General features: G+C 43.1%; 1 protein-coding gene across 2 annotated transcripts; it reads left to right on the top strand.

The window, feature by feature from the left end:
- The first annotated feature begins 7,889 nt into the window (after nucleotides 1–7,889).
- On the top strand, nucleotides 7,890–97,535 carry Epas1 (endothelial PAS domain protein 1). 2 transcript variants are annotated; one of them, XM_013017967.1, is made up of 17 exons: nucleotides 8,432–8,456; nucleotides 55,264–55,367; nucleotides 57,319–57,509; nucleotides 65,542–65,693; nucleotides 66,342–66,426; nucleotides 70,345–70,463; nucleotides 70,583–70,788; nucleotides 80,958–81,064; nucleotides 86,150–86,297; nucleotides 86,904–87,118; nucleotides 88,112–88,305; nucleotides 88,800–88,910; nucleotides 90,382–90,887; nucleotides 91,635–91,761; nucleotides 91,977–92,094; nucleotides 92,326–92,502; nucleotides 95,232–97,535. In XM_013017967.1, exons 2-17 carry the CDS (start codon nucleotides 55,321–55,323, stop codon nucleotides 95,381–95,383), a joined length of 2,655 nt encoding a protein of 884 aa, XP_012873421.1. In that variant the 5' UTR covers nucleotides 8,432–8,456; nucleotides 55,264–55,320; the 3' UTR covers nucleotides 95,384–97,535. The 2 variants fall into 2 exon arrangements, with proteins under 2 accessions (XP_012873422.1, XP_012873421.1); XM_013017968.1 differs by lacking the exon at nucleotides 55,264–55,367 and having other exon boundaries at nucleotides 7,890–8,456.
- The last annotated feature ends 46,644 nt before the right edge of the window (nucleotides 97,536–144,179 follow it).

Raw genomic sequence — 144,179 nt, forward strand, 5'->3', positions numbered from 1 at the left:
GGATGTTTTATTTTCCTTTGACTATGTTTAACATCCCCAAGGTATTGCTCTGATCACAGCTGCCCATTTCTACTTCTAGGGTCACACATACCAACAGTGTCCTTTCCAAATTCAGGATGGCAACAATTGGCTCTGCTTAGAACTCATGGGAATTTTGCTCTGAGGCTAATACCTATTGTGCAAAACTTTGGTGTAAACAGAACATTAAGCTTTTGCAAAAATCTATGCTAAAGGAGAAAGATAAACTTTTCTTACAAAGGATTTGAAGAAGATTCCTGGTAAGCTAAGCCAAGGCCTGCACAGATCAAGGGCAACTATACTCCATTCCATAGATGTCACTAGAATTCACAGAAAAAAATGTACATTCACAGCTACCCTTTAATGACAGAACTGCCATGATGGTCATTTACTTATCAGGAACAAGCCCAAGGTGTGAGAGCTAGAATGACAGTACTAAAAGATGAAGATCACATCTTATACATGCCCAGCGTAGATGGGACCACCACGCTTAATATACCCTACTAGGCAATGGCTCAGGTGTCCCAAGTATTGTGCAAACCGGTAAGAAAGTCTGAGACTGCAAATAATAACTACACTTCTGTGAAGAATTTGAGTCACCTTTGTATGACTTGCCCTTGGTTTTGAGACTTAAAAAGAAAGACTCACTTCTTAACCTTGCTGTGCAGAATGCTTTTCTTCCCCTTCTCTGACTAGAAAACCCCTCATTGCCCTTCAAGATCCAGTCAAAATCTCATCTTTTCTAAAAATTTTCTCTCCTTCCCTCTCTGATACCCATGCAGAGTAATTTCCCATTCTGAGCTCCCAGAAGAACTGGATTTTAACCTCCTCTGTGTGATATTTTATTTTATCTATTTAGTAGTCTGTCCCCAATGGTATACTGTGAACTTTAGAAGATAGGGCCTTGTATCATTCAAATTCTAATCTGAGTTTGACCACATGGATGAATACGTGCCAACCACTCAATAAGTCTGAAAAATAGAAGAGTGAAAGAATATGTGAATTAATTAAGGATTCAAAGTCATGCAGTCAAAGCAGGTAATGTCTCTAATGCAGACTTTGAAGAGGGCATTTGGAAGGCTATGTTGTGTCAACACTATCACTTCATCACTTTTAAAATGAGCTGTCTAGTTAAATGGGTGAAATTAGCTTGGGCTCATCCTTGGGTTTATTTTTGGGTTATGCTTTAAAACTCTGACATACGAGCTTCATTCTGTAATGCTCTGATACACAATGAGTTCTGGGCTTTCTGTCTCAGAGTTATCTACTTAGAGCTTTACTAGGAATATGTTATTTAAGCCAGAAGAAATTGCTCCTCTATAAATTAGTATCCAGTCAAACCTATTTTAATATAGCCAAGATAGAAACAACAATTAGAAGAATTAATTGGCTACCATATAAAATTAACTATTAACATAGGGCATGCCAAGACTAATTGTCTCAAAGTTTTGAAATATCTGTGCTTCACCTTCCTTCCTCTTGCGGTGGGGAGGGTGTATCACTGAGCGCATTAAACACAGCTGGCCTTGCAATCCCAGACTTCAAACTTCTGAGGTGACCAAGAGAAAATCCTTGGTGGTTAAAATCTGAAGCATTTACAGGTACATTCTCAGCATTGCATCCCTGCTTTTCTTCAAAGGACCAAGACAGAGGTATGCAGTTTAATGTGTGCATGGCAATCTACCTCTTAGTTTGGTACATAGGGAGGTAAATCTGTATGTGTGCATGTATGTGCAAAAGTGCATTAGGGGTATGCCCATGTGTGCTTTAAAAGTTTCCCTGCATTTCTCCCTTCTGAAATCAAGACCTCAGAAGGATCCAGTTCCAATGCTAAAATGATATGCATAAAAGGCCCTGTGTAGCCAATGGACATCAGAAAGAGGCAATATTCTTTCCACTATTTTTAAAAATTACTTTAAAGAGTTGTTTGGGTTTTTTAAATTGCATTATTTTTGTCTTTTCTTCTTTGGTACTGGGGATCAAATCTAGGAAGTTGCACTTGATCAGGGTCATCCCTTTCATCATTCCCTACCCCCAGGTACCCCTTGAAGTTACCTAGTTCTGTTTTCATATATGTACATTCAATATTATGACTATATTCACCCACCCTTCCTCTCCACATTCACTTCCCCACCCCCTACCTCTGCTCTCTCCTTGAGTCAGCTCTCCTCTCTGACAAAACATGTTTCAGCTTCCTGGTATTCATTTGGTAAAACTGTTAGTTGTTTCAAAGGAGTTACACCATTGGAATCCTTCCTACATATAACATACTTTAGTCAGTTCAATTGTGCATATACACATTTGGTCCTGTACATGATTTTATGTATTTTTATAATTTTAGCTCTAACTTCCACATATGAGAGAAAATGTGTATCTTTTGTCTCTCTGAATCTGATTTATTTTTTCCAGTTTCATCCATTTCCCTACAAATGATATATTATTCTCCCTGATGAATGAAGTGTGTGGTTTGTATGTGTGTGTGTTCATTCTTGATCCACTCATCCCTTGTAGGTCATCTTGGCTGTTTCTATAATTTAGGAACTATGAATAGTACAACAATGAACATGTGTGTGTGAAAGGATCTTTGTTGTATCCTGACTTGTATTCTGTTGGATAAATGCCAAAAGTTGGTATCACTGGGCCATAGAGCAGTTCTATGTCTAGTATTTTTAGGAATCGCCAAACGACCTTCTATAGTGGTTGCACTAGCAATTCAATACTATTTTTATGTCATTTGAGTTCTTGCTTTCATCACAGGTACAGTTTCTCTCTTATTTTCTCTGTCACATCAGGTGTTTCTCTCTTTGGTTTCTTGAGATCCTTGCAGTTTTCCTCCTGGTCCTCTTCAACTCTAGCTCTCATGGCCCCAGAAGTATCTCTTCTTTTCTTTTTGTGATCCTTCCTCATTTTCTGTTTGTTGTGACACTTCTTCCTTTTCCTCCTGTGGTCTCCTTAAAGATACTTACATAACAGGATTGGCTAAAAAGACTATTTCTCTTGTAAGTTCAATATCTGGTCCCTGGATATCATGCTTTATACTGGATCCAGAGATCATTAATCAGATACCATACTTCTCCCCTGTACTTGATCCCAGTTTGAGATCTTTCTGGGGATTACTGAAGGCCTTTGTTGAAGATGCCTGGAAATCCTATATCTTGCTCTGACCCATCTTCCTTTTTCTTATCTCCCCCAGGTGCAAAGAGCAAACTCTAATAAAACTTGTGCACTCATCTTGCCCTTCAGAGTTGGATTCCTGGGGAATCCAACCAGCCACATGCTCCATTGTAAAGAAGGTGACAGGAAGTAGGAACTTCTAGACACAGCCCTCCGTTTAGCTGCTACATGCCATTTTCAGTCAGCTTTTCCATGGTAGAGGGTGGATGGTTTCCTGCATCTCTCAAACTCCAAGGTCAGGTAATATACTCTTTACATAGTTTCCTGGAAAGGGAGTAGTCTTCCCTTTATGTTGTAGGAAGGGGAGGATCCATGATGTTGACAATTCTGTTATAGAAATCCAATTGCTAGTCCTCCTCTGTGTCAAATCATACTCCGTTTGAGATGAACAGTAGAAAAAGCTTCCAAAAACCATTTTCAAAAAAGCTCTTTCTTGCGCCTTTCATTTTGGTAATAGGGGTAGTTAGTACCCATTGTCTTGGAAGCTCAGTTAAAATGGAGGTAGAAGAGTTCCCTTTTAATGCCCTGCTATAGGGCAAAGCCACTCCAGTGGGTAGGGAGGATGTCTTTGGTCCCTCCATTCTATGCCATTCTTGGTCATCTAGGCTTCAGGACAGAGCTGCTTGAGGACCTGTGTTATAATTTTCAGTTATAGTTCATTTCTGTTGATGCCATTTTTGAAGGAGGGGGCTGACATTTCCTTCCTATCCACCATTCCTCTTACTTGAGTGATATATATATATATATATATATATATATATATATATATATATATATATATATATATATATATATTTGCCTTAGAGGTTACATCCATCAACCTGGAAACCTGGACAGTAGAGCCTTAGTTTTTCTGGTTCCTAAACCTGGATATGACTGGGACTGCAGATTTTTCTGCTTGTCACTCATTTTCTCAACCCATTGCAGCCTACCACTACCAAATTTTTGCCACACGTTTGTATAAAGTATGATTTTGTTCTCAGTTTTCATTATGAAAAATATTAATCATATTTTCTCCGTTAAAAAGTTGGGGGGGTGAATGCCTTGCCTGTTGGTGTCAGAAATCTTAAGCAGGGAATAAACCTGGGAAATGTAGTATATGTCCAACTGGGCTGTGTCCTTTTAGAAGGAAGGGAATCCTTAGGGTTCTCCTTCACCAAATTGACACTTTATGCGTTTCTTGAGGCAACAGAGCAGAGTGGTCATAGGCCAATGACAAGGATATAAACCAAAAGATCTCTTATCATTTCAATCTCATCTTTTGACCTAGCAATGGAGCACATTAACCTCAAAGTTATTGGTAATCCAGGTGTAAGGGATGGGGAAGCTGGGGTTGTTATTGGGAAGCACATTCCAATAGAAAAAAAAGCATCCCCTTCAATAAAATCACAGAACTCTTTTTGAAAGATAACAAATTCTGGATTTGTGGGGCCAATAGGTATAGTGCTTAACAGTAGATGTGATTATAAAATTATCTGTTTGTTTGGCCTGAAGCCAAACACAGGGTGTATAGCTTTTAGATCCTGGCTTTCAGTGACAGGGAGGATAGATTATACAAAGTCATAAAATGACAGGTTGGCTTTGTTTGAATGCAGTACCACGCAAGAAGGGAAAACTTTTCAATTGGAGAAGGAGCGAAGGCCTGTCAGATGGCCATTCCTTCCATCTCAATTCCCTGTCTTCCATGCTCTCTCCCTCTGAAATCAACTAAATATAAACAAATGAGGGTTAGATGGGTATTATATGAGATAATGTATGCACAGGACAGGAACAAATGCACTTTAAGAACACTGGGTATCATCCATGACTCTGAGACCCAGGGCCTTTTCTCACCTCTTCATAACAGCTATTGTGATGATCCACTGAAAGGTGCTAAGTACTAATGTAGCCATAGATCTCTTTTGCTAAGTCTCACCTGTTCCAACATGATTTCTAGCCACTTTTGAACCACCTGTTACTTTGGTAGGACTCCTGAAGTCATCTTTCTCCTGCCTACCTGTTCATCACAAGTGCTTGCCCTCTACCAAATTTGTAAATTAATCTCTTATTTCAAGCTCATCTTTCTAATGGGATACTTTACAAAGAAGAGAGGGAGCTACAGATCCAATCTTGTCCTTGTTAATTAAATATTCCAGGCTTCCACAGTCTTTGTTCCTAAGCAGTGCAGCAGGAAGTTGGGAGACAGACAGAACCAGCGATGGATGAACAATGTGCTCCCATTTTAAGCAGCTGAGGAGCTTTGCTTATGGGTGCCCTAACATCAGCTTCTCTAGAGACACCCCTGTAAGCCAGACAAACAACTCTGGCACCTTCACCTGCCATTAACTTTCAAAAATATACCTCCTTTAATTCCACACAACTTCTAAAAATTAAAGACAGCCTGCATCTGGTTCACACTCTCAGTTCCTTCTTGCAAAAACTGTTGAACTGAATCCTAGAAGAACTTTTCAGAGATCATTGCGTCCATGGCTCTTTTCTAAACAAGGCCAGGTGTAATCCCTTGAGATATTATACAGGGCTTTTGCTTTACTCTCTCATGCACTGCCAAAGTCCCAGCCTTCAAAGCTATCTGTTGGGATTTCCACAAAATCTGTTGCATTGTTTATCTTAGACTGGAGATCTTCCACTCATAAAATCCCAATTAGAAAGAGGCAGTGGGGAAGAAGCTATGCTATTGTGGTTAAGGCATTGTTCAATGATCCCTTACTCTTCCTTTTGTGTGTGTGTTTTCCATGAACCTCACACACGTGAGGCATCTCCATCCCCTATCTTTCCTCTTTTTAAAGGATGGCCCCCAAAGTTAACTTCTAACCTTGCTAAAATGTGTTCTATATGTCTTAGACATGTTGCTTTGGGACCTGCCAAGCATGGCCTGGGCCTCAGGCATTCTGATGAAGAACAACTTTAGACACCTTGAAGTTACTAAAGTGCTTGGGTTTTGTCCCAAGTGAAGTAAATAAGCTTTTAGTTAATAAAGCTTATTTAGTTAATACACTTTATTAAGCGTATTAACTAAATAAGCTTTTTTCCCTTGGTAAACACAGTTGAACCTCCTTAAGGTAAAGAAATGTGTCCAACAGGATTAGCTGATTGGAGAAGTGAAGTAGGACATTACCTACCAACTTTCTAGAGAAAAATGTGCAGTCTTTGAGTTTGTTAGACGTGCTGCTTGATTTCTAAGTTTGTATATATGCTGTTCAGTGGTTCTAAAAACAAATGGGTTAATGAGTCGGTCCAGCTCTTTATTGGTTTTCCCCTCTCACTAGTCTTGGTTTTCCCCTCTTCCTAGTCTATGTCCCAAGGTTCTTCAAAAGCATCCCTATCACCCTTCCTGTGTACTTGGAGAGGAAGAGTATGTGCTTATTTTATTATTATATGCTAAAACAAACCTCTTACATCATTTCTGCATATTATTCTAATATATAATGTGGTGAAAGACTATAGGTTTTTGAATCTCAGGACAGTTCAATTTTCTGCTCTTGTTTACTCTTCAATTCACACTTGTGAAACCTATGGTTCCTTTTCCAAGACTCAAACATTAAGGGCCCCCTCCTTTCCTGAAGTTTCCCTGCTGGATCACGTAAGGTCAGGTACATGGGGACTGGGACGATGGAACAGCTGGGCTGACATGCATACCGCATAGGTGACAGACACCTTCAAAGCCACTGGTCGAAAATCCCCGTGTTCCAACTGACTGCAAGAGCGCTTAGGTCCACGATTTTCCGGAGCTTGACTTCTTGGCGTTTCTAGGAGCTTGGAGACAGAGGGCTGGCTCCAGCTCCAATGTCTTGAGAGCATTCTGCCACTTCTCACCCCAAGATCACACACATGAGGGAACCAAATCCAGTTCTGGGCTTGCTGGAGAACGGCGTGGGTGCTGAAGGGGTGTTGAGAACAGGAGGCAGCAGGACAGATGTCTCCCCAATTCCAGCCTAACACAACTCGCAAACGACCCTGGGAACCAGTTGGGAAAGGGCGGGGCAGGCTGGGCTCTAGCTCATTAGCATTGAACTTTCTCCCAGACCTCTGGGATGGCAAGGTCAGCAGCGTTCCACTGCGAAGAGCGCGTCGCCCAGGTCCGGAGCGCGGCCCCCTGGGACCTCAGGATTAGTTACACCCAGCCGGAAGGGCTGCGTGGCGGGCCCAGGGACGCGGGAACGCCGCGGCACCGAGCAGAGACTCTCGAGAGGCCTAGCCGCGCACCGGACCCTCGGCCTCCGCGCGGCTGCCCTCGCCCCAAGGGCATGGCGTGGGTGTCAGGACGTGGGCGCGGGGGCGCACTCCCGAAACCCCGCTCCCCAGAGCCGCGGGACTAGACCCCAACTAGTCGCGCCTCCCCAGCACTAAAGTCCACCCTATACCCGTCACCCCGCCGACCTCAACAACAACAACTCGCTGACCAGCTGAGGGAGGAGGCCGGGCCGAGGCGTCCCAAAGTGGCCAGCGCGGGGGCAAGGGGGCGTGGCGGGGGCGTGCCAGGGGCGGGCAGCGGCTCCGACCGCGCCTTCCCATTGGCTCAGGCGCAGTGGGAAGCCCGGACGCGGGAGGGGGCGGGGCTTATGGAGGGGCGGGGCCCTCCGGCGCGCTTCCCGCCCCCGTCCCCGCCCCCTGCGCCCGCGCCCCTCGCGCCCTCCCACTCGCGCCCTCCCCCGCATGGGCCACCAGAGTTTTTAAAGTGGGACGGTAGCTGCGGGTGCCGGACATTCGGGAGCGGTCAGCTGCACAGCTCCGGCGTCCGCCGCCGCGCTCCGCCCCAGCTCTCCTGAGGCGGCCGTACAATCCTCGGCAGTGTCCTGAGACTGTATGGTCCTCTCAGCAGCCGCTCGGCTCCGGACTCCTTCCAACCCGCGTCCTGGGAGCCGCTTCGGGGGTTGAAAACTCAAGGAAAGTGACTTTTGTTCCGGGGGAGGAAAACAACCACCACAAAGGAAGAAGAAAGGAAGAAACTCGGAGCCCCGCTCGCCGCCCGGGTCGCGGCGGACAGCCTCCCGCCCGTCCCGTCCCGGCCCCGCCTCCGCGTGCAGGTTCCTCCCCGCCACCTCTCCCGCCCCCGCCCCCGCGCCGGGCCGCAGCCGCCCGCCCCGCACACTTCCACCTGACGGTGCGGGGCATTTGGATCTGTGCGCGTTTAAGGACTTTTCATCCCCGGCGCGGGCCTCCGGGAGCGAAGGCAGCTTGCGCGCGGCCGGCCGCGGAGCCCAGGTGCTTGGCTGGGCGTCTCCGAGAGCCTCCGCCACAATGACAGCTGACAACGAGAAGAAAAGGTAAGGCGGCCGGCCGGGAAGCGGGAGCGGGAGGCCCTGGCCGCGCTGACCCGGCGGGCCCTGGGAGCGTTGGGAGAGGCGGGGGTCTGGATGGAGGGGAGGATCGGACTGGAGGGTTTTGAAGGGAGAGAGCGCAAGCAGGTTGTTGGTTCACGTTCGAGGAGTGGCACCCGAGAACCGTGGCCGGAAGGAGTCGCGAACCCGCGCGTCCAGGCGGGGTGGGGGCTCCCGAGTGCGCCGTTCCTGGGCACCTGGTTACCCACCGTCGCCGGCAGGTTCAAGTGTTTCTGAGTTGATGCCCTCGACTTTCTCAGCTCCCACCAGTCGGGGCAGCAGCCACGCCTCTTTTTCCCTTGCTCCGAACCCCCCGGGTCCTTTCAAATCCGCTTTGGTGCGGGCCCGCTGAGCCCAAGCTGGCACCCGGGCGGAAGGAGCCAAAGGGGCCGGGGCGCGGCAGAGGGCACCCCCCACTCCAGCTTCACGCAAGCGCTAGCTCTACAGCCCCCCTTCCCTCACCCCGCACTTTGACATCGCTGGAGAGTGGGTAGTGACCTGGATTGCCCTGTGGGGGCAGGTGTCGTCGTAGTGTGCGGGGAGGGCGTCCCCGGGTGCCTGACTCCCGAGAGGACAGAGAAGGGCAGCCACGACCTGCCTGCCCGCCCTCACGAGCCTTTGGGCACTGGGTGAGAGGCAACTCCGGCCAACCTTTATTGCCCTCCCGCTGCCCTCCCGCCCTCTCCGGGTCGGGCGGCGCGGCCCAAGTCTCTGGGAGCGCGGGGGTGGGGAGCACTCCGCTCTTGGGTCTGGTCTCGTTTCCGTCAAATGTGTCCTGGCTCACATCGGACCCCCTCCACTCCTCCTTCTACTCGTTCTACCCCCGTGGCCTGGTGCTTTCCAGTCCGTGGCTCCGCGGCGACGCGGCAGGAGTGGCCTGCTGGTACCCAGAATGAAACGCGCGGCTTGGAACTGGTCTGCGCCCCTGGAGAACCCGGGGCTGGGTGGCTGTGAGGTGGTGAGCGTCCATGAAGCTTGGAAGGGACTGACTGGCTTTGCAAGGTTCCCGGACCCGAGCTGATTTGCTCTTGTTCGGACTGCCACTTCGGGACCCGCGCCAGAAACAGTGTATCCTCGGGTGGAAAGCGGCAGCTCCCACCTCGGAGCACCGATAAGGATTTGATAAACCGGAGCGAATCGCTGCCGTCCTGGCCCTGAGCCCTGGCCCTTCACTCCCAGATCGCATGGGGGAGGGGATTGAGCCAGGCTCCCTGTCCTGGCAGTGGTTCAGCCTCAACTTCATTACATTGTTGCGTGGGATGCCTCCCCAGGCCTCAGGCTGGTAAGGGAGCCCTGGAGTCCACAGCCCATGCACCCCTAAATTCTAGGAGCAGCTCCGAGGTCCTGCGTCCTTTGTGCGCAGTGAAACAAGCAAAATACCAGTGCATTTTGTAAACAACAAACAACAAAGTTATACACAGTTCCTCGGAAAGTACCCTGAGCTCTGGTGGGCTCCCGAGCGACAGACAAATTTACTGTACATTTTACACCGGTGATGCCTGTGGGCGAATTTTGCAATGATGAAGGTGGGATCTGATGGTAATCTTGACAAATGTGTGAAGTGTCAGCTTCTCCTGTGAGCCTTGGTCCTGGGTCCTCTGCTATTATGTATGTTCATACTCTAAAGAAACTTGGGAGCAAGGAGAAAATGGTTTGAAACATTGGGCTAGTGTTTTTCCTTGGTAGAGGGGCTGGCAGAGAGATGGGGGAGACCAAGGGGGAATGGGAAGAAAGTTGCATACTAAGATTTCAAATTATTGGTAAAGATTGTTGGCTTTAACAGCTAAAGCCCTAGGAGGAGGCCGCTGGGTGTATTGCAGCACTCTACTGGCCGCTGAGCTTCTAGCCTCACACTCTGTGACCTGCCTGGGGTTTTGCACCGCAGAACGATAGGACAAACAGTGTGCCTCTTACTATCCAGGGGCCTATTAGAGGTTGAACAATTATTGTTAAATTAATCTGGTTTTTAAACTCATTTACTATTTTTTTAAGTGCCAGGGCCTTGATCTCAGTACCAGGATGCTCTCCTTTAGCTTTTCCCTTTAAGGCTGGTATTCTACCACTTGAGCCACACCTCAACTTCTGTCTTTTTGCTGGTTATTTGGAGATAAGAGTCTTAAGAACTTTTTTTCTTCTGTCTGGCTTTGAACTACAGTCCTGAGATCTCCACCTCTTGAGTAGCAAGGATTACAGGTATGAGCCACCAGTGCCCAGTTTCATTTACTTTTTTGCTTCAGGCACATTTTCTGGCTTCAGAGAGGCCAAGATGTAATTAAAATTTGTAAACAAATTCACTGAAAGTTTCTCTGGGTGTCTCACAAATTCCAAGGGGACTTTCTGCTAATTCTGACCACTGATTGTTAAAGGTTTGTATTCCTTCTGATTCTGAGCCATTTCTTCCCTAAAGCTTACAGCTCACAAACACATTTTTGTTCATTCTAGCAGTAACCCCTCGAGAAGTAAGCCAGATTATTTTGTTCCAAAACATTAATATGTGCATGGTTATGTTAAGAAAAATCCTGGCTGTCTAGCATGACTTGGTAGACAAAAAAAAAAAAAAAGGAAGATCTTGAGTTTTGGTAGATGCCTCCTTAACCCCTCAGGTTTCAATGCTAGGCAGAGCTAAGTATGGACATTCTTGAGCAGCATGGGGATTTACAAAGTAGTTAAGGTGAATGTGTGATTCTTGGATAATCGGGTATCAAAGTCCAATCCTAAAGGCCAACTTAGGTCTGAACACCTTTCAGGAATGTTTATATTACTTAGAGCAGGGACAATGATGGAAGATGGAGGTGGAATTGGAGACACTTGTACTAGAAGTTTCCAAACTACTTTTCTCTTCTCACGCCAGCTGGACTTAGTCGTTCCTCTGTTGAAATCAATGAGAGGCCTTTTCTTTTTCAATTCTTAAGGAAACATATTGCTAGACAATTGACACATATTTTTATAAATATTCCTTCAACATTTGACATCACTTTTAAAGGGGGTTGGTGCAAACGGTGTAATATATTACTAATTCTTACCACTTTCATGGAATTCAAAAGAACACTGTGGCTTCAAATTTGTTAACTGTTACTGATAGAGACTATAAGATTATGTTATAAGGGATCAAGGAAACAATCTAGTCAAATATTTTCTCTTTCTGGATAAGACCCAGAGAAGGTAAAACAATTTGTCTAATCACAAGGAAAATTAGTGCTGATAAGAATCATGATCCTTGCTCATTATTTTCAATTAGTGTGTTTGTTCATAAGACAACTCCCAGCACTTAAATATCTCTACACAGTAAGGATGATTTTCAAATGATCAGTGCAACCCACCACCACCTTCATGCCTGGGAAACTTGTAGAAAGATTTGCTTTTCAAGATAATTATGGGAGACTCAGGCTGTAGCCAGAGTGGTACTGTTTTCTTTATGCCAAAGAAAGAGCTGGAGCGAAAAGAAACAGAGAAAGGAAGAGGGGGGAAAAGGAAAGAGCCATTGATGCTGGTTTCAGTATTTGTAAACTCTGGGAAGTAAAAACATGTTGTTTTAATGTCCTTTTATTTCAGTTAGAAGAAATATCTATTTCTGTGTAGACTTTATTAAAACTAAAGTCAGGAATGCTTCTCCACAGAGATTGCTTCATAAAGTAGAAAACATTCCCATAGCTATTTGATTGCTTCTTGTATGGGGTGAGTTGGCATTTTCACAAGAAATGAAAAATCACAAAACTAAACCAGTCTAATTTACTTAGAATGCAATCAATTTCTTTATCCCTCTGTGTCTATCTCTGAATTTGTAAGGTGATTCTAAACTTTCTAGGAATCTACTCTGTAAAATGCTTAGAAATAGAAGAAACCAATTAGATAATTTTTAGAATTCTAGGACTTTAGTCCAATGTATTTGCAAATACTTGCTGTAATTAATTTTATCTTAAAATTTAGGCTTTTTCAGTTTTCAGGAACTCTTTTTTATTCAGTAGCTGTTTTTGTGTTTTAGTATTTTCTCAAGTTCTGTCCTATACCAACTTGATTATTTTCTTATTCATTTTAGCCTATTTTTTAAACTTTGGCTTTTTAGTACAGATTGACAGTATATAACAGGCCTGGCTTTTTACCAATATTATGCAGTTAGCAATATCTGTTCTCAGGGCCTCCAAACCTTTATCCTTACTCCCACCCCTAGTCTCATGATCTCTATTCTCACAGTGGTTTTTGCACTAAGATATAAATCAGTGTGTTGAATACCTACTTCCAATGTAGAAAAAAAATGATGTGAAGGGAAGCCTAGAAAATAGGGGCTATGTTAACTTTGAAGTTGCTTAGTCTGGGGAAATCTATGAAGGGCATAAAAGAAAGCTCATGAAAATATAAGCTGGCAACTTTTCTGGAGGCATCAAATATTTTTATCTGTCTTTTCTGGAAAGATCAAATATTTTGAAGCTGAAGATAGGAAGCACTGAATTGTATTTAAGTATTTAATAAACACACACGCACATACTTAATAATTTAAGAGAATTGTGGGGATTAGGGGATCCGGCTCATAAGGTCCCTAGAATTGCACAGGGTAGGACCAAAGACTAGTTTAAAGACCACTCCTAGAGAAGGAATACTGGAAAAGTTAGAGTTTGGGACTAATGAGGGTAAAGAAAACATAGATCAAGGATATTCTCTATGGTGAACTTCAACACCATAGACAGAAAAGCTACCTAAATTGACTGTGTACTTTCAACACTTGCTTTGGGTAAGGAGCAATCTGGGAGAAATGCTTGTAGAACTCCATAAATTATAGGGGCTGAGGTAAATTTTGTGTTCCATTGAGGTTAACAATAGAGATAACCATGACTTCTTAAGGAAGGAGTAAGGGGCAAAAAAAAAAAAAAAAGAAGAAGAAGGAAAGAAATAACCAAACCTAGGGTTAGAGTTATGGCTCAGTTGGTAGTATGCTAGCCAATGAGCAAAAGCATCAAGTACCAAGTCCCAGTCTGGGCCCTAAAAAAAAGAAAGAAAGAAAAAAGGCTGGGATGTAGTTCAGTGGCAAAGCAAAGTCCTGGGTTTGATCCCAGTACCAAAAAGAAAAGACAAAAGAAAGAAGGACTTTTGTAAATGATTTCCATGCATGGTTGAAAATCTCTGAAATTGTGAGTGAAGTATTATGAGTATAAGTAATTTTTTTCTAAACAAGATCTGTTCAGCTCAGCCTTTCAGATCTGGAACAAGCAACTTGCTCTTAAATGCCTCATTTGGTAACTGTCTTAACATTTCAAGATCTTTCTGTTGAGGTCTTGGACCACCCCAGCATTTCACTCTCAGTGTCTCTCCCGGTCTGGAAGGATGAACAGGAGGTTGGTGTATACAACTAGTGAAGATTTTGTGTGCAACTTAACTTTACCAGTGCCCAGTTGACCTGCTTGCTTGTGTGTCCTCAGTAATGGAAGCAAGGAGAGCCAAGTGTCCTTCAGAGGGATAATTCTGGTGTGATTCATTTGGTTAATGCTTATTAATGTGCCCATGAAAACAAATATATACTCACATTTTCCATTATTCTCAAAAAGTTATTTGGAGGACCTTCTATGCCCTAAAAGGTATATATCCTTAGTAGAAATCGTACATTCAAGAGAGCAAAACAAAACCTGATAGGCTGGGATGTAGCTCAGTGGCAAAGCGCTTGCCTATCAAGCACAACATGCTAGGTTCGATTCTCAGTCCCCCAAAAAGACAAAACAAACACAAACCTGAACAATTAGTCTTTTGTGCCAGCTCAATCCTTAGAACTTTATATGGATTAAGTCTTTTAATCCTTATAACAACCATGTAATATAAGCTCTGTTATTATCCCTGCTTCACTGATGGGAAAGCTGAAGTGTAGCAAGGTTACTGGCTAAGGTCATAGGTAGCATGGCAAAGCTGAGACTCAGTGTGGGCAAAGTATCTCCAAAAGTCCATAGTCTTACCTTCTGCCCCATGCCTCCTTGCCTTACTTAAGAGGCCTATAAAGCACTTAATATCATGTTTAAATGTGGTAAGTACTCTATAAATGATAACTGCTTTTGTTATTGTGTTTATAATTATTATAATGACTTTTCTCTTTAGTGATTCATCACTTGTATCAAATCTCACACAAAGACAGAGATTAAAGATCTGAAGACTTGGAACTCCTAGCATTTCTTATTTTTTATAGATTTTTCCTCAAGTTGGACAGGAGGTGGTTCTCTGCTGCCCCTAAAAGTTCAAAGCTTTTCACCACCCACCTTTTACTAGTGGCAAGACTTCAATAATTACTTAGCCTTCAGACTCCATTGTGAGAGAGGACCTGTTAGGAGCTCTTCCTCTGTGGCTTCTGAAGAATCATCTACAAATCAAGATGCACAGGACTTCCTCTAGCTCTTTTGATCTTTTGAAATTGCAAGCACAGGAAGGAAAGAAAGGATGGGGGGATAAAAAACAACTATGGCTGTTGTAATTTTATTTTGCATATTTATAGAGCGTTTTCTCTGGTAAGCCTCAGGCTTTCACTACCATGTACTGTGGGCCTCTGAGCTGAGAACCTGGAGGGCTTTTGGAGATTTTCTTGTAAACCATAATTGCCTTGACACTTATCATAATGGAAAGAGAAGTCAGCCATTTTGTCAATTGCCAATCACCTTAAGTGTGGTGGAAGTCTGAGATTTTGTGTCACTGGCTAGCAACATCTGTAGTAGTCAAGTAGAGGTTGTATATAATTTGATGGTAGTTGTCTATTCCTCCAACGGATCCAAAAGTATGAAGCTGAGAAAAATGTTGGTATTGGGGCTCTTTGAGATCCCTGGAGTCAAAGAGACAGGTATGGCAATGACCAGAATGTCATCTGATTCTAAGTGGCCCTTTTTTCTAATCTCTCAAGAAATTCTGGTTTGCTTGACTGCCTTAGGCTGTTTCCAGGGTCCACTGGTACATCAGCAAAACTCCTATTGTATGTTGTCACCTACCAGAAGCACCTTCACGTGTTCTCAGGAAGCACATTTTTCCCCCTTGACTTAGAAAGTTTCTTCAGTTTTAAAGTTCTGAGTAATTTCTATATCAGATAATGACTGCACGAAGCATATTTTTTTCTTACTTAGAAAAATTAGTTAAAAAGTGGCTTGTCAGTGAGGAAAATGACTGGATTAAAAATACTTATTTGACACGTTCATATCTGGAATTTTCTTCTCTCTCTTTAACTTTTTATTTTGAAATCATTGTGAATTCACAAGAAGTTGAAAAAATTTGTAAGGAAATTTGTACCCTTCACTTATTTTCCTGAGTGGTAATAACTTACATAATTATTTTAAAAAACCCAGAAACTTGATATTAAAACATTTCACAAGATTGTTTAGTTTTCACCAGGATTACACAAACTTGTTTGTGGGTGGATGGGTGTGTAGGTGTACAGGTGTGTGTACGAGTGTGAGATTACATGCACATGGGATGTGCAGAATTTTCTATTCCCTGAAATCAAGAAACTGAGGCCCCATCTCCATGAGGGTTATTGTGGGGTCCTCTTTATAGACTTGTGCCTCCTCCTCTACCTGGCTACTACTATTAATCTGTTCTCCAACTCTGTATGTTTATTCTTTCAATAATATCAACACCTGGAATTGTCTAAGTTCCACAAAGCCATGGAAATAGATTATTAGAAATCTCTTCTTATGTTCCCAGTTATTTATTGCTTCCCCTCTACCCTTTGATACCTCCCAATAAAAAATATATTAAATGAGAGTGATAAGTTCTGTACTCATTGCAGATTAGTGATTTTTTCTGGCTAGGCTGTACAATCAAACATGTGGGTGCAGAAATGGATCCATTAATGCTGTCCTCATGACTATGATGTTGGAGGTTAACCCTACTTCTATATTGGCCACCACAAAACTAGTATTCTTGGAGGCTAATCAGCCCTGAAAGAGTGTTAGTTACTTCTTTTTAGTCTCCTTATATCAGCCTATATTACTGAAAATCAGTAGTTTGCTATGAATAAAAGGGTTTACTTTGAGAAAGTTGAGTGTTTTATAAGTCCTCTAAAAATATTATGCTTATTTTTTGTAAGAATAATTTACACCACTGTGCCATGTGTCTAACCAGATGATGTTTTCTCCATATCTCTTGGTGTTGTGTTACTATCAACAAATATACATGATAAAAAATTTCATATATGAAGTTTGCCCTGATTGCCTGTAGTTTGGGGATAGGGAAAAAAAGGCAACACATAATTTCATCATGCATTTTGGAAAATGGAATTGTTAGAAGAAGCCAACTATATGAAGCAGAACCTAGAAGGGGACTCAGGTACCAGAATGAGGCTCTGCCCCTGTGTGTACCACCTTAAGCCCCTATTATGAGCTAATGGGCCAAAAGCTCAAAGGAGTGACTCAAACAGCAGTGCTAACTCTTCTCATTACTAATGAGTAATTACAGCAAATATTTACAGGCCTCCTTCCTACCTTTATGACTTCCTGTTGCTGAAGCACTTTGGAGTGTTGAGAAAGATTGTTCTGGAAAAATACGTCATACACAGTTGCAGGAAAGAGTGCCTTTAAGCACACAGAAAAAAAATTCTTGGCTTTGTTTATGCATTCCATGTGGAAACAACAGAAAATTATGCTGTGAGAAGCTGCTTGTTTCAAAATAATTTTTTTAATTTGAAATGGGATAAATGATGTTTTTAGAAGTCTAGAAATAATAAGACTGTGCAAATTTGTAAATTAAGTTTGAGTGTTGAAGTATGGAATACACTTTTAGGAACCTGTGACCTCTGTAATATTTTGTGAACACATGACCTCTACAATGTTTTCTGAATAATCAGGTTTAATAGACTAAGTCAGAATATATAAAAGCTGCCATCTAGGGGGAGTCAGGGAGCTAGAAGAGTATGGTTCACTTTAAAGATTCCAGAATAAATCCTGAAAATGCTCATTTCAGTCTGGTGAAATTGCTTGCTCAGTAAGTTTCTATAAACCGCTGCACCCTTGCATTTCTCTCTAAGAGTTCTCAGATGCTATTTTAGAATGGTAGCATTCACTCCAGCACTGGCTGAGGTCGATGGAGCTAATTTTGGTGCCCAGGGTAAAGAGAGAAAGAAGGCATGTGCAAAGCCAAAAGGGCTTTCTTGGTCCTGGGTTTGGAGCACTGTGGTGTTACCAGACACACCACATTTCACCTTTAGAACCTTTATTTGTGTGCTTGCACAACAAATGTTTACCTAGATATTAAGATAAGGAAAGTATGAAGGTCACATTTCACTGGTGACAAGGGAGCTTCTATAAATGTTACCAGATTATCTTTCAGCTCTAGTCTTTCTTTTATTCTATACTCTGGACTTATGGGGAATTAATGGTGGGTGGAGCATGAGAGCCACGGCCTTTCTCTGCATCTCTTTTTGACTTTTTTTTTTTTTTGTCATCACTACACTTAGCTTTCTTGATGCCTTCATGTCTGGGCTCATCTGATGTGCCCCTCCCATTGGTGGAGTACTTTGTGATGGTCACGAAATCAGGGAAATTCTGGTCTACTCTCTGGTCCCTACTCTGAAATCTTCTGGAAATCATGATTCCATGGAAATTACTTCCCTTGGAAGTATTCTGGCAGCCAACACAGATTACCCAGCCTCTTAGAAGAGGTTTTCATGATGCAGGTACTGCCTGCTTTAATCTGCTTTCTGTTCTGTCAGGGGTATTAAAAATCTTCATTGTGGGGGGGGGGGAAGGAGTTCTTTTGTGGACTTGGGTGTTTCATCTCTGAAGGAACTCCAAAGATTAGGTGTTCAGAGCCTGAATAGAGACATTAGGCCTTGACCTAATTTTCTTCCCCAAGGGCAGCCTACATAGCAGTGACAGCCTCACTAGCAAAATAAAGCCCACCCAGCTCTCTCACCTGTTCACTACCATCGAACTTAACCTCTTGAGTTCCAGAGTCACAACTCTCCTCTCTCTATCCCAAAGGCAGTGTCACATACTCATCCCTGTTCCCTCACACTAATCCATACTATAGATACTTTACCTCTCTTACCTAGATACCTTACACTGTCCTGGTATTGGCTTAAGCTCTCCAACTTCCACAGAATCCCACAGAGATTTCCACACTAGCACTTGCTACTCTGTTCATTACCAGCTCTTGATCATGTTTTCCAAATAATCTGATTATATTTCCTTGTTATCTAATGACATTTTATTTGCACTTGACTTTCAAAGAATATCAAAGAATGTCTAATTGTTTTCTTTTTCTTCCTTCTCCTTTTTCTTCCTTTCTCCTCTTTTCTCTTCCTCTCACCCTTCCTCCTCCCTTTTCCCATCCGCATCTCATCCTGTAGCCTAGGGTTGTCTGCCTCCTAGGAATGTCTAATTTTCTGATGTGTTCTTATAATGCCATGGATTGTTTTGCTCTGATATAATGCTATGCTTTAAAAAGAAAGTCATGGGATTGCTTTGTTGATTGAGTAACTTGGAAAGCCTGAAAACGCATCACTCTTTTCCCCAAAAAAGAAAAAAAAAACTAGTGAGATCACAGGTTAACAGGATTTCATATCAAAGGCGAGGATCAGGCTACTGTGTCACTGCTTCACACCAAGAATGTATCACTTAAGGCAAGTATCATACTAAGGCAAGTGTCAGCTAAATGACAAAATATTCCAGCTTAATCTCAAAGTTAAAAAGTTGCCAGGTAGGTAAGGAGTTACCTACATTCAGAGAGCAGCTTCCCTGGGAAGTTTTACATGATTCACTATACATTGTTTAACCCTGAATGTATTTGGTCTTCAGACTATATTACTTATATGCCTTTATACTTGTTTTTGAGCAGATACATGATCTATCCTTGATGATCAATGAGGCAGTAAGTCCTTGAGGAACTGGGACTTAGCTGTCATTGTCTGTGCTTTCTTCCCATGGCCCCCAGAACAGAAGTCCATCTATATTTAGACACTTGTTAGTTGTTTGTAGACTAATTCTGTTAGGAACTTTGGGAGCTTACAGCTTAGTACAGGCAGAAACCTTGGCTCAGACTAATTTAACCTGTCCTCATAGGATACTCAACCATGTATGTGGTGAGTGAGGCTAATGGGGATTCTGGCCTTATGGGTTGGTTGTAGGTCATCTACCAACTCAAGAGAGATCATAAGGTAGCATTATATAGGCTGTACACTCTGGGTATCCTAGAATGATTTGCCGCCCAGGGGTTTTGAAACTTTATTCTGCCAGTGGCCATTCAGGTATTGATAACATCATTCATGGGCCATACAAAAAATTTTAATACAGTCAAGATGGGCCATGGAGAGTAGACAAAAGCCAATGAGAATCATGGATATCCTATCATGTGCCAAATGATTTCATGGGCTATCTATGGCCTTCGGGCTGAATGTTTCTCACGCCTGTTTTAAAGCAATGTAAGATGGTTTATGTTTATGGGTGTCCTTCCTGCATTTTTAAAGATGTTGTCATCTTGTTAGGAAGTATGTAGTTAGATATGTATTAAGTCAACAGCAGAATACTGGTAGGAATTGTGACTAGTTTGAAAAGAAGATGATTGGCATAGATTAGAGGGAGGTTTAACAGAGAAGCATTAAGATCTAAGTTTAGCTGGAGTTTGAAAAGGCATATGGCTATGGGACATTTCTATGGAGGTGAATGGGATGAGTGGAATGGTAAGGGAGGAGGACTCAAGTATACAGGACAAGGATGGTAAGCAGTTTTCATAGCTGACTCTGGTACATTGTTAAACACATGAGAGAGAAGGACCAGGTCTGGGCTGGTCCTAAAAGGTATAGGGACAGGCCTCTCTAAGTCATGTGTAATGGAATATGTGGGCTACCTTGGTGCCACAGGAGCAAGGCCTGCCTCTTTTAAGGCACAAAGAGCTACTCAGGGCATTTGCATTATCCTTTTAACCACAAGCTTGGTTTCAGTGTGAGGACCCAGTAGTGGTTGAAGTAAGCCATAATTGTCCTTCATAATACTCACCTCAAAGGCACATTCATAGCCCTTAGGACGCCAAGAGAAAGTACCCAAGTTACTATGTTATATATTTCTTTTTGGCCTTTATCACCCCCACAGGATCATGAACACATCATATATGAACCTCTTAGGGTACAGTGTGGAAATTTTGAGGAACAGCTTGCTATACCACAAAATGTCAATGACCCTTCTCCCCATGTTCTTGTTCTGACAATAAAGCTTTTGTCTGATTGGTGTCTTGATTCTATCCCTCCTTATACTTTCTCATAATAGAAAGATAGGATATCCCATCAACACCCACCATGTGGAGGGAGTTGACCATTTTGACGTAAGATCATTCCTTTTGTCATTCTCTGCCAATAACTGTTCATCACATGCCCTGTTCAGAATGTTGTGACCAATCTGTCCCCTGACCTTCTCTTTTCCTATTACATAGCCACATGATTCCCTAAATCCTAGCTCCAGTGTTCTGGGGCTGATGCTGCCAGAAGAGTAAAAAATGGAATCATCTTTCTGGTGTCACCTGAGTAGGGCAGCTGGGGCTCTCTCCTCCCCTCCTCCTTTCCCCCCCCATCGCCCCACAGATGTAACCTTTCCCCTGGAAGAATCTAGAAGCACTTAAGGTCATAGCTGAACACTTGTAGGCCAGGAGTTGGCTAGAGATCGCAAATCACTGGACAAGATCCCACTCTAGGGATAGTAGAGGCCAGCATGTCTCATCCAAGTCTCATTATTAGCTTTCCCTGTCCAATGGTACTGCAAAGGAGGCTCTTGCTCCTGAAAGCTCTTGGCTTGGAATTTAACCTCAGGATGACAACTACATGTCTCAACTCATAATTCTTTTCTATCCTCACTCCCCGCCCCCAACATACAAACCAGTGATCAGCAAAATGGTTGTAGAATTAGGAAACTACTGCATAGCCCAGGCAGGAATGATTGGATCACAGGTTTGCTGAGAAGTCATGTAAATGTCTACTTTTGTAACCATTGTGGCTGATCCCAGAGAGGGTCTTCTATAGCCTAAGAGGAAAGGAATCTTCCTCTTCCAAGGTTGTCAAGCCAAAGAGGGACTATAGGTACTAGAGAACTGTAGCGAGCTGGGCAGACCCAGAGAGAGGTGATTAGGCGGGGCACATTCCCTAGGAAGCTGCCTCAGGAAGGTATAAGCGCCCCCCCCCCCCACCAGACAAGGGTGTTTGTTCAAATTTTTACCGTGGCTGGAAATGTGAGTCTAGCATGTAACTTGTATAGTTCCTGGAAGGAATGAGGAAGGAAAGAGGATAATGTCTTTACTAAGTTCATTGGTGGCTAGATACGTGTGAAACCTATGAATGGATTTGCTTCTTTCCCTTTGTGTTAATTTCCTGTTCTTTATTAAACTAAGAAATCCTTTGGAGTAATTCTGCCTTTCCTCTGTTGCACTCCTCAAAAGAAGGTTCTGCCCCATGTTGGTCAGCAAGATGCTGGGATCTGGACATATCTGAAGGTGGTGTGACACTGGTGTTCACCAGCCAGCTCAAGACCATGGGAAATCCCAGGAACCAGAAGACCCAGGCAGGAAGGAGTCTGAGTGTCTGAACATGGATTCTTTTGTCTTGAACCCTCTCTTGAGCATATTTGAAAAAAGTTTTCCATCTAGATCAGCAGATGCCTTATGGTATTGGGCCACCTGTATCTCCTAATATGGGCACAAATATTATAAGGACAGTGATGACAACTTAATTCTCCTAGAGTTAGATCTTCAGGGCCAGTGTTTATTTTGGAGAGTGACAAGGTTTCACCCACTTGAATTCTTTTGCCTCCAAATTTAGTGTCAATATGACCACAAGGGTTCTGTGTTTCTTAGCTTTTGTCTTGCCAAGCAGATTATAGATGCTCTTAGGGACCATCTTTTGTTTCCTCTTAGGGACTGTCTTTTGTTTCTGTATCTCTGGTAAAGCCCGCTCCCCTATGAAGTTCAGAGAGGCTCTCAAAAGACTTCTAGATCTTTTTCTGATAGGTGTGATCTGGGGTAGATTGCACTTCTTTGTATGTTCCCCATTCCTAAATGAGAATTAGACACGCTTGCTGATTTCTCAAAATCCAGCTAGAATTTCAATAAAACCATATATATACATATATATATAGTATGTATATATACACATATATGTATTTGTATAATTCTGTAAGCATATCAATAGAAAGAACTTTGAAATGTATAAAGTACAAAACTTCAAGACATTATTATTAACAAACAGCAATATAATCATTAGGCACATTATTGCCTCTTGAAGTGATGTGACTGCAGTTGGAAAGGACTCTTGGGAGATCTAAAGGAGACTCTGGGCTCCCAGGCCTGTAAATGTCCCTCCAGCTGACCTTTCCAGTGTCCTGGAGTCTGAAAAATCATGGACTCTTAGCAATTATGATTTTAGAGTCTGAGTGATATTCTTGCCCATATCTTGGAAGTGAGGAAATATAACACTAAGGCACTGAGGAAACTTCCAGCACTCTGACACATCTCAGAAACACTCTGATTTGTGTGGTTATTCTCCCTCACCTGGGAAGAGGGAGGGAGAGCGAGTCAACTGTGAACTGTCAAGAATGATGATTCTTTCAGCATAGCACACCTAACCTCTAGCTTTCCTGGGCTGTCAGTACCATAAATGCTCAGGCCCTACTTGTTGCTTTGCACCTTATGAGAATGTAGGCTTGCAAAAGACAGCCTTGAGACAGAGGTAAATATGAATGGACCCCTGGGAGATATCTTGTCCTCTTGGGTTACTAGAAGTGAGAATGAGGCTTTGGGTGCATAAGCCTGGCAGATCACTTAGTGTTGACCTCAGACCTATACTGCGTATGTCTAGGCTTCCTTCAGCCACACCCAGGAGGCTGGCCAGTTGACTTTGGCCTTAGGTCTCAGCTTAAATATCACCTCCTAAAGGGAGCATTTCCTGGCCTTCCTTAGTTAAAGGCCATCCCTGTTCTTTTACTTCTTGAAACAACACTTCCCACAAGTGGTCATTTACATGTTCACTTATCCCCTCCCCAAGTTCTAAGCCCAATGAAGACAGGAACCATGCATGCCTTGTCTACCACCTTACCCTTAGTGTTTAGGGTAGTGCCTACATGATCAGCTGCTTCTTAAATATTCTTCCAGTGAAATAGTTATCTAGTTGCTAGACCTTTGCTCCCAACATTATCATTTCTTAGATTTATTCAGTGCTTAATTTTTTTTCTAAAGCTCCTCTGTTTGTTTTGAAACAGAGGCCTGAAACTCACTACACAAATTCATGTATGTTCAGGCTAGTCTTGAACACTGGAATATTCTCTTGCCTCTACTTTCCCAGTGTTTAGATAACTGACATGTACCACTCTTCCCAGCTCTTTCCAAAGTTCTTTATGTAGAATAAAGTAGTTGTCATTTTCATCATATACATAGAACAATTGAGGCATGAAAAAGTGATCACCAAGCCAGGGACTGGCAGTGCCTATGTGAAGAAACTCTTAGCCCCAGCATTTCAGCACAGATCCATGCTGTCTCTCTTGGCACCTTGTTTTTCTGTTGTGGTGATGTTATTGTTTGTCTTATTTGGCAGTGTTTACACTGGAGGAGTAGGGGCCATTGTGTGTTGGTGGTGGCGTCTGGAAATGCACAACAGAGTCCCAGGGGAATGCCACTGTTCTTACCACAATTAGTAATTGTCAGGCCAGGAGCAGCAATGGGTGGGTGCTGACCCTCTGCAGCAGGTTCTGTGTATTCAAACACCACTTCCTGCTTTTCCACAGAAGCAAATGAAAGTAGAAGGTTAGGACCACAGCCCTATTTCTTTCTTGCCTTGGCTATACCTCCTCTCTCAAAATAAGGTCCTTACTTCTTGGGAAGATATGTTGCATGTTCAGTGAATTCCTGTGGCCTGGTGAATGGGAAAAGCAAGCATTCATCAGCCAGATGACAATTCTAGGCCTCAATTTCTTCATCTTCAAAAGAAACTAATAGGTGGCAATAGGCTCGATGATCCCCTTCACAGTTCTAGGAAGTATATTTTCACTAGGAAGTATATTTTCAATGGGCCTGGCCTTGACTTCTGCCTCCATGTTCCCCCTCAGGGAAGGAAGGTAGGAAGTTAAAGGGGATTGGTTGGGGTTTGAGGAAGCTGATCCACTTCCCTGTAACTCCCACCCTCTATTAACGCTGGAAGTTTTCTGAAGTACAACAGAAGTGGGAAACTGGAAAAGGGACATCTGTGTTACCAAGAGGGGGGCAATGTCTCTATCTCCTTATCCAGGATTCTGAGGTAAGGGAGAACATGTGGACTGGGAGACTGAAGTACAGTTCTGACACCATCATGTCGTCCTGCAGAGCCTCAGTTTCCACATCTGTCAAATAACTGCTATAATGTCTGCCACAACAATTGAATTAGAACTTCAAAAATGACTACAAGATAGGGTTATTACTATTATGATTCGTATATACATGGACCTGCGGTGCTCGGGGCTGGTGGTGACATGTGATGATTGATACATGAAACCTGAAAAGTACTGTGTTCTTCGACCTGAGGCAAGGAGAAGAGAACTAGGCAAGAAAGCCAGTGGCATAAAGAGAAACAGGCTTGAAATTGCTGAATGAAATCATATTGTACTGGAAGGGTTGTGCTGTGGGACAGAGGTGAGTCACAGTGCAAAAGTGTTGGGGAGTCACCTTGAACTTGAGCCAAAGAAGTAGAAATATTGGGACTTGGGTTTATCTGCCTTATATCAGGTACATCAAGTTCTGGATGGCCACCCACTGGCCAGAGACATGAAGTGGACGGCTCTCCTTTGCTGCCCTGGGAAGGCTTTCTGTTGGCTTCAGCCCCACTGAGCAAAGTCCGCTTGTTCGCTGGAGTTCACACAGACTCCTTGCCAGGCCTGCCCAGAATCCTGTCTCCTCTGACTTCCTGTGCTCTTGCATAATATTTCCTTGCCTCTTGAATGGCTGGCCCCAGCACAGGGGCAGCTCACTGACGTTGCTGGATGGAGAGCAGGATGTGGAGGGAGGATGGGATGTTCCAATGTCACCCACAGGTGCTCTGGGCCCTGGGGATTGAGGACAGCTGGGGATGGATCCCTCAAATTGTTCTGAGGAAGATTTTTACAAAGAAGGGATTTAGGAAGACCTAAATCCTGTGTGTATTCACTCAACTCTGTAAATCGTCTCTCCTGGAAAATTATTTTTAAAGTAGCTAAATTGTTTTCTTCTGTTTTTTAAAAAATATATACATATTCCCTATTTTAAAAAAGCATGAAGATAATAAGAAGCACCAAACTTCTACCATCCCAAGATAACCACTGTTAGCATGTGGATTACTATACTTTATTCTATTTGATGAACTTTTTTGATATTGAGTATGATCATGCTGTATGCACAAGACAGTGTACTTTCAATGTAGCACTGTATCAGATCTCTATTATTATCATAGATTTAATAAAATAGCTGTGTTAAGTCCTACTTATACATGTAAACTGCCATTCACTGACATGTCTGGGCTCCTAAAACGAGCAATAGCCAGCATAAAGATTATTTTCAAACTTGGAAAGCAGCATCTTTCCTATATTTCAGTCCAATTTGTTAGCTCAGGTATCCCAGAAATAACTACACAATAAAAGGTTAGATGCCCATATAGACCTTTTACTAAGCTTAGGATAATTCACATGATTACATAGGAGTAGGCTACAATGATGACAGCTCCTAGGGCTGGGCCGGGTCTCACTTTGGGTAAAATGATATCCTAGTATGGCCCATGTGTATACTTTGAGCAAGGAGAGCCACTAGCTGGTAGAACAAGTTTTTCTGTGGTGGATTTACTATGCCTAAGATGTCAAAGAAGCTCCATTTAAACTTTTAGTTGGTTAGTATCCTGAAATTTTGTAACACATCCATATCTTTAAAGAAGTGCCATTTGTTTACATAGTAGTGTTTTCATGACAACATCAGAGCATCTATATTCAGAATCATTCATGTTTGGTTGATGCTAGAATATGGAAAAGATGGTATCTATATAGTGTTTCTGTCTCATCCCAGAAAGCTGTGTACTTTTTAGGGCTTTGATTAGATTTTGTTCTTCCACTGCTGAAAGAGTAGTCAATTTACAGTACATTTCAATGTAACGATGATTGCTGGTCATTTTTGGACCCAGGTGACTACAGCATTTACCTGTTTTCTTCCATTCAATTCACTGGTTTAAGTATTTCCTTGATTTTGTTTTGCCCACAGTTTTAGTAAGAGGCCAGGGATAATGTTTGCAGTTGGTGATCATGAGATTTCATAAGGTTTACTTTGAGTTATGACAAATTGTTTTGTTAAGCCATTTGTTTCAGAGTTTGTTGCCTAAAACAAAAAGGACAATACTGCTAGTCGTTTATTTATTTCTATTATCTCTAAGTAGTTGTATAAAGGGGTTTCAATTCAACATGTTTATGAGTACAATGCATCTTTTGTCAATGTCACCCCCTGCATCATTCTGCCCTCCTCTCCTAACCCTACCCTTCTCCTCAATTTTCCTAGTTTCACTTTCTCATATATACTTTGAATATTATGACTGCATTCTCCTATCCTTCAAACCACTGTTTAAATACATTCATTTTAATGCTCTCAGGAATCTTTTTTAAACAAAAATTTCAAAAAAAGAAGATTGGCAATAATAAACTACAATGATTTTAGTTCATTTAGTTTATAGTTTTCTTCTAGGCAACTGCTCAGTAGATCATAAGAATATGCATAACTATCATCTGTCCTTCAACTTATTCACCTTGAACTCCTTTTTTCTAGAATTATTGGCCAGATTGTTCTTATATCAAATTCCTTGAGTCTATTTTCTTGAGGGATGACATAGAAGTAAGAGTTAGAGAAAAATAAGAATCTTTGCTTTTCAGAGCTTTTTTTGTTTTTGTTTTTTGTTTCTTGTCAGTCCTCGGGCTTTAACTCAGGATTTGGGCTCTGACCCTGAGCCTCTCTATGCTTGAGGTAGCATTCTACCACTTGAGTCACAGCGCCACTTCTGGCCTTTTCTGAGTAGTTTATTGGAGATAAGAGTCTCACAGACTTTCCTGCCTCTGCTGGCCTTGAACCACAATCTTCAGATCTCAGCCACCTGGGTAGCTAGGATTATAAGCATGAGCTACTAGTGCATAGCTGATTTTCAGGTTTTGATGTGTAGACATTCAGCAAGTTAATTTGGTAATTGTTCTTTTTACTTGACAATGACTTGATTTTGTTGGGGTCTTAACCACGTGTGCATGTTTCAGAACTAAGAAGGAACCACAACGACTGAATTGGTCCTGAGAATTATGAAACAGGACTTGGTTAAAATCGATAGGTCTGTACAATGAGCATGCAGCAGCTGTTGGCATAGCAACTCCTACGTGGAGAAGTGCACGGTGCTTGCAGATGACTTTTGCAGTCCTCAGTGTTAATTTGATAAATGGCTTTTTAAAAAGTAGTTTGTGGCCTAATGGAAAGGTCGAAGCAAACCTTCATTAATGGAAGGGAGGATGGGGATTTTGAGGTCACTGGGAGAACATGCTGGAGAGCCAGAGTTAACTCTCCATTTTTACTGTGTGTCTCTTTTCACAGCAGATGTGCTTGAAGTGTGGCAAGCTATATAGTACATTGGGAAACTGCTTGTCTTGAAAGAATGCAACAAGTCTTACTTCCTGTTTCAACATGGAGAGGTTTGGGGGGGGTCCTTTTTATTCAAGATATTTAACTGTATGTGAAAGTTTAGCTTCTGGTACTATAGAAAGTTTGGCTTGTATTACTGATTTTCTTAGGATGATAATGATAAAATAGACATAGCATAAAAATTTCCATTTTTTTGTTTCTGTGTCTATATGTGTTTGAGTGTACTAGGGCTTGAACTTAGGGCCTCACATTCTCATTTGCCTTTTTTTGCTCAAGCCTGGTACTTCACCACTTAAACCATAACACCACTTCCAGTTTTTTGGGGGGGGTTCTGGTCGTGGTGCCTGAACTCTGGGCTTGGGCGCTATCCCTCAGCTCTTCAGCTCAAGGCTAGCGCTCTACCACTTGAGCCACAGTGCCACTTCTGGCTTTTTTCTTTTTGCTTATGTGGTGCTGAGGAATTGGACCCAGGGCCTCATGCATGCAAGGCAAGCGCTCTACCACTGAGCCACCTTCCCAGCCCCACTTCCAAATTTTTAGTGTTTAATTGGAGATAAGAGTCTCACAAACTTACCAGTCTAGGCTGGTTTCAAACTACAATCCTCAAATCTTATCCTCTGAGTAGCTAGAATTATAGGCATGAGCCACAAGTACCTGGGTCTTTTTTAAATTTTAAAGTGTATAATTGGATGGCATTAATTATACATATCATACTACCATCACCGTCATCCACCTCAAGAAGTTTTTCACCATCCCACATTGATAGCATATTCAGTAAACAGTAACTCCCTATTTTTGTCTTCTCTAGTTCCTAGCAACCTCTACTATACTTTTCTGTGAAAATATTTTCTATGAAAATATTTGTTCTTTAGTTCTTTCAGTGTTTCAGTTCCATCCATGTTGTCTAGCAAGGATCAAAATTTCATTTCTTTCTAAGACTGTCCATGTGTAAACCACATTTTATTTATTCATCATCAATGGACACTTGAGTTGTTTCCATCTTTGACTGTGACCAATGCTGCCATGGACATAGGTGCACACATATCTGTTTGAGCCCCTGTTTGGGTATATACTGGCTCATAGAGTGTTTTTTTGTTTAATGTTTGAGAAACTCTCATGCGGTTTTCTCTAGCAGCTATATACCATTTTATGTTCCCATATGCACTGCACAAGGGTTCCCTGTCTCCTTGTTAACTTGCTGTGTCTGACTTTTAATGTAGTAGTCATATTAGTAGGTGTGAAGTAGTGTCTCATTGTGATACTGATTTGCATTCCTCTAATGACTACCACCTTAGTTGTCTTTATAAGCATGTTTCCCTCCTACCCACTATGCAGGTGGCCTGGGTAGATATTATCACCCAATTGTTTATACTTATGAGGCAAACGAAGACAGCAATGTAATAATATTTGTTGGGAGTGAAAGGTGTCAGTTTAGTTTAAGGAGGGAGTAAGGTACCCTATGATTATGATTACAATATGCAAAACAGGCACCTTAATGGACCAGTTTAAGTTTGTAGTAAGGAGTAGGTGAAACATTCTGAATGAGATCTAAGTAAGGCAAGCTTGTGGTGGAATGGATCTACCCTTCCTAGTCCTTCCTAGGTAGGCATAAGTACTGCTCTTTCCAGAGAATAATCATGGTTGTCATCTGCTACAGAAGTCTGAACCCATTCCTGTCTTGGAGGGGGGGGCAGGGAAGGAATTACCTTTGCCAAGCATTTGCTTAGGTCTTCTCTACCTGGAACAATAGCCAAACAATATACAAGTTGGCAGCTTATAGTTGTGACAAGAAAGCAGCAGAAATTAAAATTTATTGAGCATCTATTGTAAGCCTGGCTTTGCAACCATGAATATTAATTTAAATTGTCTTCTGTTACACTTAATACTACAGTACCTGTAATTTAACACATATACTCTTTGCAACAAGTTGCAAATTCAAATGTTCAGCAGAACCATCGGGGGAGGGGGGGTGTCTCATAAAAACTCAAGAGTTCTACCTCATCCCCAGTGTTTCTTATTCCAAAAGTCTGGGGTGAACCCCAAGAATTCACACTCCTGACAAATTTTCAGGTGATGCCAATGTTGTTAGCCCTGGACCACACTTTGAGAACATTGTTTTACATCAGTCTTGTGAAATAGGTATTTGTCTCATTTCTAGATAAGGAACTGTGATACAGAGAGGCCAAATAAATGACTTGTGTCAGGTTTTCATGACCGAGGGGATCAGAACCTAGACATGAAGCTGGGTGGGAGAGGTCCAGAATGCCTGCTGTTTCTGTCACAGCAGGAATGGCAGGTACATACAGAGTACTGGAGATTCTCTTCTCTACTCCACCCCTAGGACAGGCAATATTAATCCATCACAGCATTACTGAGCTTAGAGGTGGCTTTGGAATCCTGTACACATTGCTGTCAACAGCCATACTTACCCCATCAGTGGAATCAAAGTTTGTCATTCCTGTGTAACCCTAATCAGCCTCTCGGAAAGGGGAATATTACTAATACATCAGTCTATTGACAGCTAAAAAGATCTTCAATCTAGCTTGCTTAGGAAGGAAATGGTTGGTGGATTGGGGTAGCTCTGAAAGACACAGAATCTCCAGATCATACTGTGGTCATGATCCCAGCTAGGAGTCTTTTTTTTCAGTACCCATGTAATACAAGACCCTTACCTTTTAAACAGGTTAAAATATAGATGGAGATTTTTTTTAACACTTCCATATTTTTGTTTTAATTTGTACTGGCTACATTTTGTTCTAAAAATTCTATTATTTGGCAGTAAGCTCAGTGACAGATATAAAATAGTGCTCAGTAAATACTTGTTAAGAAAGATAAACAAAGTAGGTGCCAGAGGGAACTATGTCCACACATGATGAAATCTTTCAGCCAATGGACAGGAGGAATAAATAAGATTGAACAAGAGGATAACACCTTGGATTTACATAGCACCTTTGGGTCCTGAAATCATCCATGGGTTTATATAAATATTTTTTCTTATGTCCTTAAGTAATGAGAGATTGATAAAAAAAAATGACTGACACTCAAGAGAATAACTTGTGACCTGCTCCAGGGATTGCCACTGTGGTGCCTCTGGGATACCCTTACTCACACCTTTGCTGAAAGAAGCTGATGGAAATCAGAGCAGAGGTTTACACAGATAACAGTCTCCTAACTTCTATACAGGAGTGATCAAAGGAAGCTGACTATTTGGTTTGAATCTTCTGTCTTCTGAAATAACCCACCACTATCTTTCATATGTTTTTGTCAGCCTACACCATGTCTGGTCCTCATTATCACTACCAACAAATATTTAGTCTATGGCTAATATGTGTACAGGGTGATCTCTTGTCTCAGTAGTTATTTGTAAGCAGTTTAAAAGCCAGGACAGGATAGGACATGTGATTTATGCCTCTTACCTCCCCCAGCCATTAGCATCACTTATGTGTGGTAGACACCGAATAAAAATAAAAATAAATTATTGTCTTATGGGACAAATCTTTATTTGTGGGATGTGGAGGGGGTCTTTAAGTAGTTGTACAAAAGGGCTTCAACAAGTCAATTTATGATACAATGTATCTTAATGAATATCATCTCTTCCATCATTCTCCCCTATCCTAACTCCACCCATTCCCTCAGATTGCCCAGTTCCATTTTCACATATGTATATTGAATATTATGACTGTTTTCACACACCCTTCCTCTTTCCATTTGCCACCCTGTCAACAACACATGTTTCCAGCTTCCTGGTATTGATTTTTATTAAATAGTAAGTTTGTCATTGATAGGAGTTACACCATTGGACTCCTCCTCTGCATATATCATGCAGTCCATTTGTTTGTGTTTATCTGTATATGACCCTAAACATATTTTCATGCATGTTTTTACTTTAGATCTATCTTTTACATACGAAAGAAAACATATACCCTTTGATTCTCTGAGCCTGACTTCATTTAATTATTAATAATTTTTCTAGGTATATCCATTTTCCTGCAAATGGCATAGTATTCTTTTTGATAGATGAGTAAAATTCATATACACACACATGACACATTTATGTGTGTGTGCATGTGTGTGTGTATTCTTGATTCATTTTCTCGATCCACTTATCCATTGTAGGACATCATGGCTGTTTTTGTAACTTGACTCTGGTGAATAGTGTAACCATAAACCATTGGCGTGTAAATGTCTTTACAATTTCCTGACTTGTAATCTTTTGGATAAACACCCAAGAGTGATATCACTGGATCATAGTTTAATTCTATGTCTAGTCCATTGGCGGAATCTCCAAGCTGTGGAAGGGCAAGTCCTATTTATGAAAATACAAGGAATAGGAATATGTTGGCAGTAAAGAAAGGTAATCTTGTAAACAGATTGACTCAAGGCTGTCTCTAGTCAGATCAGCACACAATGATAGCACACAGTGGTGCTCTACATTGGCTGCAATGCGTGCATGGTGGGCAAGATTGGGACAGCCTGGCTAGAATGAAAAGTAGTCATCCTCTGGCAGCTACAAATGCCACGGGTTTTCCCCATTGTTTTAATTTGTTTATTTATTTATTTATTTGGTGCTTGTCATTGAACCCAGGACCTCATATATATTCTAGACCAGCCCTCTACTACTGAATTACATCTCCAGACTTGCAATAAGTTTTAAAACCGTGTATTAAAAACAGTTACATAAATGGAAAACTTAACTGTGCCTTATGAAAGGTTTAGCGGGAGAGGCAGAGTCCTAAGTTTGGAGCTGTTTGTTAAATGTCAAAAGTAGAGAAATCCAAAACTAGTTAATATTTCTGCTCTGAACTGCAAGTGGGTTTGCTTGGAGTGAGACTCGTAGTCTGGCCCAGTCTTGCTTCTGCCTCAGGTTGAGTACAGACTGTTGCTATGCTGTTGGATAGGGTAGTCTCCTGAAGGACAAAGAGGTTGTTCAATATTTGCATACTTTTGGAGGTTCTCACAACATTTAAAGAGAAGGAAAAGGGTATAGTTTGTCTAGAGTGGGCTGGCCTTTCTAGATGAAACAGGGAGCTTCCCTGAAGACAGTCCTTCTTCCTATTGAAAACCCAGTGAAGTAGCCTCATTGGCCCTGTTGAACTCAGTGGTCTTTTGTAGGCAATGGTTCTGGATATTTAGGTATGAATATTCGATAATAAAGGTTGTAAAAAAACTATTATTGTATCAGAATATTAATGTCCTTTGAAGATTTTGGTTACCTTTGTGAGGAAAGCTGTTTTGCCCTATCCACTGGAGATGGGAGGAGGAGGGATAAAACAAAATTCTGCTGATGTGGGTGTTTGCTTGGGGCCAAGGGACTGGGAGAGGCACCAAGGGTGTGCTTCCTTTGTGGTAAAAGCCCTAATAGCCTCTGTGTAAGAATGTCCTGTAGGCAGGTGGAGGATGACATGACTCACACTGGTGACCTCCTCCTGGTTCAGCTGAAAATCCAGGTGAGTGAGATCCATAGAGGTTTGAGTGGCACTAGTTAGTCTTTCCATTGCTCAGCAGAAGATCGCTAGCCTGGGTGCCGGTGGAGTCAGGCCGGTGTGGAGGATGTGTTCCATAACCATTTTCTGTTCCTGCCAATTGGTATGGAAAAATTTTATTGGAGTATGCATCCTTACTTCTAATTTTATATTGATCCGTGGCAGAGGAATGCATGAAAATTAGTGAAAAACTTAGAAGTTCTATTACCATAATGACCTTCAGCATTTGTACTAAAGCTTTTTTGTTTCCAAAACAAGAACACAAAACATAGGAGAAACAGACACCCACTCTGTACAGGCTTAGTTAAAAGCCACCCTTTCCTGTCATTGAAATTCTGAAGAGAGAAAATTGCTAAGTTGTAGCAATTATTTTCTGCAAAGAAAACTATGATTTGGGGTACAGTTATTTTTCAATAAGGGCAGGCTAGCATGGCATAGGTGTTAGAATATTTGAGAGGACAGTGGTAGGGTGAAATGGAAATAATCTTGTACTGCTGGAACTAGGCTAATTCCCTCCAGCCATCATCTGCCCCTGGGGATAGCCCAGTTTCCTCTCCTGTGTGGACATGAAAAACACTTGGATCTTGTCATTGTTGTTGACAAGCCCACCAGCAGAAGACTCCTGGGAGAAGCTGGGATAGTGGCCAGTCTGTTTGCCCCTTCAGCTTCTAGTCTCAGCTGTCTAATATCAAGGGAGGAAGACTTCCAGGAATGGCTTAAATATGGGGTCCAGAGTGAGTCTTCTACAGAATGAAAGATGATAGGGAAAAACCATGAATGGGTGCAGAAAGGAGTGGCTAGATCACCTGCTTGGGGGATGAGCCTCCCATGTGACTTCATGGTTATGCAAGACTTGGGCAACATTTGGCCAGGGTGGAGAGGTCTGAGCAAAGGCGTTTGTACTCCTAATAGATCCCTATCTCCTCCTTGAGGAAAAACAAGTATTAAAAGATTGGAACAGTATCATAGGAGAAGGAAATCAATTGCCTTAGTTGCCTAGCCTATTTCATTTGTATTTGTGGAGTTTTATTCACTAAACACCCACTGTAGGGAGAGAACCAGGCTAATGACCTAAGAGGAAGATTAAGGAAGGTACCTTTATTCCTGTCCATGGACACTATAGCCAACTGGGGGCCAGGTAGAAGTAAGACAAGCACACACTTAATGTAGGAGTTAGTCTACTACAATATAGAAAAGGAGGAAATGGTCCTTGGACTTCTAAAACAATAAAGCAGCAGTGCGTAGTAATGAGTGTATAGATTCTAGTATTGTGTTTAAGCTATGGTTTCTTGGGAAAGTAACTTAAACACTCTATACCTCTGTTTCTCAACTGCAAAAGGGAAACCACTGTAGTAGCTCCATTGAAGGGTTATAGTCTAATCCTCAGAAAGATTAGTCTTTACTCCAAGACCAGAAAGGAAGGGCCATACTGACCTTGAATTTGTGACTTAACAACCTCCAGGTCTATTTCTTCATCTCTACAGGAAAGAGATGATTTGAGGTTAACATTTCACTTACTCTAACTGTGATGAATAAATATTAAAGGGGTTGCCAGTTGGCTCGTACCTATAAATTATAGCTGCTCAGGAGTCTGAGATCTGTCTGAGGATTGAGGATTAAAGCCAACCTGGCAGGAAAGTCTTATGAGACACTGATCTACAATCAACCCAAAAAGCTAGAATAGAAGTGTGGCTCAAGGGGTAGAGTACCATCATTGAGCGAACAAGTGAAGGGACAGTGCCCAGGTCCTGAGTTTAAGTCTCATTACTTAAGTGTGTGATGTATGCCCCAGTACTGATGGAAACATGAGAAGTAGCATTTAGTCTCTGTACTAAAGAACTATAATCCAAGTGAGAAGAGTGCATTATTATAAGGAGACTATTAGATAACTAGAGAACATTATATGTTAAAAAAAACTTGGTTGTATATGTCTTAATAGAGTTTATCAAATTGTTTAAATAGGGATACGGTGGGCCCATTGCAACAATGAGATGTACAAGACATTATGTCAAAAAACAAACTTTACAACTTTGGCCTGGGCAGGGAGGGAGAAGGAGGTGGGGGTTAGGGGGAGGAGATGGGAAGGAATGGGAAGGGAAACCAAGAAGGAGGCAACAATGCTTGATAAGAAATGTACTCATTACCTTGCCCATGTAATTGTAACCCCTCTGTATGATATTTTCACAATAGAAAAAGAAAATAGAGTTTATTCAAGCCCCAAGACTGACAAAAAGAAAAAAGGAGAAAGGAAAAAAAAAGAAAATAGAGTTTAGAGGAGGTCAGAGTAGCCAAGAGATTTGGTGACAATCATCCAATATTTAGAACCACAAATAATCCAATCTTAGAATTCTGAAGCTTTGGAATGGTGACCTTAATATTTAAGTAAAGTTGGTTGTTGTAGAATCAACTTAAAGTGATCACTGTAGAAAAACAATGTAACCACTGATTTGGGATCTTGGTAGGAGAGAGTTTTATAAAATACCCTGTCCAAAACAAGAGTACAGATTGGAACTATAACAAAGCTCAGACTGGTTACCCATACATATTCTTGGATAATAGTTCCATTAGAATATCAAGTCTTGGCTGGGAAGGTGGCTCAGTGGTAGAGCACTTGCCTTGCATGCCTGAGGCCCTGGGTTCGATTCCTCAGCACCACATAATCAAAAAACGCCAGAAGTGGTGCTGTGGCTCAAGTGGTAGAGCGCTAGCCTTGAGCTGAAGAGCAGAGGGACAGCGCCCAGGCCCAGAGTTCAAGCCTCACGACCGGACCCAAAAAGAATATCAAGTCTTAACACAGAGAAGGCACCAAAAACTTGTCAATGACTTTAAGAGCTGGAGGTGTTCTAAGCCCTGCCTCTAGAGGGCAGTATGCAAAAGAGGCCCTGCAGAGCTAGAGAAAGCTTAATATTGCCTTTTACCTCCTAAACCATCCTCTTTCTCAAAGATGAATTCTGCTTCCTAAAGTTTTTCTAGCTGAGAGGGGCTTCTGAGTCTCCCTCAGAAGTGACTGAATTTAGAGTTTAAGGAAACTTAGTTCTCATAATCTGACTATCCCAATGATTTCTCAGTGTTTAAATGTAGGTTGGCTGACACAAGTGACAAAAGACTCAATACTTGAAAGAGACTATTACAGGCCTAAAGAGTGGTGTTGGTATTTGGGGAGGTCATCCTGACAAGGGACTTGGAAGGGGTGAGCTAGGAGCTTACATTGCCTTGAACAATGAGTAGAGGCCTTGTGTGGAGAAGATGTCAACTACTGAACTGAACTGAACTGCCTGAACTCTGGGCCTGGGCGCTGTCTCTAAGCTCCTCTGCTCAAGGTTAGCCACAGCACCACTTCTGGCTTTTTCTGCTTATGTCGTGCTGAGGCATCAAACCCAGTGCCTCATGTGTGCAAGGCAAGCACTCTACCTCTAAGCTACCCTTCCCAACCCCTCAACTACTTTTTATTACCCTTGACATTCTCCCTTAAACTACTTCTTACTAAGCAAACATGAGATGGCAGGTCCATTTCAATCTACTTTATTTTAGGGGAGAAAATGAGATGGAAATGACAGGTGATGTACATAAACTCCCTTGACTCAACAAGTCAGAGAAATCCCATTCATCCCTAAAGCAGGGATGGCCTGACTTGGTAATAGCTAATTTGTGATATCTTGGCATCAGATCAGCTGACCACAAACCCTCACAAAGCTTTCTGCTGCATTTCACTCCTACAAAAGACCCAAAAATCCTGGTGAGATGTTTTAAGGTGTTTTATTTACATAGTACCCTCTGTAAGGTATAAGAATGGGTCTTATTTGCCATTAAATTTCCCTTTCCTACTGTATCCACAAGAGGAAGGAGGGCAGATAAAGTCATTTAAATTCTGAAAGGTATAGAGACCAATGGTTTTCTGTTAGCATCCTTTGGAGAAAATCTGAGGTGAGCATATTCAAAATATGCATCCACCATCCAAGTGGTCCTCTTAGACACCCTCTTCTCTCCCAAATGTTACTCTTGTTATTCCTTTCCTTTTTCCCTTTTTTCACTAAAAATAAATAGATTTTTTCCAACTAAGTAAGATGGAATCAAACTTTGCACCCTCCAAATGTATGAAATAGACGTTATTCCTAATAGGCCTCTGGGAAAGGGCTTTGAACTTGGGGAAGGATTATGGAGGAAAGAAAAAGTTTTAAGGAATTTGATAGAGTTTTAGAGAATCCAAGGGTTTTTTTAAGTCAAGTTATGTATTGCATTTCTTTTCTTTAGTGAAGACAGTTCCAGAAATACTTCCTAGATGATCAGGCTATGGTCTGAAAGTGGAGACCTAGAGGTGGTTACTAACCCTACCAATGAAGTAGGCTTCGGCTTTTTCTGGAATGTTCTTACTTTCTGAAGACTCAGCCTCTTCTCTGATGGTCCCTGTGAGACAGAATGAGAACACTTGGGCTATTTTCACTGAAGCTAAAGGGAGACATAAAAAGGAACAGAGAAGCTATCAGTTCCAAGGTAATAAGACAAGTTGTTCTCCCACTAAGAGAGACTTTTCTTCCTGGAGACCTCTTCTCTCTTTGATTTTTGTTAACAACAAAATCCTCTTTTTGAAAGAATCAGGAAGCCTCTGTAGCCTCTGCCTGCCTCTATGATATATTACAGATTTTAACTTCAGTGAAATTCACCTATAGGCATGGAGATGAATCATTCACAGAATTAGTTCAATCCACCTAAGAATGTCAACCTGTAACTGCTGAACACATTCTGATTAAGATCCCAGAACATGTATACCCTGTATTTGTTATAACACGCAGAGACATCAGTAATATTCCATTTTTTTCTTTTCTAAGTTTATATTGTAATGTTCTTAATCATGACAAAATTAAATAAGCTCTGCCCCTCTTACCTCTTGCCAGAGTTTGCCATGAGCATCCTGAGTGGTCACATTCCCATAGATCAAAGGGATCAAAGGCTTTACAGATTCCAGAAGTGTGGATGGCCATGAGCTAAAGCAATTGCTTCATAACACAGGCTGACTTTTCTCTTCCCTCCATCCCTTTACCTAATCTAGGCATGCATAGCTATTTTATACAATCCCCTGAACTGAAATGATTCTATGCATGTAAGCCCACCTGCTTTGCATTATCTTATCTTCCAAAGGAAGCCATCCACAAAGCACTTTGCTCAATATCTCTGAGGTTTGCAGGGGTTCTCTAGAATTGGAAACTTAGCTGTGACCTCAGAAGTCTTGGCTCTGCAAGGCCAGGTCTTTACACTAAAACAGGCTCAGTGCCCATGGAGATAATCTCCTCTTGTAATATCCACACAATCATCTCATTGTTGAAGTGAAGGAATGCAAAAAACAAGAAGAAATGCTACAATAGGGTTGTCCATGGCTCAGCTAGCCCTCAACTGAGGGCACCTTGGGACACCTCAGGAGGGACCGTCCAATTATCACCATGGAGTCAGCTGTCTAGTTTTACCAGGTCTGAGCCTTTCCTGTCTTCTTGGGGCTCCCTCACCATGGTTTTGTTGGCTAATGTCCCACTGACCTTAAAATCTCAACTGAGAAAGCACTTCCAGAGAGAAAGCCTCCTCTCTTCCTACCTTGTATTATGGTTTTCTTTTTGGTTCCCAAGTCCAACACTACAGAGTGCCAGGTAAACAATAGGCATGTTTCTAAGCATGTTGCATGGCTGTCATTTATGCCTCACAGGGGCAGGGCCCTGTCAAGTAACTGTTTTACAGGACACTTTATTTTAGAAAACCTTAAGTCATTTGTTCCAAGTCACAAAGTATGTATCTGAGCCAGTTTCATTGGCCTAGATCATGCCCCTTGGCCTGGCTCCCTTACCAGGCTATTAGCCACTTGAGGGCAGAGGCCTGAATTTACTCCATCTTCAGTGCCTGCCCAGTAGTAGGTACTTAGTAGATGCTAAATAATAAGAGCTAAAGTTAACCAATCACAAATGCCAGATGGGACTTAAATGCCAAAGAGCCCTCTTACAAAAACACCCAAATGCAGAGTATTTTCTTTTCAGCCAAGTGAAGGTGACGTTTCAGAACTTCAGTGGCTTCAGAATTTTCTTCTTGCAGCATAGAACTGTGGGATTTGGCAGACTGCCGTGGGGAAAGGACATTGTGTTTGCCAGGATCTCGGTGGCCATTAGAAGTCACTCCAGTGAAACCAAAGCTACATCTGACATTTTAAAAATAATGAAGGGAAACAGCAAGAAAACAGAGCGTTTTTTGGGTAGTGCCTGAGAAGTGAAACTTCCTGTAACTATTGGCAGTAAGACTTGGAGTGTCCCAGCCACAACACAGGAGAACTCCTGGGGTCGCCCATTCCCCTCCACTGGGGTCTCCCGTACTTGGGCTCATTTTCCAAATGATTTAATGGAATACAGTGCTGCCTCGGAGACTTCAGGTACTTCTGGGTGGTTTTTCCTCAGGCTTAAAGTCTTTCCCTGTAGCTGACTCACATATGAGTTATTGCTTTCCACACAGCAGAATAAGCTCTGCTTGGGCCTAGATGTTATACAGAGTTTATCTGCTGGGCAGAGTTGAGTGTGTAGCCAGTCTGCTGCTGTTTTACAGAGCTGTAAGGGAAGCAAGTATTACAAGCCCAGAAATTCACCATTGCTTCAGAAACTCTGGAAGGAGGTGCTGGGTGCTCTCCATCTGCCTAGCCAGGAACTGGGTGAAGTGCCAAGCCTTTTCACCAGAATCTCCCAAGAAGCATGGCCAGCTCCCTGTCACCTGTCAGCCTTAATGTGCAGACCCAGAGTTTCACAGAAAAAAAAATCAACTTGTATCTCTTTGACTGCTGGGCTGGATAATAATGTAAAAATGGCATTATCTCTAATAAAAAGTGATTTGCAGAGATCACTGACAGCCTCAATAGCAGAAATTTGCCATTAGCAGGTGAGCCAGATAAGAGAAGCAGCTGGGCTCTATTAACTTCTCAGGTTGGGAGGGGGTGTTGGATCTGGTGTGAGTTGAAGGTGTGGGGGGGGGGCGGGACAGATTTTTAAAAGTTGGAATTTGGGCTCATGAAGCATATTTATTTCAAAGTGTGGGTTATTGTTTAAGCCTACCTGATGATCTTATTTCTTTTCTATTTTTAGTACTGAGGCTTGAACCCAAGGCCCTGAGCAAGCACTCTTAACACCTCTCTCTCCTTCTCTCTCTCTCTCTCTCTCACACACACACACACACACACACTCACGTCTTTTTTGTTTTTGTTTTCTTTAGGTTTGTTTTGATGGTGAGTAGCATCTGAATAAGTAACAGACTGGTTTCAACTCATAACCCTCCTGCCTCTTCCTCCGAAGTAGCTGAGATTATAGGCATACACTACTATGCCTGATAATGTTATTGGTGTGTGTGTGTGTGTGTGTGTGTGTGTGTGTGTATACAAGTACTGGGTCTTGAACTCGGGGCCTCTCTTTGTTGCTTAGCTTTTTCTCTTCATGGCTGGTGTTCTACCACTTGAGGCACACGTCCACTCTGCCTTTTAATGATTAATTGGAAGTAAGAGTCTTTTGGCCTGGCTAGCTTCAAACCTTGATCCTTAAATCTCAGCCTCCTAAGTAACTAATATTGTAGGCATATGCCATTAACACTTAACTTGTTATAGATGCTTAAATATATTTGCTTTGGCTTGGTTTCATATAATTGTTAGGTTTCGTAGCTTCTTCATGGGGCTGGGGAGGATCTTGTCCTATTTTCTCACCTCCATGTAATATCACGAAAGAGGTGGAACCCTGGCCAGGATCTAGCATCCTCCCTGCAAGAAGTCTGACTCTGAGAAGGGCACCCACACATGTGATGTAAAGGCTTTTTGAGCGCTGGGCAGTGTTGGGCAATAGATTGTTCTGTTACATCTGGCTTCTTGGGGGAAGAGTGGAAGTGGGGAAGGGAACTACCCCTGTCTGGGCTTGCTCACAGAGGCAGCAAGAACCCATTGGCAGCTGGCTCAAAGAATATAGGTATGACTGGCCAGCAGACACAGGCAGCCACTTCTGCAGGGAAAACAGCCTTAGGATATGAGGATCTGTGCCCTGGGGACCGTGAGGAGTCATGGGGTATTAAGTAATCTGATAATGAGTGCAGCCACCATTATGCCTTGTTGTTGATCCACTTTCTGCTGGGAAACAACAGAACATTAGAACTCCTCTGAAATACCCATTCTAAAGCTGAGGACCACGGCTGCTCTAATCCTCCACTCCAGTTGGCCATTGTATATTTAAAAGAGCTAATGACGCTGTTATCAGGGTAAGTACTGTGACCCATAAACTTGCCATTTTGCCTGTGCCCTCAGAGGACACCCTTAGATAAGAAATAACCAGGGGCTGGCACATTGCAGTTAAGTGGCACAGATCAATTCTTAGTGTTCAGGGCAGGGCTGAGGAGGAGAGATCAGGATGGGCTGGATTAAATGACCACAAGAACCTCTATGGAGGTGGCAGGCCTGTATTGGCTCTCATATTAGAAGGTCTGGAATGTCAAGAGATTTCAAGAGGCTGGGAGCCTTCAAGGAGCTTGCTGAAGTTGGCAATTTGGAGGACAAGTAGGAAGCCACTTCCAGTTTAAAACCGGGGCAACGCATGTTGCCGACATTGTTTGGTGGAAACGGTGGTAGAGTGGTCATTTTTCTTGACCAATAGTAAAGGGGTGAGCAGCAAGGGGAAACCCCTGGAAAAGTATGGCTAACATTTGTTTGGGGGCCAGTAACCCCACTGAAGGCTGAGGAGGCATGCATCTTGAGTAAAGTTTGTTTTTCATCCGTGGACAAATTGTGACTTGCTGTTCAGCAAGAATGCATTGCTGAGGTCTACTGTGGGCACAGCTAAGCTCCAGCCTGAGGGAACCCAGGGGTTGCTACCATATTTAGGGATTCATTTTCCCTGGCTTTAGTGCCAAAAAAGAGGCATTCTCAAATTTGCTGTTCAGTGTGGCCAAATCATGGCCAGCAGAACAAACAGGGTTAAGACTGGTTCTTGCATTGGCCTCACTGGCACCATAGCTCCTGATTAGCCAGCTGCCTCTGCATCTTGTGGCTACTCAACAGTATATTTTTCCCACTCTGACTAGTATACCTCCTTGGCCCACTCTGAGTTACTGTCTAGCTGTTTCCTGACCACCACTGTTACCACTGATACCTGTCATTACCCCAGAGGTATCTTTGTTCTACCTCTTCCCTCTTGATTGCTTCCTTATACCCTACTCCGTGCAATCTCCTTATGGCACAGAATTCTGCCAATCTCCTCCAGCCTTGCAAACTTAAGCTTTTATGGCCCTGATTGTTAGCCAATACTCCAGGATTTAATTCTTACTTCTCTGCAAGCTCCCTGAAGTAAGGGATTGTGGTCCAAACACATGAAGACAGACTCATATCCGTGGAATGAGTGGAAGGAACAAGCTATGATGGGAGGAAAACACAACTCCATTTTCCAGATTGCTCTGTGTTATCATTTGAGAACATGGGGCAGACTTTGAGCATTTCCTGTGGGTTTTGATGATTGGCTTGCAAAAAATGGAGCAAAGCTTCTTCAGTGTGCATGAACATTTCACTTCTCATCAGAGTAAGAGGCATCAGAATTGGGAGAAAGCAAGGACTTGCGCCATGGCCATGAATCAGCCCCCACACACCAGACATGTGACCATGTAAACAGGCTGCAAATCAGAGTTCTTCCTAAAGGGCATTTAGGAGGGACTCTTGACCAACAGGCTCTTTTTTGCTTCCTTTTCTTGGCTATCCTTTGTCTTTAAAAAAAAAATAAGGCAGAGAGAAGGGATTATGGGATGAGGGCAGCCTTCAATACTCCCATTCAATAACTTCCTATGCTTTCCACCCCTGGTTTTGTTTTTGTTGTTGTTGTTGTTTTGTTCTTGTTGGTCATGGGGCTTGAACTCAGGGCCTGAGTGCTGTCCCTGAGCCTTTTCTTTTTGTTGTTGTTTTTTATTTTTCTTTTGCTCCAGGCTAGCACTTTGAACCATAGCTTCACTTCCCATTTTTAGGCATTTAATTATGGCCTTTCTTTTTTTATTTTTGTTTCATTTTTTTGTTTTGTTTCTTTTTTTGTTTGTTTTTGTTTCTTTCATCTTGAATTATGGCCTTTCTTGCCCAGGCTGCCTACAAATCATGATCCTCAGGTCTCAGCCTCCTGAATACTAGGATTAATGGTATGAGCCACCAGCACCTGGCACCCTTTTTGCTTTGAAATACTTAAAATACTAGGCACCAGAAGTTCTGGCTTCAAACTGGGATTTGTAGGATAGGACTTAGGATGTTTTAGCATGAACATGCAGTCAAGCATTAGTCCTGATTGAAAGACCAAACAAATGTTTTTTCTCTCACATTAAAGTGCTGAAATAAAGAAGAGAAACAAACTGTAAAGCAAACTGTAAAATCATATTCTGTACTTGAGAAGAGTTCTCTCTCCTTGCCAACTGTTGATTCCAGTTAGGGCATTTTCCCCCCACTCAGATTGTCTGAGACGCTGCCAGGGAAATCTCTGCCCCCTCCTTCCTGAATATAGCCAGCATGGTCCCTGAGGCAGCCCAGCTCTGTTTTCTCATGACATAGTGATTATTTTTGGCATTGTACATATTTTTTCTAATGTTATTATTACCTCCCCATTCCCTTTGGCCTTTTGAGGAGCAATTGGGTTTTGGCAACACTATGTAAATCAGAGGGTTCATTTTGGCTCACAGTGGAGAATGGTTTCTACTTTTGTACCTCCACAACATCCTACCCCCACCCTAGAGGGAGAAGTGGTCCTCCACTCCTGCTCATGACAGAGCTTGCTTTCATGGGCTCTGTGCTTGCCATTCATCCCCTGCCGGCAGTGGGCTTGGGATATGGCTATCCAGAGGTGACGCTGGGGGCTGCACCTCAAGGCTGGCATCTTAATGACTTGACTTGGCGGGCTTTAGAACAGCCCCATTCAGAGTGAGTTCACTCCCTGTGCAGTTGGCCCTGCTCAGCCTCTGTCCATAGAGTTCTCTTGTTCACACTGCAGGAGGAAATGGAGATTTCCAAGTGGGAAGCAGCCTTCCCAGTGCATTAACTCTTCCTTGAGAGGAAGAGATGCTGCAGAGAACAAAATAAAACCTAAGCTGGCCCAGCTGCAGTTCCAGGAGCAATTGGGATCTAGATCTGGGGCTGGGGCTGGATGCCAAGACAGCTGGGATCACTTTCTCTTTTTTCCCTGAGATGGAAAACCAAGAGTAAAAGGCACACTTGAAATGTCCTTACATCCACTGACAGGTATTCACCCAGTTTGTCTGCCCAGGACCCTGTGAAGGATACTCAGAAGTGGAAGATGTTGTACCCATGCCCCTGTGGTCCATAAAGCAACAAAATCTTTACAGAGAGAGAGAGACAGAGAGAGAGAAAGAGAGAGAGAGAGAGAACCATCAAGCTAGAGTGGCCTCTTTAATTACATAGGACCAGGAAGAGGAAGTACCATAGAAAATAAGGGTTTTGTGGGGGAGGGGTGCCTCTGTAGGAATTAAAGTATGAGCTGAGCCTGAAAGATGGATTTATTAAAAATAGGAAGAAATGAGATGATAGATAGGGAAGATGAGAAGAAAGAGAATGTCATCCAAGTAGGGCTTTGTGAAGTCCCATGAAATGCACAAAGAGAATGGGGTTCACCCTATTGGAAGATCTGCTTTGTTCAGTGTCAGCTGTCTTTGGATAAGGATGACATTGGATTACACTAATACTGAAAAATAACATCTCCATGATGTCAACATCTCATGGGTACTTGGTATTTTTACTCAAAGTGTGGGATCATGCATTATCTGAGAGGTGGCTAGCAATATAGATGCTCAGGTTCTATCACACACCTCTAGAGAGAGTGTCTTGAAACTATATCCTTGGTGGTTTGTGGGCACAGCAAAGGTCAAGAAGTGTTGGACTGCAAAACGAGCTTTACAATGTCGGTACGGGGGGGGGGGGAAGGGGGGGAAGGAGAAAGACTGGGATTGTGGGGGAGGGGGGAGGCTGGGAAGGGATGTGAAGGGTAAACAAAGGAGGAGGCTGCAATGCTTGGTAAGAAATGTACGCATTATCCTGCCCATGTAATTGTAACCCCTCTGTACAGTATGTTCACAAATAAAATTAAATTTAAAAAAAAAGAAGTGTTGGACTGTGTGATCCCACTGTCAAGAGCCCAGATTTTATTCAGAGTGTTGAGAAGTCACATACATATACACACAAACACAGACTCTCTCTCTGTCTCTGTTTTTCTCTCTGTCTCCCTCTTTCCCTTCCATTCCCTTTCTACTGCTTATCTTTGAATCTCTCTGTACCAACTACTCTTCCCAGATGGAAAATTCTTATTCTGATTAAACACTGGATTAGTATTCTTAGGAAAGATCTAGAACAGAGACTAGTTTTGATGAATTTGAAAAATTCTATATCTCTGCTTTGTAGTTCTTAGTGCTAGAGGACATCAAAAGAACTGAGGATGTGGGCCTTTCCCAGAAGATTATATAATTTACTTGGGCAAAATAAAGGGAGAGCAACACAGGGTTGACTGTACCCTGTGGAATCTATGAAACCAATCAGCACAGGTGCGGCTTAGTGGCGGAAACTGAGGTCATGAGAGCGGAACACGCCATAGACAGGCCAAGGTGATGAAGGAATGTTCCATAAGGCTGAGGGGAGGGAGGGCCAGCAGCAAGATATGTGTCTGAAGGGTCTTAGGGGACTGGTGAACTACTCTCCACTATACCACAGAGTGCTTTCTGCCTGAGAATCCATTGTACATTTCAGGCTCGCATTCTCTCTCTCTCTCTCTCTCTCTGCTGTGCAATTTCTTTGTCAGTTTTCTTAGCTGAAGGCAGAGTTGTAGAAACAGGCTAGCTGCACACATACAATAGTTTAAGCCAAACCATAGATTATGCTGTTGGGTACTTGTGGAATACAAAGCAAGAAGGGTGCCGGTGAACAGAAGTCAGTCCTAAGGAAAACCCCTAGATCCATCTGGTAACATCTTGGATGTGGGGAATATCTTATGCCCAAGGGAAGTGGCCCCAGAGAAATAGGGAGAATGAAATGCTTGCTTGCAGGAGGCACTCTCCCTTTTCTTGCGGGGCAGATGATTGAACCCAAGAACTTGTATATGTTAAGAGGCATTCTACCAGTGAACTACATCGCCCCACCTTATCTCATCCCTTTCCTTCCTGTCCTGCTTCCTCTATCTTTCTCTCAGACAACTTCAAGCAAGAGAAAATTCTCCATCCTGGGCTGGTTCATCTCCTTAAGGGCTGACCTAAATTAAAATGTGGCCAGGTGGTCCCTCTTTCCAGACCAAGAGGGTAGGATTCCAAATTCTCTTCAAATTAAGTGTCCTTGGAAGGTTAACCTTCATATATCCAACTCAGTGAGGCCTTCTGAGCCTGCTGGAGGACCTGCTGGTTGGCATTTGGAGAACCACCACCCAATGTGTAGGATCCAATGGTGTAGGATCCAATGAGTGCTGACTCCATCACTGGAGGGGTACTGGGCATGCATTAACATTCATTCATGAGGAGGCTGTGTCTCGTGTCACATGAAATAAGGCCATACCCACCTCAGGAGACTTGTTTCAGACGGACGAGTGAGAATTCTTTGTTAACCAGAAAGAATTGCCAGTAATGTTGGCTAGTTGTAGCAGCAGCAACAGTAGTAGCGTCTCAACCTCTAGGCTAATTAGCTCCTTAGCTGGTATCTCTACAGTGTTGGGAGTGAGGCAGTAGTGGTCCCCAGGGGACACAGAGAGCAATGGACATCCAGACTAAAGCCCCTAGCACTGCTTATTTTCTTGCTTTTTTATGGGTCAAAGGGCTACCCATAAAGGATATCACTGTACTGGATATAGGGAAGGAAAGGGTGGAAAGAATGCTACTTTTACATGGAGAGAAGAGGACCTGCTACACACGGCATGTGTAGCTTCCCAGGACTGGATTGGAATCAAAGTGAGAGTCATTTCAGTATAATTGGCCACCACTCTGCAGATGTGTTAGGCTGGCTATAAAGAGGAAGCCAGAGAGAACCAGTGCTGAGTAAGGAAAGCAGATTGAGCCCAGATTCAGAGAGAACGTATACATTTGGTTTCCTTTCCCGCTGTTGCCTCCCTCCGCACCCTCTGCCAGGGCTCTGTCTTCAGAATGGTGACCGGATCTGTCTATTAAAACTTTCACCATGAGGCTGCTGTAGGGGGCTTCCTAGAAATTGAATACAGATCGTGTGTGTGTGTGTGTGTGTGTGTGTGTGTGTGTGTGTGTATGAGTACCACAGTTTAAACTCAGGGTCTCATACTCTTGCTTTGCCTTTTCTGCCTGGGGGGGGTGGTGAAGGGGAGGGGGCTTTCCATCTTGATCAAGATTTCAGCCTCCTAATTAGGATTACAGGCATGAGCCAAGAGTGCCCAATTCATGTCATTTTTTAATTATAAAAAATAACTGAGAGGGTCTGGGAAGGTGGCTCAGTGGTAGAGTGCTTGCCTTGCATGCATGAGGCCATGAGCTCGATTCCTCAGCACCACATAAGCAGAAAAAGCCAGAAGTGGTGCTGTGGCTCAAGTGGTAGTGCTCGCCTTGAGCATAAGAGCTGAGGGACAGCGCCCAGGCCCAGAGTTCAGGCCCCACGACCAACAAAAGAAAAAAAAAGAAGGAAGGAAGGGAGGGAAGGAGGGAGGGAGGGAGGAATTAGAAAGTAATATCTAATGCAAAGGTAGCTTCAGAGTGTTATTTACAACAGCTAAAAATTGGAAGCCAGAGCTGAACAGGGCTGGTCAAATAACATTGTGATCTATGAACATATATTTTGCTAGCTGTTATGAATGATTTGAAAAACTTCTTAATGTGATATGTTTAAAATTTTTAAAAAGCAAATTACAAATCCATAAACCCAGTGAGATCTCTTTTCTTTAAACCTTTCTGTATCTGTAAAGTTGCCTATACCAAATATGTACAATATTACCCTTATCTCCACCAACACATTTTTAAAGGAAAAGGTCTATTAGATGCTATGAAAGAGGACAGGGAATATTTGTTGAACAGAACTAATGACTAACAGACATTTTACCTAAAGGTAGTCCTGTCCATCGCCCAGTCTTCTTCTTACATCTGCAATCTACTACAGTAGTTTCTAGTGAGCAGAGACAGGAGTCATCAACTACTCCACAAGTTTCTTTATGTTCCCCTCGTCTACCTCCTTTTCAGTTAGGTTATAGCTGCACCATTAGTTAAGGTGAATAAACCATGGGTAGAAGTGAAATTTATAAGTCCAGGCCTAAGATGCTGAGCACTAGAGTGCTCCTCCAGTCTTTTCTTCCTGTACCAAGGAGACCTTACAGATCAACCAGCTGTTCCAGGTTGTAGTTGGAACAGTAGCTACCTGATGAGTCTCCATTAATTGGGATTTCTGAGTAGCTTTATGGAACAGTACTTTCCCCATCTACTACCTCCCAGCTCTTCATGGACATGTAATGTGAATAATATTAAATCTTTGTTGTATGACAAAAGAAAGAAAAAACAAAAAGATCTGTTAGCAAAGGCTGAGTTACAAGGTATATAATGAAGGTCTTTTCCCAGTTGAGATGCACATCTAGCACTGGTTGGTTGTCAGTGGCTCTCTGTTTGTGTGTCCTTATCAGGCCTTGTGAGTTTTGTTCTACTTCCCATCTATTTCTATGCTTAGCTTTCTTCCTCTCTAAAACAGGAATGATGATAGCTGTTCCTTCTCTCCTACCATGTAAGAGTCTTATAAAATATAATATGTAGCACAAATGCAGAGTATTTTGTTCACTAATATGTTATTTAGAGTGGCCACTGTCTTGTTCTGTACAGACTGCTAGAACAAAATAGCATAAGCTGAGGACTAGACACTGGGTAAACCAAATCAAGGAACTAGCAGACTCAATATCTGATGAAGACCCTATTCCTAGCTCCCAGAATGGCACCTGATTTGTTGCCACTGAAAGGGATGGGCCTCTACAGTGCATATTAATCCCATTCATGTGGGCTAATCACATGTCCAAGGCCATACCTCCAAAGGCAATCACATTGAAGGTGAGCCTTTCAACATAAGAATTTGAGGGGAGAATATTGAGATTTAGACTAAAGGGCTAGCTAGTGAAGGAAAGCTGATGAAGCAAAGCACAGGACAGTTTGTCACAGCTACTCCTGTCCATGCACACCTTCCCAGCTGGGCTGGAGACTCCATATGTCCTTAGATGACGTAAGGACCTGGGTATCTGGAGCCCCAGATGGACTTCTTGGTAATTGAATCTGTTGCTCTCTTCTCCACGGCTGCCTGCAGCAGAGGAGGCCAGCAGATAAGCATCTCCAGTCAGCCCCAAGCAGAAATGACCATTAGAGGGCCAAACTGGTGAGCCTCAGACATTACTGTCAGCTCTGAATGCAGTCCAGGCCCTCCGCTGCAGGGACACTGACCCTCAGAGCCAGTCAGGCAGCTGGGGGCTGAACCCTGAGGAGAGGAATTGCCTGTGAGACACTTTCCAGGACTTTTTCCACAGGGAAGGGATGGGTGAAAACATCTGCCCCTACTTTGGCCCCTCCAACCCTCATGCCTTCCCTCCTCTTTGTCCCTTCCCTAAGGTTGTTTGATGTCTCACTCTGTGTTATTAGTTCTCTGTTTTAGAGCAGGGACCATGCCCCTCACAAAAGGTGTGTCTATTTAAAGCTTATTGATGTCATTTTTGCCCTTCTCCAGGTCTGTTTGATCTGCCTCATTCCTCCTGAATTTGCTAATTTATTATCTTCCATTTCAACTGTCCATAATATTTGATACCTTTTCCTCACTATAAAAGAGATGCCTCTGACTAACCACTACTGCCTTTAGACAAACATCAGAATGTTCCCAGAAAGTTGGCCACTACAACACTGCCTTCATCAAAAATATCTTTACCACTCTTTGGAATTGCATGCAGAAAATTCTCTTGAGTTGCCTTGTCTTTTTTATTTTGTTTTTTGAGTGCCTTCAGTGATAGCAAAATCTAATCAGTTAAGGGTACATTTTATTCTTTGAAAAAACTATAAACTTTCCAGTATAGTCTAGTGACTACGGAGTAGCTAGAGATCATCTGAGGTTGAAAATGATGCATACAAGAATGAAGTATTGAGACTGATTTTCTTTTGTGGCTCTGAAATTAATTAATCCCACTTAGAGTAGTGGGATTAAAATTATAGTTTTGTCTGGAAGTGACTGTTGTAAAGGGTAACCATCTTTTATGTGGAACTGGCTTCAGATTTCTATTTCCTTATTTTTATCACCCTCATGCTATAGTGATACATTTAATAAAGTGATAGCCTCATCCTAGATACATATCATATGATGGTGACTCCAAATTTACTGGACACCATACATGGTAGAGGGAAGGGGGTGGTTAGTTTTAAAAGTAGACCTGGGTTTTCCACCTGTGAGTTGTCATGAGCATAGAATTGTACCACCAACTAGTAAAATCAACCAAGTTGGTCTAATTAGCTCCAGTTCTTCTCCCCAAGTTTTGAAATCCATTCTACCTCCAAGGCACTTAATCTTACAGGGAAATAGGCATGTGGTTTTGATACCCAGATAGCCACAGGTATTTAGGCCTGTGAATTCTTACCACTCTAAAGTGAAGAGCCCATAGCTAATTAAGAAACTAACTTTCATAGTGCAGTTAGTGATATTTAGGGAGTGAATGTTATTTTTCAGGTATTTTTACCTGGAAGTCAGAAACCAGTATCATCTTGACCAATATTAAGTCACTATATATTAATGACTTAAGCAGGGACCCATTGCCACACTTACAGCAGTGACCCAAAAGTCACATGTGGTCTGAGCAAAGGTTTCCTGGTTGCATTAGAGCATAAACAACGCTTCATATTCCCAGGTTCTACATTCTCTGATTCAGCCAACTACTGATTTAAAATGCTTGGAGAAAAATGTTGTCTATATTGGACACACATACAGACTTTTTCTTTGTTATTTCCTAAGCAATATGATATTGCACATGTTTACATAGCACTCATATTGTGTTAGACACCATAAGTAATCTAAAGATGATTTAAAGTATATGAAAGTTGCTACACTATGTAATGATACAGGACTTGTGGATATCTATAGGATATCTACAGGAGGTCCTGGAACCAATCCTTCACTAATATCAAGAGACTGACTATACTTAACATTTCTGGACAGTCACTTTTGTTTTGTTTTGGTAGTACTAGAGTTTGAACTCAGACCCTCATGCTTGCTGCTCTGGTGTTTGAATCATAGCTTGCAGACCTTTTTGCTTTAGTATTTCAGGTAGAGTATTACATTTTTTTCCTGGGCTGACCTTGGATAGTCATCCTCCTACCTTTACCTCCTGCATAACTGGGATTACAGATAAGAAATACCACTCCAGGCTTGTTTGTTGAGATAGAGTCTTGTAGCTTTGGGGTTTTTTTTGCCTCAGTTGGCCTCAAACTGCAGTTCTCCAACCCCACCCCTGCCCTAATAGCAAGGATTAAAGGTATGAGCCACACCACCATAGACCTTGTCCTTGTTTTGTGCGTGTGCGTGCGTGCGTGCGTGTGTGTGTGTGTGTGTGTGTGTGTGTGTGTGTGTGTCCTGGGCTTTTTTTTGCTCAAGGCTAATACTCTACCATTTGAGCCACATCTCTATTTCCAGCTTTTTGATGGTTAATTGGAGATGAGTCTCTTGGATTTTCCTTTCCGGGCTAGCCTCCAATTTCACTCCTCAGCTCTTAGCCTCCTGAGTAGATAGGATGACAAGGGTCATGACCCACCAGCTCCCAGCCCTTGTTTTATCTTTTGACCAATTACCTGATCTTGAAGTGGTTGCTTTCTGTAATGTGGATCAAATGTTTCAGAGCTGCATGGATTTCCAACTTGGGGAGAATAGGTATAAGTTTTTGCACTTATAACAATAATCCCAGATCAAAAGCTACTCATTTTCTAACTGCAGTATGATTAGACACTGCTGCATGGTTGTTTTATGGAGCACTGTGAAATCACATAACACTCCAGCTTCCTAATCCGACTTCTAAAGTTCTAGGTATATTACTAATGTGAATGACTGCTTATTTAAAGGAAGAGCTAACCTCACTCCAAGGAATCTGTATCACTCTATCTTTTACAAATCTTAAGCCTCCTCTTCTTTCTCTAGCATAGGCAAACAGCCAATTCATGAGACAGTTTCTAACATACACTAGTCATGCAATCTGGCTGTCAGTGGCAAAGCTTTTGATTTGAGATTCAAAAGAACTAAGTTTGAGAAATCTTTTTTAGCAACTGATTTAAAGCTCTATAGATCTTCACATCCTCCCCTACTAAATGGAGATACTAGCTCCTATCTTTTAGGATGGCTATGTGAATGAAATAACACAGGTATATAAAAATGTACTCCTCAAGCTGCTAAGGATGTTGCTATTTATTCTCCTGAAATTCTGTCTCCCGCCCCTGCCCCCACCCCATAGATCCGTATCCATGTTTGTGACAATTTGTGTTTTTTAAACCCCCTTTATTGTGTATTGTCTGTACTCATTCCTGTGCTAGAGGAGGCAGCTGGCAGGCTGCATGCTCCTTGAGAGCAAGGGCTTGGTGCCTCATCCACTCTCTGGTAGTCCTGGGCCCAATCTGGACTCAGAAAATACTTCTGAGTATGCAAGAAGACATAGTAAACCATGACCACATGCAGGCTGTGTATTTCTTCCCTATACCATGTGCTGTGCAGGGTCACCTGTGGGAGCAAAATATCCAAGAAGGCTAGGAGGAAGAATTTGGAGCACAATTTTTCTTAGCCTTTGATAATGATCAAGAAATATTGTAGGATTAAGTAAATAGAAGCCAAAGAATCCTACTAATATGATAAGTTTAGGATTATCACTTTATAAAGAAAAAGAAGAAATCTGACCTACTATAGTTGATTCTAGGACCCATCCAGGAAATACCAGGAAGGGCAAGTACTTTAGGAAATGAAACACTTCATTGGCCTGAGATGTAGTACCACTGATACAAAGCGCTGGGCAGGATTGGCCTGCTGGACATATTTTCCATTTCCAAGACAGTTTATTTGGTGATGAGGAACAAGTGTATGGCTAGTCTTAATGTGATATGACTAAAGCTCAGGTTAGCCAAAAAATGGTTTTTATTATCTCTCTGCCTTGATGATTTTCATGAGAGCTTTCTATTGCTTCCATACTCATTCATTTGATCAGTAATACATGAGAGTCTGCCCATTTTACAGGCAAGGGTTTCAGAGCCTAGAGAATGTTTTTCCTTCTCCCAAATCTGGACAGTATATTAGAACCTCACCTTACCTAATTTGCAGTCCCCCCTCCTCCCACACACACCTGCAATCAGTAATGCACATGTATTGGTTGGGCTTGGGGAGGTCTTACCTGCACCTTAGTGTTAATTATCCTTGCTCTTCAGTGTTGCTAATTAAATGATTGCAGTGTCCAGTGTGACAGGTTTTTGTTTGTTTTTCTAAGACTCAACATTAGACAGACATCTCTGGGCTGTGTCAAGATTAGCTAGATAATCTAATTAAAATCATACTAAGTCCTAGAGTGCAACTATAAAAGCAGAGTAGCTAAATGGAGGGTTTAACTTTTAGTCAAGGGGCTGATGAAAGTTCTGTCTTTTTCTAAATGGTACAATGTTATGTCTTTCTTTCTTGCTAAAGCCACTGTCTCCTTCAGTTATTGCACAAGGAGGGAGGTGGAGGGTCCTGGTCCCTAGGCTAGTTATCAGCTAGAATCAGCTCATTGCCCTAGGCAAGTTAACTAACTGGTTGGATCTCTGAAATGAGGGCACTGGCAATGCCTACCTTGCTCTCTTCATAAGGTTGCAAGGATGGCATTACACAGGGTTCCCTGTGTAAGTTTTCTCAGAACTTCTAAGAACCTGATTACTGATTCTAAGCCCTCCAAAGGGTTATATGTCTTGGGCAATTTCCCTATCTGTCAGTTGTAAAAACAATACCTACCATGCTGTGTTGGTAAGAAGATAATAATAGAATTCTTAATGCAGTGCCAGATGCACAAGTAGGTGTCAATAAATGTTTATATGGTAGAATGAAACATAGCAGATCTGAGATGGCTAATGCAGCTGTCAAGTAGAGCACTGACTCCAGATAGCCTTTTCCCTAGCTGATCCATCCTCTGCTTTAGGGATTTTTCTTCTCTAAGTCAGGGCAAAGGCAAGGGGAAAGTTTGTGCTCTAAGATGTTGCTGTTAATGTCATAGTCTGTACAGCTTAGTATCTCTGCCCTGAGATGACTTCTTTAGATGCAACCACTATGACTAGATTAAGTGATGATGCTGTTGTTTGAATGAGAGGGTTAGTGTTGGACAATGGACCCCAATAATTCTTTTATGTTTGTGGTTCTTTTCCCTTCTATTTCCTTCCCTGTATCAGAATGCCAACAATATTTTATCATCCCTCAATCCCCTCAACCAGAGGTCAAGGTGAAGATGAAAATTCAGAGGACTAATGTACAAACTTGCCCTTAAAGTCTGGTCACAAAAGCAAAACCAGCCCCCAAGAACAGGTTCTGAGATGGTAAGAATGGATGGGGTACAAGAGTGTGAGCCTTGAGTGAATGGAAATCTGGGAGAGGAAAGGAAACAAAGCTTAAAGAACATAGGACAGGGAGGTAGAAGAAAAAATTCACTCATTTCACAATTTCTCTGAAGGTTCTTCCTGACCATCACCAGCTGTTGGACAATTCTTCTCTCAGTCTGAATTATACGATGTGTAATCCATGCAGAGAGCTGGACGCTCTGTCTTTGAAAATGAAGTATGTTGTAAAGTCAAAACAGCGCTTCTGCCCCAAATCTTGAGGGGGTGGCAAGGCGTGTCAGCATTCCGTGAATCCCAAAATACTGATTTTCTGTTGAGATAACAGGCTGCAAAGCCAGACAAAAGGAGAAGGAGCCCTTGGTTCTGGCAATTTCTGAGGGCAGAATAGAGTAAGAGAGCTAACGCTGGGTAGATTAAGGCCTTGAGAGCCACAAATTGCATTGGACACGTTCTACAAAAATACAAAACAAACTTGTTTCTTTATTAAAACAAGCAATGTAGGTTATTTATGGAAACTTTAAAATATATATATATAATCACTAGGGAAAACTTCTCCCCTAACCTCACTACTGTGCAACTGCAAAGTCTTTAATTAGAGTCAAGGCAGTCACTGATGGCCAAGTGCCTGGATTCTGGAGCCCACCTGTCCAGGGCAAAACTTCACTTCCCTGTTTTTGGCTAGTGGCCGTGACTTATATAACTACTGTGACGGGATTGTCCCTTCACTTTCAAATTAGGGATGAGGATAGTGATATTTCTGAGGATAGTTTTGCAGGTCAAAACAAACAGTATTACTTAAAATAATATCTAGAAAATATATAATAATTATTTGTTCACTTGCGGATTTGTTTTTTAAATATTTTTTATGTTTCTAAGCCTTTTTCATCATGTGTAGGAAGTAACATGTATAATACATAAATTTCTACAAAGATAGGATTGTCATGTTGTGTTTAGCAACTTTCTTACTCTCATGATCATCTTTTCATGGACAGATTTTTTTTTTTTTGGCCGGTTGTGGGGCCTGAACTCTGGGCCTGGGTGCTGTCTCTCAGCTCTTTAGCTCAAGGCTAACACTCTACCACTTGAGCCACAGTGCCACTTCCAGCTTTTTCTGCTTATTTGGTGCTGAGGAATTGAGCCCAGGGCCTCCTGCATGCAAGGCAAGCACTCTACCACTGAGCCACCTTCCCAGCCTGCATGGACAGATGTTTTCTTACTGCTAGCTAATATTGGTTGCTTGCAGCTGAGGTGGACCTGGTACTACAAATTTTACATAAATGATCACATTTAGTCCTCATAATAATTCTGTGACGTGGGTACTGCTATTACCATTTTTACAGAGGAAGAACCTTAGGCCAAGCAGTTTAAATAATATAAGTTTACAGAGCTAGCAATTACAACCCAAGTACCCTGAATTTATTTTCCTGTGGTAGAACTTGACATAGGCCTTATAAGAAGACTCAATATTTATTTAGGACTTCTAAAAAAAAAGCAGGTTTTAGACTGTCATAATTCTTCCATCCTACAATGAAGAGGAAATGGACATGCAACAGGCAATTAACCCTTGGCAGGACTGCACTTTGGGACTATAGCCTGAAGCATGTCTAATTGTTCTTGGGATATAGTGGTGATTTCAGTTGTTACTATGGAAACCACTTTCTGATTAAAAAAAACATAGAATCTAAGGTCCAGTCCTGGGCTTAATTTTTTTTCCCCAGAGTTCATCTTATACTTGAAGCCTTGAAGCAGGCTTTCATCTTGTTCTTTAGCACTTCTGACAGAGCCATCTGACCCAGTGATCATAGCTTCTTCCCCTTTCTGTTTCTGGACATTGACCCTTGCCCCCAGATAACTTAGGACCAGGTCCAAGGCATTGCCAATTAACTAACTAACCAGCATATCTTTTCTGGCTTCTTTTGCTATAGTAAGCTCTACACTGGATATCATAGAATGCCAGAGAGGAAGGCCTCTGAGAAAATTCCAACACACACAAAAGTAGAGCCAACAACTTAAAGCAGGTTGTGCATGGCTCCAATGACTGGTATGAGCCCAGATCAGTTCATTGGGAGAGTTGGCTATACTTTAGTTTGGGGGGCTATGGGTATAACTTAACCAGGAGTTTGATAGCATGACAGTAACCTTTATAGACTAATCCCTTGTCTCTCTAGGAGCAACTCAGAGAGGAGGAAGGAAAAGTCTCGAGATGCTGCCAGGTGCCGGCGTAGCAAGGAGACAGAGGTCTTCTGTGAGTTGGCTCATGAGCTACCCCTGCCTCACAGCGTGAGTTCCCACCTGGACAAGGCCTCCATCATGCGCCTGGCTATCAGCTTCCTGAGAACACACAAGCTCCTCTCCTCAGGTAAGACGACAAGTCCTCAAAGCTGGCATGGGATTCTTATCTACATGTGGCTACACATTGGCCCTTGTGGTACCAGAGATGTGAGACCTTCTTCCCAGACACCTCACTCTGCAAACATCCACTCATAGGAAGGTTATTACCAGTGCTTCATGTAAAACAGCAATGGCCTCTGTAGCAACAGCCTTAACAATGAATATGCAGGGAGGAGGAGGGCGAGAAGAAGACAAAGTGAACATGGGCACTGGGAAGCAATAAGGTTAGACCCTTACACTCCACACTTGAGTCTGCAGGAAGTGGAGTTGTTTTAGTTCTTGTTTGCCAGCTAGCTCTCTTGTATCCTGTTCAAGCTTTTCCCTCTTTCTAGCTGGTTAACCCAGGCAGATCATTTGGTCTCTCTGATCGTCCATTTCCTCACCTGCCTGATGAGGCTAGACCTAATAACACAAGGGGTCTGTGAAAATTGATGTAGACAATAACCTAGCTATGCTCATGTCCATTGGGGAGTGCTTGGCAGATGAGAGCATCAAGCATCACCCCTCCCCAGTGAACCCAGCACATTTTCTCCCTTCCTGGTATCTCTGCAATCTGCAGTCCATAAAAGTGTCTGTTTCTCATAAAATTACATTCTTAAAAAAAATTTTTTTTTCCTGTTAGTCCCAGCCTGGAAGAAGAGGCCTGAGTTTTCCAATTTCAGATCTTATGCGACAGTCTTGTCTAAATTGTCAGTTCTGTAAGGAAATTGAGCAGTGTAGCAGCCAGTCTGGCACCACAGGTGGGCAGTGTCTGAGGGAATGGGAGAGAGGGAAACCCTTAAAGGGAAGGGACCATTGCAGTTCATTTTCAGATTTACTGAGGGAGCCAGTTCTGCCATCCTGTTGTGAGGTAGCTATTCTGGGAAAGAAACCCTGAGCAGAGGGAATCCACTGTGAGAGAGGGAGGCCAGACTGACCTGTTCTATTCTGGGTCCTGAGCACAGGAAGGATATAAGAAAAAGACCTTCAGAGGAGAGGATGGCCTAAGGGTCTGGAGCCTGAGCTGCAAGCCAAATAGACTGAATACGCTTTCAGAAAAGAGCAACAAGGACACAGATGCTGTGCATATAGGACAGAGCAGTGACAGACTCATAGTCATAGATGCCCCAGACAGGAGCAACTACAGTTGAAATTCTGCAAGGCTGGGGTTGCTGGATAAAAGAAAGGCTTCTGGAGACTGCTATAAGGCCTCTGGGTACCTCTTCCTTTTAAAGAGGTTTGCCTTCTTGGAAAGCTGAGAAGACAGGGATTTTCAGTATTCTGCAAACCTGTTCGGGCAAAGCTGTTGATAAGAGTTATGGGCTTGGGAAGAGAGCCAATCTCAAATCCATGTTCCCAGGGGCTGAGCAGGGCAGACCATGAACAGTGGGTGGGAAGGAAGTCCTCATGCATTCAGAGACTGGTCCCTGTCTTTCCTCTTGGTGTGAGGTCTTCTTATCCATGCTTAACCCCATGTAAACCTGGTCCACATCCTCATTGGTCCTGAGAATGGCTTTCGGCCTGAGTTGACAGCTGGTGTGATCCCTCCATGTACTAGATGTCCCCAGAGAGACAGGACCTCCATGGGAGGTCGCCCATCCCACCTCAAGAGGTGTTGAACATTATGAATACAGACTGCCTCCCCTCTGGCCAAGCCCTGCCCCAAACCTACCAGAATCCTCAGTATTTTAGCCCTAGACCTCTCTGTTCCAAGGAAATAAATGTAAAAAGTTTCAACCTTGGGCCATCTGGTCCTGGTGTCCTTGAAGGAGAAGTTCTCATAAAATGAGCCTGGGGAGGATGAGATGGGTTATCAGCCCTCTCTTTTCCCTGCCTCCTCTCACAGCCTCTTGCCAGACATTCTCTGGATCATTTGTTGCATCTGTTTTTTCAGAAATTGTATTTTTCTTTGTAAATCATACTTTGCTTATTACCTTACAGAATAACGAAAAGCAGCACAGGATTTATGGGTAGATAACCCTGCATTGGATTTTCCCTGTGGCTGTTTTCTCCTTGTGCAACTTTGCATGCATTTCTTTCCCTTTTTTGAACTTCTCTTTCCTCATCTTCACAAAGAGAATAATGGTACTTAACTGCAGTGTGGCTAGAGGATCAAGAAGATATAAAAGAAAAAATTATTATGAAACACATTGATTTATAGTAAGAATCAGCTTCTGGAGAAGGGGGGGTGAGAGAAACCTGTCAGGATGACAGGGAAAACCTGTCATCCCAGCATTTCGGGTGGAGGCAGGAGAACTGAAAGCTTGAGGCCATCCTGGCCTACATAACACTAAGGATGAGACCGAATAGTAGAGCACTTGCCTAGCATATACAAGTCCCTGAGTTCAATCCTTAACACTACCAAAAACAAAAACACAACATTTCCAAGTCAAAACAAACCACAAAATCACTATTTAAGCATTTCTGACAAAAGTGAACAAGCCCCAGTTAGGCTCATTTTTATAATAGGAAATAGCTAGTTGCGTACCTCAGAGTTCAAAAGGCTAAAAAATACCAGGTCTGGCTTTAGAAAAGTTTCTTCTTTACTTAGTAACACACTTCCCTTTGATTTTCACAGTAGGCTCTTGTGTGTGGGAATGTTGGAGAGGAAACTTCAACATTGAGATTTCAGGCTGTGGGTTGGGGCCACCGATTGAGATTCCTATCACAGGAAGCAAACTGAAACAATAGCTTTATGATATTTGCTTCCATGCTGGGCTGAGGACAGAATAACTCTGACAGGAACATCAGTGGAAATACCACTTGATTGTCTTAAATCCTCTTTCAAGACAAGCCCTTCAAACTGTAATACTTCTGCATTCTAAGAGCATTAAGCACTGGTGAACATGCAAAATGTGCTTTCCATTCTAAAATTGCTTTGAGACTTCCTTACATTTGTATCAGGTAAAAATCAAATGCATTTTATCTAGAGTCAGCAACATGAAGCAATGTCTATAGGGGAAAATGGCAGGTTTATTCTTGATTTACGGTATTTGCTTAGTCTTCCTAGGAGATTACCATTTCCCTATCTCTAGACCACTAATAGGGAAAAGGCATTCCAAAGTTGAGGCTGTGAGGTGGGTGCTAGCAACTCATGCCTGTAATCCTAGCTACTCAGGTGGTTGGTCTATGATCTGAGGATCACAGTTTGAAGCCAGCCCTGGCAAGAAAGTCCCTGAGATGCTTATCTACAAGTAACCACCAAAAAGCTAGCAGTAAAGGTGTACCTCAAGTGGTAGAGCTCCAGCCTTGAGTAAAAAAAGCTAAAAGATAATACCCAGGCCTTGAGTTCAGACTCCAGTAGTCACACACACACACACACACACACACACACACACACACACACACACACCACAACACACTCACAAAGTGTGGCAAATGACTTTAAAGCTTTTACTATGACTTTTCTGTGCAGAAAAAGTTGTACAAGGAAACCAAAATTGTGGCAGCAGATAATGGTTTCTGGTGCTTTGTCTTGCCCCACTTTCAGAGTTGTTTTCTCTGGCTTTCACGCCAACTTCTTTACTGTCCCACCCCTTTGTCCTACACACACACTCCAGATCAAGGCCTTTTTCTGTCCTGTTGGGAAAGTAGCCAATAATTTGATTCATGCAAGGATGTTAATGGCTAAGAGTAGCTAATGTACAATCTCTCCTAGAAATACTGACCTTCTTCAGGTATTCTCTGAAGCCGATTCATCTTCTGAAGAATAATACACAGATGGAAAACAGGATAAGAAGATATGTAAAAAATGAGGGTGTTAGTGTCCAATGGTGGCCTTCTGGGGCTTTCCAGAATCCTAGGAAGGTCTGCTGGGATACAGTTTTCTGCCGATGATATGAGATAGCCCAAGCCTTCCCATGGTGGAGCCTAAGGTTCAGCTAATGATCCAGCAGGTGACGCCCAATCCCCTTCCTTGTTGGTGGGTTCATTTGAGACAGGAGACAGGAACTGAGGCAATACTCCAGGCTCCCCTCCCTGAAGGGGAATGGGAAGGGGACGAGTTTAGGCAAAGTCCTTGAAAGGAAAGACCCTGTGATAACCAAGTGCTAAACATATCTGAAGCAGGAAGGCTGGAGCAGAACCATTTTCAGAATAAAGTAGTCCTGGAGCTTCTTAGAGAAGGAAACATAGAGGGAAAATGACCCTAGTAGGGTAAGATTTGTAGCCAACATCCCGACCTGTAGCACTTCTGGGTCAGCCTGGTCTCAGAGACCTAGTCAGGAGCTCTCTGTTCTGCCACCTGCCCACCTTAGAGGGCCAGCTCCAACTGCCCATGGCATCCCAGCCAACAAGGGTGGTGCTGCCTGAAGGAAATGAGCAGTGCTCCGGAAAAAGTGCTCTGAAACCTCAGCTGTGCGTATCCTGGCTGTGGGGAGTCATCAAAGCCTGTTTACTGGGGCTATTTTTAGCATTAAAAAATCTCCTTGTGCTTCCCAGGCTGAATATGCTCTCCTTTAGCAGAGTACCTCTTTTTTCATTTGGAGTAGAACCCTATGGCAACCTAGGAAGCAAGTAACCAAGACAATATGATTAAAAGACCTACTTTGTTGTACACCTACTGTGAGCAGGTTCCTCACTTTATTCTGCGCGAAGGGTTTATTCTCACCTGTTGTATAACCTTACCATGATTGGTCTTTATGTTACCTTCAGTCTGCAAATTCCTTGAGGAATAGAATTGATCTGACTCTCAGAATCCCTGGTTCTCCATACAACAGGACTAGGCACAGAGTAGTAGTTCCACACAGTGCAACTTGTGAACAGATTACTTTACCTGGTGCAGTGCAAACACAGTTGCAAGCTTAGTTGCTGTGCAATAAACAAGTGCATCTTTTCTTATGTCCAGAAGTGAGTCAGATATTTATAACACATCAGGGAAGACTGGTTTACACAGGGAAAAGGTAATGATATCTTCAGCAGGGATGTGACATTTGCCTCTTGACCCTCAAGGAAGGATCTGCCTCTGAGCCCCAGGCTGGGAGCAACCAGGCCAGGTTCCTTTAGAAGCTCCCAGAAGGATAAGCAGGTGCTAGGAGAGCAAATAGTTCCACTGAAGGAAGAGACCCCGCCTGAGTCCTGCTGGCCCAGGGTCCCTGGGGCAGCCTGCTGGCTTCCTGACCCTTTAGCCATTGTGACTTCAATTCCAAGATGTTCTGTTTCCTTTTGTGGCCCAACATCACCCCACTCCCTCCTTCCCTCTGAAGGTCAGGCCAGTGGATCCACCGCAATAGCCAATTTCGCCACCTCCTGGAAGCAAGCGCGATGGACAAGATGGAAACCCGTCTGTCTGTATTGGACTTGTTAAAAACAGGAAATTTTAAGCAGAACTATTTCCTCTGGGCCTGGTTAACCCAAATAGGTTATCTTGGGCTGACTCCATATTTTGAAGTCAGTGTTACCACTGAGATCAAAGAAATTGAGGAGAAAATACCTTCTCAGTAGGCCACAAGGCTGGCTTCTGCTTGTCTAGTAAATCTGGTGTGATTTAAATGGTGCTGAAAACTTCTCACCTGTTTCCCAAATCAATCTAAATTGAGCATTTTTTTCCTGCACTGAGGTCACTCATAGGACCTGGAGTTGAGACAGTGGTCTTCAGGGGTGATCCCAAGAGCAAGGGCTTCAGCATCACCTGAGAACATGGTGACAAAGAACATTTCCAGACCCAGGCAGGGATTCGCTGAAGGCTGAAGCAGGAACTCTAGGCTAGGACACCTGGACAGTCTTGGAGGGCCTTGGATTAATTTTTCAATAAGAGGTCCCTCATTTTTACTTTGCTCTTGTGCCCATGAATTACTTACCAGCTCTTGGCTAAGAAATCTTCATTTCAGTCAGCAACTTCCCCCAGGTAGTCCTGATGCATGCACTAAATTAGTTCACTATCTCTCCTAAGATCCCTTTTAAAACATGGGCATTACCAGGAAATTATATCAGCAGCTATATCTTTCCTGGAACACAAGCTGGTCATCATCAGTCCAATTGACTAGTTAACTGGCAAAGAACAGATAAGTCAGTGGGGAGAGTGTTACATGAGGACTAGGTATTGGTGTGAGTGGTGGAAGGCTATCATCACCTGAACAAGGCTTTGAAGAGAAGGAATTTCCCTCATCATGTCATGCTGTTTTGATGAATAGGGGAAAAGGTCGTCAGAAGGCTGCTCTGCATAACTCCTGGCCTCGGAAAGCCAAACTAGCACTTTATGAGCCCTGTTCTGTTCCCCTTAGTGTTAGGCCAGCTCACCAGTGTTACCACTGAAGCCCTTTGGGGGAAGTATCTCTTAGTCTGAATATTCCTTATGAACTTACATTTAAGGGTACAAAGATAAAAAAAAAATGAGAAGTGTCATTGCAAAAAAATTCCCTTGATGTTTACTGCCTAGCACTGCTAGTGTCTCCTGCCAAGTGGCCTGTAAATCTAATTGCATTTTATACTCCCTAGAAGAGTATCCATTTGAAAGACTTCTTTTAGTTCAGCAAATATTGACTATGTAAGTGAAAAGATACTTCCAAAATCAAAACCACTTGCTTCATAACTCAACTGTTGATTGTACTGGATGAATACAGAGTTTTAAAATACATATATGTGTACACTTAAATAATGAACTAGGAGAAGTAGGTCTGGAATGAAGTCTATGGTCTGAGGCTTACAAGGCCTAGGGCCTACAAGGTCTTTTATCTGGATCAAGAGTTGAGTCCACATTTTGCAGGTAAGAGAGGCTTACTTAATAGATGAAGATATTTGGAGTAGATAGTTTGGGACAGAGGTTACCCCAGGATGCCCCTAGCAACCAGCTCTTCAGCCTGCTTTAAAGCAGGTGCCTCTTGACTGATTTGTTCCTCTCAACTTCAGTTGCTCCAAACCACTCTGCATGCTTTTGTCAGATAAATCCCCTCCAAAGCAGTGCTTTGAGATGAATGTGTATTCTCTGCTCCTTTAGCTGGAAAGTGAGGCACCTCCAGAACACCAAAGCCTACCTCAGCTCTGAAATTGGGACATGGATCCTCTTCTTCAGCCTAATGGGCCTTTTCATAAAGCCTATTCGTGTGTTTTCCAGGATTTGCCCAACCCTGTCCAGCCTGGAAAGCGCTTTTCTTTTCGATCTCTCACCCAAAAGAGTGAAATCTTCCTTTTTTCATTAGTCTTTTCAAACCCTCTTCTCTGAAACCATCATCTGTGATCACCACAAAGAACCCTTCTTTCTCCTCTGACCCCTAGAGCACTTAGGCTGCCTCTTCTTCAGTGCCCAGCTACCATGCCCTTGAGTTGCTGGTATTTGTTTTAACTTCGCATCTCTATGTGTTCCATAATTCCCCAACTAGGCTTTGAGAAATCTAAGGAGAGTGACAGTGTCATGGAGCAGATGAGAGAAAGAATGTACAATTTTTATACTGTTTGAAGCAGTTTATGTACTTAGTTAATTTTTGTGGTTCAAAGCAATGAAAAGTATTCTTCTCACTTTGCTGATGAGGAAACTGATGCTCAAAGAGGTTGTTACTTAAGGTCATAGCCTAATAGAAGTAATATTTGACTCCAAATGGTTGAATAGGATGACTTCTAGGTTTGCCTTTGCGGCTTGCTAGCTTTTGAGCCTCTAACACCTTGGACAAATGGCTTTCCCATTCTAAGCCTCACTTGTAAAATGAGAATTGGAATAGTTGCCACTTGGTCCAGTCGTTATGAAAACTATAGAATGCTCAGTGTAATACTTATGTGTAGCAATTGCTACAGTATACACTAGCACTTGTAAGTTCTGTTCCTATCACTACTATGACTAGTGTATCAATGATTAGTATTACAGCTGTCAGTACTGGTACCCCAGTTGTCACTACAACCTCAAATCATGTGTCATGGTGCCTATCTAATGTCCACTTTTTAGGCAGATGGTAGATATCTGAACAGCTGGCAGTGTGCATTTACAGAAAAGCCCACCAAATGCCCTCAAGGATCCCAGGCAGACATCAGTGCTGCCAGTCACATGTCTTAACGCCACATTTATGTAAGCCACCAATCCCCTCTCTTTCTAGTTTGCTCTGAAAATGAATCTGAAGCTGAGGCTGACCAGCAGATGGATAATTTGTACCTGAAAGCCTTGGAGGGTTTCATTGCCGTGGTGACCCAAGATGGTGATATGATCTTCCTGTCAGAAAACATCAGCAAGTTCATGGGACTCACCCAGGTGAAATCTTCTCTACCTCCTCAGAAAGGGGAAATATAACAAACAAAATGGTCAAGGGAGGGAGAAAATAATAAAGACAGGATGGTGAAGATAAATAGGATAAAAGTATGGGTATACATATACGTAAGTATCATACAACCCATTAGTGTTTAAATAATGAAAGAATAACACTGGGGGAAGTATGGTAAGAAGTTATAGAAAGCATTTAGAAACTTTCCTATAATTAAAAAATTAGTTGAAATTTTAAACCCCCATTTGGGGGTAGAAATTAGTAGAAAATTGTGGTCAGTGTCTTTTCACTTCTCCCTGCACATGCCCACTTAACGTTCATGATCCTCAGGCCATGCATCAAAAATACATACACTCCCACTCCTTGGAATTGGGTTTGGCATTGCTGCTGGCCATCCAGATTGGCAGTTCTTTCCAGACTAGATTACCAAAATAAACCTCCTGAGTCTGAGTCAAGTCCCTATCACTATCAATAGCCCTTTGCTACATCTGTATTTCTATGGATCTAACACTGGCCTGGAATTATGAGAAGAATTACCTGATTTGCTGTCTCCAGTACTGGAAGGTAGCTCAGCTTCCTCTTGGAGCCTTTCAATTCAGTGTTAGAAATAATGAAGACTAACCTTGTTTTTAAAACAGGTAGAGCTAACAGGACACAGCATCTTTGATTTCACTCATCCCTGTGACCATGAGGAGATCCGTGAGAACCTGACTCTCAAAAATGGTAAAGTACTGTGGTTTGTCTACCTCCCTCTTGTCCCACCCCTGAAAGAATCTACCTTCCCTTTATCTACGAGCACGAGACATGGCTCATGAACACAGCGATGCCAGAAAAGAAAAACATCCTGACATCAGTATGGACATGAAGCCTGAGATGAGGGTGATAAGATTGCAGGCACAAAGAAGATCCAGAACTCAAAAATAGCTTCTGCTGGCCCCATATGATGCCTGATGTCATACTACTAGGGCACACCTTCAGGTCAAGATGCCTTCTCTAGGAAGTTTCATCACCTGAGATCAGGCATCTCTGCCAAGTGATACCACCCAAACCAATAACCTCATCATCTGTGACCAAGTGCTCATGGGAGCTGCTGCATTTGTGCGTTGACTGTGTAACAGGACTTATGCAATCCTTTTTATATTCTGTCTCATGTTTTTGTGGGTTCAGTGGGCAGGGATCTTGCTTCATGTGATATCACTGGGCTGCAGTCATCTGGGATTGGACTAGGCTGGGGCCTGTATTAGGTGATTGACAAAGTGGGGTAGCTCTCTCCTTCAGTCTCTCCATTGAATCTCAAAGTGCCCTTTCCATATAGGGCCTTCAGATTAGCCATATTTGGTGGCAACTCTAGGCTCCCAACGTGTGAAAGCAGAAGCTGTCAGGAGCCTCCTGAGGTACTGTATTACTTCTGCCTCATTTTGCTGGTTGGAGCAAGCAAGGTTCAGGGTAGCCCTGATTCAGGGTAGGAGGAACCTGCCCAAGAACATGCATATCAAGAAGCCTGGCTCATTGCAACCACCAATGAGACTTAACAATACTATAGGAGCTATGACATGGATCTGGGGCATCTGGTGATGGGCAGGTAGATAGAGAAGAGATTATTTATTTATTTATTTATTTTTGCTGGTCCTGGAACTTGAACTCAGGGTCTGGGCACTGTCCCTGAGCCTTCTAGCACTCTACCACTTGAGCCATGTGCACCACTTCTGGCATTTTTTTGAGTAGTTTATTGGAGGTAAGAGTCTCACAGGGATTTGTCTGCCCAGGCTGGCTTCAAACTTCAACCCTCAGATCTCAGCCTCCTGAGTAACTTGGATTACAGGTGAGAGCCATTGGTACCCAGCTGAGAGGAGATTATATATAATGTTGTACAGAGGGGTTACAGTTATATGAGTAGGGTAATGAGTACATTTCTTTTCTCGTTTTGTTTTTTTTTTTTTTGGTTGGTCATGGGGCTTGAACTCTGGGCTTAGGTGCTGTCCCTGCACTCTTCAGTTCAAGGCAAGCGCCCTACCGCTTGAGCCACAGCGCCACTTCCAGTTTTCTAGTGGTTTATTGGAGATAAGAGTCTCACAGACTTTCCTGCTCAGGCTGGCTTTGAACCTCAATCCTCAGATCTCAGTCTCCTGAGTAGCTAGGATTACAGGTGTGAGCCACTGGTGCCCAGCTAATGAGTACATTTCATAGTGAGCATTGTTACCTTAAGAGATTTTTTTAAAGAGATAGTATACCAGATCTTACCTGTGGGAGTATACAATCAGTGCCAATGGATGGAGACAACCCACACAGGCTGTAACTGGGGGCATTTGACAAAAGACATGAATGGGGATGTTGTCAAGAGGGCTGCAGTTATGCATAATGACCATCAAGATTCTTTCTAAAACCAATCCCTAATCTGAACATACCTTGGCCTCATTTAGAGATCCTTTCTAATGTCTCTCTTTTTTCACTGCCATGGGTTTTATGGGGTATATGTTCATTCAAACTGAATAACAGAAGCAGTGGTACAAAGCCTTCAGGCTTTACCCTTGTTACTACACATGCTGAAAAAGCATAGTCTCGGTTTGATTCTGGTACCTGAACCAAGTACCCCACCTCTGTGTCCCTTGAGTCTTGCCTCCATCCTTAATGCATATTATCTGTAATTCTTACTTGGGCCTTCACCCAAGTTCCTCTTCTATCCCAACCACTACCCTTGATCTCTTCTCTGAATCCCTCTACCTTCCAAAAAAGGACTCAGCCACCTGGCTCTTAGGGTCCACAGGCTGGGGAGCTTTGGGCTGTGTCTGCTATGTTCCATAGCACTGAGAATAGTCTGTGTTCTGTATAATGGCTAGTTCTAGGGAAGAGGCTAACAAGCCTTTGGAAGTACTTTCTAAAGCCAGTGTTGATTCTTTCTTCTGTCCTCCAAAAACTCACTGGTCCTTGAGTTCTTGGTCTCAGTTTAACCACTGATCATAGTCTCAGTTTGACTTTGTGACCCAAACCAAGAACCCACTTCTGTGTTCTTGGGGTCTTTCTTTTAAAATTGATGGCATTAGACTAGGCAAGGTCTAGGACCTTCCAGCTTTCAAGTGCTTTGACCCATGGGCAAGTGCCTTCTGCTTATCAAAGTAGAACTTTAGTTCTACTTCTGACTCAGTGAGTCAGAAGATCCTCATCGAAGAAGCTTGTCTGTGAGTGGACTTATGATCTAGAAGCAAAAGGTTGGTACTAGTTCCTAGAGGAAGATAAGGCCATGGGTTAGATTATAGAAGGTTTTGAAGGCCAGGGAGAGGGACTTGAACTTTATCCTGCAGTTGGCAAGGAGCTAATAAAGGTTTTTGAGCATGTTCTTAAGTTAGGTAGGGAAAGAATGATCGAATGTCAGAATGGAAAGAATCCAGAGTTTAACAAGTTAGGGGCCCACAATAACAACCCGAACAGCTACAAAGGAGTCTCCTCAACCCTAACTTCTGGGGGCCCCCAAAATACAAATATATTTCTCATAATGCAAACCCTACCTGTGAAAGTTAAAACTGTAAGAAGCATTATTAAGTGTGTGAGAGAGTTTTATCAAAATGGAGGAATATTCTCTCCTTACAACAACAGCTTCCAGGTGCTGGTAGCTCACGCCTGTAATCCTAGCTACTCAGAGGGTTGAGGTCTGGGATCACAGTTTGAACACAGCATGGCAGGGAAATTCGAGACTCTTAACTCCAAGTAATCACCAAAAAAGCCAGAAATACAGCTGTGGTTCAAGTGGTAAAGTACCAGCCTTGAGCAAAAAGCTTAGGGATAATACCCAGGCTCTGAGTTCAAGCCCCAGGACTGGCAAAAAAAAAACCACAAAAACAAAAAAATAGCCATCATTCAGTCCAAGTATGCCAAATAAATCAAGCTCTTCTGGAGGTTTAGATGGAGAGGCTTGTGGCTTTTCCTAGAGTGAGGGGAATGACCATTTGAAGTAAGGCTGTAAGTTCTCTGATACTGGTAAGGGGACAGGAGCGCAATTTAATTAATTCTGGTTAAGAGAGCAGCTGATCTACACTGAGTTCATCTTCAAAGTGCACCTGCTTACCCAATCCCAGGAAAGTTAAACACAATTTCTGGTTAAATCTAATGGCACATTAGAAGAAATCTAATAATACTTTGTCTTCAGTGTAGTAATTGGGGGTTAAAAAGAGAATGCCAGCTTCCTGGGAGAAAGGTTATATAGAAGAAAAGCAGAGTGCTTCTGAGGACAATTCAAAGCATATACCCCTGCAGTAACTGGCTTCTCCTATATCAAACTCTGGCCTTCCTACTGGAAGACCCTGGGTCTCCTGGACCCAGAGCAAGTTTCTGAAACCGTGGCCATAGTCACTCACTGCTTTCACTGACTGAAGACCAAACTCTAGGTTCAGGGGGGAAACAAACCCTATAGGCAGCTCCTACCTTCCAGAAGTTCAGGCTTCAGATAAGGAGACAAGCTAAAGGTGAGAAACCATTAGTCCATGGGCCACAATGAAGCTCAATCTTCATTGAAGGCTGCAGAGCCTACAAGTATAAACAATAGGGAAACAGGAAAAATAAGTTGCCCAGAAACCATCAGGCTGGGCCTCTCTTGTCAATGAAAACATAAAATTAATTTGACTGGTTTTCACACTTTTGACCATCCAGGCTCTGGTTTTGGAAAGAAAAACAAAGATATGTCCACTGACCGGGACTTCTTCATGAGGATGAAGTGCACAGTAACCAACAGAGGCCGAACTGTCAATCTCAAGTCAGCCACATGGAAGGTAGGACAGCATCAGGCTTGGGGTTAGAGTCCCAGGTTGGTCAGGAGGAATGCCTAAAGGCCTGCTCCTTCCCCTATATGTAGCACTCTCAGCCTCCTGTCTGACCTCTGGCCCCACAGGTCTTACACTGCACTGGCCAGGTGAAAGTCTACAACAACTGTCCTCCTCACAGTAGCCTCTGTGGCTACAAGGAGCCTCTGCTCTCCTGCCTCATCATCATGTGTGAGCCTATCCAGCACCCATCCCACATGGACATTCCATTGGACAGCAAGACCTTCCTGAGCCGCCACAGCATGGACATGAAATTCACCTATTGTGATGACAGGTGGGGATCTGAGCATTCAGCAGCTGTGCTGAGCAGGGTGTGTGTGTGTCTGTGTGTGTGTCTGTGTGTGTCTGTGTGTCTGTGTACCTGTAATGAAGGGATGGGACTGGAGCATGAGTATTGAAAGTCTGTGTGCTTGTATTGTGTTTCATTCTACCAGTTCTCAGAGGTCTTTACCATAATAGTTGATGGTGTCTCAGTGACATAGCTTCAGTCTGTCTGTTCCTCTGTGTGACTATTGTCATCATTGTGCTGTGTATACATTTTTCTACTTATGTCTCAAGGCTCCTGAGAAAATTTCCAGGATGTGCCCTGCCTCAGATGACAAGGGCAAAGAGATTTCTATCAGTATTCTCCATTCAGAGGCCTGCCTAGAGCATAGAGTTTGGGCCTAAATACTGACACATGGTGAGACTAGCTTCTCCTGGTTCTCTTTTATGACTGACTGAGCTATTCCCTCCATTTTCCCCCTGCTGTATGCAGCTGCATTCTGACCACTGGCTAACCTTGTTTTAAAGCTTTCAGAGGAAGGGAGGTAATTCAAACTCTGCACTCCAACTCTAGGATCACTGGAAATTGGACACAGTAGGCTAGGCCCTGGGGCAATGTGGCCTAGGTTCAGATCTAGTTGTGCATTAGTGCAGATGTATAGTGTTAGTTCTTGTTTCTGTTATTACTAATGTTGTCAAGAGACCACCCAAGACCACACAGTCATCTGGGCAGGCATGTCATCTCTAGTTCCTAGTTCAAGTTAAGGGCTAACGTGGTAGAGAAGAAGCTGGGGTTGTCATTGAGTGTCTAAACCACATGACATTACTAACCCCTACATGCTTGCCCCTGGGGCTATGAGCCAGATGATTAGAATGTGGAGGAGGACAGTAAGGACAGTTATGAGGGGCAGTGGCCAGCATTAGAGAGGGAAGAAAGCCATAAGTAACTGATCTTGGGGGGAGGCCCCTCGGGAGTGAATGCCATTTATACCTTGCTGAGTAGTGTACACCAGATGTGTCCTTCAGGACAGAGCTCATCCACTCTGATCCTACCTTTCTTCAGTATCCAAAGTCAACTCTGTAGCCTCTCTATCTCTGTGCCACTCCCCTCTAAAATGGATAATTATGTTCTCAGCCTCTTTCATGGAATCAGTCATGCATGGTCATGGCTGTCAAGTATTCAGAAAAGCACAGGACAGCAGCACATGGGAGGTTTCTTGGGAGTATACTTGTTGCTGTTATGTTGCTGTTGTTGCTTTTGCCCTTGACCATCCTGAGGCAAAATATGCCCACAAACCAAATGAGACAAGAGCATTCCTGAAGGCTCAGGGCCTGACAGAGGAAGGAAGACCACTGGCAAAAAACTGCCTTGTCTTCCTTATCAGCAGGAAACCCCTGAGCCTTAGAACAAGAACTCCTGCCCAGCCTCCCCCAAACCCACCACATCTTTCTGTTTCCTTCATGGCACAGCCCTGCTTTTGGGTAGACATATTTCCATTCTTCTGATTCTAGACTAACCTAGCATTAGTTGGTAGTATCTTCTTAGAATTGGCTATCACTTGTGGCACAACTTCAGGACTTTTGTAAAAGTGTTGGGAAGGTGGCTCAGTGGTAGAGTGCTTGCCTTGCATGCATGAGGCCCTGGGTTCAATTCCTCAGTGCCACATAAACAAAAAAAAAAAAAAAAGCTGGAAGTGGTGCTGTGCCGCAAGTGGTAGAGTGCTAGCCTTGAGCTGAAGAGCTGAGGGACAGTGCCCAGGCTCAGAGTTCAGGCCCCAGGACTGGCAAAAAAAAAAGCATTGTGAAACATTTCTGTCACTCATTTTTTTTTGGGGGGGGGAGAGGGGTTGTGGTCCTTGAACTCTGGGTCTGGGCACTGTCCCTCAGCTCTTCAGCTTACGGCTAGCGCTTTATCACTTGAGCCACAGCACCACTTACTGTTTTCTGGTGGTTTATTGGAGATAAGAGTCTCACAGACTTTCCTGTCCGGGTTGGCTTTGAACCCTGATTCTCAGATCTCAGCTTCCTTAGTGGCTAAGATTACAGGCATGAGCCACTAGCGCCTGGCTCTGTCTCCCATTTTCAACTCATTATAGCCCAAACCTCGGGCTCTGAGCAATTTTCTAAGTTGAAAAAGCAGCTATAGTCTCATGGGGAGAGGTAGTCATGAATGAAGGCTTTTATCCTGCAACTTTGACAGTTGTCAGAATGGCTGTCACCATCATAATCATGAGGACACAAAGATGATGATGATGACTAGAGAGAAAGAGGAATTCTTGTTCATGTCACGGTCATTTACCAGGTGCAGTCCTTGTGTCCTTGATGTACACCTCTTTCAGTAGTATGCAGAGATGACTTGGGAAGCTGCAACACATGATCCACATGTCACTGGTTTTGACAGGAAGTGGTGCTCAGGACACCCTGGCCACGTAGCCTGAGAGCAGCTGCAAGTGTTGTGGGTGATGGAAGCTAGAATTGGCCCCTGTGGGTGAGACATACCCATCATGGGACTCCGCCATACAAGCAAAGTCCTGTTATCCTTGAAAAACTATAGCAAAAAGGATGTTTTTTATAATTGTTTTTAAAAGCTTAAGATTTTGATTTTTATAAAAGTGAAGGAAAAACTCACTTTGGAAAGCAAAATTCAATGTTAATCTGTTTCCTCATTGTCTTGATTTGAATGAGTTTTAGATAATTTTCTGAAAGCATGTGGATAAAAGAAAACAGGGAGAGCAGATGAAATTGGACATCTAAAAGTGGTTGAAAAGAAAATGGACACAGGCAGAGGAGAGACACTATACTGACTTTTTGGTTTAAGACTGGCAGCCAAGTATATAATACTGACAGCATGGAGGAGGGAGATATTGCTTATATGTTTTGTGGGTCACGGTGCATTTGCAGCAAGGAACTTGATTACATGACCCCTACTAGAATTCAGTGATTCTGGAGAAATGGATGTGAATGTACATAAACACACAGAATGCTGTGCCATACAGAAGTTGTGCTTAAGCAATTAGCAGATTAGTGAACAAGGGCACAGACACAGCTTAGACAGTTATGAAGTGACTATTTTAAGTCTTTAATCCCTAAGGGTTATTTCTCAATTGCTCTGATGAGGACTTGGGTTTGTGGGTTTGGTTTTTTTGGGGGGTGGGGGAGTTTGAAGGCTTATTTTCATTCTTTGTATTGGGAATTGGACACAAACACACACACACACACACACACACACACACACACACACACGCCTTTAGTGTACTGTTCTTAATAGTTCTGAGATATCCTTCAAACCAGTGCCTACATGGGATAGCTAATAAGAAGTGGAATCAATAGGTCTTCCCATTTTAATCAGAGAATTTATTTGGTTTAATGATATCTAATACAAAACAGACTACAAAAGCCAGAAATAATATGAAGCAACTAAGGCAATAGAATCCACAAAATCACTTTTGAGGCAGTTTGATAGTTTTTTAACCCTTACATCAAACACAGTACAGATTTTTAAATACAATATAGTTTCAGAAAGTTAAAATCAAAGAAAGAAGGGAGGAAGGGAAGGGAGGACAGAGAAAATAGAGAGGAGGATAAAAAACAGAAATAAGAGAGATTTTTCAGAGTCTATAATCAATGAATCTGAAAGCCCATTCTGATACATTTAAAATTGAATACAGAAATGTAGATAGTTCAAAAATATTTATCTTCCCTTAAATAAAGAGTCATCAGATTATTTAAGGCCCTCTATTAATTATTTTAGTCATTACATTTTTAAAAGTGTATAATGATTCATATGTTAGTTACATTTGTATATACATGTTAGGTAGCCTTTCTCTGAAATACTTGTTACTAAAGGTATTTCAGATTTCCAAGGATTTTTGGTTTTTGAAATACAGATTCTATACTCAACCAGATTCTACTCTGAGCACTGCTATCCTGAAACTCTAAAAGCCAAAGTACTCTGAAATCTGAAACTTTTTGAATATAACATTGGCACATTTTGGATGTCAGATTCTCACACTAGGCATGTTCAAATCTGTTTATACTTCACTGTTGTAGCTTGTGACCAAGGGAGAAAAGTTGGGTAGCTATGTTAAAAGAATGTATAAGTGATGATCTTCTCTACCTATGACTCAAACATAGGCATAATACTCCACTTCATAAAATACTAAGTAGTTCATGAACTGTTGTTTATTGGGCCCCTGGCTAACTAATAATCCTGTGCCAAATACAATTATATGAAAGAAGTAAAGAGAAGATTGTTGATCTCAAAGAGTTTAGGGTCTGAGACACAAGCAGCTTAATGAAACTATAATGATATGAAATAAAATATTCCATTCTCCCAAAAAGGAAAACAAAAATTGTTCCCAAATAGTTTAACTTTAAAATAGGTGGTTTTAAATTCATGTGGAGGTGCCATCTAGTGACAAAAGAGAGTAACTGACAGGTGTGAGGCCATCAAGACTAATGTCTAACTGGCTTGTACCACCACTTGACTTTGTGACTTCTATGAGTCTTTCTGTATCTTAGAAATAAAGTACAAAATCAAATTATGTGGATAGGGCATCATGGGGAAAAGAGAAATCAGTATCAAAATTACAGTCAAAATTTTAAACTAAGCCAGGTGATGGTGTCTCCTACCTATAATCCTAGCTATTCAGGAGTCTGAGATTTGAGGATGGAGGTTTAAAGCCAACCAGGAAGGAAACTCTGTGAGACTCTTATTTCCAATTAAATTACAGAAAAAGCCAGAAGTAGTGCTATGGCTCGAGTGATAGAATGCTAACCTTGAATAACCAGGAGTAAAGGAGCTCAGGGACCGCACGCAGGCCCAGAGTTCAAGCCTAAGGATGGGAGGGTGGGGGGAAGAATTTAAAAAGAGGATAATTTAATCTTTGCAGATAAAAAAACTTAAGGACAACCATCTTTTGCCAATGAATTGAATGAACTTAGGATGTAATAAAAACTAGTATTTGCAGTTCAGCAAGTTAAGATTGCTGAATTCCAAATTCTATACCTAAAATGTATGGTAAATTCATTTTAATCAAAGATGTTGAGAACAGTAAAGATGGTCAAAGGAAGGGCCATAAAGAGATTACCAATGAAGAAAATTATAGAGATGTGAGTTGTGAAACATACATATATCAACACAGCCAGAAGGTATTTTGAAGTCTAAGAATAAATTAGACTGATTTCCAGCAAATAAATAGTAAAATACTGTACTCTTTATTGTATAGTAAGCAAATTTAGTAAGTTATTTTTTTCATCTTTTTATTGGAGGGATGCCATCTTTAAACTTGCAGTCTTTCAGGAGGACAGAAATACATACATGTTCTTTGTGTATATAGCCTATTCTAAATATTTTTCCTGACCTATATTAGCCTTTTTCTATACATCCTAATTAAGAGAAAAGATAGTGTTTCTTTATATCCTTGAGTAAGGAGGAACTTTAATGTGCTGATCACTTCCTTCTACTTTCTGGAAATCACCCCAACAATATCTGAGTATGTGGGAAATGCTCATGTGTTCTCTTGTCTTGTTTGCAGTGCTCAAAAAATTCCCTCCAAAATGTTTTTTACCATGTCCATTCTCTTTGGAACTTATTTCAAAGTTTAATAGACTTCACAATTCAAAAACTGTTCTATGTGATCTGCTTCACCCTTACTATAGCTCAGGCACATTTTCTCTTACTGATACAGGTTTTGGATAATGATAGGCAAAGCTAGTTGAATAGGTCTCCAAAACTGGGTCATATTTGCAGAAAATCCAAGACATAAGACTGTATTTTCAATAAGTAAAACCTGAATAAACTAAAAACAACAAGGTATTGGAATCTGAGTTTATGAACTGTCTATATAATATATATTTAAGGAAATGAGAAGTCAAAGCTTATTAGCATGTTTAGGAACCAGTATTCGTGAATCAAGAATTGCCAGAAGGGTTGAAGGAAAGAGATGACTTTAGTATAAGTTTTACTTTTTAGAAAACAAGTAAATGCTAACAAACTTCTTAAAACTTGAATTCTTGCTGAGATCTGAGGATCTAGGTTCAAAGCCAGTCCAGGAAAGGAAAGTCAATGAGACTCTTTAATTAATCACCAAAAAGCTGAAAATGGCTCAAGTGGTAGATTGCTAGCCTTGAGTTTAAAAAAAGCTCAAGGACAGCACTCAGACCCTGAGATTAAGCCCCAGGACTCGCACAAAAACAAAAGAAAACAGAAAATCAAACCTTGCAAACCTCTGCCTCCCCATAAATAATTTAAATGTTCTTTTTGTTGTTGTTGTTAGTCATGGGGCTTAAACTCTGGGCCTGGGTGCTACCCCTCAGCTCTTCAGCTCAAGGCTAGCACTCTACCACTTGAGCCACAGTACCACTTCCCCAAGTTTATTGGAGATAAGAATCTCACAGACTTTCCTCCACAGGCTGGCTTTGAACCACGACTTCATATCTCAGCCTCCAAAGTAGCTAGGATTACAGGTGCCAGGCTTAAATGTTCTTTAATCATCATACTTACATGATTAATTTACTTAGCAGATATGATACTCTTGTAGAAAATAGAGGTAGAATCTGCATTCAGACATTCCTTGTCCTGAGAAAGTAGAGTATGAAGTCACACTGGCACATCCTATGGCAGCCCATGGTGAGAAGAACAAACCAGGGGCTGGGAAGATGGCTCAGTGGTAGAACGCTTGCCTTGCATGCATGAGGCCCTGGGTTCAATTCCTCAGCACCACATAAGCAAAAAGGAAAAAGCCGGAAGTGGCGCTGTGGCTCAAGTGGTAGAGCGTTAGCCTTGAGCTGAAGAGCTGAGGGACAGCGCCCAGGCCCAGAGTTCAGGCCCCACGACCAGACCACCCCCCCTCCAAAAAAAACAAAAAAAGAACAAACCATCATAGGAATGGGACTGCTTTCTCCTGCCTCTTGAAGGGACAGCCTTTAACTCTAGATAGTGGCTTTTGAACAGATTCTAGGCATTAAAATAATGAGCAATTAAGGGCAATGAATAACTCTATTCACATTTCACAGGCACATCTCACTCTGAAGTCCAAAGTCAGAGACCTGGCCTACACACTTGCTTGGGAAAACACTAACTTCAAAACTTAACAAGCCGTTTTCCCCCTAGGTTTTCTACTTTCTCTTTTCCTTCAACATCTACTTCTGTGTAGCTGCCTCTATATCTTCGCACTTTGTCTTGGACCTACTGCTTTTTCTACTTTATTCTCATAGGATATCCTCTGTTGTCCTCCCTTTTGAAATTGGGTAAATTAGGTTTCTTTTACAAAGTTTCTCTCTCCTTTAAAACAGAAGAGCCCTACCAAGTTGAACTTTAAATTTATAGGTGATTCTGATTGTTTTTCCCCCACTGAGTCAAGGATCCTTAATTAGAAAGAAAGAAATGGTTTCTCTCCCCGCTCCCTGATGGATGAAAAGGAGGCAACTCTTATCAACTCTGTTGGCTGGTCCAGAGCTTGGGGAAGGGAGTAGGGAAGACCCTGTGTGCTATAGTAGCTGACCCTATAAACAAGTGTGGTTCATTAACCTCCCTGCCGGCGTCAGCATGCCTGCAGATAGAGGCCAGTGACCATTAGCTTTAAGATGGGGTTTCCTGGCTTTGTGAAGTTTGACAACTCAAATGTTCTTCAATTGTGTTTGGGTTATGTGTATTTCCCAGTTTTTATGGTAGTCTGTTTAAAGGAATGAAGGAGACATTAAATATTTATATTAGTTGACAAGATAAATGAAAGCTGCTAGTGGAAGATATCTAGCAATTCCAAAATCTATGTTTGTTTGTCCACTTCCAAAACATGTCCATTGTGTGCCTTTGAACAGATGATACATTAATTAGATTAAAAAAATCTTATTATGAGGCTGATTATAATATTTACTTGTAACATTTTCATTTAAAGATCCTAATCTTGAAAGGAAATTTAATTCCTTCAGGAAATACAATCATATCTTTCCTAGAATGCCTGTAGATGCATTATTGAGAGTCTCTAGAAAATTCTTGGCCTGCCCAGAAGTGAAAGCAAGTTTATCTATCAAAGCAGTGAGCCTGAAAATGGCCAACTTGTTAACAGAGCCACTGGTACAGTTCTGATGCCCAGGCTAAGATTGAAATGTGTTTGACCCACAGAAAAATGATATGATATGGTACAGGGCCAACCCTGTTCTGTCACCTTCTTCTCTGCCAAACTGAACCTCAGCTAAGGCACTATTAGGTGCTGACCTCAGTGTCGTGCTACAGGGAATAGGTTCATGGCCAATGAGTTCAGGGACAAGTGAAGGGGAAAATCCTCCCACTATGATACCAACTGGCTGATACAAGTGGCTACTAGCTTTTTGCTGAAAAAAAATCTCCCTAGGGCTGAATCAGCAAAGACATAAGCCTCCTGGCTTTGACCCAGGCTTTAAACTCCAGAGTCTCAAACAGGTAGGAACCTCACCTCTTCTTTGCTGCTATGGTACAATATATAGACTTGAGAAAGGCTGGATTGAGGATTATGGGTTGATGGAGGTTATATGTGTGTGTATGAACACACACAGAATGCAATTTGGCAAGTATACTCAAGGAAGAAAAGTAGATCATTAGCATTCAGGTTCCTTGGTAGTGCTGAGATAGATAGGTCTCTAGTTTAACTTGAGATCCAGAAAAATCTACTGCTCAGATACTCTAAGCTCCAATTATAGAATAGGCAAAAGTGAAGCCCTGAGTTCAAGGGCTGACAGCCTAGGATGTGAGAAGACAAACGCGTCTTCATTTGTAACACTGCATGCCCTTTGGGATTTCATTAGCGAGGCAGTAGTGAAGGCGGAAGGAATCGAAGAGGGTTTGTGGAAAATGAGACTTCAAGCTAGCTCTACAAGAGTTAGAGCTTTGAGGAGCTGGGAGGCTGGGGGGCCTGGCTGTAGGAGTGAGTTTGGTGTAAAGCAAGGAGGTATATGGATTGGGTACCAGGGAAGAGGATGTGTGACATGTTGTAGGTTAGCTCAAGATCAGATTGCCTGGAAATAGAGACTTGGTTTCTGGAGGGAAACTGGGCAATTAGCCCTTGATTGTGGTTAGCTGACTGTCAATACTGAGCCAGGGCTGTGGCAGGATGGAGGCAGTACTTTTTGAGGGCATAGTCTGACAATTGTGTACAAAGTTATTCCATTTAGAGGAGATTTAAGAGTAGAGAGAATAAGCCAAGCAGCTAGTGTTTCTGCTTTCTGCACCTGCCCAGCATGGGCACAGCAAGAGGCATATGCTGTAATAATGAGCCTCCAGTGTCCATTCTAACTTGAGATAGAGTAAGTAAAGAAGACAATAAACTCATGAAGATGATGGCAGAGATAATGAAGAATAACATTAGGTCTGATGTGGAGTAATGTCACTGTGGTGGTTCTTAAGCAGGGTTTGTTTGTTCCAATGCATCCATCACAGAGCAAAGGTCCTAAGGAATTGGGTGTTCTTCCTGGCTCTCCACACTTGCCTTTTCCCTGCCTACTTCTCGTCCAAACTAGCCATCTTTACCAAACAAAGTCAGTGGCAATCAGGATAGCCTTGTCCTATCCTGGCATAGCTTCCTGTGTACCAAAGAAGACTGTGATGTTTCTCCCTAAGTATCCCCTACTCTCCCTTCTTTTCTGAGATGGGGACGAATGAGTAAAAACTGCCATGGAAGACACATGTAATATCTGAGGGCACCTGAAGTCATGAACTCATGATGGCAACCTGAGAAGAAGCATCCAGGAAGCAAAGCTTTAGCATAGATGGCTTACACTACTGGGCTCCTTCTCACTCTACTGTCTCTTCATTTGAGCCATAGAATTGCCACTTCTTGCTGGGTACCACTGTCTTGTAGAATGAGTTTGAACTAATAATGAAGAGGCCTAGGTTTTTTCTCTTGTTCTGCTCCTAGGCACTTGTGTGTCTACACAGCTACAGGCATTTGGTTTGGGCTGTGTGAACCCCTTGTAGTGGTTCTAGGAGAGCAAGCATGTGCGTTCAGTAGGGTAGGGGTCGGGGAAGGGACCATGGCAATTGAGGTGGATCCAAATTGTTTGCAGACTGAGTAAATGGTGTGGTCAAGAGGTCTAGATTGTGTTAATTTGAGTGTTATAAATTTATTTCTTTTCTGGGTTTAATTTCTTCAAGTTCCTGTGTTCATTTCTCTTCGTGTGACATGGTTTTTTTTTTAAATTCAGAATCACAGAACTGATTGGTTACCACCCTGAGGAGCTACTTGGCCGCTCAGCCTATGAGTTCTACCATGCACTGGACTCAGAGAACATGACCAAAAGCCACCAGAACTGTAAGTTCCAGAAGTATCTCATGGGCATCTTCATTTTCATGAAATCTAGCCTCCCGTGGAAGGCTATACCAGATTGCCACCATATTTTTATGGGGGAGGGTACCAAAAAGGGTACCCTTTCTGCCTGGATTGGTGTCAAACCAGGATTATAGATGGGGCCTACCCCTCTAGTTCAGAGCAACCATCTCAGGTGGTAGCTAAAACAGGCTTTCAAGATAGAGAACCAAAGCTGCCACCAACCTTCCAGACCAATTAAGAAAACAACCCTTCCACTAGGTCCAGTTTGGAGACAATAGGCTGGGCAGTATCTCAGTCCCACAGTCTACCTCTCCTAAGCCCTCTTGTATAGCCAACAATCTATACTGTCCTCTGGGACAATCCTGTGGAGAATAATATGTGGCAACAATAATACATGGCAACAATGTGGATCTGAGTTATACTTGCGAGTCCATCTGTGCATAGAAGAGAAGGCCTGAGGGAGTTAAGGAAAGAACAAAAGACAATTGAATTGGACAGTGAAAAATGAGACAAAACAAAGGAGAAGGTAGTCTGGAACCAACTAAACATAGGTGTTCAGACAGGCATAGTTCTATTGGAGCTTGCTTGCTACATCAGTGTAACTTTAGAGGAGGAAGCCCAGGTTAGGGGTCACATGCCTGTAATCTTAGAACTTGAGAGACTGAGGGCAGATCTTGAGTTGCAGGTCAGTCTGGGCTTTATGTCTAAAGAAAAAATTTCACTTGGGGAGGCTGTTGAAACAGCAAAGTGTTGGCCTATAGGAACTCTATTCTATAGCTTAGAAGATTAAAGGATTCTAGGACTTACTACAATAGTAATGCTGTACATCTGTACAAGACACATGTAGTCTTTACAGTACTTGAAATATAGCTGGTGAAAAATAAATTTAAAACATATCCTAAAAAATACCTGTTGAGCAGAACAATTCAACTTTTAAAGTTTAAAATAATTTAATCAGACACACCTGATCTGGGGCCACCATATTGGACAAGGCAGTTCTAGGATTTACTTGGCCAGCTTCCCCTTTTAGGCTTTCTGACTTTAGGTGATCCAGGATGATTTCCTCAAATCCTTACAACCTATAACCAGGCAAGGACTGTGTGGGCTTATAACCCTCTACTCAGTCCACTGGGAAATAAAAAAGGTTTTTGTTTTTGTAGTTCTGGTGTTCAAACTCAGAGACTAGCGGCACTCTACCACTTAAGCCATGTCCTCAGCAGAATAATCTCTATCCTAAGGAATCTTGTTTCTGTGATAAAATAAGACTGTGAGCTCCTTAGAAACTAGGTTGTTCAGACCTTTAACCTCAGTGTTTCTCACAGTGTCTCATTTAGTACAAGCACTAAATATAAGCCCACAACCAAAAAATGATACTTGGGAAATGATCTTCCAAACACACCCCATGGTGCTAAGGAGAATATAAGAGTACTAAAACAATGGGTAAAATTAAAAATGGGTAAAATCTGAGCAGATCCCCAGTATCCCTCTTGGCAATAGAGGAAGTGAAAACATAGCAATTTGTCCACTGTTTGGAAATCCAGCCCTGAGTCCTGCAGTCAGAGCAGTTGGAGCTCAGAGAAGCTAACATACTGTGGCAACAATATAAACTGTGTGCCAGCACAGTTCATTTTCTTAGGGAATGAGGTCTCTTTCTCATTGCCCTGTCTGTTTCTTCCTTATGACTTGAGTTTCATCTGATCTGACAGTATGAGAGGGACTATTATGATATATCAGAGAAGTTTCCCAGTGTGCCCTCTGACAAAATAAAAAATAAATAAATGAAAAAAATAATAATCTGGATCCAGCCTGAATAAAGAGACAAAGGATGAGGTGCTCTATGAACACAAATGTAAGCTTAGAGATTGAAGAATGTGGCTTCTCCCTTCCCTTTGGATTCCCTATGCTTTTGTGGCCTCTGAGAGTCCTTGTTCCCAAGTTAGGCTAACAGGCAGGCACTGGGCTTAGTGGGCCTAGTTAACCTGCTGATTCTCCAGCACCTAACTCTCTGGATTTCTTTGCCTTTCAATGCAAAACTAAGGGAATAGCCAGCCTTCCAAGCCTGGGCGGGGCAGAGGGTGGTGGAGGGAAGCCAAATGGACAAATGTAGAAAGTTTCTGGGAATGTTTGGAGGACAGCATTGTGCTTTATCTTCTGAGGCAAAAGAGGTGTAGAAGAATCTGCTGTGGAGGGAACAGGGATGACTTCCGCCAGGCATAAAGAAAGCATTGTTCCCCTACTTGTAACTTACTTAATATCAAAGGAGCTAAGACAAAAATTTGTCATATCAACTTTACAACTTTGGTAGGAGGAGGGTTGGGTGGGGGTGGGGTGGGGGAAGGATGAGATGGGAAGGGGAAACAAAGGAGGAGACTACAATGCTTGATAAGAAATGTACTCATTATCTTGCCCTTGTGATTGTAACGCCTCTACAGTATTTTCACAATAAAAAAAAATTGTCCTATCAGTTTTCTGCTAACTCGAGGGGAGCAGGGGATCTGCTGCATTTGTTTGTACTGGATCTGTATTTAAGCACTAGGCACACCTATGGGTAATTCATAGCCCAGATTGAAATCAAGGTTCCCTTCTTCCAACAATGGAGCCAAGTTAAGCTGCCCTGAGCTCAGAACCTTGTGCTCAACCAGCAGGACCTACATCTAGCAAAGCAAAATCTGCGGGTGTTGGAAATATAGCTAATGTCACTTACAACAGCAGACAGTCTCCCCAGAGAGAGAGACTATGAGAGAGTCCCTCACTCTTCCTCTCCCTTTTCTCTCCCTCTCCATCAATCTGTCCCTCCTCTCTCTTTTCCCCCTCCTTCTCCCTCCTCCCCCTCTTCCTTTTTCTCTTTCCCTCCCTCCCTTCCTGCTTCCCTTCTTTCCCTTTCTTACTCATTTCCTCCCTCCCTTTCTCCCTCTCCTTCTTGCCCTTCTCTTTTCTCTCTCCCCCTCCCTCATTTGTCTTTGGGTTTCTGTGGATAAAGCTGCAATACAGATTCACTCCTTCTGTGGCTCACTGGAAGCTCAAGTTGGAGAGTGGCCTAGGTTTACATACTGGTGTCTCACATGTACCTGTGTCTATATGTTGTATCTCAACCTGAACATGTTTCCCATTGAAATGGCTGCAGAAGCTCAGTCCTCAGACAGGTTTAGATAATTGAAAGCTATTATTTACAAATGGATTAATAATTCAGACATTGTTAGTCTCAGAGGAGGGCTGGCAGTGGCTTCTCTTTGTTGTATGAAGACATTATGTGCTCTTAAGGAAACAAGATTAAAGGCCATAAAAAGCCTATCTCCCTAGCAAATAGCAGGCCCTCACCAAGGCTGGTATTAATGAGCAGATGATTAGAATGCTGGTGTGAATTATATTGTAGTGACAGACCAGGCCTTGCCCGCAATTACTAGAAATGCAGTTAAAACTTTGCTTGCTAAATTGTTTAATCAAAAAGAATAAGAGCCTTGAATTTGGTTTGCATCAGGAACCATCTAAACAAGTTAACTCCAGGCACTTGAAATTATGCAAGAATCATAGTATTTCAGCAGGTGAGGGTCAGTGGCACTGAGAGAAGGAGAGCAGAGAAGACAAAAGCTGAGTGAGAATGTGAGGCAAGGCCCTGAATTCAAGCCTCAGTACTGGTGTACACATGAGTACACATACACACATAAATATAAAGGTTTGCAGTCTTCATTAATATAAAGCAAACTGCATCCTCTACCATACAGAGCTGGTGAATAGGGAGGTAGCCTGGGACCTTACCAGGAGAACTGGAGAAACTATATTTACAGAGAATCTGGATATTCTCCCATGGAGCACCTAGTCACATATACAAATATATAAAATCTGTGATGGACTATGCACTATACATATTAACATTATACATTATTGTCAGTCATCCAGGAAAGTATATTTGATCCTCAGTACAAGCAGCAGTTGTGCCCTGGATACCATGACAGTTATTGTTGTGACTTCTATTATGAATACCCCGTTTTGCAGAGAAAGATATCCAACCAAGGATTGTACCCACCTCAAAATCCCCAGGCTAGTTTTCTTAACCCTGCCATCATGCCTCTCCCCAGTTCTCGATGACTGAGAGAGGCATCTGAGCTGGGTATCTGAAGAACAAAATCCCAAGAAATGAACATAAATGGGCAGTTCTGAGAGCTACCAGAAATTCTAACATGACTTGATTTCATGTAAAAGGATTTATCAATTCCTTTTTCATGAAAGCAAAGGGAGCATTCTGTATTGCAGAATAAGATAGTCTGGGATATGGGACCTGCCACAGTGATTGTAGACAGCAAAAACACATGCTAAATGAACAGGAAGGAAAAGGAGGAAGAGGAGGAAAAGGAGGAGGAAGAAGAGGAGAGAAGGAAAAAGAAAGGAAGGAAAAAAGAAAAAAGAGGAAGGGAGGTAGGAAGGAAGGTAAGAAAGAAACGAAAAAGGCATAGCCAGACAGCCTTGCTGGGCATCTGGGGGAAGTATAAAGGTCTCCAGCTGGAGAGTGAAGCTGCCTGTGTCCATCCTCCCCTGATCTGACTCCAAAGATGGCAGGCCTAAGAGATGAGCTGGATAAAAGTGAAAGAGAGTAATTTTAAAAGCAAATGAGCCTGTTTCTGTTTACGAGCACCAGGACACATTGAGGTGAGGCTTTCTCCAAGCTGCTGGCAAACCATGACCACCTGGCACAGGTCAGGGGCGTCCTCTATGTGAACCCTGTGGGGACAGGGGCAGGTGCTGCTCTCTGTTCTGATGACAGCTGCTCTGGGCTGGGAAACTGAGTTGATGAATGCTGTGAGAGGCAGCTGCAAAACTTTAGAATGGGTGGGTTGCTCCTTCACTGATCATCCACTGTCAAGTTGTGAATCCTCTGGTAACTTCCTTTTGCTTTGTTTAAAATGAAGAGTTGGTTGAGATGGACTTGAAGCTCCCTCTCAGATTGTTTTCCCTGGTCCCATTCATGATCTGTTCATGCACTTGCAGACTACTCTGCCAGTAGGGTCTCTGTACCCATTGTGCATACTTCCCCTACCTCTCTGATCTTGGACCCCATTTCTCCTCCTTTAGTGTGCACCAAGGGACAGGTGGTGAGTGGCCAGTACCGGATGCTCGCAAAGCATGGAGGCTACGTGTGGCTGGAAACCCAGGGGACTGTCATCTACAACCCTAGAAACCTGCAGCCCCAGTGCATCATGTGTGTCAATTACGTCCTGAGGTGAGTGTCTGGGGAATGGTTGGCAGACCCTATGGCCTGAGAACCATTGTCCCAGGGAACAACCAAACCTCTCAGAACCCTGGACAATGTATCCTGGAGCTGTCTACAGTTCAGATCCTTCTGACTGAGAGGACTTTACATGGAGATCTTGGGAAAAGTGGTATTCTTGGGAGTCTTTCTGTCCTTTCTCCTTTATTTGTCACTGTGCCGTTTCTCTAACCCAGGTGAGGACACAGGTATCACACAGTAGATACTTAATATTGTCTGAATTGAGGATTTAGGTGAGAGAATTGCTCATACTCTCTTATCTTCAGATCATCAGAGACATTGATTGCCAAGGTGAAACACACAGAGGCAAAAGCAGCCAGGCCTCATATGTACCCCATTCTCAATGCAGTTCCAAAGAGTCTGCTTTTTTAAAAAAAATCTCCATGTATAGTAATCCTGTCTTAGCCTTGTGTGACTGTTTACAAGATGCCAACATAGTGGCTCTGCCCATCTTTTGGTCAGAGTGGCTTGGCTGTCAGGGTTTCTATGTGGCTAGGGAGAACTGAAGGATTTTTCTAGAAATCTTCATAGGTCTAAACAGCTCTCTCATCCCATTAGTGAGATTGAGAAGAACGATGTGGTGTTCTCCATGGATCAGACTGAGTCCTTGTTCAAGCCCCACCTGATGGCCATGAACAACATCTTTGACAATAGTGGTGATGTGGCTGTGTCTGAGAAGAGTAACTTCCTGTTCACCAAGCTGAAGGAGGAGCCTGAGGAGCTGGCCCAGCTGGCCCCTACCCCTGGGGATGCCATCATCTCTCTGGATTTTGGTCAGTGCTTCTTGGCTTCATTAGGCCCATGGAACCTCTTGGTGTTCAGCCCTATTTCTCCCTAAACCAGAGTTTATCTGGCCTTTCTCCACATCTTGCTAACCATTTGGCTATCCCTCTGCTGGGCATAAAAGAACCATATGCCCTAGCCACTGAGTTAGACCTTCCTAATATGATCTCATGAAGCACCAAAGGAAACCATCATAGGGACTACTTCCTGAGGGTTCTGTTCTTGAGACATGAGAGTCTGAGCTGAGGGAGGGAGAAGGGAGAGGTCTGCTTTGAGGCTGTATGAATGTTGCTGTCCCTGAGCGAGGGCAGATTTTTCCCCTTTCTTCCCCAAAGAGGTCTTGAAAAACAGCCTGCCTACTCAGGCAGAGGGATAAGATAGAATAAAGGGAGGGAAAGTTCCAGATACGGGGATGGAAAACGGAAGTAGACCCAGGGCTAAGCCCTCAAATGCCTGACTTCATGAGAGCATGAATGGATCTCTCTGGGTGGTGCCACTGTGGTCCCTGCAGACCTCTTAGCCCTTCCCCTGCTCTCATCCTGGAGATATCCTTGAAGTGAATCTGAGAAGCCTCCTCCTCCAGATGCTGCCCTCTCCTGTCCCTGCTAGAACAACCCACCCTGCCCCTGCACCTGCCCCATGTGAAACTCAAAATTCAGAGAACTGTTAAGGGCAATAGGTCCTGGCACAAGACATCTTTCAGCCCCATTTTGGTGTAGTATTAAGTCAGATGATCCATCTGTTTTGTTTCCTTGTTCTCTCTAGGGAAGGGCAGCTCCTAAGAAGTGTAGTCTCAAAATCAAATGTTCTTGGGACATCCTTGCTTCCTAGGGAGTCAGTCCATTGACTCATATACCCAGCTCTAGGCTCTTTGTCCTAGCTAAGCCCCAGACCTGCTTTTGGCTCTCTTAGAACCCTTCGTGCATCTTGTGGGCTTCATCTAACCTTCTGGTCATTGATATTCATCAGGAATATTTCCACAGGAAACCAGAGCTTTGAAGAGTCCTCAGCCTATGGCAAGGCTGTCCTGCCCCCAGGCCAGCCGTGGACTGCAGAGTTGAGGAACCACAGTGTCCAGAGTGAGGCTGGAAGCCTGCCCTCCTTCACTGTGCCCCAGGTGACTGCCCCGGGGAGCAGCACCCCCAGTGCCACAAGCAGCAACAGCAGCTGCTCCACGGTGAGCCTCCACCTTCTGGGCAAGGATGTGGGGGAGGGTGGGCTTTTCCTGAGTAAAAGGGTGCTGCTCTCCTTCCTAAGTTACCACAGAGCCGGGACACTCGCTTACCAGGAATCAGAGGTGTTCATTGGCTTTTGATATATCCTTACCACCCCAGTCCAAGTGGGAAAGTCTGAAAGAGCTAGAAGCAACTAACTGGGTACCTGTGCAGAGCTTAGTGCTACAGCTGCAAAGCCCCAGCAAACATAGTCTTTATCCTGTCTGCTCTTCAAGATACCCTGGGAAGTGAAAGAAGCCTCATTTTTATGATGAAGAGGCTGAAGTTCAGAGACACTGAGAAGTAGGCTTAAGTCACACAGCTCATAAATAATAGCCCTTCTATAAATATTTGGTGGAATGGAAATAAGTGGGTCCAGGAACATGTTTCTCTTTGTGCACTGTTCTGGGAACACGAATACTATGTCTGACTCAGTGTTCTCCTTCCTGGTTCCCAGCCCAGCAGCCCTGAAGACTATTACACATCCCTGCAGGATGACCTGAAGATTGAGGTGATCGAAAAGCTCTTTGCCTTGGACACTGAAGCAAAGGACCAGTGTAACACACAGGTTGGTAACTATGCAGCAGCCTAAGGGGACACATTGGGACCTGCTGGCCATAATCTTTCCCACAGAGATCCTTAGGGAAAAGAGAACTGGTGGGGGGGGGGAGGTCTTCTGTTGTGTTTCTCCCATCCTTTTCTTAACTATGTTAATCTAGCACCTCAGTGTTTAATTTTCAACTGTTCATCTCCTTTTGTGGATGACAGCCTCCAATGAGTAAACCAAAACTACACCACAGAAGTGTTCTTTTAGGCAAGCTCTCCTCTTAGAAAGCATGTCCAAAGTCATAAAACATTCCTGAACTTCAGGGTCCCTCCTGTCACAAACTGTTTGTTTAGAGTTTTCTAAAAATGTTTTATTTTAAATGTATTTTAAAATGACATGATTGAGCTGGGTGCCGGTGGACTCACACTTTGTAATCCTAGCTACTCGGGAGGCTGAGATCTGAGGATTGTGTTCAAAGCAGCCTGGTCAGAAAAGTTCATGAGACTCTTATCTTGAATTAACCAGAAAATAGAGGTATGGCTCAGGTAGTAGAACATTAGCCTTGGAATGGCACCCAAGCCCAAAGTTCAGGCTAAGGGATAGCACCCAGATCCTGAATTTAAGCCTCCAGTTCCCCCCCCCCAAAAAAAGACATGATTGACAAATTCTATTTATATGCAGGTTCTTATGAATGTAGCTATTCCAAAAAAACTACATGTTCTTGTACAAAAGATATAAATGGATGAAGTGGATGGGTGGGTATGTGTTTAATAGAACCCCAGTCCCACTTTGTCCCTCAGCCTGTGCCTTTATCCTACCTGCACAAAGCCTTACCTGTCCCATGAAGCTGTATTTTAAAACTATATTATGCCAGTCAGTGCCTGTCATTCTGTCCATATCCTGTTTCTCCTCCTGCATCTTCCCTCTGCTGTCCACTGTGACACAGGGAACCCATATCTACTTCTTGGAATGCAAGGAAGTTGTTCTGCCACCAGAGCCTACTAGGTACTCTACTAGAGTCTGTATATGCGCCCTGGCTACTACTGCATGTGTAAGCCTGTGTGGGTCCCGTGTCCCCTGCCCACATTCACAGTGGGAAGTGCAGGTCAGCGTGTTGCAGGATAGCCAAAAAGGGGCAGCTACTGCAGCTGGAGAGGGTGGGCAGATTTGTAGAAGAGGCTGGGTGGTCTAGACAAGTGAAATGAAGAAACGAAGTAATTTCAGTTTGGGTATAGAAGTGACACTGGTGGAAAGAAGAGACTCACAGTGCAGGGTAAAGCAGGACAAGCATGGAAAGGCCAGGTCCTCTGACAGAAGACCTTGCTTGCTAAATGATCAAGTCTGAGTGTTTCCTGGAGGCCACAGGGATCCATTAGAGGTGTTTGAGCAGGAGTGACACTGGAAGCTGTGCTTAAGAAGTGTGGCTCTGGCTGAGACCTGGCAGGGACACCAACCTACTCAGCCTTCTTGCCCTTACTCTGCCTCTTCTCAGACCGACTTCAACGAGCTGGACTTGGAGACTCTGGCACCCTACATCCCCATGGATGGAGAAGACTTCCAGCTAAGCCCCATCTGCCCAGAGGAGCCGCACTTGCCTGAGAGCCCGCAGCCCACCCCCCAGCACTGCTTCAGTGCCATGACCAGCATCTTCCAGCCGCTGGCCCCCAGTGCCTCTCACAGCCCCTTCCTCCTAGACAAGTACCGGCAGCAGCTGGAGAGCAAGAAGACAGAGCCTGAGCACTGGCCCATGTCTTCCATCTTCTTCGATGCTGGGAGCAAGGGGTCCCTGCCACCGTGTTGTGGCCAGGCCAAAACCCCTCTTTCTTCCATGGGAGGCAGATCCAACACACAGTGGCCCCCGGATCCACCATTAAATTTCGGGCCCACAAAGTGGCCTGTTGAGGATCAGCATGCCGAGCCCTTGGGGACACCACCATTGGGGCCATCGCAGTTGGGGCCCCCCATTGCCTTGCCCAATGTCTCCATGCTCAAAATGAGGTGAGTGGCCAATGTTTGGCTGTATCAGCAAAGATTGTGTTGGGTGGAATGAGGACCAATAGAAACCCATTCCAGGGAGGCTCCAGTCCCAGCCCCCTTCCCCCTCCCATTTCACTGTAGCTCGTGGTCCATGCTACCTCTGAACTCTGAGAGCTTGGCTTTGAATAGGATGAGCATCTTTGAGGCTGGAGGAGATCATGAGAGACTGAGCACAGGCAGGGAGAGGAGCTGCTTGCTGAGAGCCATGAGGGTTTTGTCTTTCTTCAGGCCTTTCTTAACCTGCACCACAGAATACAGACAATTATTTTTGTGACTGTTTTCTCAGATCTTAGGAAACTCTAGTTGAAAACTATGAGAAGACACACGCCTCACTCCTTCCTATCCAGTACTCCCACTGAAATGGCCTCTGAGGACTTGGTGCCAGATTCCTTTCCCTTTCCTGTCTGCTGTTAGTATCTTCCAGGCAGATCAGTTCGGTCAGAGCTGAGGAGCAGAGAGCTGGATAAAAGAAACTCTCCTACAGATCAGACAGACACATGTGAGGGCAGGCCTGTGGCCTGCATGGGCATGTTGAGATGAGCATGAGGAGGAAAGACAGGTGCTGAGCAACTCAGCATCTGTTCAGGTAGAGGAAACTAAGATACAGATCAGCCTTCAGATGCCCTGGGCATGCATGTTGGATCCAGGTGAAGGCCCCAGGCAACTAGGCCCTCCAGACTCCCTCACATCACTCTCTTGGCATGGCAGATCTGCAAAAGACTTTGGGTCCCGGGGCCCAGATGTGATGAGTCCAGCCATGATAGCCCTATCCAACAAACTGAAGCTGAAACGGCAGCTGGAGTATGAGGAGCAGGCCTTCCAGGACATGAGTGGGGTGAGTTCACAAGGGGCAGGCTGGGGGGAGGTGGGGCAGATATGCATATGGGAAATATATATACTGCATCTTTCAGGCTTCCCAGGTGAGAGCTCACTAGGCTGAGTTACGTTTAAGGACATCTCAGCTGGTACTCAGAAGAGAGCAAGAGGGTAGACAGGGGCCACTTGATGAGCCACTAACCCTCTGTCTACATCTTCCCTTCACACATGCAGGGGGATCCTCCAGGCAGTAACAGCAGTGCACATCTGATGTGGAAACGCATGAAGAGCTTCCGAGGAGGGACCTGCCCTTTGATGCCTGACAAGCTTCTGAGTGAAAATGTGCCCCCTGGTGAGTAGACCTGGACCCAGGGGTCTGGTGGTGGGCTGGGGGACTCGTGGTACAGCCTGACTATTCACTGGCTTTCTGAGTCACTTTAGAAGAAGCCAGTGTCAACATCATTGGAGAGCTCTGGGTTCTGTGGTTCCAGGCCCCATATGCCTTCTACAAAGGGAAAGGGGATACTGGGGGCTTCATGAACCCAGATGACCTCATGCTCATGCTCAGGCCTTGATCTTCCAGATGAATTCATCCAAAACCCCATGCGAGGTCTGGGCCAGCCTCTACGGCATCTGCCACCACCACAGCCACCATCAGCCCTGAACTCTGGGGAGAACGCCAAAAATGGCTTCCCTCCACAGTGCTACGCCTCCCAGTACCAAGACTACAACCCGCCACCATCAGCTCACAAGGTGTCAGGTGGGTGCGCAGGAGCTGGCACATATCCCAGGGTTCAGTGGGGTGGGGGTGATTGGCAGGTTGCTCCTCACATAGCTAGCTGCTCAGCATTTGGAAAAACTCCAGGGACTTAACCCTATTGTCCACATAGAGTCCCTGCCCAGTACCCAGGCACCAAGGCAGGTACTTCCTATGGGAATCTACCACCCACATAGGCCTGGTGTCTCCAGCACTAAGCCCACCTCTCCTTTCTTCCCGGAGCTGCACAGTGTCAGGTATAGGGAAGGACCAGGCCCTCCTAGGTTGGACTAGAGTAGCTGAAAGAAAGAATCCAGACTTCAGGGGGCTGGAGACTGTTTCAGCTACCTGGGAATACCAATTTGTTCTGCATCCTGAAGGCTGAGAAAAAAGAAGGGCATGGCAGTGAAAGGTTCACAACTATGATATGTGAGGGACTGTTGAAGAAGAGAGAGAGTTAAGAAGGGGAAAGAGATGGGCTCCTGTGGCTAACACCTGTAATCCTAGCTACTCAGGTGGCTGAGATCCAAGGATTTCACTTCAAAACCAGGCTGGGCAGGAAAGTTTGTTAAAGTCTTATCTCCAATAAACTACTCAGAAAAAGCTGGAAGTGGCACTGGCTCAAGTGGTAGAGTGCTACCCTTGAGCAAAAGAAGCTCAGAGACAGCACCCATGCCCTGGGTTCAAGCCCCAGGACTGACCAAAAAAAGTGGGAAGAATTTCAGAGTTGGCATGGAGGGAGACATTGCAGGGTGGCAAATCTTGGCTCAGCACAGGACACGCTTGCTGCCTTAGAACAGCAGTTACATGGAGAGAGCAGTGTCTCCCTCCCTAGAAGTATTGCAGTGGGGGGTGGAGGGTCATCTGACTGCAGAGCTATAGAAAGAACCTTCCGAGAGCATGTCACCTCCAGGGTTCTTGCTACCTAAGAGTTGCAGAGTCCAGTCACATTGCCACATTGCTAAAGCTCCCTGCACACCAGGGCTTTGTGCTGTTTGGGCAGGAGTTGAACACATGCATAGAGGGCACATTGCCAGGATGGTGACCTGGGGCTCGGTAGAAAGCCAGTCTAGAAGGCTCAGCTGAAATATCCATGTCTTCATGAAAAGGTTTCTCTTTGGCATGAGCATAATTTGTGGTTGTGGGAAAACATATCAGGTTTTTGTCCTCAATGGTATAGTTTGGGGAAAATTACAGTTTTGTGCTCAAAACCCAGGCAATAGAACCCCTGGACTCTGGACTTCAATTCCAGCTCTGCTCTTCACTAATGGGATCGTGCCAAAACCAGGAAATTTTTATGGGCACTGGTACTAGGGCTTGAACTCAGGACCTGGGCACTCTGCTTTTTTGCTCAACGCTGGTGGTCTACCACTTGAGCCACCGCTCCATTTCAGGCCTTTTTTGTGCTTTATTGAGATAAGTAAGATTTCAGGCATGAGCCTGGTTTCAGGCATGGTTTTTTGTCTAGCCAAACCAAGAAGTTTAAAGGAAAGCTTTGCATCAAGTTGGGGTACTGGTGACAGATATCTACAGTGGGTGGTAGCTAGCATTGTTCTCCTTGCATGAATCCCACAGATTTCCTCAAATACTGAAATCACAGGAAAGCCATCTTTTCAACTCCAGTCATTTTCCCTCTTATGTCAGAAATGAACAAGGCATAGTAAGCCTTGGTATCTGTTGATACCATCCTAACATTCCATCCATAGGAGTACAAGCAAATGGGGCAAGCAGGCATGAACCCCAAGAAGACCAGGAAGAAAAGGCTCACCATGGATGAGTTTTTGTAGATATGCCCAAGGAAGAGAAAGCAGTTCACCCTGAAAAGCAGCATGAAGAGCTGCTTTCCAATACTGAGCCCCACTTCCGGGGGTGGCCTGGGTGCCTCTTGGAGTTTCCCCTTTATCCTCCTACTCAGCTGAGAATGGTCCAGGGGTAAAAAGAAGCGTGGTGAAAGGACAGTTTCAGTCTCTTAAATCTTAGACACATGTGCACATGTGTATTCTGTGGTATACATGTGCACAGACTACAGGTAGTTCTAAATTCCCTCCAGAAGTCCTTACTGTAACACACAGTGGCCTTGGACTGGCACCCCTGGGGTTAACTAGCTCTTTCTGAAGCTTCATCCTCTGAAGGCAGGATGCTTTGTGAGGGCCTTTCTACCCAGCCTCTCCCATCTCAGAGCCCTGCCTGTCTGTCCTGCTTCCTTGGATGTTAGCATTTCTGAGACATGTCCTTTGTTGAGCCTGTCCCCCAAGCTGGGAGTAGGTCATGGAAAAGACAGCATTGAAGGAACACAGGGAAATTAAGATTATCTCATCCAAAGCAAGGAGCTGGTGATATGACTCCCACCTATAATCCTAGCTACTCAGCAGGCAGAGATCAGAGGATTATGATTAGAAACCAGCGCGGGCAGAAATGTCCACGGGACTCTTATTTCCAATTAACTAGCAAATAGTCAGAAGTGGAGTTATGGTTCAAGTGGCAGAGTACTGGCCTTAAACAGAAAATGCTAACAGCCAGCACCTAGGCCCTAGGTTCAAGCCTCAGTTCTGGTGTATGCATGCACGCACACACAGGTGCACACACACACACACACACACACTACCCCATCCAGAACCCCTGACCTGAAAACCTGAAATGCCTTTCTAAGTGCACCCTCTTCATCCTGCTGGTTTCTAGTGTTCTAGTATGTAATACAGATATTTAAAGTATGGCAACAACCCTTCTTGCAGGTATAGCAAGCCGACTGCTGGGTCCTTCGTTTGAGCCCTACCTACTGCCTGAACTGACCAGATATGACTGTGAGGTGAATGTCCCCGTGCCCGGCAGCTCCACACTCCTGCAAGGAGGGGATCTCCTCAGAGCCCTGGACCAGGCCACCTGAGCCAGGGCCTTCACCCAGCACGCCCTGCCAATGCCGTCCTGCCAGCTTCACTCTACATCTATTTTTGCAACTAGGTATTTCTAACACCAGCACACTTCTTACAAGATGTACTTACCTGGCTGATTTGCCCAGGTCACCCAGCAGTGGCCTTTTTTTTCTGAGATGCTCATTTTATTACCCTTACTTTTAAAAATACATCATTGTTTTACTGCTCCATTTTGCTGTCAATGAAGATGTTCTTCAATTTGACAATAATTTTTCCCTCCGCACCTTCAATAATTTCTAATTTATGTTGCCCAGAGATCTCTAACACACCTAGCCTCCATATTAACAAGTGTGGCGGTGGATGTTGGCTCTCCTGTAGAGAAAGCTTTGGCTTCATTGTACTAAAGTTTTTGGAATTGTTGTTGCCAAAGAGAAACAAAAAGGATTTTGCTGTCCCAGCTTGATTGGTGGCGTCTCCCTTTCAGAGCCTTTCTCTTTTTTAAAAGAAAAAAAAACTAATCAGCATATTGTGAACCTCAGTGTCTTTATTTAGGCCAACTCTTTGCTCTAATTTTGATAGGACTTTTGGGGAGAAAAGCATTGTGAAGGGTGAAGTCTTGGGTATGCAGTTACCTGTGAAAAGTTGCACGGTGTGGCTTTCTCTGAACTATTTGGTGGTTTCCCCTATACCACCCAATGGCTGGTGGATTTATTATTATTATTATTATTCAAAAGCATACTGATTTTTTAAGGAAAATTTATATCTGGGTTAAGTGTTTATCATATATATGGGTACTTTGTAATATTCTAAAAACTTAGAAATGGGAATGGAATCCTGCTCACACAATCACTTTAAGTAATCTTTTTTTAAGCTGTTAATTTTATTTTTTTTCTTGGTGTTGCTGATACTGCAGATTTGTACAATACTCCCACAATCCTGTACTAACATGATGAAAGATCTGTCTCTTTCTCTCTCTGTTGGCTTTCTACTTTTGTGATATGCCATAGGTGTGACAAACAATCCAAAACGTGGAATCATTAAGTGGGAGCTTTGTGAGCTATCTTCTCCTCGCGTTCTCTGTGTATTATGTGTGTATGTATGTATTATTATTATTACTGCCAAGAGGGTGTGATGGCACGTTGGGGCTGGGGTGGGACAAATGCTAAGGGAGAGGACGTGCTTTAACTTTTCTTCAGATTGTCTTGCTAGCCCTTCAAGTGCACTGAGCTATGTGACTCTCGTGGTCTCACATATGGCACATTCAGATATTTCCAGAACTACCATGAAATGGTTTTGATGGGAATTCGTGGAAGCAAGAGAGGCTTCAGAAATGATACAATGGACCCATTCTTGTCCTCCTAGCTCACAATCCTGGAGCTAGACTGAGAGAGGGTGCCAAATCCAGGGCACCCAGCCCTGGGTGCCCCCTCAAACTGCAGGCAGAGTACCCTCAGAAAGAGGACTCTGAAGGCTGAGGTTCAGCACCCCCTGCTGGCCAGCAGCAGGCAGACCTCCAAGGAGGATTGGGCTCCTAGCCTCAGGACCTGGCTGAGGTCTCTGTCATGTGAAGTGACAGGAATAGGTAAGAAGCACTGAAAATAGTGTTCCCAGAGCACTTTGTAACTCACTGGAGAAGAGGGATGACACCTTTTAGTTTTTAGATACCAATCAACATGAAGATTTTCTGTTATGAGTATAGTATGAAGTTTCTAAACACACACACAGACACACACAAAGCACTCAAGGCCTAGAATTCGGTAAGCCCAGAGGGCCTTACTGCCCAAACCAAAAACAAACTTTAAAAACAATCAGAGTTATAGGAGTAAAATTACCTAGGAACTGTGTTGCCTGAGTCATCCTTGGGCAGCACAGTTCGGCTGGCACACAGCAGCAGAACTTGAAGGGTTACTGACATGTAAATGCTGGTATTTGATTTCCTGTGTATGTTGCCTCAGCATTAAGGGCATTTTACCCTTGCAGTTTTACTTTAAAAAACAACACTCTAAAAGTTTTCCAAGCTTCATATTAACCTTACCTGTCAATGTAACAATTTCATGAACATTATTATATTGTTGAATTCCTACTGACATTATAACTGAATGGAAGCTTAACTTTATAAGGAAATGTATTTTGACACTGATATCTTATTAAAGTATTCTGATCTTATTGCTGCTGGTGGCCCTTGTTTCCTGTGGTTGATCACACCCAATGGAAAGTGAAGTATTTATTAAATACTTTGCAGGTAATGAACACTGGCACTGACCTTAACCAGACAACTGACTGGTGAAGGAAAGAAAGAGTATTACTAATATTTGGCAACTGCTTTTACTCCAAAAGCTATATACTACTGTATCTTCCATATTTCTTGAGGTATCTTGGTATCTGCCCTTTCTTTGTATGCTGGAAGGAATCCAAGGAAGGAAGTCATGGCTTCTACCTTATTAAAACACCAAGAGTGATTTGAGAGCCATGCTGATCTCTAGAGTTTTACAAGAGAAAAGAAAAGTTAGACTGGGCTCTGGTGGTCAGTTTGGGGGTGTCCTGATTCGATCTATGCCTTCCTTGGATAGATTGTAGATGGGGAGAGCAAAATTAATCTCATCCAGAAACAAAGCCCAGCACTGGGCATGGGCCTGATAGGCCCCAGATTTCAAATGCAACTACCTAAGTCTCACTCTTAAGAGTCTCCCAGCTGTAATCTGGTAGGGGGTGGGTTAAAGTGGGAGAACCAGCACTACCTCTGCTCACACTGAGGTCTCCTTGGGCCATATCCTATGGTTTTATGGTACCTTGTTAGCTGTGGGCACTGGGGGTTACAATGAAAGCAAGACTCAGAGTGACTTGAAGCTTGTTTATAGGAGAAATGGAAATGGAATCTGATCTTGGCTAGTGTTTTTCTTCTATAACACCCTACATCTGCTTAGTTATATTTATGATATGGCTGTTTGCATTTTCAAACAGAAAATTCTTCTTGTCTCTATTAACTAAACCTTTAAGCCTCCTTTCCGTTTTTATGTCTACTGTTCTTATCTTTTCCCCAATATTGTACTTAAACTTTCAGGTTGTATTTTTGTGTCTGTGTGTGCTGGTCCTGGGGCTTGAAATTCCTAAGCATTTTTGCTCTAGGCTAAATACTCTACCACTTGAGCCACAGCACCACTTCTGGATTCTTCATGATTAATGAAGGTAAGAATCTCATGGACTTGTATGTCCCAGTTGGCTTCAAGCGGTGATCCTCAGATCTCAACCTCATGAGTGGCTAGGGTTACAGGCATGAGCCACTGGTACCTGCCCAGGTTGGATTTTTGGGGTTCTGCTACATTTCCACCTACCTTTGCCTGACATCTTAGACTCCCTGAAAATGTTACCTGTTCTTTTTGGAAGCTCTTCTATGAGTTAGACATTTCACCCTCAGTTCCCCCTTTGAAGAGCAGAATGGCGTCACATTGGCAAGTTCAGGACTCAAACCTTTAAGGGAGTTACCCTAGCCCCTAACAACTTTGGAGGGCCTGGGGGGGGGGTCGCTAACAATGTTCTGGGGCAGAGTATCTGGCCTTAACCACACCCAAGGCTATAATTATCATCCAAAGTGCCTGCAGGTAGGAGGAAGTTCCTGGTCCTCTTACTTCCAAGCAAGCACTGGGTTAGAGGAGCACAAAGAAGCCATTGTTGTTGTTGGACTGAAGGAGCTTTTCCTTCACTCCCCCAAAGTACTCAGGCAGGAGACATATCACACCAGCCACCACTACTTCATATTTTATTTCAATCCACTGAAGACTCTGGCTTCAATGCTTCCTATTTGATATTTGTTATTCCTATGTTAGGAATGAGTATATGCCTGTCCAGCAGTGTGTGAAAAAGCAAGGGTCCTTCTCAGTTAGCATTTAGCCTTTTCTGCTCTCAATAGGCAGACAAATGCCACTGGGGTGGGATGCCTCAGCACTGCCCTATCTGAGGGCCTCTGGATCAGAAATCTCTCTGGAGGGAAGACTCAGACCCAAGACTGGAACACCAGGAAGCTCCCACCCAATGGAGAAAGACTAGCCCTGTCCCTTCTGATCTATTCAGGGCACCATCATCCACACACAGCATGGTCAGTCGCTGATGAACTGTAATTCAACTGGTGATGGAAACGAAGGGTGGTTTTTCTAGAGATGCAATACAGAGTCAGATCCTACACAATCCACAGCCTTCCTCTTTTGTGCTCTGCCTGTGCTCTGCTTTTGTGGTTTTCATCAGAAGGTTGTACACGAATGGTTCAGTTAACCTGTTTGCTTGTTTGTTTGTTTTTCCAGGAAGAGATGTCTAGGGTCAGTATGTCTTACTGACCGTTGGTATATTAACCTAAATCAACTCAGTTTTTAAAAGGCACCTAGAAAGACTTGCAGCCCCACCCCATCACACAAGTTTTCAGCTTCCTTATTTTACAGAGGATGTCCAGGAAAAGCAAATGACTTGTCTGAAGACACACAGTGATTGAGCGGCAGGCTGGGGACAGAGCCTAGGTCAAAGTCATAGGGAACGGGAACTCACATGTTGTGATAGAAGCCAGTGGTTTTTGCCCCTGGGGTCAGTTCTCAGTCTCTCCACTGGCACACAGACCTCCCACACATGGCTCTTTCCCAGCACTGCTTCACGGCTCTCCAGCCTCTTCCTCCTGCCTTCCCACAGGGCACTTTCAGTTCCTCTAAAATGACCACACGTGAAGTGTCACTCCTATTTCTTAAAAATATTCCTTTGAACTCAGTGACCTCTGTAGGAACTATTTGGCCTCGCCGTGGCCTCGGTAAAGTCTAGATGAATTCTTTCTCTTTTAGTCTGAACTCTCCTTGGCCCCCCAGGATCTAGGAGAGTTTGGAAGTGCTACCTCAACCCACCTAATTTAAAATGAGAAACATTCAGCGAAGTTGCAATCCCTCTCTCCAAAAGCTAGTACAGAAAACAAAACCTAAGCCATCCAAGATAACTCAGCCTGCCGTGTGAGTGGATGTTGATGATAAAGAGGTCCATGACCCATATCTTTCCAGCAGACCCTGTGTTAGATTTTGCACTTCAAAAGTCTAACAGGTTCCCAGACCTGTACTTGTACTTGGATCTCCCCCCACACCTGATTTGGGGTTCACAAAGTGAGATAACTGAAGCAAAGTGAGCACCAGGTGTAATGTGATGGATGGATGGATGCCAGCCCTGGGAAGTGCGGAGGAAGCCAGGGGATATCAGCCATCAGAAGCTCCTCACCAGGGCTGGAGCAGAAGAGGATTAAAAGCCAAGGGAAGTAAAGAAGTCATTCCAGAGTGGATGAAAGGGAGGCAAGCATGAAGTCAGAATATTACAACACATACAGCAGACCTGGGGGTGAGGAGCAGGATAGAGCTAGGGCAGAGGTAGAGATCAGGAGGGTGGTCTGGTGGCTCAAAGCAAAGGCCTTGCATCAGAACTGTTTCATATCCCAGGGCTGTGCTTCAAGCTGTGTAAACTTGGGCCAGAAAGCCTGGGCCTGATTGTCTCTATGCAGAGCACGAAAATAGTCCTCTGTCTTGAGGCTAAGTCTAGAGATACATGCTTGGGAATGGATGGCAGATTAATTATATTTAAATCAATGTAATGGGATGAAATAGGCCCATGGGACAAGAGTCTAGACAAAAGAGAGTAGAGCCTGGGACCACCTAAGTATCAACAGAAGTTACACAGAAGGAAAGGAGCCAGCAACACAGCTCAGCAGGAGCTGCCAATAAACAGGAGGCAGCCAAGAAGTATAGAGTATTCCAAAGCCAAGGACACACACTGGGCTGAAGGAGAGAAAATGGACTCAGGGATTGGCTAACATGAACATCATCATTGACCTTAACAATAGCAGTTTTAGTCAGGAGTTGAAGACAGTAGTTTGGAGTATACTGAGGAAGGAATTAGCTGGCTGGAATGGGGAGACAGTAGCAATAGCAATACATACTCCTTCAAGAAGTTGCCCTGTGAAAGGAAGCAGGGAAAAGAAGCTGGAGAAGGGCCTGAGTCAGGGAGATGTGGGGTTTGTGCTTTAATGTTTAATACACTCTTATTTTAGAATAGTTGTAGGTTTATAGAATTGCAAGAGGCTGGGCATGGTGGTACCTGCCTGTAATCCCCCCTAAGTGAGAAGCAGGGGTAGAAGAATCACAGTTCAAGGGCAGTCCAGGAAAGTTGAAAAACTAAAAAACATAAAAGGATTAAGGGCATGGTTCAGTAGCACAGCACTTTCCTTTTAAGCAAAAGGTCCTAAGTACTATCTTCAGTACTGCAAAAATGGAAGGAAGAAGTGGGGGTAGGAGGAAAAAGAAAGGGAAGAGAAATGAAAAAAGTTACAAAAGTATAGCACAGTTTTCTGCACTCAGTTTACCCTACTAGCATTGCTATAAAAATATAGCATTACTATTACATATAGTATAATATATATTACCTATAATATATAGAGTGTGTGTGTGTCTGTGTGTCTGTGTGTCTGTGTGTATGGATCCTGGGCTTGAACTCAGGGCCTGAGCATTTTTTGCTTAAGGCTAGTGCCCTACAACTTGAGCCACAACTCCATTTCTGGATTTTGGGGTAAGAGTCTCATGGACTTTCCTGCCCAGGTTGGCTTGGAACCACAGTCCTCAGATGTAGCCAGGATTATAGACATGAGCCACTAGTGCCCCACTATATTATAAATATAAATGATGGACCAGCCAGGCCGGTGGCTCACGCCTATAATCCTACCTACTCAGGAGGCTGAGATCTGAGGATCGTGGTTCAAAGCCAACCCAAGCAGGAAAGTCCATAAGATTCTTATCTCCAATAAAACACCAGAAAACCAGAAGTGGTGCTGTGGCTCATGTGGTAGAGTGCTAGCCTTGAGCTGAAGAGCTGAGGGATAGTGCCCAGGCCCATAGTTCAAGCCCCACTACTGACAAAAAAAAAAAAAGATGGATCATGCAAACCAGGTTGTATGAGAGACAGGAGAAAAAAATGAAGGCTGATGATCAATGAAAAAAAAAAGATCGGCTCCTCAAATGGTTGGCCTCAGTAAGTCAGTGATTGAATGTCATACACACAGAGGAGGAATGACTATAAGGGAAAAGGAAATTTAACATGGGGATTCCACATACACTAACCACTGGACCAACACAATTCCTGGCCATTTGCCCTAAAGAAATCTGCACACAAATGTCTGTAGCATCATTTTTCATAATCACCAAGAATAGCTTAAATGTTCTTCAACAAGAGTACCCATCCAAACAAGCACACTGCAACCACACAAACATAGAAGTCTATGAGACTCATGGCTAAAAGAATCAGCAAAAGTCAACTGGAAGTATGCTTCAAGTGGTAGAGAGCCAGCCAAGCAAACAAGCTAACTAAGCCCAATGCCTTGAGTTTAAAAAAAACCTGTTACATTTGATTCAAGCAACAACAGTATTAGATTGATTGAAAGAAGCCCAAAGAGTAGGTTTTATTTAATTCCATTTATGTGACACACTGAAAAAAAAACCAGTATAGGAACAAAACCAGATGCCAGTGGTGGTTCATGACTATAATCCTAGCTACTAAAAGGGAAGGAGATCTAAAGATTGAGGTGTGAAGCCATCCCAGGCAGAAAAGTCTGTGAGACTCTTGTCTCCTATTAACCAGCAAAAAACCAGAAGTAGAGCTATATATAGCTCAGGTGGTAGGACACCAGGCTGAGTGAAAAAGCTCAGGGACAGTGTCCATGCCCTGAGTTCAAGCCTCAATACAAATTTTTTTTTACTTTATTTTTATTTATTCATTTTGTGGGGTCCGGTCGTGGGGCCTGAACTCTGGGCCTGGGCGCTATCCCTCAGCTCTTCAGCTGTTGACTAGCACTCTACCACTTGAGCCACAGCACCACTTCCGGCTTTTTTCTTTTTGCTTATGTGGTGCTGAGGAATCGAACCCAGGGCCTCATGCATGCAAGGCAAGCGCTCTACCACTGAGCCACCTTCCCAGCCCCTCAATACAAATTTTAAAAAACCATTGCTTGCTAGAGGGCAAGGCTGGAAAGAAATCTGGACAAGAATGGGCAACAGAGAAGAGTTCTTTGCAGTACTGCAATTATGCCATACACAATGGTGATGATAGAGGTGGTGAAAATGTATTCATCTGTTAAAAATCATAACAGAGTTTTACTGTAAACATGAAATTTTTTAAATGAAAGCCAATTTTGACGTTTCAGAGGTGGCTGGAATGTAACAGAGGAGAAGGTGAGGAAGACTTGGGGGCTGGAATGGTGCCTGGCACACCCAGATGGGTATTAAAATTGGAGGAGAGGTGGAGGAGAGAAAAGAGCAAGGGCGAAAACCACAGGAAAGAAGTGAGGGTGAACAGGAAACAGTTTGGTGATAGACTCTGGAGGGAACAGAAAGAGAAAGAATTTTGAAATGGCCACAGAAAGCTAGTAGTACCTCCTAGCTCCCTTCCCCACCTCAGGCAGTGCCTGACTCCTGCTGATAGGCGAGAGGAACCGGGGCTTTAGACCAGGGCTAGCAGGGCTAAGTCACAGAAGTGGGTGAAAGCAAGTTTAAGTAGAGTTGGAGGGCAGGTGGCCTCCAGGCATCCAGTCACCAGTCTGATGTCAGAGCAAGCTCCTGGGACTGCAATGCAAGGATGTACTAGGTGAGGAAGGGAGGGAATGGCAGGTGTTCAGGATGCTGGGGACAAGGTCCAGGTAATGACTGGTGAACTGGAAGACTTGGTCGATGCTGGTAGCGGAGCGGGGATAAAAGCCAGATTAGAGTGTTATCTTCATGATGGTCTCTCCAGGGCTCAAGTCCCAAGGGCTGGAAGCAGCCCTCTCCTGCAGCCTGAAGGGATGGGCATGATGGCTTCGGATACTTTATGGGTATCTCAGAGCTTCCCAGCCCTGGCTTGTTTTCTGCAGCTTCTGAGGGCCACCACATGTGTGCAATCCAAATGGCAAGTGGGCTTGCATTTGTTCCTTGCTTTCTAATGGCAGACGTGAGAGTGGCCAGGGGTGGTTACCTACCTTTCTGTCCTGATCATGGCTTCAACTCGGTGTGAGCCCAACGTTTTTTGGAACTATAAAGGAAGACGGCCACAGTTGGAAGATCTATTGGGCTTGAAACAAAGGGCACTTCCCCAACCCTCATTAGCCTGGTGGAGGCGAGGGCAGCTGAGCGTGAACATTGACACTGATTGGGGGCCTCACTAAAGAGCAAGGCAGGACTCCAACCAAGATTCAAATCTGATGAGAATGATGACTCAGACCGGGTGAGGTGGCCCACATGGTTTGGGCATGCAGAGTCTGTTCCTCTTGCTTAAAGCACAGAGCAGCTTGCTCTGGTTGGATGCTCTCTGCTGGGAGGGCTGATCATTCCCACCACCCTACAAGTAAGGGCCAACACAGACCTTTGCTGGCTTCTGCAAAGGTCCTGGGATTTGTTATGGGTTAATCCTTTGGGAAAAAATGGCAAAGTTTGTGGGAAACTTATTTCCGTGTCATCCTGGTCCAGCAACCTCACTTAGCACCTGTTCCAGTCAGTCACATCCTTGAGAGAACTTCTGACAGAGACTGAAAGGCCTGGCCTCAGCTCAAGGCTGAGGAGATCTTCTGATTATCCAATTCATTCCAGGTAGACCCATTCCCTCCCATAAATCTGCTCTTTGTCCCGGGACAAGCATTAGTGTGTCTGCGGAGTGGTGGTCCATGCCATGGAGGTGGGAGAATAGTAGTAGCAGAACTCACCATCAGAAAGGAGCCGCTACTGCAGCTAATTTCATATTATTGTGCCAAACTTTACCAACACCCATCTATTCCTCACAATAGTCACGCCAGCTCACAGGCTCATAATTATCTCCATTTGGTGAGGAAGAACCTAGATAGAAATATAGTCTGTATGCCAGGAAAGAATTTTCTAGAAGGGTATAGAGTTTGTCCGGTAAATATCTCAGCTACATCTAAGAGATGTACAAGAATGCAAAATATCGAGCACTAAAAATATTGCAAAAGATAAAATACCAGGACAAAAAGCTTTCCCATATGCATGGACTGAAAAAGCCAGCATTTCTAATATGCCAGCCTCAAATTTAGTTGTATTATGAGCTACAGCCCCAATTAAGAACACTAGTACTTTAGTGTGAATGTGCATTTGTGTTTATAGTCTGAAAAACTAAATAAATAAATGTGACATGGATCGAGATGCATTGTTCTCATCAATGGACATGTTGAATTGAAATCTTTTTTGTGCAACAAGTTAAAGATAATTTTAGAAGCCTAAGTCAACGAAATTAATTTAATTAAATATGTGGAATACTAAGAACCAAAAATATCCAAGGTGTTTTTTTCCTTTTTATTTTCAGTGCTAGAACTCAAATCCAAAGCCTTAGACATGCTAGACAAGTGTTTCCATTACTTGTTTTTCTTAGATGGTGTCTCTCAACAACGTATCTTTAAACTTGTGATCCTCTGGCATCAGCCTCCTGACGGCTGGGATTATAGATGAGAATCACCATGCCCAACCAAGACCATATTGAAGAACGAAGTTGAATCTAAACTTCTAATGAGCAAAACATACTTTAAAATCACAAAAACTTGGGCAGTGTGATATTGTGTAGGGATAAACAAGCTGCTAGAAGAGAATGAAAAGTCAAAAAATTAACCCATTTATCTGTGGACAATTAGTCTCTTTTGAGGGGGAGGGGGTCCAGTCGTGGTGCCTGAACTTTGGGCCTGGGTGCTGTCCCTCAGCTCTTTACCTCAAGGCTAGTGCTCTACCACTTGAGCCACAGCGCCACTTCTGGCTTTTTTTTCTGCTTATGTGGTGCTGAGGAATCGAACCCAGGGCCTTATGCATGCAAGGCAAGCACTCTACCACTGAGCCACCTTCCCAGCCTGACAATTAGTCTAACAAAGGTAAGATTAATGAGCAAAGAAGAAAGGACACTGTACTGAAACAATCAACAGGAGTCCACAGAGGAAGAAACTGCTTTTGACTTTCACTTTATAAAAAGTATAAAATTCAATGTGAAAGAGACCTAAAGGCAACAGATAAACTTCTAGAGGATAATAGAGAATGTCTTTGTGATCTTATGGTAGGCAGTATTTTTTTAATATGCAAAGACTATCCACATTGGAAACCAATGCAAGACAGACTTTTGTTTTTGGGAATTTCTTTTCATATCACACTAACACAACACACACACACACACACACACACACTACAGGGAGTGTTTGGTCAAAATCAAATACAATAAATACACAAGTAAGGTGGCCTTACTGGATGTCTTTAGAAAGCACTTCTACTTCTAGCATATTGACAGCTATTTTTCTACAAAAGCACAAAGACATTTGTAGATGCAGCCACATTTTTAAACCAAAGTGTCAAGAGGCTTGTTTGAATAAATCATGATGCATTTTACACAACAGAATTCCAAGCATATGTTGACCAAATCTGGCCCAAGTTTGCAGTCTACATTCATATGCTAGAAATTTCTACAAATGCCTGAGTTGTAGGCAGTAACAGCCACCTTGGTGATAGAACACTAAGGCTTGGGGCTTTGGGAGAGAAGAAGACAACCATGAACAAAAGTTCATCACTCCAAGCCCTTGACCCCCTAATGAAGACCAGGAGTGACAGCACTTAAGATGCAGGACAGCAGCAGGACTTCAGAGACCAAGAGGTGCACCCCTCCCTACGCTGATAAGGAGGCTGCCATGCCATTCTCTGAATTCTGTCTCACGGTAGACATATCACTGGGAGGTAAACACAGCCCAGCCATGGCCCCCTTTCCCCCTGAGCACAGATGAAGCTAGCAGCTAGCAGCTGAGCCCCAGGAAATGTGCACAGGAAAAGCTGGTTGGTGGAGTATAGAGACAAGCAATAGGGAAGAGAAGCATCCAGGGTCCCTGGTGACCCTTTGTATAGATCAAAGGTAAGGGTCGCAGAAGGGGACTCCTGATGGCCTCTACCTCAGTGCGGCCAGGATACAGAAGGGCTGTCTTCAAATCCAATCATTTCTCCTAAGTTTCCACGTCCACTCATTCATTCAACCTTCAACCAATAGATCATTCATTCTTCCTTTTTTTTTTTGCATGTTTGCTGAGAGCACAAGGCTCTGAGCTAGACATGAAGGACATAACCATAAACAGAGCGTGTTTATAAAACTCGTGAGTTACTGTGTACATTGACCTAGGGCACAGAAAACCGGATTGTCCACTGATCTGTCTACGCACAACACTTTTTTGCTTTCATATTTTGTTGTAGTGAAATGTCAATATAGCATGAAAGTATATTTTAACCTTTATTAAAAGTTATATTTGAAATGTATCTCTTTTTTTTTGGGTCATGGGGCCTGAACTCTGGGTCTGGGCACTGTCCCTCAGCTCTTCAGCTCAAGGCTAGTGCTCTACCACTTGAGCCACAGAATCATTTCTGGAGTGAACTGTATTTTTTTAATGTTCTCCCCAAATATACTGTGGTATAACTGAAGTTGGGCAAACTGCATGTATTTCAGGTATATAAGTTCATCACTGACCTACGTCCATTCCTGCAAAACCATGACCGTAGTGAGAGAATGTCCCTATCATCCATCATGCTCTTTTGTAATCCCAGCCTCCTTCCATTCCCATTTCCAATGCTTTGGGAAACAAGGAAAATTGTCATTCCTTTACTATCTTTTGAGCAGTCCTTGTAGGGCAGAAGTAAAGAGGATGAAGAAATGTCAGGGAACAAGGGTAAGTATAAAGGAGGTACAGGCCAATGGCATATTAAGCAATGTGTGGGTACTTAGCTCTTGCTGCACACTAACAGAAGGCACCTATGTCTGCTTTTATGCGCAAGCATTCTGAACCCCCAGAGATGAAGAGGCAGGTCAAAGGTCACACAGGTGATAAGAGGAAGGCTTGCTGCTCACTCTGTCTGGGCTGAAGCCCACAATAGCTCAGCAAATACCCTCCCCACAGGCCCTGCCAGCCACTTGCCAGGATTATCTGAACCTACCAAGGTCCCCAGCTGGGAGTTGTCTCCCGACAAGCATTGGAATCCACCTATGTGACCTCATGGATCCTTAGGACCTCTCCCATCATCCAGAAGAGAGCCAGGAGGCTGAGGATACTAACTCCCCTGCCTCTCTGGCCTTACTCTATCTGCAGCTGAGAACAGGGAATTCCAGTCTTGGCAAGGTCACTCCCAGCCAAACCCCTGAGTTTACAATAGGGCTTAATGCCAAAATAACAACAGGTATACTTTAAACTCTTAGCTTATGAAAATAGCCAGTGTGATGGCACTGTAATCCCGGCTACTTAAGAGGCACAGGCAGGAGGATCGCAAGTTTGAGGCCAGCCTCGCATGTGGGAAGCACTAAATTCAATCCCCAGCACCACACACACACACACACACACACACACACACACACAGAGTAGCAAGCAATATGCAAATGATGCATACTTTGCATGAACCCCTCTCCTTCATGAGAAGGTCAGGCAGGAGTTTGAGGGATGGTAAGGATGTCAGAGAGTGGGGTTGAGGAAGGAACTTAGAGAGAGATGAGAAGGTAGGGGTGAAATGACTTAAAAAGATGAGGCATGCGTCTTGGTAAGTTAAAAAGGAAAAGTCACCAGTGGTTTCACATTTGGACAAGGTTGTCATGACATATCCATATCAAAATGGCTAGACCTGAGTTCCACCCTTCCAATCCTTCCCTATCCCTACTTCTGGGGTCCTAAGGATTTGAACTCAGGGCTTTGTGCTTACTAGGCTGCTACAATACCATTTAGCCATACCTCTAGGCCTGTTTTTCATTCTTGGGTCTTGCTTCCCACTCAGGAACTGGCCTGAGCCATGATACCTACTTTTGGGCTTCCTGTGTCCCTGGAATAGCAGATATGTAACACCAACATCCAACTGTCCTACCTGGGGACAAAGTATTGCAAACTTTTCTGCCCAAGCTGTCCTGCACTGTGATCCTTCCAATCAGCCTCTCATGTAGCCTGGAATGACAAGAGTCCAGCTAGGAGTTGAGAAAACCAGGCCTGGGATGGTTTTAAGAAATGATCCTTTCATTCCTAGCCTTCCAAGTAGCTAGATTTATAGGCATGAGTCACTAGCTTACCCTCATCTTACGGGTAGCATGCCGTGCTCTTCTCAGAGACAGTTCAGGCTTCTTTTTCTTCTTGGCTTTTGCCTGCCTCAATACTCATCATACCCCATCACCATACCCCTTACCTTCTCCTTCGCTTTGCTAGTGCTTAGTTAGGGTTCACCCTAAGTCCCTATAAATACCTTCTACCCCTTCCTGAAGCCTCAGTATCTCTTTCTCGTGAGTCGGCCACCCAGATCTTAGCATGGGTTTTCAGCTCTCCATTTCATCATTTCTGCCTGGTGCTCAGGCAATTTCAGGTGTCAGACAATAATCCCTGCTATCTGCAGGGTGAACGCTGGAGAGCACCTACTGATGTAGGCAAAGAAACTACAACTTCCTCCATTACAGGAAACCTCGGCTTCGAGGGAGCACAGGCCTCCATTTGACTGTGGTCAATTTCTTCCTTGCTGACCTTTACAAAAAAGTATCTGCATCAATGATGGTAGATGGTTTATTTTTTTCTCATATTGGTTTTTTTTTAATCTTTAAGTGATTAAACAAAGGAACTTCATTCAACACGTTAGTTTATGAGTAAGTACAATGCGTCTTGATCAATGTCACCCCTTCTAACATTTATCTCAACATACCCCTGGAAAATGGAGCCACCTTGTTCCATTTTCATATAAGTGTATTGAATATTGTGATTGTTTTTAAGCACAAAAACCCTACAAGGCAGGGAAAATTCTGCTAATTTTATAAATGAGGACATCAAAGCTGAGCGATAATGTAACTACCAAAGGTCAACCTGCCATCAGAACTAATGCTGCCCAGACCGGTCAGGCTCTCCATTCTACATTCTTTCCATCACAAGCCCCTGAAATTGCATTGAAATTGCAACATGGTAGAGAATACATTAGCAAAATGTCAAGGAAACCATTATATTATTCATTGATCCTCTTACTGAGACTGGCCAGATTCTCTTGGAAAAACAAAAAACAAAAAACTTAGCAGTAAGTACTAAAATTCCTAAAAGTATTTCTATCCCTGATCTTGAGGAATTATTCTCAGAAAAATCAATTTCACTCTGTGTTTATGTGTGTGTGTGTGTGTGTGTGTGTTTAGCCAGGAGATGGTGTCTCACACCTGTAATCCTAGCTATTTGGAAGCTGAAATCTGAGGATCATGGTTCAAAGCCAACCTGGTAGGAAAGTCCATGAGATTCTTATCTCCACCAAAAAGCCAGAAGTGAACTTGTGGCTCAAATGATTCAAATGATAGAGTGCTAGCCTTTAGCAAACAAGCTCAGGAATCCAACTAGGCCCAGAGTTAAGGCCCCAGAATAGGCACGCATGTGTGTGCACACATACACACACACACACACACACACACACACACACACACTACGTGTATAAAGTATTACTTGCTACATGATTTGTAACAACAATATTTTGGATGTAGCCTACATGTCTAACAAAAGATGATTGGTTACAAACATTATATAGTCATCAAAGGAATCACCTACAGTACTGGTTCTCAGCTGATGACTTGGGTCCTCAAGAGACATTTGACAATGCCTTCCCCACCCTCCCCCAAAAAACACATTTTTTTAAATTTTTTTATTGTGAGAATACTGTACAGAGGGGTTAAAATTACATGGGCAAGATAATGAGTACATTTCTAATCAAGCATTGTAGCCTCCTCTTTTGTTTCCCCTTCCCATCCCTTCCCATCCTCTACACGCTCCCCCACCCAAACCTCCCCTCTTCCCCCCCTCCCTCCCCCTCCCACACCAAAGTTGTAAAGTTCGTTTTCGACATAACGATTTGTACATCTCATTGTTGCAATGGATCCACCTGTATCCCTATTTAAACGATTTGTTAAAAACGCATTTTTATTGTTTGATCTGGAAGAGCAGTGAGCTTTATGGGCATCTCATGGGGAGTGACCAATGATGTTATTAGACATCCTGCAATGTTGAGTATAACCTCCAAATGTCAGTGGTACTGTTGAGAAGCCCAACATACATAAATTAAATATTATTTGTATGAAACTTTAGGATTTGTTGTGAAGAGACAAAGAAGGAGTCTAAATCTGAAATGCACCATGGAAAAGCTATCTTACACATGAAGTAACATTATATGGAAAATGGAAAAAAATAATGAGGAAAATTGAGATTATTCTTACTCTTTGTTTAAGGATATTGTATTATTTTTTACACTAACTAAACACTAGAAAATATTTGAGAGTGTTCTCTTCTTTTTCTTTTTTTCTTGCTAAGAGTCTGTCAATTTTGTTAATTTTTTAAAAGAACCAATTCTTCGTTTTGTTGACTCTATGATTCTTTTAATCTCTAAATTGTTTATTTCTGATTTGTCTTTTCTTTCTTTCTTTTTTTTTTTTTTTTTTTTGGTCATGGGGCTTGAACTCTGGGCTTGGGCACTGTCCCTGTGCTCTTCAGCTCAAGGTGAATACCCAACCATTTGAGCCATAGCACCACTTCTGGTTTTCTGGTGGTTAATTGGAGATAAGACTCTCACAGGTGTTCCTGTCCTGGCTGGAAAACCAGCTACTCTTTGTAGTTGTTATTCTTCAGTTCAAATATTATAAGTGGCAATAAATCTTACATAAATAAATAAATAAATATTACATGTGTTCAATAAATACTTTCCAGGAGGATAAAAAATAGTATAACTCTGTGTGTGTGTGTGTGTGTGTGTGTGTGTCCTCCTGGGCCTGAACATAGGGCCTGGGCACTGTTTTTTTTTTTTTCTTAACACTAGTGCTCTACCACTTGAGCAACAGCTCCTCTTCTGGCTTTTTGGTGGTTAACTGGAGATAAGAATCTCACAGACTCTTCCTGCCTGGCCTGGCTTCAAACTGCAATCCTCATATCTTAGCCTAAGTATCTAGATTATAGATTTGAGCCACCAGTGCCAGACAACTTTTTAAAAAGAAAACATACAAACTGATCAAAAGTGATTTTTTTAAGAAAATCATGCAAATGAAAGAAACCTCAGACCTAACTGCACTTATCAACTAGACTTAACAGACATTTACAAAATATATCACCCAGCAGCATTAGAATACACATTCTTCTCAGCAGCTCATGGACCATTCTCCAAAATAGATCATATTTTAGGTCACAAAGAAAATCTGTGCAAATTCAAAAAGAAAAAAAGAAAGAAGGAAACTATTCGCTGCATCCTGTCAGACCACAATGGAATAAAATTAGAGTGCAGTATCAAAAGCCATCACAGAAAATTCTAAATAGCACATGGCTGAATGACCTACAATAGGTCATTGAAGAGATTAGAAGGAAAATACAAACATTTATGATGTTTAACAAAAATGAACACGCAAAATACCAGTTCCTCTGGGGCACAGCAAAGGCAGTACTCAGAGGAAAATTTATAGTTCTGAGTGCCTACATCAACAAATTTAAGAAATCTCAAGTCAACACTTTCATGATGCACTTCAAGGTCCTTGAAAAAACAGGAACAAGCCAAATCCCAAACCAGTAGACACAAACAAATAATAAAAAATTTTAAAGCTGGGATGTAGCTCAGTGGCAAAATGCTTGCCTAGCAAGTGCAACATCCTTGGTTTGATCCCCAATACCATAAAAGAAAAGACAAAAAAAGCTGGATATCAGTGGCTCACACCTGTAATCCTAGCTACTCAGGAGGCTGAGATCTGAGGATTATGGTTCACAGTCAGCCAGGGCAGGAACACCCATGAGATTCTTATCTCCAATTAACCACCAGAAAACCAGAAGTGGTGCTATGGCTCAAGTGGTAAAGCACTCGCCTTGAACTGAGGAGCACGGGGACAGTGCCCAAGCCCAGAGTTCAAGCCCCATGACTGACAAAAAGAAAAGACAAATCAGAAATAACAATTTAGAGACTAAAAGAATCATAGAATCAACAAAACAAAGAGTTGGTTCTTTAAAAAAATTAACAAAATTGACAGACTCTTAGCAAGAAAAAAAGGAAAAGAAAAAGAAGAGAACACTTACAAATAAAGAAAATTAGAGATGAAAATGGGAACACCACGACAGAAACAACAAGATTTAGAACAGTCTAAGGGAATACTTTGCAAACCTTAATGACAACAAAATGGGAAATCTGGAAGAAATAGAAGGATTCCTAGAGGAAATTGGTAAATTCAAACTGAACCAAGAATATTGAAACCAACTAAATAGACTCATAACAAGTAATAAAATTGAAATGGCAATAAAGACCACCCCCCATCCCCAAAAGTCCAGAATCTGATGGGTTTATAGCCGAATTCTGTAAGGCCTTCAAAGAAGACTTCACTCTAATACTCCTGAAACTCTTCAATGAAATTGAAAGGGAAAGATCACTACCAAACTCATTCTATGAAGTCATCATAACCCTTATCCCAAAAGCAGATAGGAATTCATCAAAGGAAAAGATCTATAGAGCCATCTCTTTGATGTACATCGATTGAGAACTTCTCAATAAAATTCTGATCAAATGAATTCAACAACTAACAAAAAAGAAATCATACACTATGATCAAATGGGATTCATTCCAGATAAGCAAGGCTGGTTCAATATATGTAAGCCAATTCATATAATTCAACACATCAACAGAAGTAAGGACAAGAACCACATGAACCTCTCAATAGCTGCAGAAAAAGCATTTGACAAGATTCAATGGCCCTTTATGATAAAAGCTCTGCAAAGAGCTGGGAATATGGCTTAGTGGTAGAGTGCTTGCCTGGCATGCATGAAGCCCTGGGTTTGATTCCTCAGTGCCACATAAACAGAAAAAGCTGGAAGTAGCACCATGGCTTGAGTGGTAGAATGCTAGCCTTGAGCAAAAGAAACTCAGAGGCAGTGCACATGCCCTGAATTTAAGCCCCAGGACTGGCAATAAATAAATAAATAAATAGCTCTGGGAAGCAAGGAATCCATGGAACTTTCCTCCATATAATACAGGCTGTATATGACAAACCTATAGCAACAATATACTTAATGGTGAAAAGTTTAAAACATGTCCTCTAAAAATCAGGAATGAGTTGTGGATGCCCATTCTTTCCACTCCTCTTCAATATAGTTTTGGAATTTCTAGCAAGAGCAATATGGCAAGAGCAAAACATAAAGGGAAACCAAATAGGGAAAGTAGAAGTAAAATTATCCCTCTGCAGATCACATGGTCCTATATGTAAAGACCTCTATAGATTCCTCCTCCAAGTTACTTGAGCTGATCTGAAACTCTGGCAAAGTAGCAGGGTTTAAAATTAACCCACAAAATATCAATAGCTTTTCTGTTTGCCAACCATGAGAAGATCAAGACTGAAATTAGGAAAAGCAACTCCAGTTGTAATAGCCTCAAAAAAAAAACCCAAAACCTAAGAATTAACCAAAGATGTAAAGGCCTCTATTATGAAAACTTTCAACTCTGAAAAATAAAGCAGATTTAAAGAAATAGAAAACCCTTCCATGTTCCTGGATTGGAAGGCTTACTATCATGAAAATGGAAATACTACTCAAAGCTATTTACAAATTTAGTGCTTATCAAAGTCCCAACAACATGCTTCAATGATATAGAAAATGTAATCCAAAAATGCATATGGAATAATAGAAAATTCCAAATAGCAAAAACAATCCTTAGCAGGAAGAACAGTGCTGGAGGAATATCAACACCAAAGAACTATTACAAAACTATAGTAATAAAAACAACCTGGTAGTGGCACAAGAATAGGCCTGCGGAGCAATGGAACACAACAGAAGACCCAGAAATAAACCCACAGATCTATACTAGCTACCTAGTATTTGAGAAGAGAGACAAAAACACAGGTTGGAAGAAAGCCTTTTCAAAAAATGGTGTTGGAAAAATTGGTTATACACATGCAGAAAACTGAAGTTAGATCCTTATATGTCACCCTGCACCAGAATCCATTCTAAATAGATACCAGATACCAGGAAAATATTACAGGAAGGGGTAGGGGAAAACTAGGGCTCCTAGACATGTGTCAAGATGCAGAATCACAAAAAATCAAAGTAACACTGGATAAGTGGGATTGCATCAAACTGAGGCATTTCTACGTGGAAAAGGACATAGCAAGATAAACAGAAAGCTTACAGAATGGGAGATGATTTTTACTAGCTATGCATCAGACAATTGTCTCATATCTAAAATATACTTAGAGCTCAAAAAGTTAAATTACCAAACAATAAACTCTCAAAAAACAGCTCCCCAATTAATAAGTGGGCTAAAGACTTAAATAGAGATTTCTCAGAAAAATAAATAAGAATGGCCAATAGACATAGGAAGAAATGTTTAACACCTCTGGCCATGAAAGAAATGCAAATTCAAACAACACTGAGATTCCACCTCACCCCAGTTAGAATGACCATTATCCAAAAACTAATAATAACAGATGCTGCCAAGAATGTGGCCAAAATGGAGCACTACTACACTGTTGGTAGGAATGTAAACTTGTTCAACCACTCTGGAAAGCAGTATGGATGTTCCTTAAAAGACTAAACATAGAGCTTCCCTATGACCCAGCAATTCCATTCCTGAGCATTTATCCAATAGACCACAAACAAATCCACACTAAAGCTACCTTGACAACCATATTCATTGCAGAATTGTTTACGATAGCCAAGATATGGAGTCAACCCCAATACTCCTCAATGGATCAAGAAAATCTGGTGTATATACACAATTGAATTCTTTACTTCCACTAGAAAGAATTATATTGTGCTATTCATAAGGAAATGGAAAGACAAGAAAAAATTATATTAAATGAAGTAAGCCAGACCCAATGAAACATAGTTTGCATGGTTTCCCTCATTTGTTAAAACTAGAATGTGCCTCTATAAGTAAACACACTGGACATTAAAACACACACACATACACACAATATACACTCATACATAGACATAGAACTAAGACATAAGCTCAATGAAACAAGCAATATACCCTTTTCCCTTAATACATATAAAGCAATCTAATACTTTCTCCTTTCTTTAATTTCTTTCTTTCTCTCTCTCTTTTTTCTTTTTTCTTCCTTCCTTCTTTCCTTCCTTCTTTCCTTTCCTTCTTTCTTTTTTTGTCTGTGCCAATCCTGGGACTTGAACTCAGAGCCTAGACATTGTTTCTGAGCTTTTCTGTTCAAAGCTAGAGTTCTACCACTTAAGTTACAGGTCTACTGGCCTTTGGGTGGTTAATTGGAGATAAGAGTCTCATGGATTTTCCTGCTAGACTGGCTTTGAACCATGATCCTCAGATCTCAGCCTCCTCAGTAGCTTAAATTACAGGCATGAGCCACCACTTCCCAGCTTATTGAATTTCATTTATAAAATATTTTTCATGATTCATTATACTAATTTCAAATCAAAACCCACTAATGATTGGGACTAATAACTTGAAACAGTGAGCAAGAAAGTACCCAGTGTTCTCTTAGTCCTACATGTGGGTGAACTTGTTATTTCAATTCACCATTAGGGATTAAAGAATCTCCAGAAGTCGCCTAGGGCCCTATGCATGCTATAGCCTGCCACTCAACTATAATGTCTTAATATCTTAATCTGAGATGTGGAATATTCTACTAAGACCTACTGAGGACTCTTTCTGAATGTCATGTGAAAAAGTATAAGCAAAGCATTAGTAGCTCTAGCAGGATGAGGAAAATATCAGTGGACGCTGTGTGTTAGCAGGTGTCAAGAAAAGTTGATAGAAATACAGATATCTAACAATCCAATCATGCACTCACTCAGATGCTGATTAAGCAAATGGGTGAATGGATGGGTATCTGTAATTCATCTGCTGATTTGGCATCTGAACTTGCCTTTCCTTGTGGTTAAAAATAGGACAAAATTTGTCACATTTCATAGAATTATAGTACCTGAAGCTGAGCATACAGTGACTATAAAATACATCAAGCAGAGCCAGACACCTAGAAGGAGTCATTGGTAAAATGTTTCATTGTTCCCAACTCTTGGATCCTTTCCTGGAAAGATAATGGTAGGTTTTACCTTTTGCCATGTGACGTGAATGTTCTCCTGTAGGTGAGGTACACTCCCCAGCCTATGTCAGGCTAACTGTGTGACTGGTTGAACACATGAATGGAAGTGACAATAAAAAGTGTTTATGAGGAGGCTTTCTCTTTCAGCCCGGATTTCCAATAAAAAGGGGCCATGGCTGACCCTGAGTGCTCAGGAAACAGAAATAAATTTATGCTTCAGAAGGCTCTGTGGGTCAGAGATTACTTGTTACCATAGCAAAACCAATTAACAGAATCTCATAACCAGCTCAAAATGAAACAGGAAGAACAGAAAGAAGACACTGCAAAATGACAAGGAAAGGAGGTAGTAGAGAAAGTTAACTTTTTGAGTTCCCTTTGGTACTTAGAATCATGATAATATCTGAAAAATAGAAGGCCAAGGTTAATATGTACATATTAGATGCTTGATAAGAAATGTACTCATTATCTTGCCCATGTAATTGTAGCCCCTCTGTACAGTATGTTCACAATAAAATAAATAAATAAAAATATGTACATATTAGAAGTACAAAACTGTTTGTTTGTGGTGCATTTAAGAGTGGGGTATGGGATGAAGGAGATAAATAAAGGAGTAGGGAAAATGTCATAATGAAATATCTCCCATTGTTCAATTACTATATGCTAATTTTTAGAAGCATTTAATTGGGAGTGGAGCTATGGATAAAGAAAATGGTCCATTCACAGAGACAGCAGAATACAAAGGGTAAACATGCTGCAGCCATCCCAGGGTTGGAGGGGCAACTCATACTGGTATAAAGAGACATAAAGGGCTTGTATTTGGTCTAAAGGATATACAGTATTTGAATGTTCAAAGGAGTATAACTGCTGTAGGCTGAAAATCACAGAGCGGTGGGGGCAGGGAGGGGGGGAAGGAGGTCACAATGGGATAGGACAGGCCAAAGAAAATATTCTCAGGGCTGGGAAGGTGGCTCAGTGGTAGAGCGCTTGCCTTGCATGCCTGAGGCCCTGGGTTCGATTCCTCAGCACCACATAAGCAAAAAGAAAAAAGCCAGAAGTGGCGCTGTGGCTCAAGTGGTAGAGCGCTAGCCTTGAGCTGAAGAGCTGAGGGACAGGCCCAGAGTTCAGGCCCCATGACTGGACCCAAAAAAAAAAAAAAAGAATATATTCTCAGCTTGATGAGGTATCTGGAGAACCTCAACCCTTCATGGTACTGCACTACCTTCTCCAGTGGTGAAATTAACTATCAGAGACCCTTGGGCACTGTCAAGGACCCCAAGGTATCTGAGCTGCTGCAGACTCTGCCATGCAATGGTGAGGGGTGCTCAGAGCAGCTTCTGGTCCTCCAGACGTGAGACCAGCTGGGGATGTGGTGTCTTGAACAAGGCTGTGTTTGGCTTTGGTAGTTGGGGCCCAACTAGCTACAAAGCATGACTAGATTTCTGGTGAAAAGGCCCAGAACACTCCATCTGTAGAACACCTCCATGCTTTCCTGAGAAACCTGACCCAGTGGGTCGAGTGTCTCACATGCAGCCAGTGGGGGTGAGGAAGAGGTTTTGCAGAAAGATTGGCAAGCAGGTGCTGGCCTTGGTTTCTAAGGAGATTGTTCCTCCTTTGTTCTCTTCTCTGGAACTTCTCCTGCTCACTTTGCTGACCTCCACCAGGGGATGGTAGGCTCTTACAAACTTGGACTTGCGCTGACTTGCTCCTAAAGGAATTTGTGGCCGTTATAAATGTCCAGGCAATACAATTCGAATTTTGTTTCAATGAAAAACTTGGGCTGAAAACAAAATGAGATAACACAAAAGAATAAGACAGGATGAAAGATACACCAAGGACCACCTGATGATGGCGTCCGCAGTGACAAATTCAGAGGATATCGTTTATTACAAGTATCCTGGTTTCAGGTTCCCAAGTAAAGCACTGAAACCAAGGAGAATTTTCCTACCGTATTAATGTAACAGGTTGGAATGAATTCTACCTTCAATAATGAATACAATAGCAAGTTTTAATTCCTCAATATTGCCTAACACTCACAAGTCAAAGTTCACCTCATCCAACTGAATCCTTTGAGAGGCCCAGAGTTCAAGACATCTGATGGTTTGACTAGATGAAAAGATTAATGGCTTATCCTCTGAGAAATTATTTATGAACTTCACTTCCCTATTTCTTTTTTCTTTTTTTTCTTTGCTTTCTCTCTCTCTCTCTCTCTTTCATTCTTTTCTTTTTTTGTTGGTATAGGACTTGAACTCTGGGCCTGGGCACTGTCCCTGAGCTCTTTTGTTCAAGGATTGCACTTTGAGCCATAGTGCCACTTCCAGTTTTCCAGTGATTAATTGGAAATAAAAGTTTCAGGGACTATTCTATCCAGGCTGGCTTTGAACTGTGATGCATGATTGCTACTCAGCCCCCTGAGTAGCAAGGATCACAGGCACAAGCCAACAATGCCTGGCTGAACATCATTTCTTTAAAATGAGTTTCTGGTGAAAAATAAAGCTGCAGAATTTAGAGTTATACTATCAAGAAAACACTTGAAGTTTATATAACTTATTGTTCCCACTACAGGAAGACTGAATTTGCTTCAGCCATCAGCAAAGTGCAAGGTTGGGGCAAAGGAGAAAGTCCAGTCAGGATTAGATTGACATGAAATCTACTGAACCTCTATTCAAAAGAGAGCCAGCTAGAGCAGCAATATTTCCCATAAGAATTAGTTGTGCACCTATTGCAACTTGAGGCAAATTTCCAAAGCTATATGTTATAGAGCTCTGCTTAGTAGATGAAATAGTCAAAGCAACCATTACCAACTGCCCACAAGAACACAAAACTTAATAATATGACCCAGATATTAGAATCTAAATACTCGTTCACAGATTAAAATTAACAACAAAACACCGAATGGCCTCATCAGAAAACGCTAACTAGACATAGCTATCTCTACAAAACCATAAAATGAAAATGCTGACATGAGAAAGAAGAGAGAAGTATATACCCATGATTTTAAAAGGGTTTGACTATCACTGTGAAGTGTTTTCTGTGAAAATTAGTGCTTGTCCCCACAAAATATGACAGAAAAGAAGGCCCTAAGGAATTCTCACTTGTTTTTGTTTCCCTCTTACCCACCCTACACAACTAACTCAACTGCCCCCATTATCCCTGAGTGTCAGCTTCATTTCTCCTTCTTATACAAGCACCACACTGACTTTCACCTTCACAATCAACACTGGCCACTTCAACTGAGCTGATCATGGATCAATTAACTCTAAAAGGCCACCTCTGATGCCAAGAAACTATATAAAATTGTACCCATTGGAACCTCCAACTTTTACTTGTCAAGCTAGACTCATCCCATAGGCAAGTAAACAATCAAGCTGCTCATTATTTTTATCTAGATCAACAAATTTGGGATACAATTCAAATTAGTCTGAGGTTGAATAAGAGGGGAGGATTCTTTTACACAATCTTAATTCTTCTGGAATGGCTAGTAAAATATAGTGTGCAGTGTAGATGCTTGATGACAATTGCTACCATTTGGTTAACACTTAACTTTGTTCCAAGAGTTGTACTTGAACCTTCATATAAATTATTTCTTGGCATGCATTTTGTCATTCATTCTACTAGTTTTAGAAGGATACTTTTATCTCCATTAAGATGTCTTGTTAAGACAATACAGCTTGGAAGTAGAAGAGTAGACTTTGATCCCCAACCTCCCAACCTGACCAACACTGAAGCCAATTCACTAGGCTTCCTCTCCACAAACTATTCATGAAAATTACAAGGTTTTACAGTAACTGTTGTACTAATGGTGGAAGATAGGGAGGTAAGGGAAAACTTTGGCTCAATATATCACAGAAAGCACTTAACATTACAAATTCTATGACATTATAGACCATGAAGTAATGGACACTTGGTCACAAATGTAACTTTCTGTATGCGACAATAGAGGAGAGTTCAAAAACCCTGGTTGAGCAGTTAAGCTAGATAATCTCAATATCTAAAATAGCAACTAAAGACTGAGAGATGGAATCTAAGTAATGAGAGCAAAATGAGATCTTAAAGATGGTACTCAAAATTCATTATTGAATGAATGAATAAATGCACATATAACATCATTTCAATGAGCAAATAAAATTCTTTAAAAGTTAGAATATGCAAGAGATTGTTACAGGCAAATGTACATAAAAGCTTGAAATTAACACGAGACCTTGATTGCCATAGAAGTTTTTTGTTGAAATGAGGCTTTGCCCTAAAAGTGCCCAAGTGAATACTCAGGCTTTAAAAAAAAAAAAAAGGACAATTATGTTCTCCAAGGTGTAGACTATATTTGACTATAGAAAGCACACTGCAGCTGGTTTGACCCATGGTACTACGCTATCTCTCTGACCTATCTGTGACCTGCACCTTTGGGTGAACACATTTCCTGTTGTCCCAGTGGGACAAGACAGCTCTTGTAAATGCTGACATTACTTAGATACATGAATGATCTTAACGGCCACTGTTCTTTGTTGATAACCACGACAACACCTAGACTGCTAGTCAGCTTCCTCTACAAACCACGATGCAGAAGATTCTCATGGGAAAATAAAAAATATACCAAGGCATCTTATAACTTTAAGGTTTATATCTTCAAAATGAGGTTTTCAGGTAAGGCTAAATGGACAGAGAGACTAAAGATTGAATCCTAGGAAGGTCTGGAGAGGCTGAAAGAAAAAAGAGCCAAGAGTCAGTAGAGATGAAAGGAAAGTAATCTAGAGCTTTGTGCTCTGGCTTGAGATCCTGTCATTCAATTTCTATTTTTTTTTGGGGGGGGGGTCCGGTCGTCGGGCCTGAACTCTGGGCACTGTCCCTCAGCTCTTCAGCTCAAAGCTAGTGCTCTACCACTTGAGCCACAGCGCCACTTCCGGCTTTTTTCTTTTTGCTTATGTGGTGCTGAGGAATCGAACCCAGGGCCTCAGGCATGCAAGGCAAGCGCTCTACCACTGAGCCACCTTCCCAGCCCCCTGTCATTCAATTTCTCTGTGACCTTGGATACCAACTTGTCTGGACATTAAGAGGTTAGTGGAAATGACTTCGAAGAATCTTGCAGCTGTGAGCTTCCAGAACTGTAATTTAAAAACAAGATCTGTGTTCTGTGTTGGAAAGAGACATCAAGTCCTTTTTTTTTCTGGTATCCCTTTTTCCCAATCACCTCCTTATTAATCAGGAAACTGGGCCCATTATTAAATGGCTAGTAGCTGGGTTGATTCTGGTCTATTTATTACCACTCTGCCATAAAGAAGTTAAAGCCCTGGAAGGAGGTTTTCTACGCCCACAAAGGCTTTAAATACAATTTTTACCCACCAAATTCTAATCCCAGAAAATACCTTAAAGCTGGATGTTAGCACAATGAACTTTGCTCAGATAAGACTGATCAGAATGGCAAGGATCTGGGAACCTTGTCCAATGAGAAATGAGGGTGTTCAAGGTGGACAGGAGTGGACATGGAAAACAATGACACCATAGAAGTGACAGAATGCACAGAGATGGGTTTCTTGGGTGTGTTTCCCCAGAGCAGAACTGAGGGCTTCACAAGGAATATCCTACAAGGCAGGTGACATCACCTCCAGAAATGTCTGTCCATGATTAGAGCTTCTGAGGAAACTCAGGAGGGTACTGACCCCTCCATCTTAGGAAAGGCTTGGTCCACCAGGCTCCATACCCATCAGCGAGGAGGATCCAGAAAGGAAAGTCAGCAAAACAAGGCCGCTCACCAGCATTGCCAAGGTGGAGATTTTGTGTTCCACCAGGGTTGTCTTTGAAGGTCAGCAAATGTCAGGCACCATACTTCCTAGTGGCTTTTCTTTCTTATACTTGTCTAGATTGTTGCAAGCTGAATCATGTGATCTGTAATGTATGCCTTTTCTTTTTCACAGGTCTTCAAGGGGACAGGGTGGCCCAAGCTTCTGGGTGAAGGTTCCCCTTAACCACAGGCTTCATCTCTGTCTCCTGTCATGACCAGAAGTCTCACCATAGGATCATGCATGAGGCACATCAGCTACAGCAAAGGTCATTATTTACTTCTAAGTGGTGCAAAGCCAATTCTTCCTTTGCCAAGTAAGAAGTAAGACCTATAGGTTAAACCCAGAATATCATATGTAAGCAAGTGCTCTACCACTTGAGCTATGGCCCAAGCCCTTTTGTTTTTGGGACAGAGTCTTGCTTACTTTGACTGGTCTGTCTTCTAACTCATGACCCTTCTGCTTCTGCCTTGCCAGTAGCTAGGATTATGGACCTGAACCACCACACCTGACTAGTAACATTAGTTCTCATCTGTGTTCTATGCATAAAAGGATAAAGTACCATCCCTTTTCCCTAGTGTCTGGGTAGACCTAAACCAGAGCAGGGGAGGAGACTCAGGACAGACCCCAAAGCATCCATTAGCCCATTGACCTCAAGTGACATCCAAGGTGTGCAAAAGAGCCACCACCCACAGTGACCTACAGCAGTGGATGGGTTTAGTTGCTTTGCCTACCTCAAGCCCCTTGCTTGACTTTCTCTTCTCAAACTATTCTCTAGTTTATACCCAGAACACCTGTCTTCAAGGCATCACGCAATTCATTACAGCAAATACTGTTTCTTAATGATCAGAAATAACAATCCGAAATAACTTGATTCTCTCTCAGAAGAGGAAAATTTCCTGGAACTCTGAAGTGCTCTGTGTGATATTGATGTAGTTGTACTGTGATGTAGCTATGAATGAGGAGGACTTTAAAAAATCTATGAAGCAACTATGTAAAATGGGCAGCACAAGCTGGGTGCTGGTAGGTAAGTCATGCCTGTATTCCTAGCTACTAAGGAAACAAAGACCTAGAGGATCATGGTTTGAGGCCCATTCAGGCAGAAAAGTCTGTGAGATTCCAATTAACTATTCCAATTTCTACACAGAAGGCATGTCTCAAGTGGTAGAATGCCAGTCAGAAACAAGAAAATCAAGGAAGATCACAAGGCCCTGGATTTAAGCCTTAGTATCAAAACAACAACAGGAACAACAAACCAAGACAGGGGAAAAGAAATTAGATATATTATAGTGTTACGACTCCATAAATGTGCAAAAGTATAATGGTATAAAATTGGGACAAATAGTTGAAATGGTAGTGGGCGACTTATTTAAAGAACACATTTTTCTTCCTTCTTCCCACACAGACCTATATTTAAATTTTCTATTAATTTCTTAAAATAGCTTGCATGGCAAATAATAACTAAATAAATATTTGATCATTTTAGCCTTACCTTTTAGAGATGGTTTCCTCCCCTTTAAGAGCCAGCAATGTGTCAATAGGGGCTTGTGTGGTTAATCTGATTTGTGTGTGAAGTAGCCACAGGTTGTTAATTCTCAAGATTCCATGCATGGAAGAAACACCGTAGGAAAATAACAGTGAGTCAAATGCTTCATCTGCTTATCCAAAGAAGATTCCAAGCCCTCATTACAAGACAAAGAGTGCCTCTTGGTGTCTGAACTTAGCCTTAACTTACTCTTAACTTTGAGAAATAATGGGTTCTGTTCCTTATTCAGAGCTCAGCATTCAAGAGACACTGTATTTAAGATACTGGGTCCAGTTCAACTCTTGCACAAGACCCGTGTGTTCAGTTCTCCTGGCTAGAGTTCAGTTCCCTAGACCTCTGTCTTCTAGTGGCCACCATTCTTACAAACAAGTGCTCAGCCAGGTCAGAGGTGGACTTTGAGACAAGATTATTTCCCTCCAGTGTTCCTGACTCAGTGCCATCTTAATTTTCCTTGGAGTCTGAGAATTGGAGGGGTCCCTTTCTCAACTTGGAAGAAAGCTATGGAACTTTTCCCTATAACCTTGATTTTGTAGATTCAGTGTATCCTGATCTCTCCCCATTTTCCTAGAGAAAACTATGCCCAGGCCATACTCTATTCACATCCCCACTAGGACCCTATGCAACCTCTGTATGGTATTCCAAGGCTTTTCCCTGATGGAGTTGCCCAATCCTTTCTAGTTCTTTAAATCTTAAACCTTAGACACTACTACCTCATTAGGTTTATAAATTGTGTCAATTTTATTAGAGTTGTTGATCATTTTATAACACAGAGAATGTCAACTAGTGCTGGCCTAATAGACCCATCTGTCCATCTCTACTCAGATCAAGGTTGGGCCTTTCCCAAGGTTGGGCCCAGTTTGCTGGGCTCTATTTCTGCCTGTGTCTGAGAGCTATCAGAGTGGATCAGTTCTAGGTTTCCCTCTGATTCTTCTCTTTGAGTCTGTCTCCTGGGCACTGAACTGACACCTCCTTCTGGAAGCCTGAGTCCAGGCCCAGGGAATCTAGCCCAGGATGGTGACACATGCCATGTGTCATTCCACACAAATGGAACTCACACACAACCCATAAGAATCCATTACCCATAATAATCCGTGCTGTCCTGAGCTTCTCTGGAACACCCCATTACAGAAACAGTAGTTTCAGGGAGCATTAGCTTTTACAGTGTGGTTGCTGGGCATCTTCCCCTCTGACAGATCTGTGTGTGGCCAAAACATAGTCCAAGCCCTCTAACCCCAGAGGAAAGTGGAACATTTAAGTAACAGAAACTATTGGGTGGCACATAGCTTAGAAACCATGAAACTGTTGCCAGCTCTGTCTGAATCCTTTCTGTCTTGTGATGATTCAGCCCCTGGACATTGACTTCCCACGCAAGCCCCAGGCATACACTGCCTATGGCCGCCTTCATGCCTCCTATCTCCGTGTCCCAGTTCTCCTGATGAATAGCTGTTAACCACTGTGCCTTCTTTTAGGCCTCTTTCTCTAACCATGGCCTTGTTTTCCTATTTATACTTTTCTGAGGTGAGAGTCCCAGCTTCTTTCCAGGTTCCATTTCAGCCACTAGCAGTATGAATAAGGATGTCTGGAGATACAGCTGAGGACGTCCATTAGCTGGGGACGTCTCCACTGTTAAAATGGGATGAAATATCCTAAATTCAAATTTATTAAGATTCTAGGGGGAACTGTCCCACACGCATCACACAAGAGCCTCATTCTGAGATCTGAAACCCTCCTGGGGGCAGAAGTGGAGATAGACCCAGGCAGGAGGGCATCTCCTGGACACTGAGCAGATTCCGGGTATCACCTCATTTGAAACAAGAAGGGAATGCAGCAATTCAGACCTTGGTATCTTTCCATAGTCAGAGCTTGGGATGACAGACTCCCCCCACCCCCCTCCCCCGCACCAAGCACTTGACACTCATAGAAAGAAAATCAGTACAGGAACCTGAAAATTTCTAACCTCAGAGGGGGAAAATGTACAACATTCTCCTCACATACAGATTCACATGAGCACCCAAAAATGTGCACCCTTGCTTGAAAAACTGTGGAGAAAGACCAGCCCAATGAAAATCTGCATGTTGTTAAATATGTCATTGCAAACTGCTTCAGGCACATACAAATTTAATTTTTGCTTAACACTCATGTCCTTTATTTCTCATCTTCCTCCTCCTCTTCTTCCTCCTCCTCTTCCTCTTCCTCCTTCTTTTATTTGCTGAGTCTGGGGCTTGAACTTGGCCTGGGCACTGCCTAAGCTTTTGTGCTCAAGGCTAGCACTCTATCACGTGCACCACAGCTCCACTTCTGGCTTGTTGTAGTTAATTGGAGATAAGAATGTCACAGATTTACCTGCCTGGACTGACTTCAAACTGTGATTCTCAGATCTCAGACTCCTGAATAGCTAAGATTATAGGCATGAGCTACCAGCACCCAGCCATTCATTTTTTTTCCTTGAGTGAAAAAAACAAATGGCAGACTGTCTCTTTCAAAAAAATTGCCCACTTCATTACATTGTCGGATTTACTGACATAAAGTCACTTATTATATTAGCTTATTAATACATATTAACATCTTACTCATCAGTGATAACGCTTCTCTTGTATCTGATATTTTTATTAGGTAAGTGCCTTGCTAACCATAGGAAATTTAAATTTAGGTATAGAATTGAGTAAGTTAATCCAGCCTTTCTAAATGTAAAATGTTAAATTTAAGTAGCATAAATTTAATACTCAGATGCATATCATGTTTAAGAGAGTGTGCACATTCTTATTCTAAATGTATGTTCATTTTAGAATTATCATTTTAAGTTGAAAAGTATCATATGCTTTGTTAAACTTGCAAAGAATACTGATAGTTACCATACTTAGGTATATAGTATATTTTTATTAATTTTATTATTACTATTAATGCATTGTACAGAGGGGCTGTCATTTTATGAGTCAGGTAATGTCAGATAATGAAGATATTTTTTATTTTGGGACAATGTTCCCCCCTCTTTGCTCACCCATCTCTGCCCACAAGTTACATAGATCATTTTCCATAGACTGTACACTATATGATACGATCTATTTTAGAAAATAGTGTTGGCCAGTCAGAGAGTTGAAGCACTGAAAAATTAAGCCAGAAAAAATGTTTGTCATTTTAAATGCATTTCGAATAAATTGAGGGAAATTATTAATCTTCTTTAGTATTGTTTGAACAATTGATGAAAATTACTTATTCTAAATGTATCCTAGATTGGCAAATAGAATTCTGAAATTTGCAAGTTAGTTTAAAGGAGAACTGGTTTTCAATTTTAAAATGTTAACAGACATTTTTAAATTCAAGTAGACCCTAAATGATCTTTCATACTCAACACAAGGAAGCCAGGCCTGCCAATACACCCTGTGCAAAGAAGTGTTCAGTGCTGCGGTCAGCCATGGATGGGTTTCCATTAAGATCATGATGCTAACACTTACTAACTCTGCACCTGTTCTTTACAGAGTCCCTTACTAGACTGCAACAATGACTCTCCAAAGTGGGGATTCTTTGAGTCTTGTTTCACCAATGAAGCAGGAAGGTTCTCGGTCTAGATGTGGTAGAGGTCGAGTTCAAACAGCACTCCAAATCTGGTGTATGCTCCCAACCACTAATCCCTGACAGTATGGTCCCTTCGTATTTTGCTTTGCTATATCTTCAAAAAGTATTCCAGCAATGGAGAGGTGAGGAGGCAAGAAGATGGAGTCAGAGGCGGTTAGTTAGCAATTTGCTGCACCCAGCCAAGGGATGGACAAAAGTTGTAGGTTCTCACTGTGTTACTGTCACTGGAGAAAGAAGAGACTTTAGAAGGCACCGAACAGTGGGCTACTCCCTAGTCAGCCCTTCTGCAAGAGAGAAGAGAGATTCCAGGCCATTCCCACAAGTTGGCTGTTGATCAGGCCCTGGGGACAAGGAAGAGAGAAGGGGAAGGTTTCTGAGAAGGAAAGAGTTGAACCTGAGTGCCTGGACAAGACCAGTGTGCAGCTGGCCATGGGGTCTGAAGGTTCAGCATGGGAGAGGCAAAATACTTACTGGCACTCAAAATGCTATGAAACAATAATAGTCCAGGCAAGTCATAACTAGTTTTCACTTGAATCAACACTAGCTAAGCTAGCTAAATCTAGGGGGTTTTGACTTAGTTTCAATCATGTTTACTGATCTAAGTCTCTAAAAGCTATCATGGAATCATGTGAATGAAAGCTGCCTCTTACCAGCACCTGCCTTTTACAATACTCCCCACCCCACATTCCCTCTACCCCCCCACCCTCCCCACCCCCAGTAAAGAGAAACCAGCAGCTATATGTTCAAAACCCCAGCAAGCCCTCTTACTCAGGGAAACAAAATGGGGCATTCCTCAATCCAACTGCAGACAACTGACATAAAGTACAGGAGGTATCAGAGTACAGAGCTAGAAGGGTACTGAGCATTCGGGTCTACCAACACCCTCTGTCCATGGTGTTGGTATACCTGCTGCCCACCAGCTATGCAGGTCAGTCCAATAGGTATTAATGAGTCCTGAAGTATCTTACATAATTTAGGATCTGGTCTTGCCTTGAGGTTGACAGGTTCTAGAAACTATGTCATTTCTTCTTTTGTTCACTTGAACCATCAAAGGGTCATTTTTCCATTTCCTCAGCAGAACCCTTTACAGGTGCTGAGAACTGCTAATTGAGTTTCTCAAATACAATTACCTCTATTCCACCTACCTCCTCGTCAGTTTGCCTTTCTCAATCAGGAAGAGCCAAGTCTACCTGTCATAAAGGACCCTTGTCTAATCGAACAGTTTCCCAGGAGTCTTTGAGAGGAATATAATTACACCTAATTTAATATTTTTGTCATTAGTCCCAGAGGCTTTGATCCAAGGTCTCTGTTATTCTGACATAAGGAAAACAAAACTCCACCTCAAATTAAATATTTGCCTTTGCATACAGTTTGCTGTTTATTGTACAAGCAATCTTCTGTTAAAGTCTTTGGTTTCCAGTAGCCATTTCTGGACTCGGCGTGTTTTCTAAATCCTGTGTTTCCCCAGCAGTAGTCAGGTCAACGGCAGCCTGAGAAAAGTCGGGTTTCAGGGATCTAGATCTCCAGAGCTCAGGAGGTGATACCTATGGAGATGGATCATCTCCCTAACTTTCCAAGTGAGACCAGAGTTTGAGCTTTTTGTTTGTTTTTTGCTAGCCCTGGGGTTTGAACTCAAGGCTTGGGCACTGTCCCTGAGCTTTATGCTTAAGGCTAGCACTTTACCACTTGACCTACACAGGTCCATTTCTGGCTTTTTGATGTTTATTGGAGATTAGAATCTCACAGACTTTCCTGGCCCAGCTGGCTTTGAACTGCAATCCTCAGATCTCAGCCTCCTGAGTAGCTAGGATTACAGGCATGAGCTACTGGCACCTGGCTTGAACCTTTGAACTTTGAGAACTATCTAAACTTTGACCTTGGGGGATGGGGTACTCCTGTTAAAAATTCATAATGATGGGGGGAAATAGTTTTCACCAATTAGTTTCAAGCAATAGGCCCAGTGTAAATCACAAGTGGGCCAACCATCCATTTTTAAACCAGTTTTCATTGAGTTGGTTTTTCTCACCTGCAGAGTGAGTACAATTCTATAGGAGACATGTAAAGGGACAGTAAGAGAAGGAGGCTACATGGAATTCAGACTATCAGAAGTGTGGAATGACCTCAGAAAGAGGAACAAACTTACCAGCTTTAGAGTACTACACACACACACACACACACACAAACACACACACACACGCTTTGGCTAAGCCACATATTGCCTTCAACTCTTTGTTATCCCTATTCTTTTTTTTTAATTTAATTTTATTTTATTTGTGAACATACTGTACAGAGGGGTTACAATTACATGGGCAGGATAATGCATACATTTCTTACCAAGCATTGCAGCCTCCTCCTTTGTTTACCCTTCACATCCCTTCCCAGCCTTCCCCCTCCCAATCCCAATCCCCCCCCTTCCCCCCACCCCCCCCACGGACGTTGTAAAGCTCGTTTTGGACATGACAACTTGTACTTCTCATTGTTGCAACAGGTCCACCTATATCCTTAAATGACTTGTTGTTATCCCTATTCTTTAGGGACTACCTGAACTCTTCACATTTCCACTGCAGAGTCTCCCATCCAGACTCACACCCCAGTTCTACACTTGATCTTAGCCAAAAGGCGGAGAGGCGATCACACCCCAATTCTTACTATCATCGTGGGAGGTTTTTACACCCAAGTGAGTGATATCCACACATCCCAGACTGTAGCTCCTTAACATTCTCAACCCTGGTAACATCTATCTCCTTCCCATGACTGAGATGCCCATCCCCCATAATGCCTTTTTTTAAAACACTACTGGGGTTAAATCGATGCTTTCTAGGCATGTGCTCTGTCACATGATCCACATCCCTAACCCTTTCATGATGCAGTTACTTTTCTTGTTGTACCTGGTATTCTTGTCCAAGCCAATGTTGGACCACAATCCACTTACCTATGCCTCCCCTACATTACAGATGTATGTTACTCTACCAGGCCACACCTCCCATCTATTGGGGTTTCTGTGGCTTATTTTTTCCTTGGGAAGGTTAATTGAGGTTTTGAACTCAGGATCTTGGGCTTGCTAAGTAGTTACTCTACTGCTGAGCCACACCTCTAGCCTTTTTCTGCGCTGGCTATTTTTAAGTAGAATCTTACTGCCTGCCTAGGTGTGTGCTACACCACAATCCATCTACTTTAGGCTTCCTGTTGCAGCTAAGATAACAGAGAAGTGATACCATGCCCAGCTACTTCCAAGACTTTTCTGCCTGGGCTAGCCTGAAACCCTGATCCTCACAGTCTTAGCTTCCCATGTAGCTCGGGTGAAAAGCATGTACTACCACACCCAGCTATGGATTGAGAGGGTTCTCACAAACTTTTCTGTCTTAACTCATGATTCTCCTGTCTCCCAAGTAGCTAGGACTAGAGACAAACCCACTAGTGTCCAATTTACACCTCTCATCACTATCCAGAATGCTACCTTATTACTCCAGTCTTCATCTCAGCATTACTCCAGATCACAACCTCTTACTCCTCCAGTGCTCACTCATGGCTTTCTACTTACACCTGCTCTCTGATCTCATCTTCGTGCAGACTCTCTGTAATTATCCGCACCTCCTGACTTCACTTCCTGTGCAGCTGAGGCCCTGCAGGCACTCCAATTGTCCTCTTGTCAATCACCTCACCTCTATCATCTTATCCTTCCAGCATATCTATCCCCAGGACATTCTGAATCCTAATATGATCTATATATTCGTCTCCTAAGTGTGGGTCACTTTTAAGGGTGCTGGAGAAAAATCTCACCACAGTGTCTATGACACGCAATCCCCATTCGCCTTGGGTCTCTTCTGACATAGCCACGTGTGGGTAGTCTACTTGCAACCAAGAGTTTCCATCTCTACTATCTCATCTATAAATATTTCCCCAACAAGACATAATCTAGCTTCTACTCTGCCAGGCTATTGAATGTCCCTAGTCTACATCTACTTCAGAAGGTTCTGAATGTTCTATGAAGCATTAGCCCAACTCTTCACCAGTCTTCGCTCTCTCAGTTGACCATAATGCCATCTTTCTTGCGCACACCAAGACATTCAAGTTAATCCTTTTCTCTTTCTCTCGCCCCACAATCCCATGGGAAATTTTTTATGGTTCTGCTTTCAAAATAGCTGTAAAATTTCACAGCTGACCACCTTAGCTGCTATCACCCTACCAGGTGCCGTCACGTTCTGCTTGAATCACTGCAACAGCCGGCCTCTCTTCTGCTCTCCTCCCTTCTTTATTGTCTGTGATCAATGCAGTAGCCAGAGTGATGTTTTCAAAGCATACGTCACCCTATCATTCACTGACTTCAGAGATCCCGAAGGCTCCCTTGCAAAAAAGAATTTACCCAGCAGCAGCCTGGAAGATCTGCCTCCATCCTCGCCCCTACTCCTTCACAGGCTACACTCGCCTCCTACTTGATGGCCTCAGAGCATGTCAGGTACATCTTACCCCAACGCTTTCTTCAGGGCTCTTTGACTGCTCCCCCCAACACTCCCTTGCCCCCCCCACCACTGTCACATGGTCAGCTCCACACCACTTTCAGGTCTCTGCTCAAATGTAACTTCATGACCAACGTATTTAAAATTGCCACTCTGCCTAACATCCCTGATTGTCTCCTTTATAGGTCCTATTTTTTTTTTCTTTTACCTCTAGCTTGGACTAGATGGAACAGGCTATACTTGTTCTCACTGGTTACACTCATTATTTCCTGGCTGCTTTCCTTTATTACAGTGGAATTCTTCACCGATCCCAAAGTCTAACAACAATGCCAGGCCTAGAGTAAGCTCTCAGCATGCATTGGTGGAAAGTGAACTGCCCCCAGTGATCTGTCCAGCCAAAGGGAATGTTCCAGTCCGTCCTTGCTGAATGTCCCGCATCTCTGATGCAGTGGACTGCTTTATTTCCCTCTCTCCCCAAGTTTCCCTCTCTCTGGACACCTCTCCTTGCCTGTTACATGGGTCTCACCCGTTAAATACAAATGTTCCTCCCATCCACATCATCAACCTTCCTTCCTCCCAGTCTCGTGATTCTCCTACAAAATAGTCACCCACACCTAAACTGTCCATGGCCACTGGAACTTAGAGCAGTTCTGTAGTATACCTTCAGAGGGACCCCACTCTCCATTTTCAAACCCATTTATCCAGCTGGTTCCCAGGTCACCAGATTCAGTGTGCCCAAGTCTCCTCTTCAGGGCCGTTTGATGACTGACCAAGCCAGAAACCTCACTCCCATTCTACAGCTCCATGTCTAATTGTGTCCCAATCTGCCATCACTTAACCACCCATTAATGGAACTCCTGCAGTCTCTCGCTTTCTCCTTTTTCATTCACATATGATACATGATTGTACATATTTTAGGGCTATTGTGTGACATTTCAATCCATGGATATAACATATAATGCTCAGTTCAGGGCACTGGCCTGTCACCTCAGACATGCATCACTGCTTTGTATTGGGATTATCTAAAGTCTTATCTGCTAGTTATCTTGAGGTATTTGTCAGCCATGATTAGCCTACTGTGCTATAGAATAACTGTGCTTCTAATTCCAGCACTAGACCTGTCACCGCATGATCCGTCAGTCACCTAGCTCCCTGCTCCACAGGGACAAGTCTAAACTGCCCTCAAGCAGGAATGCCAAGCCCTGGCTGTTACCAGCCAGCCTCCTCTTTAGCCCCCACCTTCTCACATCCCACACCAACAGTCCTGACCATCAATCTCCCTGATGAGATCTACCCACTCCTGACCCTGAGCAAACTTTATGTGAACTTTCTTACTGTGGCTAATGGCCAATGGCCCATCTGTTTTTACACATGACATCCATCCTTCAAAGTTATGAGCCACAACCTCCAAAAGCCTTACCTGACTCCTTCACACAACACAAAGTGTCCTACTTGGGCACCCACCACATTTCCTGCATATCCACCCCATGGCCATTATCTGAAGTCTTAGAATGACAGTAAACCCTCCCTATTGACTTCTCAAGGTGGCTGGGGGAGTTAAGTAACAGATTTTCCTCTACCATTGCCTGTAAGGCCCAGTCATGGCACAAGACAAGTTAAAGAATATCAAGGTGCTGATGGAGATTGCACATGCTCCGGTCCAGTGCCAGTGCCCAGGGCCCACTGCACAGATGAGAAAACTGTGGTGTGGAGGAAGAGTTGGTGTTTCTCTGTGGGCCCTGACGTCTATCTTCTCCTGCCAGTTCTCTGTTTAATCAATGTCTTGCCTGCCTCTGAGACTCTCTTAGAATTAAAATGTACCCTTCACAATGGCAGCAGTGTTCTCTTGCAGAGTGCAGGGCATTTATTAGAGATCAGTCATCCCTAGAAACAGTAGCAAATGAATGTCACCATCAATCATAGCAGCAACTATGTCCAAAGCCCAGAACTGGAAGGGAAAAAATGTCTCTTGCTGCCTTTTGCTCTTGCCAGAACTTTCCCATCTATCTTTATTGTCTTTCTCCATTGTGTTAGGCACAACTCCTGGTCTCCAGTTCCCAAATACAGCCTATCAAAATGGGTTTCGTTCTCATTCTGTCCTCCCCAAACAGCTGAGTGTGGCTTTGAGAGGACTCTCATGGAGACATGAGATTCAGTCTAGAGCACGGTTCATTCTGGTCAGGAAGCTTCCTACCTAGGCCACAGTGAGATCCCAGCAGAAAGCCAAGACAAGAGGCCTGCTTACTAAACTGATTAGCAGCTGGAAAATGAGCCAAGTTGCAAGGTTAGGGAAGAGAAGAGCTTCTGGAGCCCAGACAGGACAGGAAGCTGTTGTAGGGATCGTGTGTAATCACCAGCTCTGAGTTCCTTCCCACCAGCCACCATGTACATGCAGCCAGATATACACTGTCCCCTCAGGAGAATGTGTTTGAGACCACCACAGGCTTTCCTCTGTGGCCCTGTGTGTTTTCCTCAGTACCACCATTCTTGTGGTCTCTGAGGCTAAACTCTGGCACATTCTGTTGATGCATCTTGCACGTTGGTGTTCTTATCTGTCCAAAGGGGGACATCTTGGTCTCTCTTATCATCCATCATTCACAATGTGCTCCCGAATTCTGCCTGCTCCCTGGACTCTCCAACCCTTTCATACACAAAAGCCTACTCATCTTCTGAACATTACTTTTTGAGCTTTGCCCATGAACTTGTAATGCTCCCCAAAGTAAGGATCTTGGACCATGAGACCTTCCAGGTCACATTTCCAGACTTACCTCCTCATAGGTGCATTTACGCGTGCATGTACACGTGCATGTGCGTGTGCGTGTGTGTGCATGTGTGTGTGTGTGTGTGTGTGTGTGTGTGTGTGTGTGTGTGTGTGCTGAGGCTTGAATTTGGGGCTTGTGTTTTGTCCATTAGCTGTTTTGCTCAAGGCCATTTTGAGCTATACCTTCACTTCAGGCTTTGGTGGTTAATTGGAGATAAGTGTCTCACAGACTTTTCCTGCCTGGGATAGCTTTGAACCATGATCCTCAGATCTCAGATTCATGAGTAGCTAGGGTTACAGGTGTGAGCTACCAGTGCCTGACATTGCACGTGGGTTTAATTAAGCTAGAATCAAGTGCCCACTGTCCTTCAGAAATGTCCCAGGGATTTCTGTCATTGTGCCAATACTCCATTTCTCCACCTGACACACAACCCATAATATGAACACATTTAAACCCCTCTCACACTTTCTATCTTTTCTCTTTCTCCCTGCACTTTTCTGGCCCAGAGAGGCCTATCTATCTTCAATGCACACCCCTTTTGTTGTCTGAATCATCTGCATGCTCATGATGCCCAGAGCACATGACGGGCAGGTTAAACAGGCCTTGTGTTATTAGCCTCATTTTACAGGAGCAGAAACATTCTACAGAGCTACACCATCCATCTCCCTCAGCACACAGCAAGGATTTTAGCACAGCTAGCCCCGATCTCCAGCCCAGCCCAGTCCTCTGCCCCTGCCCGTGCCCCTGCAATGCTAGAGGCAGAGCAGCAGAGTGCTAGGAGGTAAAGGAGGAGGTAGGAAGGCAGGAGAAAAGGCCACATTATGATGTCACTCATTCATGCTTCAAAGACGCTGAGGAGAAGTAGCTCCCCAGTCAGCCAGAAAAAAATAGGGCAAGCTCCAATGCAGGAAGAATCGAGTCCAGTGTCTACCACATGACCAGTCAGACCTGGAGACAGAGGGGTGGGTTCATGTGTGCAAACCTTCCTGCTGCATGGGAACTTGGGGGATGGGAGACAGGGGGAGATAGTGTTGCTAGAGGCCTGAGAGGGAGGTCTGAGGCAACTGCCATCTTTGTATATTTCTATGTTATCACATTGACTGGGGGAGGCTGACACCATTTGTCAGAGCCTGCAAGAACACACAGCGGCCAGGCCTTCAAAACAGGGTGCCTTTGTCTGTTGCTGATACTCTGGCCTGGAGCCCAGCTGGGTTTTCAGGGGAAGATTTAGGTCAGAAGAAAAATGGGAACAGGGGTAGCTGCAGCCTTAAAATCTCTTCCAGCTTAAGCCTTAGGAAGGTGTTCCCACCTCTTGGGGTAGATGACAGCTGATTTTGAGGAGAACTATTGGGCCCCGTAAAAGAGCTTTTTGGCACATGCTAATATTGCTGGAATTTTCCCCGGCCATTTTGTTAGACTGACAGGCTTTCTGGTCAGCTCAAGTCAGAAAGTCTTCACTGGCCTCTGTGGAGTGTAAGGACCTGTGTGGAGAGGGGTAAGGTGCCACCAGAAGCTCCGAGTCAGATGGGGGTACAGCAGAGGGCAGACGGCACTGCTGCCAGTGGCCACAGAACTGAGAGTCCTAAAGCAAATGAGGGCAAGAGGGGGTATAGCTGAGCTGGCTGGCATTTGAGGGCTGTGTCTGCTTTATATTGAAGTCATTTTAACCTTTCATGGGACAGTATTCAAATAGAGCTTATGAAAAAGGGCCCTTTCACAACCTGTTATATTTTTCCTCCAAATTCCCCTTCCAAGTAGGCCCTTTTCATGAGAGTTGGACAAAGAATCTGCTTCAGAGGCCAAGTCTTACTTTCAACGAACATGTATAGCATGCCTATAAGCATAAGCAAAGGTTTTCATCTCTGCCTCTTTTATGAGTGAACTACTCAGGCTTAATTCTGGCTGGCAGGACCTCTGTCTTTCCTGTTGGCCTTGCTCGCCATCTCCTGGACAAAGTCAGTACTTGCTGTTAGAGGAGCCCAGATTTATAAAAACAAACAGAAAGCCAGGCTCTCACACCTGTAATTCTAGCTACTCAGGAAGCTGAAATCTGAGGATCACAGTTCAAAGCCAGCCCAGACAGGAAAAATCCTTAAGATTCATCTCAGGAGACAGGCAACATGGCAAGGCAGACGCTGCAGGTTATAAGGTATTGTATTTAAAGCTGATGACGTAGGTTCTGGGAAGTCTGCTAACTTCCACCCATCCCATACATCCTCTCTCGTAGTATTCTACTTCTGCCTAAAATTCTGTTTCTTGGGTTAAGGCCTTGATGCTAGTTCAAACGTATATATCTCTTGGAAGTCTGTTTTGTAGAGTCACTCTGAGTTACTCGTGAAGACTTCATGTGTTTCTAGATAAAGTCTTCCCTGGGTCACAGCTCCAGCAGCAAGCTTAGGCTTCCTGGCAAGGACATAATAGAAGTGCAGAGCAGGGTCTCAGTGGGGCACACTCAGGGAAGGGCAAAAAGACCCGGATGGGACTTCAGAAAATAACCATAGGCTACGTGCTTTCATTATTGCCACTCACGGGTCTTATAGGAAATCTTACCAAAAATCTCAACACAGGTCTGGCCCCTCACAGGCAGTGAAAGCCACTAATCCTTCCTGGTAGGCTAGCCATTGGAGACTCTGATTCATTCAGGCAGCCTCTAGGTCACCCTATAGGATCATATAGCATTTACGAGCAAGTCAGCCTCAGACTAGACCTGCTCAAACCTGCTCTCCAATTCTGACAACAGCACCCCCCCATTTGTTACCCCAGTTCTGAGATCTGAATTCTTACTCTTATCTCTTATTTCCTAAGCTCCTAACTTGAATGCTTGACATACTCCCTTCCCAATCCACCCCCCATACACACACACACACACACACACACACACACAGACATACACAGTCCCATCTGTTCTGCCACTTTAGGTCCCCTTACATTCCTTCAAAGGTATAATGTCCAGTTCCAAACTCTAGGCCTAGCCCAAATGCATACTATCATAATCCACTAATGTCTCCTGCAAGCCAGAAGGGACCTCTAAGCCTAGGCTTTACCTGCCTCCTGGGACAGCTGTTGATTACTTCCTGTTCATGACCCTAATGCCCCTTATGTTTCAAGCCATTGTCCATCTCCCTGAGCCAGCTTCTAAATGTTCCTGTTTAGGACATACTCCGCTGCTACCTGGAACAGAGAGCTTCACAGGCTTGGCTCTCCGTCAGGCAATCTCTAGAGCTTCCTAGTGGTCAGTTGGATGACTTTCTCTGCTGCAAGCTGCTGAGAGTCATTCTGCAAAGCTTCAAGAGCTGGACTCAAAAAAAAAAAAAAAACCCTTGATCTGAATGCCTCCCATCAAGAACAAAGTTGAACCACAAGGGGGCAGTGTTGTCTCACACAGGTCACCTTCCATTGCTGTGGGGAGGGAGAAAGATCTAAGAGTACCACGTTAAGAGACTGGGATTCTGTATGGGAGTACAGAGTACATAGATATCAATATAGGACGAAATGAAAGCAGGGTATCAGATGCGCCATACGAGGAGGATCTGGGAGAGGGGTGGGGGGGACACTTGCTCACTCTGCTGAACACCTGGAACTGAGCAGACACCTTAGAAAAGGCCAGTTGGAGCAGGGCCAATAACAAGTGGATGAATGTGCTCCTCTCCCATGGTGAGTCAGAAAAGATCATGGCCAGGCTTGCAGGAAGCAGGACAGGCTTAATTGTCCCCATGGTTTAGAAGCAGCAGCTGTGTTCACAGAAGGCTCCAATGACTTGCCAAGGTCTTAGCGGGAACCCCAAGGCCTCAATCCCAAATGCCACCGCCCTCTAGTGGGCCCTTCCTCGCACTACAAGTGAGTCGGTCTATCGGTGGTTACTGTGAGCCACTGTGGGCCCGGGCTGGAAGGTCTCCAGGGCCCCTTCCAGCTGAGTGATTCATCCAGGATTCATCCCCAGAGAGGCTCCTTCTTAGAGCATTCCTCCTTCAAGAGAATCCTCTGGTTAAAGCACAGGGACACTTGTGTTCAGGGTTTTCTAAGGCCACCAAAGAGGGTTTGTTTGGGGTTTTATGAATTATAAATTTGGAGAAAACGCCTTTGTTAAATTATACAAAGTTCCCTGAAATAAGCCAGAGATGGTTATAATCCCATAATCCTAGCACTTGGAAAGCTGAGGATCAGATGGGTCCCAGGCCACCTTGTACTACAAAATAAAACCCTTTCTCACCTCGTGTATACATAGAAGATGAATAATAATACTAATAAAACCACTTATCAAAATGTTTGTTTAAACAGCAATGTTCTCAAACTTGTTACTCAATGATACCAAGCTCTTAAAATAGAATTAAATATTTATGACTTAAATTTACATCCAACTTTGTGGAAATTCTCTTACTCATCAAGATAGAAATGAAAAGAAGGAAAATGGTTAAAAAGGGAAACTTCTGGTTCTCCTTGGAGCGTCTAGACCCAAAAAGAAGAGATGCTTCCTTTATACTCTGGTATGCCCGCTCAGGTCATACTTACTAGTCAGAAGGGAACCAATAGCAGAACCAAACCCATAGTGTTACTTGTTCCTTTCTTGGTGCCTAGTGCAAGCAATGCTCTGCCCTTAGCCAGCCACTGATCAAAAACCACCAGATCTGATCAAATCATTACTATAGTGGCCAGAAAGGCACGGAACACAGCCTCACAGGTGGAAGTGCTAGAGACTGAAGGGAACTCTAATAGGAGAAATAAGGGGAAGGGTTTTCTAGAGGAATTTCTGAAAAGACCAGAGAGCCTAAAGATATTTACAGAGCAATGACTAACATTCCCTCTGGCCAGGAGGAGTGAAGCATCTGTAATTCTAGCCACTCAAGAGGTGGAGACAGAAGGATCATGACCCAAGGATGGCCTGGGCAAAAGGCACAAGACCCTATCAAAAACAAACTAGAAGCCCAGCACCAGTGGCTGAGATCTGAGGATCACGGTTCAAAGCCAGCCCTGGCAGGAAAGTCTATGAGACTCTTAACTCCAATAAGCCACCAGAAAACCGGAAGTGGCTCAAGTGGTGGAGCACTGGCCTTGAGCTGAAGAGCTGAGGGACAGCGTTGAGGCCCAGAATTCAAGCCTCACTACCAACAAAAAAAAAAAAAACAGAAACAAAACAAAACATCAAGAGTAAAAAGCCCAGGGAGGGGAGAGGGGATAATGGCTCAAATACTAGAGTGCTTGACTAGCTAGGAACAGACCCTGAGTTGTAAAGAAAAAAAAGCAATGCATTCCTTTACCCCACCCCTCCACTCCATCCTCTTGAGGGCTACTATCTGTTTTAAAAAAGTGAAAGGATCCTTGATAACTCTCTACTTAGCGTCATTAGCTGCTTATGAAATACTAGCTTTGGATGACTTCTCAAAAGACAGAGTGATGAAAAGGAAACTGATTAGTCAAGCACCTGTGGCTCATGCCTGTAATCCTAGCTACACAGGAGGTGGAGATCTGAGGATTGCAGTTCAAAGCCAGCCCAGGCAGGAGTCCATGAGACTCTTATCTCCAATTAACCACCAGAAAACTGGAAGTGGCACTGTGGCTCAAGTGGAAGAGCACTAGCCTTGAGCTGAAGAAGGACAGTGCCCAGGCCCAGAGTTCAAGTGCCACAACTGGCCAAAAAAAAAGGGGGGGGGGGACTGACTGGCTGCTACAAGTGATTCCCATTCTCTGTATGACTCAAGTCCCCAGTATTAGATAGCAGTAATTATACTGTCTTACATTGCCTCATAAGAGTATGCTGCAAACAAAATAAGCTAATGCACCAGAAAGCTTATAAGTGCTACACTAGCACACAAGTGTCTCATCTGGGTGTGTGCCAAACCTCTAATGCATTACTCCATGAATGCACCCTCCAACCTTCAACGTGGTCTGCACTACACCCTCTCTGCCTGTTCAAGGGAAAATTGGCCCACCTGCTGTTCCTGCTGATGGAAAGTGAGGTTTCTATGAACTCTATCATATGACACTTCCCTTCCCATCTCCCACATCACCTCAGAAGGAACGAAAATGGGCCCCTTCTGGAGGCTGCCCAGTAATAGAAGGAAAAGCTGTGTGTGCACTGGTACCAATAAGACAAGTCATTCTTGTGCTTGTCCTTGGAAATTTTACTAGGAAATTACCAATGACTCAGGACAAACAATACAAAGTCGGAGAGAGGCCATGAGGCCAGAGGCGTGATGGGCACTGAAGCTGTGAGTGAAGTAAAATCAGAAGAAGTATCATCTTTGCCTGCACTGAAACTATGCGGTAAGGGAAATGAGGAAGGATCTCAGGAGAAATGAGAAGACACCAAAACAGAAATCCTCAACGGGGTCAAGAAATAGCAATGGCCAAGCACATGTGAAGGGTACCAGCTCTGTCTGTGGGTTTCTAGAACTTTCTTGAGTCCAACACAGCTCCTGGGAGGCCAAGGCATCCCGATTCCTTGTTGCTGGGATCCCATGTGTCCCCCTTTCTCGTTTACTGCAAGAACCCTTTCTCTGAGTGTGGTGAAGAAGGCAGAGGCTCTTTTCATGCTGCTGTGAGTGTCAAGCCAACCCCAAATTCATGCAGTCTGTCTCCCCAACTTCCAGGGGCACTCCTTAAATGACAGGCTGGTGATTGTCATCAAATCTTGGAAAATAGGAAATGAGGGTCTCAAGCTCTGTTTTGCCCTATAATATGCTGCTTTACTTACTTTCTTAGTTAATTTACTGCAGCTATATGAGGGTCAGCTTTGTAGGGAATAGGTGGGGTAGGGATGGGCAGCAAGCAGAAATGGAGAAGCCAATGAAGATTGATGACTTATCAAGACATTGCCATAACATCATGAGAAGAAAGCCAGGGTCCTCTTAAAGATCTACAAGAAAGACAAATGGCAAATCTTGAACACTGCCTTCTCTCCTTTACAAACTTCCATTCTTATAGCGATAATGGTGGTAGCTATCATTTGCTTAGCCCTCTTATGGACAGGAAATGGGGGTAATTCAAAGGATAATATCTTTTAGAAATACTCTTAATGAAGGCCTCAGACAAGCATCAGACAGGCACACAGCTAGAGAGAACAGAAAAGAATACAACTCAAATGTAGCTTTCTCCTTCTCTTGGAGGCCTGCCTCCAAATAACAAAATGTTTTGTAGTTTTCATAAAACTGAAGACAAAGCTTATTTCCCAGCCCTCCAATCTGTCACCCATCCTCAATTCATTCTATCTTGGGGATATATGATGAACACAGACTGTATTAGTTTACTGGTACTGCTATGACAAAATACTTCAGACTAGCTGGTTCAACCAACGTTTATACACTCAAAGGCCAGGAGGCTAGACATTGAGATCAAAGAGGTAACCAGGTTGGTTCCTTCAGAGGTGCATGTGAAAAGGAGCTGCTCCAGACCTGTAATGGTTAATTTTATGTCCAATTTGACAGAGATGCCCAGTAATCCGGTTAAGCAGTATTGCAGCATGTTCTTTGAGGGTGCTTCTGGAAGATGTTAGCCTCTGAATGAATGGATAAAGAAAAGTAGATTATCCTTCTCAGTGTGGGTGGGATAATCTTCTCAGTCAACCCTTAGGGACCTCAATAAAACAAAAGGCAGAGGACGATTGAATTTATTCTTTCTGCCTAACTGTAAATTGACTCAAGGGTCTCCTGCCCTTGGGTTGGATCTTCTACTATGGTGCTTTTAGTTTCTCAAGCCTGTGAACTCAAACTAGAATTTATACTACAGTTTTCCTGGGTGTCCAGCTTGCAGACAGAAACTGTAAAACTTCTCTACCTCCAGAATTTTTCATGAATTAGATCTTCTAACACCTATCATTTTGTATATCTCCTATTGGTTTTGTTTCTCTGAAGAACCTTAATACAAAGCCTCTCTTCTTGTTTCTACATATTCCCTGTACATGTCAGACTCAAATTTTTCACTTCTTTATAAGGTTACCAATTATATTGGATTAGAATCTTAGTGGTAGGAGCACTGTAAATAGTCTTAAAGTCACATTCTGAGGATCTGGGGTTTCGAACTTCGACATAAGAAATGAAAGGAAATGGTCCCAATTCAGCCCATAATGGAATTTGTGGAGCTAATTGTGACTCATTCCCAACAAAATCTACATTTAAAAAATAAAAAATAGATTTTATGCTGGTCCCAGTGGCTCATGCTTATAATCCTAGCTACTCAGGAGGCTAAGAGCTGAGGATCTCGGTACAAAGCCAGCCCGAGCAGGAAAGTCCATGACACTCATCTCCAATTAACCGCCAGAAAAACGAACGTGGTGCTGTGGCTCAAGTAGTAGGGCTCTTGCCTTGAGCTGAAGAGCTCAGGGTCAGTCCCAGGCCCAGAGTTCAAGCCTCATGACCCACCAAAAAAAAAAAATATTTCATAAAGGGGGATTCTGGGCATCCAGTGGTGAAATTCTGTATTCAGCACAAGTCCTGAGGGGTGAGAAAGGCCCATCCTGCAGGTCCTAAGAAGTGCACCTCAAAGGCATCATACCAAAGGGGCCGACCAAAGGGGCCCTAGCAACTGGTGGAATGTGGGTTATTGTGAGGACAAGGGATTGTGATGGCAGCCTGGCTATGACACCTGGTGAAGGCAAGTGCTCTTGCCGCAGAAGATGTCCTCTGGCTCCAATTACCAGC

The sequence above is a fragment of the Dipodomys ordii genome, unplaced genomic scaffold (genome assembly GCF_000151885.1).
Source record: "Dipodomys ordii isolate 6190 unplaced genomic scaffold, Dord_2.0 Scaffold37, whole genome shotgun sequence".
NCBI lineage: Eukaryota > Metazoa > Chordata > Mammalia > Rodentia > Heteromyidae > Dipodomys > Dipodomys ordii.

Coding starts and splice junctions, on each gene's coding strand:
- Epas1 (XM_013017967.1), top strand. CDS start 55,321: ATGTGTAATCCATGCAGAGAGCTGGACGCTCTGTCTTTGAAAATGAA. Junction 55,368..57,318: donor GCTCTGTCTTTGAAAATGAA/GTATGTTGTAAA, acceptor TTGTCTCTCTAG/GAGCAACTCAGAGAGGAGGA. Junction 57,510..65,541: donor ACACAAGCTCCTCTCCTCAG/GTAAGACGACAA, acceptor CTCTCTTTCTAG/TTTGCTCTGAAAATGAATCT.